The following is a 144,179-nucleotide window of genomic DNA, read 5'->3' as shown; positions in this document are numbered from 1 at the left end:
GTGTCACCCATTGACGCCAGTGCGGAACTGGTGTGGGGGCGGCGGTGGGGGCGGTGACGGAGGCGGAGAATGAGCGGCGGCGGCGGCTGTTTCCCGCTCGGCGACTAGCGGCGGCTTGCTGCCAAAGCGTGCCTCACAAGATCCCGCCTCGCTGTTACAGGCTTCGCCGCCACCGGTTCCCGAGCGACGGCGTATTGTGGGAATTGTCCCGCAGACACGGCCGTTGTAGAAGAGAGGAAGAATAACAACCACAACTAAGTACAACATTCTAGACATCGCCTGTTGCTGCTTCTGCAAGGAAGGAAAGGACATTGATTATTTGTACCCAGGGTGAGTATGTGTTACCTATTTGGCTCTGGCTCCTTGGTATATACCTCATCTCCTCATGATGGCGAAGGTCTCTCTCCATCTCCACCACCAACTGCGGCGTTTCGTCCTCACCTAAACCACCGTGAATTCTTCAATCCAGCTCCACAATATCGCCTACAGTATAATGACCTAATAATAAAAACATATACATACAAAACTACGAGAAAAAAATATTATTTTTAGAATATACACATACGTGAGTGCGATGGCTCCTGCATATCCCCAGCACAAAAGTTCATACAAACATAGGTCCTAAAATGTTTATTTACCGAGCTACGACAAATAAAAGATTTTGCCTGAAATTTTGTAACTTAGCTAATATGAAGCCATTGCAAAACTGTACGAGGTTAAAGTAAAGCACGATTTCCATTTATTTTGTTGTTATTGGTCTGGTGAATTTAATGGTTCAAATGGCTCTGAGCACTATGGGACTTAACTTCTGAGGTCATCAGTCCCCTAGAACTTAGAACTACTTAAACCTAACTAACCTAAGGACATCACACACATCCATGCCCGAGGCAGGATTCGAACCTGCGACCGTAGCTGTCGCGCGGTTCCAGACTGTAGCGCCTAGAACCGCTCGACTACTCCGGCCGGCGGTAAATTTAATAAAACATGTCTGGTCACGTATGGTCTGAAGCAAACCCACATGCAATAGTGCAACGAAATTTCCAGCAATATTGGACCATTCATTTTCCCAGAACGTCTAAGTGGCGAGAGGTACTTACAATTCCTTCAAGAAGAAATGCCTCGCTTAGTCGAAGATGTGCCAATTGCTACGCTACTGCAAATGTATTTTCAACATGACGGCGCGCCTCTACATTTCACCAACGCCGTTACTACACATTTAAATGAACATTTTCCCCAGAAATGGATTGGTCGTGGTGCTATACGTCTGTGGCCACCCAGATCGCCCGATTTAACACCAATGGATTTTTGTGTATGGGGATGGATGGAAGATATAGTTTATAAGGACTCGACACGCAAGTCGCCGAAGTGGCGTCAAATCGAAAGACTTGCACCAGGCGAGCGGTCTACCCGACAGGAGGCCCTCGTCACACGACATACATTTGTATAAGGACAAAGTCAATATACGTGAGGCATTGCTTGCTTGCATTATGAATACAATAAACGAAATTAAGAACAACTCTGTGAAACTGAAACGAGCAGCAAAACCTGTTCATACATGTGCAGCTAAATGCATTGAACTCGGTCGATACATTTTTGAACATTTAATGTGAATGTATTGTTAAATTGTGTGTACACTGTACAACTTCCTTGACACTGAGCTTTGGTTTTTCCGGTTTAACGTGAATTCACGTGTGCTATGGCATTAATAAAAACATATTATCTGACACATTCATATAGTTTCAGTTAACGTTATTACCATCATTTTTCCAAAATTAAATTCTCTACAACTTATTTTGAAAACTTTGTGCAATTGTCTGGAATTTAAAAAATAAATTGGGCCAAGTAGATAATAAATTAAAAATGTTACGAAATTACTTCTTTGCTTCTCTGGACGTTCTGGAAAACTACCGCAGATACACGTCTGGGAGATGTTTTCTTAGATTAACCAGACCAATAACAACAAAATAAATGGAAATTGTACTTTACTTTAACCTTGTACAGTTCTGCGATGGCTTCATATTAGCGAAGTTGCTAAATTTCAGGCAAAATCTTTTATTAGGCTTAGCTCTGTAACTAAACATTTGCTTACCTATGTTTATATGAACTTTTTTCTTTAGTTTTACTTGTAGAATAACTTATTAATATATTTGCATATCTTCGCGAATCACCCTAACAATACTAAATTCTTAGTGAAAAGAAAAGAAATAAGGTTTGATCTATTTCGATACTCGGAATCATCTATAAACAACACAACATATTACGCAAACGACGACATTTCTAAAAAGAAACTACGCCTACCCGACACATACTGCAACAAAACGAAACTCTTGGTGAAAAAGTAACGTTTATCCATTTTGGTCCCTCGAAAGCATCTACAACAACCTGAGACTCGTCGGCCACAATAGATTACGCTACTGCTGCTGCAGTTCCTACCACTGCTGTTGCTGCAACTGTTGCCTCTATGTCTCTTCTGTTACTCGCTGGATATATGCTGAAACAATAAGACGTGTACTCAATACGGGAATTCTGAATGAAACAAAAGTTGCGGTTATCGATTTTGATCTCTAGAAATTAGCTACAGACTCGCTGGTCACGCCAGTACTACAAAGATGGAATATATACTTACAATGCTGCCGATGCTGCTGCAGCTGTCTCTGCTATTGCACCACAGCATTCATTTCGTGTTGGTGGATATGCGCTGAAACAATAAGAAGAAATGTCTTCAATACTACGAAATTTTTAGTGGAAAAGTTAGTTACCGATTTGAATCTGTATTTACCACGTAATTTTCGATCCTGCTCTAACGGTCTCTAACTGGCACTACCGATGGTGCTTGATACCTCTCAGCGCTTCATGTTAGATTAACCAAACTAAAGACTGGGGCACACGAGAGAGAACAAGACAATCGTCCTCACACTATGGTGGTTGATGACGGAAGAAGGCGACTGCTGGTGGGGTGCTTTTATATACCCTCCGCCCCCTCCACCCACCACTTCATCCAGGGAGCCAATAGCAACGCAGCATCACCCCACATGCAGATGAATACTTGCCTGAGCGCACTGAACAGATCGGTGCCGGTTTGAGCATACTGGACAAATTAGTGCTGGTCCACGAGCATAGCCTGTATCCTGCTGGTTGTGCGTTTTTGCTACGCAAAAAACACCAAACGTGGGTTTAAATGTAGGTGATTCTGTCCCCATTTCTCAATAACTATACGTTCAGCTTTCTTTGTATCTAGGGTTGCCATAATTTCTGTCGGACAACCCGGGACAGTTCTCTCACATTGACTAAAAATGGACGTAATTTGGGAAGGAGAAATCGGGACAAAGCAGGTTACTACTCTTAAGTTTAAAAAAGTCAAAGATTGGAGCAAATGTGGCTTTTCGTTGCGACCAACTGCAGCTATACCAAAAATTACAGAACTCTGAAAGATCACTACGTATTTGTTTGACAACGTCGCGCGCTAACAATTATTTCACAATTGCTGATGATTTTATTGTGGCCAACGTTACACTTTTTTGTGGCTTCGGAAACATTAAAAAGTTTGGAGCTTAGTGTGAAAGTATAGCTTACTGATTTCGAAGACATGATGCTGAGTAACAGCATGACAACACATTGCTAATTTCGCTGCTGTCACCAATTGACCCTGTTTCAATGAATTTGAAAAAAAGTAACTGCCCATTTCTTTCAGTGCTCCCAGAGTGCACGTTTGATTTCTGCTTTACATTAGCCAAATGATCCTTAATATCTGCTCTTCCCCATGAAACGTCCCCTTAGAAAAATTTATGAATGACCTCTTCCATTATTTGATTTTCAAACAGCTGAACAGAACTGAACTTACTTAGACATTTCGCTCTTTACCTATTCTGATCAACACTAAACTGACACACAATATTTTTAGCGCAACGCAATCTGACTTTCAAAAATCCCTACAAAAGAATGGTCCTGACTAACAATAACCTATACCTTTCATGAAACACTTACCACACAAAAATCTTCGTTACTCGAACTACTGCAATACAGCGAGCGCCACTACTGCCAGCCAAATAAAAGATTCAAACTACTGAAGGCACTATCTACTGATAGGCATAGTCAGCAAATGAAAGATTTTGATAGAGAACAAACAATGTATTTATCTTAATAATGTTCCAAAGTCATAATATATCATGATATCCAATATTACAAATTTACTCTTTCTGGCGGACACACGTCCAGATCATCCGCTCTTAAAATTCTGTCCAACACTACAATGGCGAATATTCCAACAATGCCAACCAGCCAAAGACTGCACACAGCACAGCCAGTGATTTTCATACAGAGCGCTAGGTGACGTTACCAACATAAAAACCTAAACAGCCTAAATACACCCAACACGCAATAATATTACACAAATTACACATTCTGCTTCATAATCAAGCCTCCTGCGTTTTATGAAGATCAATTCACCTGAAAATTTTTCTTGGAATGAACACTTTCTCTTCGGCATTTTGAGTTCACCTGAAACAATCGAACGTCTTAATAACAAATTAACAGCGATATGAGTACGAAAAACAGAGAATCACATTGCCGCAAAGTGAGATAAGGGACATTGATAGTGCTCCATCAATATGGCATTGTATATTCCAGTCATAGTGCTTAAAACAAGGCTCATATTCGAAATGAGTTCATCCCTTTTAAACGTCAGGTAGTTAATAACATATGTGTGATATGCAGCACATAGTAATGGGACAAGTTGTGTAAGGAACACGCAGTAATCAAAAGGATTCACGTGGCGGCAACTCTTAATCAGTTTCATATAAATATCCGAGAGCACATTACACAGCTTTCTTGATTTCACCCGCTCACACACGTTGTAAGCAGTAATATTCTCTTTCCCCAGCGAATCCGTAGTCCTCAAGGCTAATTGTCGTAACATATTGAAGTAAGAATTGTTTTAAGACGCGTGGCTACAACTTTGCTCTTTAACAGCGATAACTAAAGCATGGGCATACTTTGCACAATATACTCACTACCGCTCCTCAAATTCACAATTAAATTTACGGCATTACCTTACTCACAGGCATCCTGCACACAGGTGAAGTTGAATAACTGAATGCCGATGGATTCATAGCGATTATTCACTTACATACAGCTGATACGCTGAAAGGGACAAACAGAAGTCTAGTGTACGCTTGGAATAAAGCATTCTTTGCATTCAAGCCAATAGTGGGTTTCTACATAACATGTTACTCTTTTTTGAAACCTCAGCTCCCGCACACACGTTATAGGATCTAAACAGGCCTGTAACATTAAATCGCCATTTCTTGCACATGTAACAAACAAAATCTTTGTATGACGCTCCGTTAGGCTCTTTTGTTTTGGCGTAACCGAATCAATTTTGCCAGCTGCGACAACATATCCGTCTCGCGGTGATCCTCCTCCTGCTCCAAAGCATTAGAAACTTACGGTGCTTAGCAACAGGAACTTAAAATATGCTTGGACTCGATAGAGAACAGATTTCCGGTTTCTCCACCCCTTTTTAACTCCGAATGGATGTACTCTAGTATATATTGCAGTAATTTCTTACTCAGGGAAAATTTGTATGATCCAGGTGGTTGGGATGTCTATAGTAACTATGCATGGAATGCACTGATACAAACCCCGACTTGGCGGTATGAATTCATATAAGATGCCACTGTGTATTGGCTGGATTTACAAGTATCAAAAATACGAGGATGTTTCGTGAAAGTGGTGAAATCGATAAAATAAAGAAAGACACTATGACTTCTTTAAATTGTAATTACATCCTTTATTCAATCAACAAAATGTCATGGCGGGGGGCCTTTTTTGCTACTGGGCAGTGCAAATATGACATGTGGGCGGTGTGTGTCTAGCCGTATCATAATTTTTTTATATACCAATAAATCATGGTCAGAAATGTTATGCTGATTAAACGCAAAGGTACTGACGCTTATGTTTCGTCATATCACCAGACGTTTGTGGGAAGTAATCAAACTACTATTCACGTAAAAAAATTACATATGCCTAGTCGTAAAGGAAGATAGAGTTGGCGCGGTGAATTGTGATTTCAATGTATTAAGGAGTATGTCCGAAAGTACGGGGTGATAGATTCATTTTGTAAACGACTTAACAATATAGCAATGCAGGGGTTCAACTGGATCTGCTGTAATGTACAAGTTGGACGGGCAATACTGTGGTAACAAAATGGATACACAGGAAGTACCCTCAACGGCTCCCCTGAGCGGATCCTCAGGTTTTCCTTGTTGCGTATCGGTGGTGTCTTTCCAACCCTTCCGTCCGCAGGAGCGTTGTTGATTACCACATAGTCCTGGACGCATGTGCTTCACAACATTTGTTTGAAAGAGTTTTGACGGGAAGCAGCACCTTTCAGTAACGCTGACTGGAAGACTTAAACATCAAACAATTTCCTAGAAATGAGGAGAATCGAGACACGTAGCCGGTGTGAGAGTGGGCATACCATATTTTTTTTCGGGTGCTGTACACATGTAAACGATAACTGCATTGCTTGTGTGAAATGTGCGTATGTTACAGTGTTAAGTTGGTGTGGCTTATGTTCCAGCATGTGCGAAGGAAACAACTGTGTCTCCTGTCGTTCAACACATCGATAGCCGTAAGAGTGTGAGAGAGATTTTACGTGGAAAATTATGTACACAACATATATTGAAATTTCAATGTGAGATTCATTCCAGAACCACAGCTGTCAAGAGAAGATACTTCCAGCACATTGCTCGGTATCAGAATGCAGCAGCAATAGTAATATTTAACTGTAGTTGAACTGGTAAATATGTGCCTCGTTCCGAGTATTCTTGTGAGTCTGGAGATGACCATAGAAAGCATAGCAGCAAGCAAGCAGGTCAGGGCCAGAAACAGTATCTCAGCGGACGCCTTTGTTTTGGGTTGGGGCTGGCCCATCCTTTGTATACCCGTTCGGAGTGTCCGAGAAAGCTTCCGGTCTGCTGCAGCTTATGACGATTTGGCTCGCGGCTCTGCCTGGTGGGTGAATAGTGAACTAATAAGAGTGAGCCTTCGGGACCGTGCGTGTTGCGTGTATTTGGAAATTTGAGAAGATTGAATATTCCAAGTGTTTGCTCTGGGAGTATTGATAGCGTTCAAACTCCTACCACTCCAATCATTCCCGGATGCCCTCCATGGCTAGTGGTCCACTGTCTCTGACTGACAAGCACTTTTTGCGGCTGCGGTCATGTGCCGCATTTAAGGCGATAGTTTTCTCCGGTTTCTGAGTGTTGGCGCTGAATTGTGTCACGGTGCACTGCTTGTGGACGTCCGGAAGGTGAGTACGTGGGATCTGAGTGTCTCATTGATCTCATGCACCTAGCCTTGACTCGACCGTGTTTCTCAGTACATCGCCGGCCGGAGTGGCCGAGCGGTTCTAGGCGTACAGTCTGGAACTGCGCGACTACTACGGTCGCAGGTTCGAATCCTGCCTCGGGCATGGATGTGTCCTTAGGTTAGTTAGGTTTACGTAGTTCTAAGTTCTAGAGGACTGATGACCTTAGAAGTTAAGTCCCATGGTGCTCAGAGCCATTTTCTCAGTACATCGCAGGAATATTTGTTACTATCCTCTCACGCGGCAGATCCTTTCCACCCTCCCCCTTCATCGTGATGTAGCTGAGAGAACCAGTAAACCTAGGTATTCTATAGAACCAGTAAACTCAGGAATTCTATAGTATATTTAAGAAAGACTGTACACTTAGCAGACTTTTAGTAGTCAGGAACTCTATAGCCGTGGTGGTATAAATTAACATCATTTGAAATTCCTACTATAATTCCATACATCACCGCTTCCAATCTTGACGATAAGTAATAATAGGTTTGGATCATTTAACACAATTTCTCACCAAAAACAGAACACTGATGATTACGCACACAAACTACCGTGCAGTGTCGATGCTTTTTTATTTTGAGTGGTTTAAACTGTGTGAAGCAAATTGTTTAAAGGCCTATATTAACGATTTAATCAATACTTCCTGTGACATGTCTTCTGAAGCCACAATTGTGACATCAGCCCTCCATCGGTAATGCTGGAATTCAATATGGTGTTGGCCCACCCTTGGCCTTGATGACAGCTTCCACTCTCGCAGGTATATGTTCAAACACGTGCTGGAAGTTTTCTTGGGGAATGGCTGCCCATTCTTCACAGGGTGCTGCACTGAGGAGAGATAGCGATGTCGGTCGGTAAGGCCCGGCACGAAGTCGACGTTCCGAAACATGCCAAAGGTGTTCTATAGGATTCAGGTCAGGACTCTGTGTATGCCATTCCGTTACAGGCTGTTATTGTCGTGTAACCACTCCGCCACAGGCAACGCCTTACGAACAGGTGCTCGATCGTGTTAAAAGATGCAAACAACGAAGGGTGCAAGCGCCCTCCATGAAAAACACGACCACACCATAACACCACCGCCTCCGAATTTTACTGTTGGCACTACACACACTGGCAGATGGCATTGACCGGGCATTCGCCATACCCACACCTACCCACACCCTGCCATCGGATCGCCACATTGGGTACCGTGATTAGTCGCTCCACACAACGTTTTTCCACTGTTTTCCACTGTTCCAACGTTTACGCCGCTTACACCAAGCGAGGAGTCGTTTGGCATTTACCAATGTTACGTGTGGCTTATGAGCAGCCGCTTGACCATGAAATCCAAGTTTTCTCACCTCCTGCCGAACTGTCATAGTACTGCGATGGATCCTGATGCAGATTGGAATTCCTGTGTGATGGTCTGGATAGATGTCTCCCTATTACACATTACGACCCTCTTCAACCGTCGGCAGTCTCTGTCAGTCAACAGACGAGGTCGGGCTGTACGCTTTTGTGCTGTACGTGTCCCTTCACGTTTTCACTTCACTACCACATCGAAAACAGTGGACATAAAGATGTTTAGGAGTGTGGAAATCTCGCGTACAGATGTATGACTCATGTGAAATCCAATCACCTGACCGCGTTTGAAGTCCTTAATTTCGACGGAACTCCCCATTCTGCTTCTCTCACGATGTCCAATGACTACTGAGGCCGCTGATATGGAGTACCTGGCTGTAGGTAGCAGCACAATGCACATAATAAGAAAAACGTATGTTTTTGGGGTTGTCCGGATACTTTTGCTCACAGAGTAGCTACCAGGTCTGCCCTTATATCCCCTAATCACAAGCATGTGACCGGAAATTTATTAATTTCCCAGTCAGGTATATGCTTTGGATAGCAGGCATCTGTCGCGCGCGCTGGTATCCGACAGGTTGGTTCTCACACACAGACCACTTGAGATGGCGGGGGACACCGACAGGAAATTCTCACGTATTTTGTTCCCAGGCATTAGCTCGCTTCTACTTGCAGCGGCTGACACGGACACTGGCGGTTCCAAGTTTCCCGCCGCATAAGCTCCAGGAAGCTGCTGCCCAGGCCTGCTCGGTGAAGCAACGACAGCCATCGCAGCCCTGAGGCCGCTGGTGCTGCGTGCCCGACACATGCCTTCTTCCGGCGAGCCCAACTCTGTTGCACGGGGCGCGCACGAGAAAGTTTTTCAGGCATGTTTAAGTGGTCTCTGACAGTGCAACTACGTGTTTCCTTAAGCTATCGGAATGAAAACAGCGCCACAATTGCTTAAATATTCCACAATTGCTTAAATATTCCACACTAAGCGATCAATTTCCAGACAAATTATTTAAATAAATGAATAAACTGTGTTCCGGACACTGTCTTGTATCTCTTAAACTGTTGAAATAAACAATATTCCATGCACTGCAGTCGGTTTCCCGCTAAATCACCAATCAACTTAATCCTGTTTCCACTAATTTCCCCCTGGGGGGGGGGGGGGGGGGGGGAATGCTGGAGTGTTTCTTGGAGAGTAAAGGGTTACTCAATTGATCTATTTAATTAATTAATCAATCAAACTGATATGAAAAGTGTGTTTGTATCGGCAGGCGCTACAGGAAGGTGGCAGAGGGAGGGGTTTGGGTTCTTGGAAGGACGGATTATCCCCAGGGGGTCATAATCCTCTTAGCAGAACAACAGGTTAAGGACCTGTCAATCAAAAGAGAACAATAGCTTTGCCTGCGAGTGTATACTTGCCCATGATGTAGGCAACCCATAGTAACAAATTGTCCTGATTGTCTCTTTGCTTCCCTATTCCATGCTACATTGCGTTTCTACATTAGTTAAACAAGTAAAACAATGATCACAGAAGCCTTTTCATTGATGTTCTACTATCAACATGTTTCTCCATGAAAGTTTCTGATTTCACAGATGACTGTTTATCAACTGTGAATCTCTTAATCACGCACGCCTTTCTGCGAAATAACTGAAATACTTTTCTTCCACAAATCGACAGAACCCTTTCAACCATTAGTTCCACTTTCTTCCTACTGCTAACTCACGACACGTCTGCGCACGACCTCGCCTTGTGGGAGTCCAGCACCGACTCTTCTTACGCGCCTAGACTGTGCATGAACACTACCGGATGAGCATTACTGTCATATGCAGAAAGACAATGCTCCCTCACAGCAAAGGCGTGCTCGGCTCCAAAATCCCAGGTGCCAGCGATAAGTAAGGAGCGTGATATCGATATGGAAAACGTCAAAGTCAGCACTGCTCCTTATAGTGTCCTGAACGAACTATCCTGTAAATTTTCTTTTATACTTTATAGACAACTAGGACAAAGTTACTTTCTAATTCTTTTGCAAATGTGCGGTTTCTTTCCATGCTTTTTATTGTGGATGATAGTTTGTTTTACTAGTAGATTAAAGTTTTTTGAATATTTATTCACATTTTCGTGTTTCACACTTAATTTGCAAATTATTGACAGTGACAACTCACTCCTGAGAGAGCACTCGTATATGATAATTATAACCTTAAATATTACACAACATACTTAAATTAATAAGGAAGTCCCAGAATCTTTCAGATGCGAAGGACGATAACCCGCTACTTTACACTTTACACTTCATAATTCCACAGTCCACACTCACATCCACTATACCAGGGTAACCATACATAATATCGGTGTTAATGATGCAATTTACAGCTCATGGATGCTGTAACTGCTGGTATGTCATTATGTGACGTTTAATTTCATTTCATTTCATTTCATTTCATTTTATTATCTTCCTGTATATCATTTACATGATGTAGGAATTGTCACAACAAAGTTATCATACTAGTACAAGTACTACAGACATAATAATGGAATATCACTTTCAAGGCATTTTTTAAAAGTACAAATTTAGACATATAAATTAAAATTTTTGGCAATAAATTTACACACAATCAAAGTACTCATCTACGTCATAGAAAGTTTTGCTTAAAAGGTAATTTTTAAGCTCAGTCTTAAATTTTACTTCATCTATTATTGCCTTCATGTACACTGGCAGAGCATTGTAGACTTTTATTCCAAAATAACTTACATGCTTTTGGGTTTGTGTTGTCCTTACCCTTTCTATACAAATCGTACCAAGAATGACATGCTTTTACAAATCTTCTATGTGCTCGTACCTTGGAACGGCGTACTTTCGTAACGCGGCGGTTATGATAGGGAAATTTTCAACTACGAAATCATGTACGAGTCCGGCGACTCCAAGCACCCCAGATCGAACGCAAACGAAAGTCGATAACTGTTTCTGCTGTCTTCGATACTTCGTATGACGTCAAAATGACATCAAGTGTGCTTGAAGTCTTATGAAATTAGTGATCCCTGTTAAACGAAGCACCTAAGGGTGCATGTTTGGAACTGCAAATTGGTTCACGTCGATACACACGACATTTTCACGGCGCGGATCCGGCTAGACGGCAATAACGCGTGACTCTGAAAGGAGAATGTCTCATTTCTTGTAAAGTCCTTCACTCCAATTAAGGGGTATCTGAGGGAAGTTTTTATTCTTATTCTGCCAGTGCTATTTCACTCTTTGAAAAGGTACATTTTTCAAAAGAACTAAGTGTTAAAACAGTGAAATTTTTACTAAATGTATATAACATATGTGCCTGCATTTAAGAGTAAAATGAACAAAATACCTCTTATGGCTCTGAAGAAAATTTGTCTTACTCTTTCACTAATAAAATATAATTTGCCTTAATACATTAGTTATAATAAAAGTTTCTGTTGGGTTAGTGGTTCTCATTTTACTTGTAGTAACTTATTACTATCGTGAGTACAAAGTGACCAAATTAAATATTTCTAACGCAGTTGGTTAAGATAATAATGGTACCTGAAAGCCAGAGAATGTAGTTTTGAGAAAATCTATTAAAAGAGTAGTATTGCACTTTCAGTATAGTTATTGATGAGAATTATTTACCACTAATCTTGAAAAGGCTGACATCATGGTACTATACAAATCCATTTTTATAAAATCGGCCAAGGATACTCGCCAACCGCTGGAAAAAGCAGGGATTTATAAAATTCCGCGTAGTTGTGGGTAAGTGTATGTGGGTGCTACAAAAGGAACAATCAAAAGAGGCTAGAAGAGCACAAGGGCAATTGGACAAGGGGGAGACTGACAGATTAGTTGTTGCGGAACGTGATTTGCAGCCAGGACACCTCCATATTCATTTTGATAGGACTCAGATACTGGCAGGCACAAGCGGATACCGTGAAAGGTTATACAGAGAGGCCTCGCAGACTGTAAAATACATCAGGAATTTCAGTAGGAAGGAGGAGGGCGTGAAACTGAATGACTTCTTGATTACGGTGCTGAAGAAGAGGTGTACCAGCCTTTAGCAACAGCAGGCGATGGCAGTCGAGAACGGCCAGTTGCGCTCGCACATTCAAAACATGTGAAGTCAGGCCACTGCGCGGAAGCGGAATTTTGTTGTAGTCAGTAGCGAGCCAGAGTGTGAATCGGACATTCAAAGTAGCTATGATCCCCCTTGAAAATGTTCTCCGCAGATGGAGACGAATCATTAGGTGCTAAGGTGAAATCCATTCGACCACGGCATAACAGTCTGGAACATTTTATTCATTGTGACATTTCCGGCCGTGGAAGTTTACATTTTACAATTAGCCACTTCTACTGGGAGGAGATGTCAAGAAATGAGAGACGCATGGAAGGTCTCAAGAAGAAGAGAGCGCAGCTTTTGTGTTCCCTCACATTTCTGTCTCTTTGCAGAGCAGTCAGTGTTATTCCGAAGTTTTTGAGGATTAAGCAACTATGTAGCTCGGCCAAGGTGCAGCGGACTTTCAGGAGTACTGAAGAGGCTTTGCTACGGGAGCGGATTCAACAGACCGGCCCAGACGTAGCAAATAGAGACTGTGCTATGTCTCTCCATATGTTGACAACGTCTAATAGATAGAAGAAGAAGTTGGATAATTTGCAACCTCATCACACGAGCCAACATTTAGACGCTTCCCGCACGTTATTAATATATCCGGACGTTCATTATCTGACGATGAGAGGTATATGCTTGCCAAGGGTGGAAATTTTGCCATTAGCCCACGAGTTGTGGCCAGGGAAGAAATAACAGAGTAGAATCATGCATTCGTAGTGTGGACACGATTACAGATGAAGAAATCCGTATAGAAGCTGTAAGAGTATTGTCTCGCGCAAAGCCTCCAAAAAGTAATTTAATTGTAGGTGAAAGGAATGACAAAGCGCCTGAATGAGCACGATAGTGTCATTCTCTCCGCTGACAACAGAAATGCAACGGTTGTTTTGAAGGTGACCAACTATGATAATAGGATTAGCTACTTATTAGACCTGCATACATATAGGAAACAGAGTAGAATCTACTGCAAAAGTTCTTGTAACTGTTATGCAGTTGATGATGAAGTCCCCTATGGAACGGAGCGTTCAGTAAAGTCCGTTCAATTCAGTTGCGCTACCAGCAAGACTTACGTGGGACATGTTCCTCTAAGGCCTATAACGAGTGCTATTGGTTCGCCCACATACTCAATTGTCAAGTTCTTGACGTCATTATTACGACCATATGTAGGCCAATCTGATTCGTATATCAAGAATTCAGCACATTCTATCAGTGAATTAAATAGTACAGTTGTACAGCCGGAGAACATATTAATTGGTTTTGACGTGGTTTTGCTATTAGCTATGTTTCTGCTCAATGAAATGTTGCAACAGCTGAATCGGATTTTTCTTCCCGGTGTTGCAGAACTGTTTAAATATTGCCTCACAATCACGTATTGCAAATGGAACGATGAGTTCTATGAGCAGACGGATGGTGTCGCTATGGGGAGCCCCTTCATGACAGTTACAGCTAACTTCTTTGTGGAACACTTCGAGAAGCAGGCACTGAAAACTGCGAACAAGAAATGAAGTATCTGGTTCTGGTACGTAAATGATACCTTTGTTTTGAAGCAGCATGGCAGGGAGGATGGTTCAAATGGCTCTGAGCACTATGGGACTTAACTGCTGAGGTCATCAGTGGCCTAGAACTTAGAACTACTTAAACCTAACTAACCTAAGGACATCACACACATCCATGCCCGAAGTAGGATTCGAACCTGCGACCGTAGCAGTCGCGCAGTTCCAGACTGTAGTGTCTAGAACCGCTCGGCCACTCCAGCTGGCAGAAGGGAGAAACTGGATCATTTTCACAAATACCTCAACAGGATCAATCTGAAGATTCAGTTTACCATGGAGGAGGAGGCAGGCAGAAGATTAAATTTTCTTGATGTACTAGTTTTCAAGAAAGATGATGGTAGCTTGGGCCATACGGTTTACCGAAAACCCACCCACACAGACCGTTACCTACACCGGGATTTGAACCACTGCATAGGAATCATAGTGATACTCAAGCGCAGGTGCAATCTAAAGTTTTCCTGCCGTTCATTAAGGATGGTATTGACCGCACAGGAAAAATCTTGACAAAGCGTATCATACTGGTAATATACAAAAGCACACGGAAGATACAAGATCACCTACAATCGGCCAAGGATACTCGACAACTACTGGAAAAGAGGAGGAATTTATAGGCTTCCGTGTAGTTGTGGGGAATTGTACGTGGGTGTTACAAAAATAACTATCAAAAAACGACCAGAAAAACACAAAGGCAATGGCAGAAGAGGGGAGATTGATAGATTAGTTGCTGCAGAACATGCTTTGCAGCCAGGACACCAACAAATTTATTTTGATAGGACTCAAGTACTGGCGGCCACATGCTGATACCATGAAAGGTTATACAGAGACCACAGAGATTGTAAAACACACCAGGAATTTCAATAGGAAGGAAGAGCGTGTGAAATTGAATGACATCTGATTCTGGTGCTGAAGAAGGTGTGTACCAGTCTTCCTCCTTGGGATGATAGCAACAGCGGACGATGGCAGTTTGCAAAGGAAAGTTGCACTTGTGCATTCAAAACTCATGACATCACGCCACTGTGCGGAAGCGGTATCTTATTTAGCCATAGTCAGTAGTGAGCCTGGATGTGACTAACATTCAAAATACAATGCTATTTGAAAATGGCCTCCGTACAATAAATCCATTTGACCCTGGCAAAATAGCCTGGAACATTTTGTTAACTGTGGAGTGTGAAGACTGCACATCGTTATGATGTTGGATTTTGCGAAGCCACCAGCTTGGATGGAGAAGTGCATACGCTAAGGTCTGTGGTGATCACAGGCTTAAAAAGACAAAGAATGTCCTTCTGCTCTAGAGTAGTCATAGGAGGGAAAAGTCTGAGCTAGTAAAGAACTCCCTTGACAGTGAACACGAGATAACTAGTTTTTTTAATCAAGTGCAGAGCTCAGTGATGTTCCCTGTTATTTAGCCTCTGGAGAAAAATCTTACTTAGTAAAGATCACAACTGTAGTTAGTGAGGGCCCTGGGGACAGTTTGGATCACAACTACTATGTAATGAAGGGTGAGATCCACCACATTGCTACGAATGCTCCTCACACAGATGTTGAGATTTTGACACTTTGAGTGATATGACAAATCCTGAATGACGTGTTCTGTTCAACATATAAATGCAGACCTCCAGACCCCACCCAACAGATAGGGCAGTCACATATGGGTGTGACTGATACCTTTCCACTCGCACTGTCGGCATGTAGCTCTTGGCATGGTCTGGCATGTCATTGGATTGATTTTATTCATGTGCAAGTCCTTGAATTTAAGGGCCTTAACTCTTATAAATCAATGTACAGACTGTTGCCAACATATTTCACATGCAAATGTTGGATAACTTTACTAGCACTGTTTGCTAATGTGAAGTTTGTTTCTTCTCCTTCTGAAGAAGACTGGTTTAAATCCACTGAAATCATGGTTAAGGTTAGTTTAAAACCACTATTTATTGTAACTGGTTGGTTGTCTTATCCACATATCCCTTTTGAATAATATATACAGTGATATAGGTTAAGATCCCAGATATCATACCTTGCAGCCCTTCACTCTGGTAGACCTACATTTGCCAGGAGGGAAGAAAAAAAAAACATAAATGAATAATTATATATATAAATGAAATGAAATGATCATATGGCATTGTTGGCCGGGAGGCCCCATTCGGGGAAGTTTGGCCGCTGTATTGCGAGTCCTTTTTAGTTGACGCCACTTCGGCGACTTGCGAGTCAATGATGATGAAAGACACACAATACCCAGTCATCACGAGGCAGAGAAAATCCCTGAACCCGCCAGGAATCGAGCCCAGGACCCCATGTGCAGAAAGCGAAAACGCTATCGCAAGAGCACGAGCTGCGGACAATAAAAAATAAAATAAATAAACAAATGCAGAATTGTGCATGAAGCTCAATAGCATCAGAAAAGTAGGATTTTTTAGGTCAGTTCTGTGATGTAATGGATAGCGTAAGGCCTCCACTTGTGGATGGTTGCAAGTTCGAATCCCATCATGTGCTTTAAATTTTATTCTTGAATCTTTATCAAAATGACTTTGACCATTACTTTTATTCAGTTAAGTGGTTTAAATGCAATATTTATTTCTATTCTTTTGTCCCAGAATTTTAATCACTGTAGGAACTTTTTCATTTGTTCTCATTTTTACTTCGATCGTTCTTTCAGAACATGAATTTCATTATATTTATTTGTTACAATATTTGAAAATGGCTATTTTTTATGGTAATTGTCATACAAATATTTAAAGCATAGCCTACATTCCTACTGCACTATGGACAAGAAATAAAGACTGAAGTGAAAGAAGGACTTATAAGAAAAATGAAATTCAAGCAAAATTAGGAATAGAAATGATGAATGCAATAACATATATGTAAAAAATAAGATGACATAAAAAAAATTCAAAATTTATATATAAAATTGATGTAAATCACATTATCAAGTAGAAAAAGAATAAGAGGCATAAAAATGAGACCAAATGAACAAGTCGATATCATGATTAAACTGCTGCGACGAAGGAATAGAAATAAAAAATTAAATTTAAAGCAAAATACTGAATAAAAATAATTATCATAAAGATTTAAAACTAAAACAAATTTAAAGTATCTGATGATTTTTGAACCCACAGCATTATGCATGCGAAGGCCTTACCCTTTGCATTACACCGCATACCCAGCCCATATAATATTACTTTTTTTTTAATCACTATTAAGCATTGTGCAAATTTAAATTTTTTTTCTATCAATTACTCGCAATCGAGGGCCCACCAGGGTGAATGGGTGCAGGGTGTGATACCTTGGTCTTAACCTACATCACCATACAGATGGTTTCAGACTGTAGCGCCTAGAACCGCTCGGCCACTCCGGCCGGCTCAGAAAGTCAGTCCCAGTGCTAGTGACCTCTCCTTGTGAGCTATACCTCTCTGCCTTCTGTAACCTTTTTTTTTTTTGGGAAGTAGTTTAGAAAAGAACATTGAGCCTTCTTTTCGAGAATAAGCTTTTAACGACTTCCGTAAACATTTCTCTGCTGAGAAAGCAACATATTTCTTGAATTCAGTTTGGGAAGAACTAAACAAAAATAATTAGCCTGTAGGCATGTCCTGTGACTTCTTAAGTCTTTTATTGAGTGATCATAAAATTCTACTAGGGGCATTGAAATGTTTTGGTATTAATAGCATTCCTCATACCTAGATGGAGTCTAGTTGTTATTTTTAAAAAATTGGAGTGTCACATTAACACATGATATGTCGTGGACAATTCACAGGAGGGAAGCATTAAATATGCTGTTTTTCTTCTTGACCAACATAAATGACTCAACTAGGATCTTGGAGGACTCTTAAAAAACTATAATGTTTGCTGATTAAACAAGTAGCTGATAAAAGGTCCAAACACATTCATACCAGATACAGCCAGGAGAATAATGCAACAGGCTTACAACTAGTTCACAGGCAACAGTTTAAGTCTAAATCTTAGAAAAATTAATATTGTGCACATCCAAATAAATAATGACGACTTACAGGTACCAAAAGTAAAGATCAATGGGCATACGTGGAATTCTTGGCATACAGGTAGAAATGACACTAGCAGGTAGATAAGTTAGCCAAAAAGTTAAGTTACAACTAATTTGCACATAAATGTCTATCAATGCACTCACCTGCACACGAGATTGCTAGCATAGCTTCTTTTAATACTGTCCTACGGCACAGACAGACATGAACTTTGTCAGTGTTTAGAAAGCCAATAGTTGTCTACCTTAAGCGAATGCTTTGTATGAAATATTAGATGAAAACAATAGCTGCACAGTATAAAACATATAATGGACATGTGTAGTACAGCACAGCTCAGCAGAAACCAAAATGAAGTATAAGAATGGGATAGCTGTGAAAATTTAAGGACAGAAGTTTGCTACATTATTTCTGGATTAGTTCAGATTGAGTATTGAGTGAAAATCGATAGTAGGTGCTGATACATGAAAACAATTGTGCATAATCCTCCCAGAAATAAAAATGATGTTGGCAAGAAAACAGTACAGCTGCATATGAATTTCACTGCCTAACAAAATGGTTCACGAAGCCTCGGTTTTCAAGAAGAATTAATTGTATTACAACAAATGGGAAAAGGAACATATTTTTCAGAGCTGACAGTCAACATCACTGCATCCTTGGCCACACTGAAAATGGGGGAGGGGGGGGGGGGGGGGGGAATGGACCATGTGAGAAAACTGGTCTCTCACTGCACCAAGAATCCACAATGACCTTTGCTGCCTCAGAGGAGTCAGAGGAGGTGATAACCTCAGTCTCCCTCCCTCGCAGGATGCAAATGGTCATTGAGGTAGATGGGATATTAAGTGGTAAAGAAATCTAATGTGTCCTTTTGACAGGCAAAATTTCTTTATCACAAACTGTTCATTCTATCAATTTGAAGTGTTCTATAAATTAAATAGACTAAAGCAATAAAACAAAAATATTTGCCAAAAGTAGGATTTGATCAGAATACAGCCAGCAAGCAATAGCTTATTAGTCTGTGAACTATGCCACCTAGCTATGAAGTCACTTAACTCCACCTCACCTCACCTCACAACTTCAAGCTTCTTTTCCAAGTATGACCTCCTATGACAAGCAGCAAATTTTCTTCTGTGTTTTTAAAGAGTGTGCTTCGCACTGAATGCCAATAAAGCTTAACTTCCACTGTAACACTCAATTACAAGTGTCCTTTTCTTTTATGAGCAGCACTATTATTCTGCAATACAACTTACTCATGCATAACATGTGGGCAATTCAAATTTCAGCCACTCCCCTTATTTTATTGTAGGTGTGCATACTACCACTTAAGTGTGAATTTGAAAATCTGGAAAATAGTCACCTATGGCTGGATGGTGTCTTCGGTAATATTTTAAAGCCACAAATTCAATATTTATGTAGATAACCAGAAAATGTAAAAGACAGAGAGAACACCATCAGGCTATATATTGGGAGAATAAACACATTAAGAGGATGTCATTTGTGGATGATCAGTTTGTACAACACAGCAAAGACAAATTACAAACAGCATTACATGAACTAAATAAATGCAAGCTACAATCTGATTATACCTCTAACCAAAACTAGAACCATGGCCTTTTTAGGTATTCACCCAGTACAATCAAAATATTCCTCAATAATATCCGATAGAACAAGTAGCCCATTTCAAGTATTTAGGATGTGACATATGAAACAATGAGAAGTTCAGCCTCTTTACTTCCACCTCGACTGACATCTCTGCCCAAACTCTTTGCCTTTACAATTGTGTGTGTGTGTGTGTGTGTGTGTGTGTGTGTGTGTGTGTGTGTGCGAGCGCAACAAACCTCTCTCCCAATCCGAAACCTCTGTCCTATCCAAAGGCCTCACCTTCAGCCCCACTACCAGATTCAACCAAACAGCCCTCGTCAAAGATTTACAGTCCTACACTCGTACTCTCTGCTGGAAATATCACTTTGCCACAAAGAAAAATGATCCTAATCCTACCCCTAATGATCCAACTCCCCAAGACACTATCCAAATTGAACCCTGCCTGGAACAGTTCCGTCCTCCGTCACAGCGGGACCCACCTCCTCTTCCTCAAAATCACCCCCTCCAAACCTTCCAGGAATTTCTGACTTCCAGCCTTGCCTCTCAATCCTTCATAAAAAACCTTAATCCTACTCCCAACATCACCACTGCTGAAGCCCAAGCTATCCGTGATCTGAAGGCTGACCGTTCCATCGTCATTCTTCCGGCGGGCAAGGGTTCCACGACAGTGGTACTTGATCATCGGGAGTATGTGGCTGAGGGACTGCGTCAGCTTTCAGACAACACCACATACAAAGTTTGCCAAGGTAATCCCATTCCTGATGTCCAGGCGGAGCTTCAAGGAATCCTCAGAACCTTAGGCCCCCTACAAAACCTTTCACCTGACTCCATCAACCTCCTGACCCCACCGACACCCCGCACCCCTACCTTCTACCTTCTTCCTAAAATTCACAAACCCAATCATCCCGGCCACCCCATTGTAGCTGGTTACCAAGCCCCCACAGAACGTATCTCTGCCTACGTAGATCAACACCTTCAACCCATTACGTGCAGTCTCCCATCCTTCATCAAAGACACCAACCACTTTCTCAAACGCCTGGAATCCTTACCCAGTCTGTTACCCCCAGAAACCATCCCTGTAACCATTGATGCCACTTCCTTATACACAAATATTCCGCACGTCCAGGGCCTCACTGCGATGGAGCACTTCCTTTCACGCCGATCACCTGCCACCCTACCTAAAACCTCTTTCCTCATTACCTTAGCCAGCTTCATCCTGACCCACAACTTCTTCACTTTTGAAGGCCAGACATACCAACAATTAAAGGGAACAGCCATGGGTGCCAGGATGGCCCCCTCATACGCCAACCTATTCATGGGTCACTTAGAGGAAGCCTTCTTGGTTACCCAGGCCTGCAAACCCAAAGTTTGGTACAGATTTATTGATGACATCTTCATGATCTAGCTCACAGTGAAGAAGAACTCCAGAATTTCCTCTCCAACCTCAACTCCTTTGGTTCCATCAGATTCACCTGGTCCTACTCTAAATCCCATGCCACTTTCCTTGACGTTGACCTCCATCCGTCCAATGGCCAGCTTCACACGTCCGTCCACATCAAACCCACCAACAAGCAACAGTACCTCCATTATGACAGCTGCCACCCATTCCACATCAAATGGCCCTTCCCTACAGCCTAGATCTTCATGGCAAACAAATCTGCTCCAGTCCGGAATCCCTGAATCATTACACCAACAACCTGAAAACAGCTTTCGCATCCCGCAACTACCCCCCCGACCTGGTACAGAAGCAAATAACCAGAGTCACTTCCTCATCCCTTCAAACCCAGAACCTCCCACAGAAGAACCCCAAAATTGCCCCACTTGTGACAGGATACTTTCCGGGACTGGATCAGACTCTGAACGTGGCTCTCCAGCAGGGATACGACTTCCTCAAATCCTGCCCTGAAATGAGATCCATCCTTCATGAAATCCTCCCCACTCCACCAAGAGTGTCTTTCCGCCGTCCACCTAACCTTCGTAACCTCTTAGTTCATCCCTATGAAATCCCCAAACCACCTTCCCTATCCTCTGGCTCCTACCCTTGTAACCGCCCCCGGTGTAAAGCCTGTCCCATGCACCCTCCCACCACCACCTACTCCAGTCCTGTAACCCGGAAGGTGTACACGATCAAAGGCAGAGCCAAGTGTGAAAGCACCCACGTGATTTACCAACTGACCTGCCTACACTGTCAAGCTTTCTATGTGGGAATGACCAGCAACAAACTGTCCATTCGCATGAATGGACACAGGCAGACAGTGTTTGTTGGTAATGAGGATCACCCTGTGGCTAAACATGCCTTGGTGCACGGCCAGCACATCTTGGCACAGTGTTACACCGTCCGGGTTATCTGGATACTTCCCACTAACACCAACCTGTCAGAACTCCGGAGATGGGAACTTGCCCCTTCAGTATATCCTCTCTCCTCGTTATCCGCCAGCCCTCAACCTCCGCTAATTTCAAGCTGCCGCCACTCGTACCTCACCTGTCTTTCAACAACATCTTTGCCTCTTTACATCTGCGTCGACTGACATCTCTGCACAAACTCTTTGCCTTTACAAATGTCTGCTTGTGTCTGTGTATGTGCGGATGGATATGTGTGTGTGCGCGTGCGCGAGTGTATACCTGTCCTTTTTTCCCCCTAATGTAAGTCTTTCCGCTCCCGGGATTGGAATGACTCCTTACCCTCTCCCTTAAAACCCACATCCTTTCATCTTTCCCTCTTTCCTTATGAGGCAACAGTTTGTGCACACACACACACACACACACACACACACACACACACAGAGAGATATCCATCCGCACATACACAGACACAAGCAGACATTTGTAAAGGCCCTTAGGGGGAAAAAAGGACAGGTATACACTCACACATATCCATCCGCACATACACAGACACAAGCAGACATTTGTAAAGGAATGTTTCCCTCTCACACACACACAAACACACATTCACACACATGACCACTGTCTTTGGCTTGCGATCAATGAGTATGGCCCAGCAGCCAAGGACAGTGGTTGAGCACACATGCGTGTGTGTGTGTGTGTGTGATTTGTATTTCTTAAGAAAGCCTTCTGGCCAAAAGCTTGTGTGTTTAGTAGTCTGTTTGTTGTGCCTGTTTGCAACTCAACATCTCCCCTAAAGGATGCAACATTATCATATTATCAATATACAAATTTACAGAAAACAAACTAACACTTACCATTGTTTACACTGATCAGCCAGAACATTATGACCCCTGACCTACTATCGATATAAGACTGTTCAGGCGATAGCAGCGTCACATTGCAAAGAATAACTGCTAGTCAAACACACGCACATTGCATGCGGTATAAGTGAGTGTGCTGTCCACGTGAAGAATGGGGAAAGCACATGATTTATCCGAGTTTGATGGAGGGCAGGTTGTGATGGCCCGGACGCTCGGCACAAGCAGTTTGGAAACTGCAGGAGTGCTGTGGTGAGTGCCTTCGCCATGTGGCAAAACCAAGGTGAAACCATGTCCAGACACAATGGGTATGGGTGGCCACCCTCTCACAGATGTCGTAGGGCTGGGCAGACAGGTAAAACAGGAGAGGCAGTGACTGTGGGAGAATTAACGTCAGATTTTCATGTTGGACAGAGTTAAAGTGTGTGAACACACAGGGTACCGAACACTCCTAACAATGGCCTCCAAAGCCGACAACCCATGCACGTGTGCATGTCAACACCACAGCATCGGTAACTAGGACTGAAATGGGCACTTGACCATTGACACTGGACATTGGTACAGTGGCAGAATGTTACATGGTCTGATGAATTCTGAAACCTTAATCATGTCAATGGGAGGGTGTGAATCCATCGTTTTCACGGGGAATAGCTCCTCGACACCTGTACTGCGGGATGGAGACATGCTGCCGGTAGCTCCATTACGCTCAAGAGAACATTCACTTGAGTATCCATGGATCCAGTGGAGCTCATGCAAGGCAGCATGATGGCGATGTAATATCTTACACTGGTTGCAGACCGTGTATACACCTTCATGATGATCATGTTTCCCAACAGCAGTAGCAGCATTTTTCAACAAGATAACGCACCGTGTCACAAGACGAGGAGTGTGATGGAGTGGTTCGAGACACAGTGGTGACTTCCAAATTATGTGCTGCCCCCCCCCTCCCCCCCCCCAAGTCACCAGATCTGAACCCAGTCTAACACATCTGGGATGTGAATGAATGTGGCATCAGAGCTCATCATCCCCCTCCCCAGAATTTAAGATAATTAGGTATGCTGGGTATTAGGTTGGTGGTCATAATGTTCTCGCTGATCGGTGTATGTGGTACAATAAAGAGAACAGTTATATGTAAAATAAGGAAAGAGACAACTCAAAATTTCAGTCATGTCCCGGTTTATTGTATGGGGCATAAAGTTGGATGCTGGGAAATAAAGAATTATGGGAAACAGAAGCATAAAAACTGAAATCTGAAGATCTGTGAAAGGCTGTACTAGGGAAGACAAAATTAGAAATGAAGTAATAACGCAAGAATTAGGCTTGCAACCAATAACCCAAAATGCAATCCAATAAAAAGAAAAATGGGGAGAACATGTACTTTGTACGTGTACTACAGTAACAATGGGTTGTAAACCATAGTACAAGAGATGTGAAATGGTTTTGCTGATCACTGATTACCCAGTTGTTTCTATGCTAACATGGTGTTGTGGATCTACATCTCATTCACAGTAATAAATCTGGTTGTATTCTTTTTCATACAATTGATTCACCGCTGAAAAATTTTCACATCTGCTTTGTTCAGTACTCATACATACATACATACATACATAGCATACAGCATCCATATGCAGAAAACTTTCTCATTTTCCACAAAAAAACATTTCACTGTTTCTCTTTTCCTTCCTCCCTTTTTTGGCCCTCTTATCACAGCACAAAACTACTCACTACAAAAGTGTTCTTACATGCCATTATGTGCAGTAGAGAAATTTAATACAGAGCCACTTGAACATGAACATGAAATAGCTCTAAATCAAGTACATAATCAATTTCTATACATCATACCACCAGCAACTGACCACATGCTAAAAAATTTATGCTTACCAAAAGATAATTTTTCCAATGGCTGGACATTATGGCACTAAAATGTGACAAATCTGCCTCTTTCACGGAGAGAAGGTGGCGACGGGTGGGCAAACAGATGGGGCGGGGGGTGGGGTGGGGTGGGGGGGAGGGACAGTATGTTTCCTCACAGTATTCACACATTCTTTGGAACATTTTCAACATCATGGTGACTGAAACTGATCGATTAGTCAGTACAAAAAAGTACTGGGTTACAAAATAAAATCTAAGCGAAATGAACTATCAAGTATTTAAATAAAAGTTTCTAGGCTCTCTAACAGTTCAACAAAGAGCCAATTTCTAAATTACATATTGTCTTTGTTGTTTTATTTTAATTAACTGGTGTCAAATGGAACAGAGCAATTGCTTATATAATTGCTGTTAACCTTCATCCGAGACAGCAATTAAGATAACAACTTGTACTAACAGTATCAGTCATTATTACTTATATGCTCTTTACGAACTTTTGAAAGTTATTTGAATTACTGTAACAACAGATTTTAACTTTTAGGCAACACAGCATTTTGTTACACTTGACAACCTCTTACAAATGCAATCTGAAAAGTAGAAGGACCATTAAATTATTTCTTTTAGATAGCAATAACCTTAATTGAAGGTACTGAATTATTTTCATTATTTTACAGGGAACAGAATAAATCAAATTTGCGACTTCTGCTTCAATTTGTGACTATCTTCCTTGCCTTTGTCAACACATTTCAATGTTGAGATATCACTGTATTTAGGAAGGAAAAGAAGCGCCATATGTGCAAGCAATAGCAATAGCACTAAAAAATACTCTTGCCTGCTTTTGTCCCCTCTCTAGAATCTGTCACAAAGAAGTCAAACATCAGAAGCCTGCTATTTTCATTGCAATGATTGTATCCAGAAGGCTTTTATCTCACAGGTGAGCTCAATGGCAACTCATATTCTTTAAACAGTTATTTCATTACAATTTCATTCTTGAAAACTAAAAACTAAAATCAGTTATTTTCAGTGCAAAAATATCCTTTTAACAATATGTCAGATCATGAAAAGAATCTACACAAATTTTGAAACTGCATATAGCTTTTTATTTAAAGAGAATTTATTTTGTGTCAACGGAAGAAGGTATTTTTCTGTGCATATTTCTTATTTGCACTGACACTAAATAGTAAATTTTGTAAGAACATGAATAACCTCCATTATCTGATTTAATTGTCAAGCTCAACCAACATCAATTTCCTATCAGTGATTTTTAAAAAAAAAAAATATTTTCTGCATCTGAAAAGTCTTGCTCTCAAGGTCACACTATTTAATGCAAGGACATTATCTCCTGATAAAACTGTAACATTAGCAACTATCATTTAACTGCCCAGTTTCATACATGTACTCGGTCCCTTGTTATGCTTGGCAATGTTATAGTAGTGTTGATGTCTGCAACCAAAATTAGATACTGTATTATATTTCTTACATTGTAAGAAAAATGTTCTACACACTTTATTCTGTTTTACAGAAGTACAAGTAATAAATCAATAATATCCGAAAAATGCATAATTACTTCCGGCATCAGTACAAAATCAGTTGTGCATTAGCTTAAGACAAGAAATCCATGATTAAAATTTAAAATTAATTTTCCATTCAATATGTATTATTTTTCTTTCTGTTATATGCTTATGATGATGCAGGGTAATCTAAGTACAATTTTTATTCCCCACTAGCATTCTTCACGTCCATACAAGAAGACTGCAAGCAGTGTAATTTCATTCAATCGATTTTCGGTATTGTCTTCCAAGAGATCCCAAAATAGCAGCAATTGCCATTTAACACTAAAGAGGTACATGACTTTCATACAATATTTACAAGTGGCTGTACAACACTCTACATAAAAAAGTCAGTCTCACATGACCAGGATTTTCCTAAGACACTGATTTTATGTCCACAGAACAACATTTTCTGTCACCATTTGGTAGATAACTGAACTGGCCATTGAAGTCTTGCTTAACAGTTAAGTCCCATTTTCAAACCATGTTTTTCTATGTACTTCTGACGAGCATTTTCTATAAGACGTGCTTTACGTTCATGAAATGACTGCATACGCTCCTGAGCAGATTTTGGGAAGCAAGGCGGGCAGCTTTCTGAGCTGGTGCTCTGCAAAAAGAAAAACAGAAAGTACATTAAGTGAAGAATTCTCATCTGGTATCAAGTAAGTTACTCTTCAAAATTTAAACTGCTAATGCTGACAAGGATATAAACAAAATGAACTGAAGATCAAGTGTTGCAGAAACCATCTTTCTATTTCGTAATGCATATTTTGGGGCAGATGTCCATAAAATTATGGGAACAAAAGCCCTGTCTAAAAGTCCACCAAGTGAAACATTACAGTTGTAGTTTCCTGATTTTCCACTACATTCCCTTTCACTAGCTTATGGTTCCCATGTTGGCCACTAAATAGAGTGAACATGTTGCAAAAGCCTGTGTATTTCTCATCCTCCTCCTCCTACACTTTTAGGCCTTTGCCATAACAAGTTTCTGTCGTGAATCAGCAAGTCTAAACATAGCTAGACCAATACAGAAATTGTACGATATGTATAACACAGCCAACAGCTTGCAACAGGATTTTACTTTAAACTGGCTTCAACTATGGGTGTCTTTATCAGAAAATCCAAACAATTACATGTAGTAACAGGTGAACAGATTTAAGAGCAACATATGCTTGTCATATAAAATACTTCATAGGAAGACAATATTTAAATCATATAAAATTACAGACTTCAGAACTGACAAAGTTGGTAATTGTCAGTAAAGTTATGGCTACATAGTGTACAGTGTGTTATGCCATGTATCTATAATTTTACTGACAATTAGCAACCTTATGTCAGTTCCAATGTCTGTAATGAAATATTAAGGTATTTCTAAGCACGAAGTAAATTTTTACTCTACTCTTCCCTTCTCACTGACTCTCACATTCACACACAAGTTTTAACAACTAACCCAGGGAAACTAATTGAGTGGACCAAATGACATGGAATTCAGTCCAAAGGAAACAAAATAACATGGGAATGCAATTTAGAACTAAAGACAAACCCAGGTAGCTGATACATCGATCAATTCAATGATTCTGTGCTTGATTTAATTTGTAAACAAGTTCATAATGCACCTTAACATAGATGGCTTATCAGTAGGAATGATGTAGAAGCTATATCAATTGAGACTATTTCTGGAGGACAAATTCTGTAAAAGTTATATGCTTAAATGAATTTGTAGGGGAGTTGGAACAGGTTTGGAAGATCAAGCATTCGAATAAATGAAAAGCACCAGTTTGCTTTTGTTCTACAATATTACTTTTATTGTTAACCAGTTTTCGACTTACAAGGCCATCTTCAGACATAGTTCAACCTCCTGATGCAACCTGGTCTAGTACTAATTTTATTTTATTTTATTAGTTTTGTTTATTAATAGAAACTGTTATGTAAGCATGCTATTCCTATTTTGTGCTAAAGGTTTTCCTGTCTACTCCATTGTTATTTATGTACTGTTCGGTTTTTACATTTTCATTGCAAAGATGTTTGAACATAGCTATTAAAAAAAAACAAAAACTTATAAGCTGCGGTTAACAATAAAAGTCATATTGGAGAACAAAAGCAAACTGGTGCTTTTCATTTATTATAATGTTGTTCGAGCAAGAACCAACAGAAGATTCTGTTAATATCAAGCATTCTAGTAAAGCATATGCTAAGTTTTGCAGTCAGACAAAATTTAAATTGCTTGAACAAGGAAATACTAACTGAAAGCTGCTTTAGTTTAGTTTAGTTTATTTTAGTTATGTCATGTTCCATAGATAATTTTTATGATTATTTTATCGATGTGATATGGAACAAGTAAGATTACAAGATATATACATACACACACACACACACACACACACACACACACACACACACACACACACACACATGAATAGTGCTAATATTAATATTACTGCAATTTTTAGTTCTACACCTGCAACTACATGAAACTCTTCCATGGAATAGAAGGAGTTGTCCAAAAGAAATGATTTTAAGCTAGATTTAAAACTTGATCTGCTACCTGACAGACACTTTATGTTGTTGGGCAAATGATCAAAGATTTTTGTTGCTGAATGATGTACTACTTTTTGAGCAACTGACAGCTTTAACAACGGATAGGAAAGGTCATTTTTCCCTCTAGTGTTGCACATATGAACATCACTGTTCTTCGCAAATTGAGATGGATTATTTATAACGAATTTCATTAGCGAATATATGTACTCTGATGGTGCAGTTAAAATACCTAACTCCTTGAACAAGTGCCTACATGATGTCCTTGGGAGAACACCACTAATTATTCTCACTGCTCTCTTTTGTGCAATCAATACTTTACGTCTAAGTGGTGAGTTACACCAGAAAACTATTCCATAAGACATTATTGAGTGGAATGCAAAGCACATTAGGAGGCTGATCTGTTTATTACCAAGACTAGCAATTACACAAAGAGCGAAAGAAGCTGAACTTAATTGTTTGAGAAGCTCAGTAATATGCTTCTTCCAGTTCAAGTTGTCATCAATGTGAACACCCAAAAATTTGGAGAAATCTACCCTGTTAACTGAGCCCAGTTCATGTGCTACATCAATTGCCAGTATGGCTCTATTTGGTGTACAGAACTGGATATAGTGAGTTTATTTCAAAATTAAGGGAGAGTCCATTTTCTGAGAACCACTTAATAAATCTTTCAAAGACATCCTTAACAATATCTTCAGCTTCTTTTTCTGGGATGGGATTTATTACAACAGTCGTGTCATCTGCAAAAAGTACTAGTTCAAATAGTTAGCCAGGCTGTTTCCTGCTCCTCCCACTATAAGAAATGGTCCTCACCATCACAATCTTTGCACAAGGCCCCAAGGTTTTCTGTAACATGGCTAAGCTTAGCACTAGGTTTCACAATGCTTGTGACCTGGTACTTGCCTCTTAGCCTATCCTGTAGCAACTGGCCTACACTTCTCCCATGACTGCTACCTAACAGCAGGACTCTCTTCTTTCTGCTTGACTTTACTCCCGACCTAGCATTACAATTGTTACTATGAGTCTGCTGCATTCTACTTTGCTCAAAAACAAAATGTTAGAATACTGAGTATTCATTATCAGCATATATCATATACCTTCCTATTCAGCCACATGAGCATTTCTATACAAATTTGAAATGTTGCTGAGTAGGTTGGCCATAATTCTTACTGATTTCAACAGATATAAAAGATGACAGACTTGCCATTTCTCTGAAGGACTTGTTGCCAACACATGGCCTAACATTAAGTTTTAGTGAGTACACTTGAGTAACAATCTTCTGCAACATGTATAGATAATATAGTGAGCAGTACAAATTATTTTGCTACAGATAAGTTCATATTAGACCTTAACAATATAATAAAAAGGAAAGTTGCTACTCACCATACAGCACAGATGCTGAGTTGCAGATAGGCACAACAAAAATACTCACACTACGAGCAGCAGCACCAGTGCATGATGGGAGTAGCAACCGAGTGGGAGTGAGGAGGAGGCTGGGAAGGGGAGGTGAAGAGGTGGAAGGGTAGGGGTGGCGGACAGTGAAGTGCTGCTGGCGAGCATGCAGGGACGAGGTGGAGATAAGGTAGGGCAGCTATGTGCAGTCAGGAGGTTAGAAGGATGACAGGGGAAAGGTGAGGAGGGGTAGCGGAAAAGGAGAGTTCTGGGTGGTACTGAGTTATGAGGGTAAATCTCCTCTGTGGCTGGACAGTGGGACTTTGGTAGGTGGTGGGAGACTGGAAAGATAACGCACGAGAGATTTGTTTTTGGACCAGGTTGGGAGGGTAATCACGGTCTGTGAAGGCTTCAGTGAGACCCTCTTATATTGCCAGAGGGACCACTCATCACTGCAGTTGCGGACATGGTTGGCTAGGCTGTATGGAAGGGAATTCTTGGTACGGAATGGGTGGCAGCTGTCTAAGTGGAGGTACTGCTGCTGGTTAAATGGTTTGCTTCACTGAGTCTCCACAGTTCCTGTCCCTTCACTACATGGTGCCCTGCTTGTCACTATTGATGCCGCTTCCCTTTACACTAAAATTCCTAATGCCCATGGCCTTACCGCCATTGAACACTACCTTTCCCAATGCCCGATGGATTCCAGACCAACAATCTCCTCCATAGTTGCCATGACCAACTATATCCTCACTCACAATTACTTCTCCTTTGAAGGTATTACCTACAAAAAAATCCAGGGTACAGCTATAGTCATCCGCATGACACCATCCTATGCCAACCTATTCATACACCACTAGAGGAGTCCTTCCTAAACACCCAGAATCCTAAACCCCACACTTGGTTCAGATTCGCTGATGACATCTTTGCAATCTAGATCGAGGGTGAGGACATCCTGTCTACATTCCTCCAGAACCTCAACAACTTTTCCCCCATTTGCTTCACCTGGTCCTACTCAACCCAACAAGCCACCTTCCTAGATGTTGGCCTCCATCTCAAAGATGGCTACATCAACAGCTCTATCCATATCAATCCTACTAATTACCAGCAATAACTCAACTTCGACAGCTGCCACCCATTCCCTACCAAGAAGTCCTTTCCATACAGCCTAGCCACCCGTGGTCATCGCATCTGCAGTGATGAGTGGATCCTCTCAAAAACAGCCTGTAATTAGCCATCCAACCTTGTACAAAAACAGATCTCGCATGCCTTATCTTTCCAGAGCCCCATCACCTCACAATGTCCCACTGTCCAGCCACAGAGGTGGTATCCCCTCTTAACTCAGTACCATCCAGGACCGGAGCAACTAAATTACATTCTCCGCCAGGGTTTCGACTACCTCTCATCTTGCCACGAAATGAGAAATGTCCTGCCCTCTATCCTTCCCACCCCTCACACAGTGGTGTTCCGTCATGCACCAAACCTACACAATATACTCGTCCATCCCTATATGACTCCTACACCCAACCCATTACCTCATGTCTCCCTCTAATAGACCTAGATGCAAGGCCTGTCCCATACATCCTCCCACCCCCACCCCCACCACCACCCCCACCACCACCACCACCACCACCACCACCTACTCCAGTCCAGTCACAAACATCACCTATCCCATCAAAGGCAGGACTTCATCTGAAACCAGTCATGTGATCTACAAGCTAAGCTGCAACCAAGGTGCTGCCTTCTATGTGGACATGACAACCAACGAGCTGTTTTCAGCACGAATGGCCATCGACAAACTGTGCCCAAGAAACAAGTGGATTACCCTGTTGCTGAGCACGCTGCCAAACATGACTACTCCATTTCAATGAGTGCTTCACAGCCTATGCCATATGGACCCTTCCCACCAACACCAGCTTTTCTGAATTGAAGAGGTGGGAACTTTCCCTGCAATATATCCTATGTTCCCATAACCCTCCTGGCCTCAACCTTCGTTAGTCATTGTCCTCACCCATCCAGCTCCTTCCTTGTTCCCTGTTCCCATTCCAGCACTACTCAGCCCTCATTCCACCATCACACCCAGTCTTTTTACTTCTCTCCTTTTCCACTATCCCCCTCCCCTCACCACCTCTCCCCCTGCCATCCCACTAACCTCCCGACTGCACATAGCTGCGCTACCTTATCTCCATCTCATCCCTGCACGCTCACCAGCAGCACTTAACTGTCTGCCACCCCTACCCTACTACCCTCCCCTTTCCCATCCCAGTCTACTCCTTACCCCCACCCAATTGCCACTCCCGTCATGCACTGGTACTGCTGTTCACAGTGCAGCTTCAGTTATCTGAGACTGCAGTCGCACATAAATCCCAATATAGTGCAACACAGATCAGGAGTAGTCAAATTTACTCATTTATCCTGCCATAAAGTGGCTAGCATTATAAAATCCCTAAAGAATTTAAGATCTGTGAGATGGGATGAAATTCCAACAAAAATAATAAAGGCAAGATGTGCTAATATTGTATCCCTACTTTGCCACAAAGTTCACCGCACAATTATGATATAATTACTGCTAGGTTGCAGCAGTAATGAAAAAACAAGACAGTCAACGTGAAGTGTTTCAAACCTAGAAAATACATGATGAAGGGGCCCAGCCACCACCTTTTCTTGTGTCACTTATAAGTCAGTTTCATCTTTTTGCATGTATTTCTGCTGTACTGCATTTAGCAACAATATCAATTATCAACCTTTTACATTCAAACACTGAGTTTCGAAGAATATGCTCTGTCGTAACTTAGGAAAAGTTGTCTATTTCCAGCTAGTGAAATCTTATTGGCTGACGACTTGTTAAGTCACCCAATAGCCAGTGCAGACACCACACCACACTAACACATGGAAAGTGAGCCCACATACTGGATGTGTGGAGAGGAGGGAGTGGCCCTTCAACGACGGGAGTGCAAGAAGGGGAAAAGCATTTTGTGAAGTGCTGAAAATATACTTTTCATGCAGATGATGTGCTATGACAGAGATGTCACACAGAAATAGAACAGGGATTTTTGCGATAGAACATTTTAAAGACTTTCGTGATCAAATCTAATATGATACTGTTGCCGCAACCACGTACACAACTCGCATGTATACTTCACACCACACACTGTAGATCATGAAGATTGGCAGCAGTGATAAAGAGCATGAAATGAACTGTAGCATCTGAGTTTTCTTGCAAATTTTACACAGTTCACAGAAATTTACAGAGCAGACTTCTAATAAGCTTGTAACATCAATTGGGGAAGTAAACTCATTTTTGCATGTGTGTGTTTCTCTCATGAAGTCTAAAATAACATTTTTAACACTAGTGAGCATACAACGTGCAGGTTGTAAGAAAAGCATTAAACAATAACAGCGATGGTGACAAAGTTTGTCATTAGTCAGGCTTCAGCTACCTAAGGCTGTGGTCGTGTGTGTGTGTGTGTGTGTGTGTGTGTGTGTGTGTGTGTGTGTGTGTGTGTGTGTGTGTGGGCTGTAATCTTACTTTGTGACAGCCTTTTTATTGTGCCTATCTGCGACTCAGCATATCCATTATATGGTGAGAGGCGACTATCCTGTTCATAATATTGTTAAAGTTTGTCATTAAGCAGATGTCCACATTTATGCTTATGGTTTAATTGCTTAGCTGTTGGTACTTGGTTTAATTCAACATGTTCGTCAATTTTTGCTTTTTTTTTTTTTTTTTCTGGGTGAGAACAAAGGATGATCTCTCAAAAATGCCTGTTTCAAACATATAATTTATGGTCAGGGCATGTTGGAAAATAGCTCAATTACCTTGTACCCAGATATCAATTTAAATTTTTTGACGAATTTTTACTTGCTGTTACACATCCATGATTTCTTAAGAACTGATGAAATTCATTACCACAGATTAGTGTATAAACATTGAATTGTACATTTAATTTCCTTCACTTAGACAGATTTTATACAAAGTATTGGAGAGGATTGTGATTTTTAATCATATATTCCAATTAAATGTGTTTTTATTTTGGGAGGTTTTAACATTTTCCTCAATTTTGTATCTTTCAATTCTGGACCACATGAAAATGTAAAATAGGGGTTTCACTGTACCAGTTTTTGCTAAAATATTTGAGCAAACAGTGTGTAATCGATTAGAGAAGTATGAGAAAAACCACAACATTATTCTTGATTATTAGTGTGGATTTAGGACAGTTCAAAGCACTGTGCATGCTATGAATGAACTGATCACTAAAATAAGCAGATGCCTTGATAACAAAGAGTGTATATATATGTTATCTTTAGCGACCTCACTGAAGTGTTTGATACAGGAAACCAGAAGCTGCTGCTCCACAAAATAGCAGCTTATGGCTTCCATGGAAAAACTTTAAGCTTGTTCTCATCCTATCTCAAAAATAGAAAACAGAGGGTAGTTATAAAACAAACAGGTGAGAAAGCCTGTTCTAGTTGGAAGGAAATAGAAGCAAGCATATCCCAGGGGCCCATAATAGTTCCGTTAATGTTCCTGTATTACTTACACAATGTCTCATGTAAAGCAAAATCAGAAACCATTGTGTATGCAGATGACTCAACAGCAGTAGTTTGCTTTAAAAACAATGAAGAACTGGCACAGAATACAAAACAAACTCTTCAAGAAACAGAAAACTGGATAAATAATAATGCTGTGAAACTGTACATTACAAAAACATAAATTGTACCTATTAGGACCAAACTGCTGAATATATATCACAGTTAAATTATGAGGGCATAGAACTGACCACTGCGGACTCCATAAAATTTCTTGAAGTGACTATAAATAAGAACTCGTCATGAACTGATCTTGTGGATTGCTTAGTGTAGCGATTAAACAATTTTGTTGATGCAGTGAGGATTCTAAATAAAGTAACTGATTTAGTTGTGAAGGAAATTGTTTATCATCCCTATTTTATATCAGCTCTAAGATATGGCACAGTTTTTTTGGGCATCAAAAAAGGTAACCCCCTCAGTGAATTCAGGATACACAAAAAAAAAATCGTCAGGGCTTTGATGGGAACAAACATCAGACAATCATGCAAACCTTCATTTGTAAGCCTTCACTTAATGGCAATATACAGGGTGTTACAAAAAGGTAATACAGGGTGTTACAAAAAGGTACAGCCAAACTTTCAGGAAACATTCCTCACACACAAAGAAAGAAAATATGTTGTGTGGACATGTGTCTGGAAACGTTTACTTTCCATGTTAGAGCTCATTTTATTACTTCTCTTCAAATCACATTGATCATGGAATGGAAACACACAGCAACAGAACGTACCAGCGTGACTTCAAACACTTTGTTACAGGAAATGTTCAAAATGTCCTCCGTTAGCGAGGATACATGCATCCACCCTCCGTCGCATGGAATCCCTGATGCGCTGATGTAGCCCTGGAGAATGGCGTATTGTATCGCAGCAGTCCACAATACGAACACAAAGAGTCTCTACATTTGGTACCAGGGTTGCGTAGACAAGAGCTTTCAAATGCCCCCATAAATGAAAGTCAAGAGGGTTGAGGTCAGGTGAGCGTGGAGGCCATGGAATTGGTCCGCCTCTACCAATCCATCAGTCACCAAATCTGTTGTTGAGAAGCGTACGAACACTTCGACTGAAATGTGCAGGAGCTCCATCGTGCATGACCCGCATGTTGTGTCGTACTTGTAAAGGCACATGTTCTAGCAGCACAGGTAGAGTATCCCATATGAAATCATGATAACGTGCTCCATTGAGCGTAGGTGGAAGAACATGGGGCCCAATCAAGACATCACCAACAATGCCTGCCCAAAAGTTTACAGAAAATCTGTGTTGATGACGTGATTGCACAACTGCGTGGGGATTCTCGTCAGCCCACACATGTTGATTGTGAAAATTTACAATTTGATCACGTTGGTTGGTTGGTTGGTTGGTTGTTTGGGGAAGGAGACCAGACAGCGTGGTCATCGGTCTCATCGGATTAGGGAAGGATGGGGAAGGAAGTCGGCCGTGTCCTTTCAGAGGAACCATCCCGGCATTTGCCTGGAGTGATTTAGGGAAATCACGGAAAACCTAAATCAGGATGGCCTGACCCAGGATTGAACCGTCGTCCTCCCGAATGCGAGTCCAGTGTCTAACCACTGCGCCACCTCGCTCGGTTGATCACGTTGGAATGAAGCCTCATCCGTAAAGAGGATTGAGACATTGTTGGATGAACCATTCGCAGAAGTGTACCCGTGGAGGTCAATCAGCTGCTGATAGTGCCTGCACACGCTGTACATGATACGGAAACAACTGGCTCTCCCATAGCACCTTCCATACAGTGACGTGGTCAACGTTACCTTGTACAGCAGCAACTTCTCTGATGCTGACATTAGGGTTATCGTCAACTGCATGAAGAATTGCCTCGTCCATTGCAGGTGACCTCGTCGTTCTAGGTCTTCCCCACTCGCGAGTCATAAGCTGGAATGTTCCGTGCTCCCTAAGACGCCGATCAATTGCTTCAAACGTCTTCCTGTCAGAACACCTTCGTTCTGGAAATCTGTCTCGATACAAACGTACCGTGCCACGGCTATTGCCCCGTGCTAATCCATACATTAAATGGGCATCTGCCAACTCTGAATTTGTAAACATTGTACTGACTGCAAAACCACGTTTGTGATGAACACTAACCTGTTGATGCTACGTACTGATGTGCTTGATGCTAGTATTGTAGAGCAATGAGTCACATGTCAACACAACCACGAAAGTCAACATTACCTTCCTTCAATTGGGCCAACTGGCGGTGAATCGAGGAAGTACAGTACGTACTGACGAAACTAAAATGAGCCCTAACATGGAAATTAAGCGTTTCTGGACACATGTACACATAACATCTTTTCTTTATTTGTGTGTGAGGAATGTTTCCTGAAAGTTTGGCCGTACCTTTTTGTAACCTCTTTAAGCTTAAAAGACAGACACACACACACACACACACACACACACACACACACACACACACACCTTTTTGACGGAAAATCTTTTACACAGGCTAATGACAGAAGGCTTCCTCCATGTTACCTTGCCATAGACTCAGCTTATTTGAAAATACACTGTATTACATGACTTTGGAGATTTGCCATAAAATACAGTCCAAGTTCAAGCAAGGCAAGTTATAAACCACATCAGTAAACACTGGAAAATATTTAAAAAGCAAGTGTTATTACTGTGTGTAAGATTTTATAAATGAGGAAGGCAAGTAGAGGATATTAATTTTTTTCTACTTTATATTATGAGCTCCTTACATGTTTTTGTTCTCTTTTAATAGAGATATGGATTCTTCTTATACATGCCCATATCTATAAACTATAAAAACAAAAATAAAAAAAATATGATCATCACAGAACATATTATACTTCTTGTTGTTGTGGTCTTCCGTCCAGAGACTGGTTTGATGCAGCTCTCCATGCTACTCTATCCTGTGCAAGCTGCTTCATCTCCCAGTACCTACTGCAACCTACATCTTTCTGAATCTGCTTAGTGTATTCATCTCTTGGGTCTCCCTCTACGATTTTTACCCTCCACACTACCTCCAATACTAAACTGGTGATCCCTTGAAGCCTCAGAACATGTCCTACCAACTGATCTCTTCTTCTAGTCAAGTTGTGCCACAAATTTCTCTTCTCCCCAATTCTATTCAATACCTCCTCATTAGTTATGTGATCTACCCATCTAATCTTCAGCATTCTATCCTCTTCTTGTCCAAACTATTTATCACCCATGTTTCACTTCCCTACATGGCTACACTCCATACAAATACTTTCAGAAACGAATTCCTGACACTTAAATCTACACTCGATGTTAACAAATTTCTCTTCTTCAGAAACGCTTCCTTGCCACTGCCAGTCTACGTTTTATATCCTCTCTACTTCGACCATCATCAGTTATTTTGCTCCCCAAATAGCAAAACTCCTTTACTACTTTAAGTGTCTCATTTCCTAAACTAATTCCCTCAGCATCACCCGACTTAATTCGACTACATTCCATTATCCTCATTTTACTTTTGTTAATGTTCATGTTATATCCTTTCAAGACACTGTCCATTCCATTCAGCTGCTCTTCCAGGTCCTTTGCTGTCTGTGACAGAGTTACAATGTCATCGGCAAACCTCAAAGTTTTTATTTCTTCTCCATGAATTTTAATTCCTACTCCAAATTTTTCTTTTGTTTCCTTCCCAACCACTGCTTCCCTTTCATGTCCCTCTACTCTTATAATTGCCATCTGGTTTCTGTACAAATTGTAAATAACCTTTCGCTCCCTGTATTTTATCCCTGCCACCTTCAGAATTTGAAAGAGTATTCCAGTCAACATTGTCAAAAGCTTTCTCTAAGTCTACAAACGCTAGAAACAGAGGTGTGCCTTTCCTTAATCTATCTTCTAAGATACGTCATAGGGTTAGTATTGCCTGATGTGTTCCAACATTTCTCCAGAATCCAAACTGATCTTCCCTGAGATCGGCTTCTACCTGTTTTTCCATTTGTCATATTTAACTTAACAAAACTATTAAAATATATCTTCAAGAGGATGTGAAAACAAACAATTAAATATGATAAGAGAAACAACTGGAAACAACAACAGTATGAAGAAGACAAAACGTACTTGTTCTGGGAAAATACCCCATTTTGTCAGCTAAATGTCTGTAATTTGTAGATTTTGAGAAAGCTTCAACAGTTTCAAGTAAATCTGTACTAATAGCCCCCGAGGAAAACAGTATTCATTCAATTTACAATATCATACTAAAAAACAAGTTGAGTCTACAGCTTTCATTAGATCTCTCCAGATTAGTGAGAAAGTCAAAATTAAAGTGGAGACAGACAATAAGACTTCACATAACCAAAACCATTTTCATCAGTTCCTGAGGAAGATTTCAGGTGTCAAAATTGGGAAAAAGAAGAAGAATACAAGTTAATGCATCATTCTGAATCACTTTCTGTGGATTACAGTGCGCTATTTGACTCCAGTGAAGATAAACTTAACGGATTTGTGAGCTTGAAAGTAGTCTTGAAATCCAGTTAAAATAAAGTATACTCAACATATCAAAAAGAACATAGTGCGAATCAAAAATGAAGTCACAGAACCAGTTTACAAGTTTTAGTATTTGTGACAGTTGAGGGTAAAAAACTACTGCATCAACAGGACAAGAAAGGAGGGAAAAAATGAGTGAAAATGGAATGCTGTGATTTTGGTAAACTAAACAGAATTTTCAGAACTAATCTTCCAATGTGTCTGAAAAGGAAAGTTAAACTTATGGCAATAAAATAGATTTTTAATAAGAGAATCATTACAAAAAGTTGAATACTTAGCAAGTAATACAGGGGTCACACTAGCAATTACTTGGTGGAACAGCAAATCACTGATCAGGTTCCAGGTGGGCGAAGAACACACAATCGTAGCTGTAATGAAACAGAAATGGAGGTAGGCAGGACATTTAGCCAAGTGAATGGATTGTAAATGGACCAAGAAAGTTCTCTCTTGCATACCAAGATATAAGAAAACACTGAGTCAAAAATCGAACTGAAGATGGGTAAATGACAGAAGAAATGCTGGAGCAACAGCGGTGCCTACAGGTGAATGCCATAATACATCAAAAAAAGTTTTGCATTACCTCAGTTCCGAGATTTCTGGAACCTGTACACAAAATTAGAATAGAGATCAACATAAACATCATTTCTGCCCTTTTTATTGCTCATGAAAACCACACACTGCATGTTGTACCACCATACAGCGAGACCTTCAGAGGCGGTGGTCCAGATTGCTGTACACACCGGTACCTCTAATACCCAGTAGCACATCCTCTTGCATTGATACATGCCTGTATTCGTCACGGCATACTATCCACAAGTTCATCAAGGCACTGTTGGTCCAGATTGTCCCACTCCTCAACGGTGATTTGGCGTAGATCCCTCAGAGTGGTTGGTGGGTCACGTCGTCCTTAAACAGCCCTTTTCAACTTATCCCAGGCACGTTTGATAGGGTTCACGTCTGAGGACATGCTGGCCACTCTAGTCGAGCGATGTCATTATCCTGAAGGAAGTCATTCACAAGATGTGGATGATGGGGGTGGCATTCAGGTATCATACAGCTGTTACAGTACCTTTCATGACTACCAGCGGCAAACATTGGCCCAAAATAATGCCACCCCAAAACAGCAGGGAACCTCCACCTTGCTGTACTCGCTGGACAGTGTGTCTAAGGCGTTCAGCCTGACCGGGTTGCCTCCAAACATGTCTCCGACGATTGTCTGGTTGAAGGCACATGTTACATTCATCAGTGAAGAGAACATGATGCTAATCCTGGGCAGTCCATTCGGCATGTTGTTGGGCCCACCTGTACAGTGCTGCATGGTGTCGTGGTTGCAAAGATGGACCTCACCATGGACATAGGGAGTGAAGTTGCACATCATTCAGCCTATTGTGCACAGTTTGAGTCGTTACACGATGGCCTGTGGCTGCACGAAAAGCATTATTCAACATGGTGGCATCGCTGTCAGGGTTCCTCCGAGCCATAATCCGTAGGTAGTGGTCATTCACTGCAGTAGTAGCCCTTGGTCAGGCTGAACGAGGCACGTCATCAACAGTTCCAGTCTCTTTCTATATCCTCCATGTCCGAACAACATCGCTTTGGTTCACTCCGAGATACCTGGACACTTCCCTTGTCGAGAGCCCTTCCTGGCACAAAGTAACAATGCAGACGCGATCGAACTGCGGTATTGACAGTCTAGGCACAGTTGAATTACAGACAACATGAGCCATTTACCTCCTTACTGGTGGAATGACGAACTGATCGGCTGTTAGACCCCCTCTGTCTAATGGGCACTGCTCACGCATGGTTGTTTACATCTTTGAACAGTCTATGGGACTGTGTCTGTGATACAATATCCACAGTAAATGTCTATCTTCAGGAGTTCTGGGAACTGGGCTGATGCAAAACTTTTTTTGATGTGTGTACATTGTAAGATACCACTTTTCCTTCCAATATTAAAGGGTGTTGACAGTGTGTTTCCATTACTCAGAAAGCTTAGCCACTGAACAAATTTTTTGAGGAATTACAAAGAGAGTTAATTTACATTTTACAATGTATTTCACTGTGCTTTTAATTCTTCTGTTCCATGTATCATACAATGCCTGAATGGGATGTGGTGATACCAGAGTGATCTGAACCACAGCTGCTGTCAGGAGACAAAGATAACACACCTATGAACTACACTCAAAAAATGGTGACAGCTGTGATTCTTACAATGCTTGTGAAGAGTTAAAATATACTTCTTGGTCTGTAGAAAAATGTCTGTACCTACTTATTCTGTAGAAAAATGTCTGTATGCATTTTTAAGTCAACATACTTCAATGAAAGCAGCAACAGTATTTAAATAGTACCACATCAAGCAATTAAAAGTGAAAGATGTGGATAAGTTAAAATACCAGATGAAGATTTTTTAAATATATTTTTGGAAAACATAATTATTTCTCTTGTACCATTATCTATCTTAAAAGCAGGGATATTGCTAGGGCTGCTCACAGCCTATTAAAGAATTTTTAGTACTTGATGCTGCTTATTAGCTCTACTAAAAAAGTATAACCTTTTCCCTCATCTAAAAGAATATATAGCTGGAGGCTGGTCTGAAGGTTCTTTTTTTGAATAACAAACATATAATACAACAATGTCTAAAGAAGACCTTTACCCTGCAGCTTATCTCACATAACTGATGACGAGTGTCAGTTTTTTTCCTCAACAAATATCCTTCACATAAAGAAGACTGTTGAAATTACTTTTTGTAATTTCCTTCAAACATACTTTCGATAAAAGGCTTATCTATATTCTAACAGAACACAGCAACATCACAACTGAAATTCAAGTACTTTCATATACAGTATTATAGTATATTTATAACTTGTATGATTACCTGTGACGCTCCACTGGGAATACTTGTAATAAGTGTAGATGACAAGGGTGACACACTCTCAGGCAAAGGATCATACCTCACTTGGCCCTCAAGAATATTAGAAATTGTAATGTCAACACTGCGAGTCCTCACTATTAACAAAGAGACAACATTCTAATAAATTTTCTCAAATAAATGAATACACACACACACACACACACACACACACACACACACACACACACACACAAAGATACCAACACAAAGAAAATGGTTTCACATAAAAATACAGTTCTCCTTACACATTACACAGCAACATTATACAACAATTCACAATGTACAAGAAATTCTATGAGGTTTTCCAACACCATTGTATTATAGCATCTGCTCACACAGCAGTTACAACCCACATGTCAGTTAGGAAATAAGAAGTTCCTGTGTTATATTTGTAGCATAGGGCTATTTATTGCACAAATGCCTTGGCTACAAATCTGAGAGTATGGTAAAAGCTATGACAGTCCACAAAATTCTAGTTTTCTGTTATTAACATTAAGAGAGACAAATTTTTCATATTTGTTAAAGACAGTCAACAGAAACACTCTTGAAGCTTATGAGTTCTGTTGGAACATATTTTGAAATGCTGCCATTCAAGAATAGTTTTATGGCACCAAAAACTGGCATACAGAAACAGGTTTGCAATTATTGTTTATGAGCACTTAATGTCCCAATAACAATGGAACAACTGACGGAAACTTCCTCAAATTATGAAAGCTAATACTAATTACAGAAGTGCAATGTGCTGAGCACATGCTGTGCCATTCCTAATGTCCAATGCTGACTAAGGCAGATGATGAAGCAAACAGTAACATATTTTTTTTTTTTTTTTATTTAAGTTTTAAATTTTTTGTTTGCTTTCGATTTTCTTTTGATACAACATTTGCGTAATATTCATTGTTATCAGTAGCTATCCTATGGATCTCTCATTTATTTTATCAGAGTGTGTTGTGTTTACAGAAAGTCTGAAAATTCTTGTTTATGTTTTTTGGTATGAAGCATGGCACATCAATTAATACATATTACCTAACGACACCAACCTCTCCTTAGAAATAATTAGTTTTAAAGCAATATTTACATTAAAACAGAGGAAATATATGTCAAATTTGTGTATAACTACTTTCTGTCCAGCAACAGCCACAATACGGTGCACGGTGCAGAGTACGTTGTACCACTGCTAGTGCTGTTCGACAAGCTATACAGCTTGGGGAAACGGCTGTCTATACACCTCTGTACAAGCTCTAATTGCTCTTGCCTCCTCTCTGTGGACTCTACATGAGGCTTACATTGGGGACAGTAGAATCATTTTGCAATTAGTCGCAAATACCAGTTCTCTGAACTGTTAAAATATAAATGTCGTGTGACTAGGACCTCCTGTCAGATAGACCGATCGCCAGATGATAGTCTTTCGATTTGACGCGCGTCGATGGGGATGTGTGTGTAGCACATCCACAATAACTTATGTATTTATCAAATGTATTATTAACAAATCTAGCACCATACCTTGGAATTGCTCTGCTGTCTTATTTTAACAAAACCTGCTGGGGACACTACAAATCCTTTATTAGTATTCAAGAGCCACACTTCTCTAAAATTCTCCCAATGAAGTCTACCTTTCATCTTCCCTTCTGACGACTTTATATGCTCATTCCTTTTACAACATTATGCCCTGATATGTAATCATTGTGTGTCAAGCACTATGCCACTAATAATGTATTCGAACTTCCAGAATTGTTTTTCCTACTCATCTGTATTATCTAACATTTTTGTACATATAGAATAAGCTCCCATTCATCACACCAAATGGAAATTCTGTTTAAGTCTTCCGGTATCCTTCTAAAGTAACTTGATGATGACATTTTCCTGTAGTCTACAGCATCAGCAGCAGTCACCTTATCTGTCAGACTGTTTATGTGTATAGAGAACAAGGGCGGTAGAAGACCATAGAATAGAACCGATTCAATGTACTTTTTGCTCCATAGATCTGTAGTGAGGAGATCCTCAATCATAAAGGATATAGAACACACAACACATTTTTAAAAAAAGAAAAAAGAAAAAAAGATTTATTGTAACGTACCTTCCAAAGAGTGCATTTGAAAGATTGCTCATGGATGTGGAAAAAAAATTAAAAAAAAATAATAAACATTTTTCCTTTAAAGGGTAATAAACTTTTCACAAAACATGTTGATGTAATATACTGAGGTGCATCTGATAATTCTTAGAGAATCTTAGCCCTGCATCATTAATGAGAAAACATAGTTTGAAACACTTACTTACAGTGATAACAATACTGCACTGAAGGAGGATGGAAGTCAGATTTTACACAATACTCACATTATTTGATATTAATAATTATAAATGTATATACACATGAACTGGTTCTACTACGGAATTCTTCAATGGAGTAGAAGGAGTTTTCTTATGACTGCTGGCAGCTTACTGAAAATGCATATTCCTGAATAATGGACACCTTTATGGACCAGATAAAAGCATTAAGCAAGGAAGAAACCATCAAAGAACAATTTTGATCAACAGACGCAGAATTTTGTGACAGGACGGACAATGCAAAAGGACTGAAATATTGTCATACCAACTAATTTATGGACAGTCATTCTGAGTTACTTCCAGAAAGCCGTAATCACATGCGATTCATGAATATTATTCACAAAATCAGCAACAAGTGCATTGAGCCAATCTCCACCAATGACTGACACATCTAGCAAGTAATATTCAAGAATTCCAAGCACAGAAACATCTGCCTCAAATTACCCCCTCCCCCTCAAATTACTTCCACTGACTATATCTGCAGTTGCTTTATTCCACAAGATCAGCATTTAACTATTGGAGGTTACAACGTTAACAAATGGGATCTCATGGATAATAGTATGCACAGCCCACACCACCACTGGCTACATTGTCACCAAAACTGTGCTGGCAGCCAAAGCTCTTTAAATTGTCAGTTTGCCTGTGGGGATAAAATATCACATATAATCAACTTAAGTCAGGTTTTTCCATCAAATTGAGTATTTTAGGTAATTTACCACTGTAGTATTACACATGGTAAGGAAAGTGCTTAGCATCCACAGATATATACCTTATCTCCAGTTAGCTTATACAAAGAATCTAAAACATTTCCAGTGTCAAACATTCCTTTTGCCATCTACATATATCTACATTTAACTTTCCGTATAATTAGTACTCCATCAATGTTTCAGAGTTTTCTAGAACATCAACCAACAGCATTACACGATGCTGTAATCATCTAGACAGTATCTCTGTCGTGAATAAAAATGTGCAACAGCTAACTGAGAATCCAAAAAGTTTCTTCCAAGCTCAACAGACAATCAAGTTGAAGTGTAGCCTAGTGCCAGTATTTAGGGTTCATTGTAAACAAAAATGGAACACATCCCATATTTTAGTATCTGAAAGAACTCAGAATGATAAATAACTACAAGCATTCTTGGAAAAGATTAATCACTAAAACCGAAATTTCCTGCAAATTAAAACTGTGCAGCGAACCGGGATTTGAACTTGGGACCTTCTGCCTTTCATAGACAAGAGCTTTACTGACTTAGCTATCCAAGCACAACCCACCATCACAGCTTTACTTCCACCCATACTTCAGAAAGTTGCAGGGTCGAGTCCCAGTTTGGCAAGCAGTTTTAATCAGCCAGGAAGTTTGAAATCAGTGTGCACTCCACTGCAGGGAGAAAATTCGTTCTGGAATTACTCTAGTTGTCTTATCCCAAATGTGGTCCAGATATCAAAACTATCAAATACAATGTGAAGAACAGTGAAGCATGCATAAGGTCCACAATAAGTTTCAAAGCTTTCAGAAGCTTAGAACAGGAACCTTATAAATATCTGGCCCTCACAACAAATTTCTAGTTATGACATTGGTGTGGTTTCTGTCACACAGAAACAAAAATGGAATAGAGCACTGTAGTGTGTGTATTTCAAAGACATTAAGTTCGGTCCAAGTTAACTACTCAATTCCAGAAAAAGGGATTAGTGATTATATAACCAATACATTAGTTCTGTATACAGGGTGTTTCAAAAATGACCGGTATATTTGAAACGGCAATAAAAACTAAACGAGTAGCGATAGAAACACACCGTTTGTTGCAGTATGCTTGGGACAACAGTACATTTTCAGGCGGACAAACTTTCGAAATTACAGTAGTTACAATTTTCAACAACAGATGGCGCTGCAAGTGATGTGAAAGATATAGAAGACAACGCAGTCTGTGGGTGCGCCATTCTGTACGTCGTATTTCTGCTGTACGCGTGTGCTGTTCACAACGTGCAAGTGTGCTGTAGACAACATGGTTTATTCCTTAGAACAGAGGATTTTTCTGGTGTTGGAATTCCACCGCCTAGAACACAATGTTGTTGCAACAAGACGAAGTTTTCAATGGAGGTTTAATGTAACCAAAGGACCAAAAAGCGATACAATAAAGGATCTGTTTGAAAAATTTCAACGGACTGGGAACGTGACGGATGAACGTGCTGGAAAGGTAGGGCGACCGCGTACGGCAACCACAGAGGGCAACGCGCAGCTAGTGCAGCAGGTGATCCAACAGCGGCCTCGGGTTTCCGTTCGCCGTGTTGCAGCTGCGGTCCAAATGACGCCAACGTCCACGTATCGTCTCATGCGCCAGAGTTTACACCTCTATCCATACAAAATTCAAACGCGGCAACCCCTCAGCGCCGCTACCATTGCTGCACGAGAGACATTCGCTAACGATATAGTGCACAGGATTGATGACGGCGATATGCATGTGGGCAGCATTTGGTTTACTGATGAAGCTTATTTTTACCTGGACGGCTTCGTCAATAAACAGAACTGGCGCATATGGGGAACCGAAAAGCCCCATGTTGCAGTCCCATCATCCCTGCATCCTCAAAAAGTACTGGTCTGGGCCGCCATTTCTTCCAAAGGAATCATTGGCCCATTTTTCAGATCCGAAACGATTACTGCATCGCGCTATCTGGACATTCTTCGTGAATTTGTGGCGGTACAAACTGCCTTAGACGACACTGCGAACACCTCATGGTTTATGCAAGATGGTGCCCGGCCACATCGCACGGCCGACGTCTTTAATTTCCTGAATGAATATTTCGATGATCGTGTGATTGCTTTGGGCGATCCGAAACATACAGGAGGCGGCGTGGATTGGCCTCCCTATTCGCCAGACATGAACCCCTGTGACTTCTTTCTGTGGGGACACTTGAAAAACCAGGTGTACCGCCAGAATCCAGAAACAATTGAACAGCTGAAGCAGTACATCTCATCTGCATGTGAAGCCATTCCGCCAGACACGTTGTCAAAGGTTTCGGGTAATTTCATTCAGAGACTACGCCATATTATTGCTACGCATAGTGGATATGTGGAAAATATCGTACTGTAGAGTTTCCCAGACCGCAGAGCCATCTGTTGTTGAAAATTGTAACTACTGTAATTTCGAAAGTTTGTCTGCCTGAAAATGTACTGTTGTCCCAAGCATATTGCAACGAACAGTGTATTTCTATAGCTGCTCGTTTAGTTTTTATTGCCGTTTCAAATATACCGGTCATTTTTGAAACACCCTGTACAACTGTACAGGTGAAAATCTTTCTGGTAACAAATCACCAATCCACAATCCCCAAGGTTGTCTTTACCAGGTAGAATGGCTCACGACTACAGAGACAGGCATTGTTTCTCAGCTGTTACATGTACAGAATCCTGCTTACGCCAACAAGCCATCATCTCTCTGTCTCCATGAGGCCTAGATCATGAGTCTGACAAGCAGGAGATTGTGTGTTTCCAACTGAATGAAACAACACAAGCACTTCAAGAATTGCCAATAACTGAACAGTTAGTAGCTTCATGGAGCACAAGAGATCTGACATTACAAAATATTCTTCAACAGCTGGTCATGACACTTGTGTTATTGTACAAATTCAGTGTGCAAAGCTTATTTTTCAGCAGTTCAGTCACACACGAGTTGTTCTCCTAATAATGAATGACACAAACATGTGGTGATTCATTCTGTCATCTTTAAGAAAGTACTTGCGCTACTGCATAGTGGACATTGGGGAATCTCCATAACTAAAGTAGTGGCATGACACCATCTTGGTTGGGCTGTAATAGACAGACACAGAATGCCTTGTGAACTTGTGCCAGCAGTGTTCAGCTCAGCATGCAGCTCTGCATAAAGTACTCTCCCCCTGGCTGCATATGACTGAACCTTGGGGCCCTTAGCATATACACTGTAGCCCCACCAAAAAAGGATGGATTCCTTTTCAAAATTTCCCTACACAAGCAAATTACACTCAACTGCACAGTTGACAATCATCTTTTGTACCATAAGGCCTCCCCAAAGCAATAGTTACAGACGAAAGCTCACAATTTTCCTTAACCATGTTGGCAGATTTTTCTCTTTGCAAGGTAGTCAACACCACCTATGAGCTCCTTTCTAGCCACAAGCAAATGGAGAAGCATAGGATCTGTAAGGGTTTTCAAACCTCAGATGAAGCAAACCTTGCAGTTCACTCTTTCTCATGAAGCACTGACTTCAGTTTTGAACCATTACTTTTCTATTCTCATGAATAGAAAAAGTCTGGCAGAAATTTTACATGGACATCAATTAAAGAATCTCCTCAATCTTTGGAAACACCCCAGGGCATCACATGTTGCAACAGCTATTTAATATAAATCACTGGCACTGTAGAGATTCAATGAACACCTATATTTGCTGGTATGTGTTTCTCAGCTATATTAACTAGCAGGTCTCTGACTGCTACAATTGCTAAGGCTTGGACTTTATTTCATGTCACGACCTGACTGGCGCAATAACCTGTGCTTTTCTGTGTTCTTCACAGACTAAGAAAGTCTGTTCTATGTGAACTACTTGTACTGGGAACAGCACCACCTAACTGAAGAAATATCTCTATTAAAAGTAACTAGCTGCCATTTACTTCTCTACAAGAATAAACCTGTATTCTGTAAACAGTCTCAATCTCAAAATGGTAGTTTTCAACAAAACAGTGCTACTACTTATGCCTGTCACTGTCATAACTGTCATACTTTAATTGTCACTTACAACCTTTTCTTCTGACAAAAAGCAGTTAATATCACATTATATTAAGCCCCACAAATATCCTAAAGTGGAGATCAATGGTAGGGATTTTCCAAGTAAAGAAGTTGAAGACAGACAGACAGACAGACAAACCACAATGGGAAGTGACTACCTCTCAGCATCACAGTTGTGATGAGTGTATGACAATATGATTATGGTGTGAGCACACTCTAGTGCAAGCACACCAGGGGTCTTTGACAAGATCCAGATGCAGGTGGATCTCTCTCTCTGTCTCTCTCTCTCTCACCACACACACACACACACACACACACACACACACACAAGGTGGTTTTTTCCACCATTTACAAGCTCTAGGGATTGATGGAGGAGACGATACAGAACAAAAAAGTCTAATGAACTTAAGTCCGAAAATACATGGTTTCCATGCTAGAGACCGTTTATTCATCCATACTTTGTTACAGAGACTGCAATCTAAAACACACTGTACCATGCAGCCACAGTTACAGTATGCTTGGTTTCCTCCTAGAGAGTGGTACTGTTCCTTATATATCATGCCCCAGCACCCTCTCCTGCCACAGTAATTGGTAATGTTGTGTCCAATTCACTTTTCTCTCTGACTCAACTTGTAGTGGACGTGATACAGTGTTGTACACAATGGTTCCATATTCGAATCTTGAGGTTGCCAATGTGGTGTTTACTTATGAAAAGGCAAATGGCATGGGTGGTGGGCAGCAAGGTTTTATCAGGAGACCTATCCCTGACAACAACAATAACAGCATTCAATGTTTGCAACAGTGTTTTGCCATTTGTACAAGACAGGGTCGTTTCAGGAAACAAGAAATCATGAAGGATGTACCCGAAATGTTTGGACACCAGACTTGGAGGAAAATGTGATAAACACTGTGGAAGGTGACCACCGTGTCAGTACCAGGCAGTTGGCCTGCCAGTATAGGGTAAGCCAGATGACCATGTGGAACATTCTCCGTGACAGCTGTTACTACGCTTATCACTTAAAGCATGTGCAGGGTTTCCTAGTGACAGACTTTCTATATTGAGAGCAGTTTTGTCATTGGGTTCTTCATCGGGCAACCACGATTCCGGAATTTGTGACATCCATCCTATTCACAGACAAGGCCACCTTTAGACGTAGTGGTATCTTCAACTTTCCTAACAGTCATCTGTGAGATAGTATGCAGAACAACCATGCTATGGTGACTGCGAATCATCAGCATTGGTGCAGCCAGAATGTGTGGGCCAGGATAACTGGCAACCGTATTTCATGACCAGTCTTCCTTCCACGTTGCCTAACAGGCCGGAAATATTGGTTTTTCTTGCAGGTGACTTTGCCTCCCCTACGGGAAGAAGTGCCCTTGATGATTCAAAGAGCTATGTGGCTGCTATGTGATCGCACTCTGGCCCACTTTGCCATTTACATCCGGACGCATCTCAATCGTGTCTTCCCTGGTCAATGGATCGGACGAGGGGGTCTAGTTGCACAGCCTGCTTGTTCACTGGATCTCAAACCATGAAATTTCTAGTTATGGCCTGCTTTTTCACCGGATCTCAACCCATGAAATTTCTAGTTATGGGGTTAAAAGTATCATGCATGCAGAGCCCATTCTAGATGTGGAGACACTGGAGCAGCGTATTCATGCTGCCTTTAACACTGTTTGAATGCAACCTGGCCAATGTGAACATGTGAGACAGAACATGCTGTGGCATGTACACGCTTGTGTGGAGGCACATGGAAACCATTTTCAACACATACAGTAACTGTGGCTGCATGGTACAGTGTGTATTAGACCACAGTATCATTAACAATATATGAGTGAATAAATGGTCTCTAGCATGGAAACCATGCATTTCCAGACATAAGTTCGTATATGGTTTTACTTATGCAAGCTTTCAACAGAAGGGCTGAAGGGGAAGGAGGGTTGAAAGGAAAGGAACTAGAGAGGTTTAGGAAAAGAGGTAGAGATCAGAAAAGTCACCCAGAACCCCTGGTCAGGGGAGACTTACTGGACGGCATGCAAAGAAAAGAATGATTGCACTAGACGAGATTTGAAAACCTGAGAGCTTAAAGGTGGAATACAAGTAACATGTAAGCCAGAGATTACTGCTAAAACATTGTGATTGAGTCAAAACGAGTGAAAAGCTAAGTGAATTGTATGTAACAGAGGTGGGATGGGGGTGGCAAAAAAACAGACAGGCCAGAAAATGAAAGATAGAGAAAAATAGAGTGAAGAAAGTAGTAGTTACCATGAAGAAATGCTAAAAAAGAAGAAATTAATGTAAATTATGGCCATGTGGTTGGTGAGAACCAAGGGCATATTGCAGTGCTAGTTTCCACCTGTGGACTTCTGAGGAACTGGTGTCCGTGCTAAGAGTCCAGATGGCACATGTGAAATAGGCACTGAGGTCGCGACTGTCATATTGCAGAGCATCCTCTGCAACAGGGTACTGTATTGTGTGTTGCTGGTATACACCCTTTGCCTATGCCCTTTCATCCTTACTGACAAATTGGTGGTAGTCATGTTGATGTAAAAGGCTGAACAGTGTTTACATAACAGCTTGTATATGACATGTTTGCTTTCAGAGGTGGCCCTCCCTTTGATACATGTTTTGCCAGTCACAGAGCTGGTATAGTTAGCTGGTGGTAGGAGGGTGCAAAGGGCAAGTCTTGCAGCAGGGATAGTTGCAGGGAAAGGGGCCATTGGGTAGGGAGATGGGTGCAGAAGGAACGTAGCATCTGACAAGGATGTAACAGAGATTGGCAGGGTTACAAAAAGCTATTCTAGGTGTGGCAAGCAAAATCTCAGATTGAATGAATCTTATTCTAGGGCATGATTTTAGAAAGTTGTGGCCTTGTCGAAGTAGTTGATTAATGTTTTAGCAGCAATCTCTGTCTTGTTTTTGTATGTCCATCCATTTGGCAGGAGTTCTTTGGAACGACAACTGTTTACTATTGTGACAGAATAAAACACTTACAGCCATCCTTATGATTGTATTTTATTTTGTTGCAACCAGTTTCAACACTCCAATGCACCATCTTCAGGCTGTTGTTCATGCGGTATGTGTTGATACGGTCCCTATATCACATCAGTTGCCAGCATAACTGGATTCGCAGATAATGTGTCAGCACTCCAGCCATCAACTGCCACACAACAAGCCTGATTTCAGTATTAAATGTTGCTTTTCAGTCTGCTCTCATATACAGCACACAGTTCCACTGGCAATATAACTGCATCCATGCCAGCTTGAATATCCCTGCATTCCTGAATTTAAAAGTGATGTAAGGGTTTTTCAAATAACTTACGGGAATGGAGATGGTTGATGGCATTTGAACAGTAAGTGATTTATTCTAAAGTGTTCAAGGCACTTGAAATAACCAAAATAGCAGCTGCTAGTTATTTTGTTTTATATATGTTGTAAGTGAACACATTACTCACTATTACCCATTTGTCTCAAAACAGTGTTGATTATTGATTGGAACAGTACAATTTTTAAATTTAACACACATTGCAAATATTTACATCACCTTCCTCTTTCAATCTGAACCTTTAAATGTATTTTCAGGAGGTTGTTCTCCACGTCTCTAACATATCTGTAAAATGTAATTACTGGTTTGAGCTGCTGATAAAATCATTATTTAGATAACCAGGTTTGGTCGACTGAGCATCATCACATTCTTAACAGCATTATATTTAGGTGAATTTGAATCAATGGCATCATACAATAAAATTACGAACTGGTCACCACTGTCACATCATAATATAAATTACACTGTCAATATATAAAGAGTGGTCAAAAAGTTTGTTTCAAGGCACTGCTGCAGTGTATATGCAATATAGTGTGACTCCAATACCGGTATACAACCACCAATATGTAGGCATGGGATTAGTGTGGCATTTGTGTCCTTCTGAGGTGCCTGCAGTAGGTGATGTGGAAACACGAATTGTGGTGACATTATTACAAAATGCATCCAAACAGTACCACATGCTGTTATTCTTTTCTTGGCTGCCAAAGGACAAACACTGGTAGACATCCATCGGAGACTGAAAATTGTGTATGCGGCAGCATTTCTGTCAGAAATCAACACTGCGGAATGGTGTGCCAAGTTCTGGGCTGGACGTAGTTTGACACAAGATGCCAGTTGATCCAGGAATTCAACCCTATCCATTACGGACAACTGGGAGATACTCTAGCACCCATCCTACAGTCTTGACCTCTCCCCACGCAACAGTCATGGCCCCAATTTCTATATACATGACATAATTTATATTACAATGTGACAACAGTGACAAAGTCATTGTTTTATTTATCTGGCATCAATGATTTTATATATGCCTAATGTGATGCTGTAAATGCTTTTAAGAATGTGATGATGGTCAGTCAACCAAAACTTGTTTAAATAAATATTTTATCAGCATCTCAAGGCAGTAATCATGATTTTTTCAACCAAACCCTTTCACATTCAACGTATGAAAAATATCACGTTAGTAATTTAACTAGCTGTCTCATAACCACCAAAGGAAAAACCTAACATGTCATTTGTTTACACAGTTTATAACAATATTTGTTTATGGTTCATTTAAAGTTTTATAATTTTTTTTGCTTTAAAATTTTCGCAGCTTGGTACTATATTTTCTGTATATGTAAAGTAAAGTGTACTATACTGGAGGTTGAAGTTCTTTGTATTGTATGTGAATAATATAAGTAAAATACTATGTAAACTGTTTATTATGTTAAATCAATTTATGCTAAATCAATGTATTTTAAATCAAATTAAATTTAAAAATATTTGTGTGTATTAATTGTCCATGTTCATGTAAAGTTGACAATTTAAGAAATGGTCATACTTTGCAACAATATAAGAAATAGGTGTTAAGTAAAAGCCATTGTGCTTTTGTCTAAAACAAATGTGGTTCTGGGGAGTTGGCAAGGGTGAACTGATGCGCTACCTAGAGCAAGCACGGGAAGTATCACAAACAGTCTGTAGGCAGCAGTGATTGAGGCAGCACCTTTATGGAGCAGAAGCAGCTTTGCCTGCAAATTCGCACAAAATGTCTTGGATGGAGACTGCAAATGGCTTAAGGCATAGCTGTGAGTTGATGGGCTACTGTAACTAGAATTGAATGACGCCAAGAAGAGAAATTTAGCCCACACAGCAAGATTCTTGAAGGCTGTAGTGTGGGTAGTGTAAGCTGCCATAATTGTTCACCACATCCGAGCCTACAGCCACCAGATACAATTTTTTTACAGTAAATTTACTTTTGTACCGTGTGAACCATTAAATTTGAACTGTGTTTTAGTAACCATTCCTGAACTTTAAAGAATGTGGGTCACCCTTTTATTTCATCCTAACCATACACCTATATAGGGTTCCATTCTAGTGTTTGATGAATCCGAGGATCCTATTTTACAGACTTATGAAGTGCCAAGTTAATATAAAGAGGCACCACTTAAATTGTTTTCTTAACAATTGCAAAGTGTTATAGCAAAAGTTAGCTTACGTAAAATTCAATCAGAGTGTAGCCAAGTCACTAGAATCTGGTAAATGACTATACAGAGTTAGTTCAAAGAATAATAGCTTTTGAAAGTAAATTCCAGTAAGAAAGAGGTTTTCTTGAAGTGAAATGATCAGTATAAAGAGTGTGTGTATCTAAGTATTTAAGTTTTTGTACTATAGAAAATTTATTCTTTTTTCTATTTTTTCTCCATTTTGTCTACTGCTGAACTGGATAAGTCATTAGCCACTGCAATTTGCTTAATGATGTATAATTCTTTCTCCCTATCCTCTTTGTTCCATGAAATTTTGTTTACTCTGTATACCATTGTTTTGTATTCACCTTTCTTGTGTGCTTTTGGGTGACATGTTGTGGCAAGAATTGTGTTGTTGGAAGCTGTCTTTTTACTGTGTATCTTGAAGCTGTGATTTTCTACACACAAAACTAGAAATTAGTGCTATTAAGTTTTAGGCATTCAGCTGTGACATTTATGACAGTGTCTAATGACTTCCCAGTTCAATGACAGACAAAAAAAAAATTCCTGGCTCTTTACATGGAACCAATAATACAATCAAATTTACGATAAAATGGAAGTAGTTTTCTCCACAAACAACACACTACAACAGAAAATAGTGCACATCCTAAACAATAAAAAAGACAAATTCTCAGCAGCCTAAGGCATTTTCAAAATGACACACAAAACTTGCACCTCGGCTATTGCATACGACAAACTAGCAGGAACTTTTAAATTAGATGCACAGAACACATCAACTGCTACACACACAACCAGAAAATTCAGCAATAGCTACACACGCACACAACCTGGCCACCCATTCGAAAACGTATAAGATGATGTTGAGAAACTCCACCACTTCTAAAAATCACATACAATGGGTTTAATGGAGGAGCTGGAAATCCTTGTACACCACAAAAAGTAAGGTGGAAAAGATCACAATGAAAAACTATATAGCAACACAGTTTTTTTTCCCTTCATAAGTTTCTCCTTTACACAATAACTGTAGTAATTTCCATAAACATGTTGATTTCCTCATACACTACTCAACATCTACAACAAAATTGAATATATTTATAATCAGTACTTTCACAATGAATAATGGTAAAACAAATTTTGTAACTGAAAACTTCATGTAAATAATGCAGTCCAGAAAAAATTAACAGCTCTGGCTGTATACAAACTCTCTGTGGAATCATACTGTCATAATCTCTCTGTAACATGTTTTCTGTAACATGTTTTGATCTCACACACACACACACACACACACACACACACACACACACACACACACACACACAAACAAAAGCCAGTGCAAGTGATGATTTGCATGTTTGTGGTGATGTGTGTGATGGAGGAGGAACAATACATGTAAGAAGACAGACAAAAATAATGTTTCTAACACTAGCATATAAAAACATCCCAAGACTTATTTTATACAATTTTGCAGTTGCTGAGTAACTTCAAAGAGAGAACTACAGTGCAAAAGGGGCAGAAAATTACACATGCAAACATCACAAAAAATATTTATGTAAACAAATGTGTTTCAAAATAAGAATAAATTCTCAAAATGTTTTGTGCTACACATGAAACGATAAGTAACTGACAGATTTTCATTATCTAAATCATAAATGACACAGTTGCAGGCTTTCCAAAAACATCAATTATGTTGAACGAAATTAAGTTAAAACAAACAGTACGAAATGAAGATGCCAGACAGATTTAAAGGAAGAATTTTAAAGAAGTGTAACTCATCCATGAAAGAAGTGGCTTGCACACTTGTCTGACCAATTCTTGAGTACTGCTCATCATTCTGGGAGACTTACCAGGTAACCCGGTAGGATAGGATTGGTCCATCATTGAGAGGTTTACTGTTGAAATGCCAAGACAGTATGTTCTGGGTAGAGCTGGACAACATGTTACTTCATCCCACATACATCTCACCAAACAACAACTGTGTCATTTATGATTTAGATAATGAAAATCTGTCATTTACTTATTTTTTCATGTGTAGCACAAAACATTTTGAGAATTTATTCTTATTTTGAAACATATTTGTTTACATAAATATTTTCTGTGATGTTTGCATGTGTAATTTTCAGGTCCACTGGGTCTGACCACGTAGTAGTAGTAGTAGTAGTAGTAGTAGTAGTAGTAGTAGAGAGGTTAACTGACAATGATTCTTCCTAAGTGTCATTCACAAATGAAACTGGGAAGAGGGAAGCAGCTAGTGGTACCAGAAGTACCCTCCACCACACACCATTAGGTGGCTTGCAGCATATTATTTACATGTAGATGTGCAATGAAGGATAGGTTTCAGTACTGGACAAAGATGTGAAACTTTTACTCACTGAGATCTCGCAGGATGGCCTCATGTGGCACACGGGGCAGAACCTCCGCAACCTGCCTTACCATCCTTTGAAGATCACTGCTTGTTCCCTGAGCCAAAGCTCTTCTGGCCGCAGCCGCCTGTCGACGCAGTTCTGCAGCACGTCTCTTCGCCCACTCTGCCTGAAAGACACACGAAAATGTTTATATGAATATTTACTTTACATATCCGGGTCAGCAACTATACTGCATATTTCCAATAATCAGCCACGTGGATAGCTTTGCCATTTGCTATAACGTTTACTATAACACAAATTTTTACCTATTTTTGGGCATATCACTAGATGTTGATGACCTTGTATTTCAACACACTGACTGGAGTCATTCTCTTTATATTCACATTTTCTCAGGTTGGTATTGCACTGGGTGACACCAGTTCTTACTAGCAGTTAAGCGCCCTCCATCTCGGAAACAGTTGAGGATTCCAGCAGTCAGTTGTTCTTTAGGCTTTATTAGTGTCTCATTAATAAAGTTTTGCCATTAATTTTCTTGCCATAATTCCAGTGGCTCATCTTCAAGGGTTGGTCATTTGCAATGGACTTCATCGAGACTTCAGTCAGCTGTGCTGTATTTGGTAGTCATAAAATGGGTGCCTGTGATCATCAGACAGTTTCCTCCTTTCAACTGTGACTTGCCTTCTGATTGTGGGTGGAGCTATGCCGACAATGAGGTAAATTTGTTGAATTGGCATTGGTTTTAGGCAGCCAAACACCATGGATTCTGTCTCATTAATTGCTATGTCGACATATTTGGCATGTGCTGAGTTGTCCAGACAGGTATTGCATAATCTGCTGCAGAGAAACATTCTGAGAGAGCCAATGTTCTCAGAATTTTTGAATCTGAGGTCCCCTTTTCCTGCTGCTGAGTCTGGATGATGATCCCTTGCACATACATCTCCTTTAATGTTCTGACAGTGCTTCTCAAATGTCAGTCCTGTCAACTTGGATACTCAGACATTTCAGCTAATCATTATGGTTCAACTCCAGACCCTGCCACAGCACTTTCAATTGCCTAAGTGCATGTTTGTTTCTAAGAAGGAAGGCACACATTGAGTTTTACACAGACTTCTCTCCATAGAAGTCAGGTATATCTTCAAGTGTCTGCATCAGTTTCCCTTGCACTTCTGCAATAAATTTTCCTTGTGCAGCCACAATAGTATCAACTGTGTATACAAAATGTCTTGTCTCACTGTTTATAGGCTGATCAACTGTATTGAAATCACATAAAATTGGTGACAGGGCACTGCCTTTGGGCAGGCCATTCTTTTGCCTTCTCCATTCACTATATCTCCCTGGTAGCATCACACAAAAACATCAATTCTTAATGAGACATTCCACTAATTTCATGAATAGGAAATACTCAGTCTTGTAATAAAACTTGAACAGCTGTTGGTTGACAGTATCACAGGCAGCCCAGAGGCCTTAGAAAGTGACTTTAGTTATCTGCTTCTGTATGAAGTCATCCTCTACATTTGGGTGAGATTGAATATTTGGCCACAACACAATTTATCAGGCATAAATCCTACTTGTTCTGGTATGATTTTGGTACCTACTGTGCCACAAATTCTGTCAAGAACCATTCTTTCAAATGCCTTGTAGACATGACACGGAAGTGACACAATCCTGAAGTTTTGTGGATCTATAGGTTCTTTCCCCGGTTTTAGCAGGGTTACTAATTTGGCTTTCCTCCAGAGTTTTGGAATGTGCATGACAGTGACAAAACTATTGATGAAATGTGCAATCCATTTTAGGGCTGCAGGTCCAAAATGCTTTATTTTTTCAGTGCAGGTATCATCCAAGGAAGCAGCCTAAATGACAAAAATATTTACAGCAAAGGAAGCAACTGCAAATTTTGAACTTGTTACTGACAAGAACATTTGACACACTTGTTGTTGTCGTCCTCGTCGTCCTTAGTCCCAAGGCTGGTCTAATGTGGCTCTTGATGACTGTCCATCCTGTGCAAGACTCTTCATCCCTGTATAATCACCGTAAGCTATGCTTGTTTGAAACTGTTTATAAGATTAATGGCAACTCTGCATACATTCCAGTAACACAAAAGCTACAATTTTTACCAGTCTTTTATGTGATATTCTAAGCTTGCTAGCATAAACTTTACTGGAACTAAGGAGACATTTAATATTTATACTTTTATAACATTGCATCATTACAGTTCCAACTATAAATGAAATTTTATATGTTATATAAATGCTTTATGACCAGCCTGTAATTGCCAATTCACATTTCAATAAATATATATATATGTCAAATTTGATACTCCCTCTTATCATGTAAGTGATAGCTTTCAATATCATTGTACAAAAAATGAAGGAGAAACAATTTCATTGGCGCTCTAACGACTGCATGTGCTCCTATTATACTGATAAATTCTTATTACTTTCTTACATTTTGTTTTTATTTTTTTGTGTAGTGGGAAAAATAATACATAACATTTGTTATAACAATTTAGAGACCTGAAGCTTGTGCATCAGATGTACGAAGTCAGAATGCAGCTAACATCAATGCACAGTATCTGCAAACTTTGTCAAATCTTTTAAAGATGCAGCTTTGCATTTCAGTCTCAACAAGCTGTTAATGTTTATAATGAAATAACGACTGCCTCAAGAACAAAAACATTTAGAGACACTAAGATGGATCAAAATGACTAAATTAATGGAATACGCTAAAACATTGGTAACAAATACTTCAATATAGGGTTCAGAAGCTATCAATTTCTTCAAGCTATCAAGCTTCTTCTTTGATACAAAGGTTGTCTTTCATTAAACAGAAGAAAAAGAAAGTAACTCAACAAACAGGCCCTGAAGATCAAGTAACACAAACCAGCCACCATGCCATCCTCTGTCATATGGCTGCAGTATGGTTGGGAATGGGATCAGCAAATCACTCTCTTGGCCACTGTCAGCTTTCAAGCCGTAGAGTCGCAATTTATCATTCAAGGAGGTGGTCCTCAACAGGCCTAGCAAGGGTGAGTACATCCCAATGCAAGCCAACCACCAAGGAAAAGTCTCTCACATTACCAGGCATTTAACCTGCTTCCACCTCATGACAGGCAGACACACTGACCATTTAGCTAATCAGTAAGGGTAACGAGAGGGGTTACCAACATGGAATTAGATTCCTTATTGATAACCCCTTTCATTAGCCTTACTGATGGATACCTGAAGTCACAACATTAAACATCAACATTCAGAATTGATATTAGGACAGTTCTGAAAGCTGGCATTTGAAACAGAACTGGGTTTGTTTATAATTAACTTTTTTGCTAGGAGTCAAGATACATATTTTACACAACACATTTTGGGAAACGACTCCCATTTTCAATCTGCTTTGTTTTGTTGACTTTACTGCAATAAATAAAAAATGTGTAATTTTTAGTTACTCACAGGCTTTCACAAAAACATTTATAATGGACCAGATCAAATGAAACAAAAATAAAAACAATGTATCAACAACAACATACAAAAATACAAAATAGCACCAATTTTGTCATGCAGCTGGAGGGATAAATGACAAAATTTAGTGTTGAGAGCAGTTTCAGCCTTGGCACCACCAATGATGATTCTTACATGTAGCATCAACCAGAAGCATACTAAACAACATTCAGAATAATCTCTTGGCCCATGATGTGTAGCCTGAAATTACTACCACCTACAATGAGAGAACAATGAAGAATGCCCGATACAACTCAACTGACATCTGTCCCCAAAGAGTTACCTTTTCTACAATGTTAGAATAACATGTTCTCCAACTGGTAAAATGCTTACAGACAAACTTTTGTGTGTGTGCTACATAAAATCATAATCACCAGACATGTCCCCCACTGAATTAGTCTGCACTAGGGGTAACTGCCCTTAAGACATAACACATGCATACACTTGATTGCAGGAATGTATTGTAGATTCAGGAGAGTATAGACAGATCTAAAATTCTTTCCACAAGATTCAGGAAAGTATAGACAGATCTAAAATTCTTTCCACAGACAAACTTGTTCACTGATGAATGACACTGCAATTACGAATGTACTACCATTTTAACATACACCTAAAACTACATGTTTGTGGAATCATTCCATCTATATCCACACAATTACTCTGCTATTCACAATTAAGTGCCTGGCAGTGTGTTCATAAAACCACCTTCAAGCTCTTTCTCTAACGTTCCACTCTCCAATGGCAGGCAGGAAAATCGAGCTCTTCTATCTCTTATTTTATCATGAAATCAAACCATGGAAAATCCAGGATGGAATGTAACAATTTTATGAGAAGGAAAGTTGCTACTCACCATATAGCGGAGATGCTGAGTCACATATAGTCTTTTTGTTGTGCCTATCTGCTACTCAGCATCTCTGCTATATGGTGAGTAGCAACATTCCATCTCATAATATTGTTATTTTATCTTGATAACTTCTCCCTTGGTAGGTGAGCACCAAAAGAATATTTTTGCAATTTGTGGAGAAAATTAGTAATTAAAATTTCATGAGAGGATCCTGCCGCAATGAAAAACCACTTTGTTTTAATGTTTGCCACCCCAGCCACAGATCGTGTCTGTGGCACACTCTCCCATTTTCTCGAAAATAAAAAACGAGCTGCCTTTCCTTGAATTTTTCCAAAGTGCTCCACCAGTCCCACCTGATGTAGATCCTACACCACACAGCAATACTACAGAAGAGGCCTGACAAGTGTGATGTAAGCAGTCTCTCTAGTAGACCTGTTGCACTTTCTAAGTGTTCTGGCAATACATCACAGTCTTTGGTTTGCTTTATCCATGATGATATCTATATGGTCTTTCCAATTTATGTTATTTTTAATTGTATTCAATAAGTATTTAGTTGAATTTACAGCCTTTAGGTTTGTGTGATTTATTGCATAACTGAAATTTCAACAGATTTGTTTTAATATTCATGTGGATGACTTCACACTTTTAGTTATTTGGAGTCAATTGCCACTTTTTGCACCATACAGATATCTTCTGTAAATCATTTTGCAATTGGTTTTGATCATCTGTTGACTTTACAAGATGGTAAATGACAGAATCATCTGCAAACACTCTGAGGGGGCTGCTCAGATTGTCTCCTATGCTGTTTATGTAGATTAGGAACAGCAGTGGGCCTATTACACTTCCTTGGGGAACATCAGATATTACTCCTGTTTTACTCAATGACTTTCCATCAATTACTACAACTGTGAAGTTTTTGACAGGAACTTATGAATCCAGTCGCACAACTGTGGCAATACTCCATAAGCACACAATTTGACTGGAGGACACTTGTGAGGGACGGTGTCGAAAGCCTTCTGGAAATGGAACCGATTTGACAACCCCCATAAATACTCATTACTTCATAAGTGCAGCTAGCTTACTGCGCCTCACAATAATGATATTTTCTAAATCCATTCTGATTATTTGTCACTAAATTGTTTTCTTCACAATAATTCATGATGCCTGAGTACAACATATGTTTCAAAACTGTACGGCGAATCACCATTAGTGATACGGATCTATAATTCAGTGGATTACTCCTATTTCTTTTCTTGGGTATTGGTGCGACCTGTGTAACTTTCCACTCTTTAGGTATGGAACTTTCGATAAGCTAGTGCCTGTATATGATTGTTAAGTATGGAACTATTGCATCAGCATACTCTGAAAGGAACCTAACAAGTATACAATCTAGTCCAAGTCACTCATGTTGGTAGCTGTTCTTGACTCAGATTCTGGAATATTTGCTTCTTCTTTTTCTTTTTCTTCTTTGGTGAAGGAGTTTTGTAAAACTGTGTTTAGTAATTCTGCTTTAGTAGTGCTGTCAGTGGTGACATCAGTATTTTTATCACACAGTGAAGGTATTCATTGCGTCTTGCTGCTGGTGTAGTTTCATGTAACCAGAATCTCTCTGGGTTTTCTGCCAGATTTCGAGACAAAGTTCTGATGTGAAAACTATTCAAAGCATCTTGCACTGATATTCACACTAAATTTCAAGCTTCCGTAAAACATTGCCAATCTTGGTGATTTTGCTTTGTTCTAAAGCTGATAAGCTTTCTTTGCTGCTTCTGCAGCAGTGTGCTGATCCATTTCATGCACCATGGGGTTTCAGTACCATGGCTTACTAATTTACGTGGTATTACCTCTCAATTGCTGTTGACACTATTTCTTTGAATCCAAATCACATCTGGTCTATGTTTACACAGATGGGAAGAAGTGAAAACTGTCTCTTAGAATGGTGTTAAGTGAATTTTTATCTGCTTTTTTAAATAGATGTACTTTGTGTTTACTTTTGATGGGTTTGGATGTTATGGTATTCAGTCTTGCTGCAACAGCCTGGTGGCCACTAATCCCTGTATCCATCACCGTGCACACTATTTGCTCTTATTCGTCGCTGAGAGGTCAAGTATGTTTTCACAACCATTTACACTTAAAGTGGGCTTTTGAACTAACTGTTCAAAATAATTTTCTGAGAAAGCTTTCGGTACAATTTCGGATGACATTTTATGCCTAGTCCAGCTTTAAACATGTATTTTTCCCGACATATCAAGGGTAGATTAATGTGGCCACCAACTATAATTGTGTGAGTGGGTACCCATTCGAAAAAAGACAAGTTTTCTTTGAACTGTTCAGCAAGTTCACCTGGGTGAGGGGGGGTCAGTGAAATAAACCAACTACTAATTTCTTCTGGTTGTCATGTATAACCTCAACCCTTTCAAATTCACAGGGTGTACTTCAATTTCACCACAAGGTTAACTACTTCTGATGACAATAAATGCTTCACCACGAATTGTATTTAATCTATCCTTTCTGAACACAATTAGGTCTTCTGTAAAAATTTCGACTGAACTTATTTCTAGCTTTAGCCAGTTTTCTGTACCTGCAATGATTTGAGCTTCAGTGCTTTCTGTTAACACTAGGAGCTCTGCTTCTTTCCCAGTTCAGCTACAGCAATTTACAACTACAATATAGATTGCTGCTTGGCATATCTTCCTGCATTTGTGCTGCACCCTTTTAGACAAATAACCCTGAGTTAATAACGAGCATCAAAACAGATACAGGGATTAATGAACACAGGGTTGTCATAGTGATATTGAATATTGTAACCCCCAAATGCTCCAAAAATAAACAAAAATATACCTATTCAAAAAAGCAGATAAAAATTCAGTTGACACCTTCCTGAGAGACAATCTCCACTTCTTCCTAATTAATAATATAAGCGAAGACCAGATGTGGCTTGAATTCAAAGAAGTAGTATTAGCAGCAAATGAGAGATTGATATCAAATAAATTAACAAACGATGGAGCTGTTCGTCCTTGGTACACAAACAGGTCAGAACACTGTTGCACAAACAACAAAACAAACATGCCAAATTTAAACAGACGCAAAATCACCAAGATTGGCGGTCTTTTACAGAAGCTCGAAATGTAGCACGGGCTTCAATGCGAGATGCTTATAACAATTTCCACAATGAAACTTTGCCTCAAAATCTGGCAGAAAATCCAAAGAGATTCTGGTTGTATGTGATGTACGTTACTGGCAAGAAACAAACAATGCCTTCTCTGCACAGTAGCAATGGAGATACTATCGAATACAGTGCTGCCAAAGCAGAGTTACTAAACACAGCCTTCCGAAATGCCTTCACAAAAGAAGGCAAAGTAAATATTCCCGAATTCAAATCAAGAACAGCTGCCAACATGAGTAACTTACAAGTAAATATCCTCGGAGTAGTGAAGCAACTTAAATCGCTTAATAAAAGCAAGGCTTTTGGTCCAGACTGTACACCAATTAGGTTCCTTTCAGAGTATGGTGATGCATTAGTTCCGCGCTTAATCATATACAACCATTCACTTGACCAAAGATCCATACCCAAAGACTGGAAAGCTGCACAGGTCACACCAATATTCAAGAAAAAGTAGTAGGAGTAATCCACTTAATTACAGGCCCATATCATTAACGTCAATATGCAGCAGGATTTTGGAACATATATTGTGTTCAAACATTATGAATTGCCTACAACTAGCTATTTATTCGCATTAAGTGTTGAGTGCTACTGACAAGGGATTTCAGATCTATTCCATATTTATGGATTTCAGGAAGGCTTTTGACACTGTACCACAAAAGCAGCTTGTAGTGAAATTGCTTGTTAATGGAATATTGTCTCAATTATGTGACTGGATTTGTGATTTCCTGTCAGAGAAGTCACAGTTCGTAGTAACTGATGGAGCATCATTGAGTTAAACAAAGGTGATTTCTGATGTCCCCCAAGGTAGTGTTATAGGCCATTTGCTGTTCCTTATCTATATAAATGATTTGGGAGACAATCTGAGCAGCCATCTTAGGTTGTTTGCAGATGACACTGTTGTTTATCAACTAATAAAGTCAACAGAAGATCAAAACAAATTGCAAAACAATTCAGAAAAGAAACCTGAATGGTGCGAGAATTGGCAGTTGACCCTAAATAACGAAGTGTGAGGTCATCCACATGAGTGCTAAAAGGAATTCATTTAACTTCTGTTACACGTTAAATCAGTCAAATCTAAAGACCGTAAATTCAACTAAATACCTATAAATTACAATTATGAACAACTTAAGCTGGAAGGAACACACAGAAAATGTTGTGGGGAAGGCTAACCAAAGACTGCGTTTTATTGGCAGCACTATTAGAAAATGTAACAAGTCTACTAAGGAGACTGCCTACAACAAACTTGTCCATCCTCTTTTAGATTACTGCTGCGCGGTGTGGGATCCTTACCAGAGAGAACTGATGGAGTACACCGAAAAAGTTCAAAGGAGGGCACCACATTTTGTATTATTGTGAAATACGGGAGAGAGTGTCACTGTAATTAGACAGGATTTGGGCTGGACATCATTAAAAGAAAGGCATTTTTCGTTGTGTCGGAATCTTCTCATGAAATTCCAATCACCAACTTTCTCCTCCAAATGCAAAAATATTTTGTTGACACTGACTTACATAGGGAGAAATGATCACCACGATAAAATAAGAGAAATCAGAGCTTGTACGGAAAGATATAGGTGTTCGTTCTTTCCACAAACTATACAAGATTGGAAGTAATAGAGAACTGTGAAGGTGGTTTGATGAGCCCTCTGCCTGACACTTAAATGTGATTTGCAGAGTATCCATGTAGATGTAGATAGATGTAGACTGATAACACATCTGTGATTTCCCCAAGATGCTTTAAAAAGCCGCCCAGTCCCCTCCACACAGCCTCTGCTACCCACGTAGCTGCTTCCTGTGTGTACATCTTTAATTATATGAAGTCTACACTGATAGGATATTCATGCTTCAGAAGCGGGCAGTTAGAATACTTGCTAATAACAGCAAATGCCAATTCTGAAGGATTACTTCATCAAGTATAATTTACTGACTGTGCTCATTGTATGTTCTTAAGACAATTATGACTGTAAAAGAGGATGAAGAAATAAGTGTAATGAAGTGAGACATTCATAACTAAAATATGTGAACCTGGTGCAATTACCATAGGATGCTGAGTAATAAGGGAGCTATAGATCACAGTGTACTTGTAGCTGGAAGACAATTCTGTACATTTAGTTTTTACAGATCCATCATAAAGATGTGGACGCAGGTATGTGGCTGATCAGTAACTTGTAGAAAAAGGCCACCAACAGCTGTAGTTCTTCCTAAAATGAAGTGTCAAAACTAGTTGCTTAAATAATAAAAGGAAGAGTTACAGCTGTCGGTATCCTTTTTCTAAAAGAATTCTGTAACAGGTTGCCAAATAATATAAGGCAACTCTATGCAAATCTTTTTAATGGCAATCTGAAACAGTTGCTAACTAAACGACATTTATAACCAAAGATTTCTGATCACCTGTCAGTATTATTACATTTGTAGATATTTCGTTACATTAGTGGTGATAACTGTTTATATAATAGTATATAATGTGCTACTTACATGTATTCATTATATTTATGGCATGGTAACATAAATGTACAAAAATAATGTTCAAGACTGAAATTATTACAGTGGAATCCCTATTTCACATTTTTGTCAGGTCCTGACTTAAAAACTGTGAAACTGAGAAAAACGCAGAATCAAAGGAGATGTTAAAACCCCCAAAATACGAGCAAAAACAAATGCATAAAATCTGTCTCAATGATGAGAATTAAATGTACAATAAAATGCTTATATAATAATTTGTGGTAAAATCACAGATTTGTAACAGCAAACAAAAACTCTTTTTACTGAAATTGGTAGCTGGGTACAAAGTAACCGAGCTATTTTACGATGTGCTATGACAACCAATTACACCTCAAACCATGCTTCTTTGAGACATCTTTCCTTCATGTTCAACCAGGAAAAAGCAAAAATTGATGAACGTGGTGAATTAAACTGAAAATTGTGACGTACAGTGAGAGGCATCAGAATCTAACATAGGGTGGTGTGTGTTTTCCTTCTGTAGCCAATGGCAGTTTAATTGGGCTGAGTAGACTTCAAGCTGCATATATATAAGCTTGAAACATGTTTTTGAAACATGGGAACATCTATCCCTAGCCAGTATAGATTAAAGGAATCAATGTTTCAGGACAACTACTGCATATCACCTCTGCACAGTGCAAGTGTACATTTACATCTCGCATTGTGTCATCTGTTGTATAGAGTTGTTTTCTCTTGCTGTATTAAGTTTTCCTGGGGGAAGAAAAATTGCAGTGAACGAGGCAGCAGACTGTCAAGTTTTTACCATTGAACCAAGCTGACGGGCTGTTTGTGAAATATATGAAGCAAGCAGTACAAGAACAGCAATAAAACAAGACACTCTGCAGAACACTGCTGCTACATTTGGTAGAATACTGAGAAACCAAAATAAGGTCATTTGTCATAACTTGCTTCAAAACATGGAAATAAGTACTCAAGGCTCTGGAATGAATCTCCTACTGACAAAACATTAAGACTAACACTGTATCTGGTTGAAATTGCTTTCCTTAAATTTCTATTTTTTTTTTTTTTAAGAAAATGTGAAACCAAATTCAACATCATTAGATGATATCCACGTGAAATTACAGAAACTAAAGCTGTCTTCCATATACAGTTCCTATATGTAGCAAGTTTTTCCCCACCAGTTGTTTTATAGTATGTTTTCCATCACCAAAGTCAACGATTATATGCAAACCAACAAATCTATTTCTTACAACAACTAATACAATTTTATCAACCAGTGCCAACTACTGTACAAACTCTCCAACAAAATAATATAGTAATTTCAAAACCAATTACAAAATTCTTTGATAAATGCAACCTTATTCTGTAAAACTACAAAACAATGAGATATGCTAATGAGCTTCAGATCACAAGTCACGTAAATAAATACATAATGAACAAATGAGGACAACGTCTTTCATTGTGTTTGCATGAACCTTCGAATATTAATAATGCAGCAAGCAGCACATATTACAGTTTCCTCATCTCTAGACATGGTGTGGCAGACAACACGAAAACAATGCAATAAATAGCATTGCAGATAATGCAAATACACTGAGATATGTTTACTGCAAGTGAAGACAGAAACAGAGACAAGAAACAATGTTGGAAACAGATGGGAAACAATGAAGGAAATAATGTTTCCAATACAAACACATTTCCAGTGGCATTGTGAATGCAACTTCAAACCACTTTTTGCAGTTGTGACGTCACTAGTGGGCTTTTGACTGTCAACTTTGGCGAGCGCTCGTGAACAACCCCTGCATGAACTTTGTGTATTTCAATCATTCATTTCTTTCATAGTGTGTGATATGTGCACAGTGTGCCATTTCAAAGCAATTGTATATTAAAAGTATATCACAAATACCTCACACTTATTATTAAAAGTCAATTAATAAAAAATTAATGATGTAATGCTTAAAGAGATTTTATGATAATTAATGCACAATACTAAATTCTGACAAAAAATCTGTACTGTAATGAATAACACCATGATTACATGACTTAAGAGGTTACAGATTTTTAACTCAGTGCATGACAATATCTTTTTTCAACTTAGCATTGTTATCACATTTACTGCTTTCGTAATACAGTACTTTCTGCAATATTCAATGTTGTTAAACATTACTGTTTGGTTAGAGAAAGAAGGATGAAATAAATATTTATCTGTTTATTTATGAATATGTGGTGATTTCTGAGTATGTGGTGAGGAAGGAACATAAAGAGAACAGCTTAAATTGCTGGAAGTGAAATGAGCCATATTATTCCTTGTCACAAATATTTTGCACAAACATATTCCCCTGAAGAGTGGTGGCTACAACAGATTCTCCTGTCACTACCACATCGATAAAAAACAACTTGTAATGATTGAAAGATCATTCCTTGTCACCTTCACAGTGCCACCATGTTATGATTACACCAGCTCCTGCAAAAAATAGTGTGAAATGTACTCAACCCCTCATCATTGCACGGTGAAGCTAAATGTTGCAAGTTGTGTTGGCAATGACAGTAGTGGATTACGTCAGCATTTCCTCTCTCATGTCTCCCCTCTCTACAACAGCCTAAAATATTCCCTTAACTCTGCCAGCACCCATGGTGCAAATCATCTGTCTGTTGTGCCACTTATAACTCATTTTGTCACATCAAATGTCAGTAGGAAGAAAACAGGACGAAGTCAAGTAATACATCAAGTAAGAACTGAGAATCAAGTAATTGTTACTAGCAAGGAACATAAAAATGGAATTTTTAGCATTTACCTCACGAGTTTTTCACAGCGGCTTTGAATTTATGATGTAGAATTGCAAAAAAACGTAAAATCAGAGAATGTATATTCGAAGTTCTACTGCATGTACAAATAAAAATTTTTTTATCATCATCATCATCATCTCTATCTCTTTATTATATTTCCCTTCGTCATAAATATTTACTTCTCTATATTTCTAGTATGTTAGAAGTTCATGAAATACTAATATTTCACAAGACAATTTTGTGAAATATCAAGAGAATGTTAACAACTATGTAGGTTCACTTCAGAACAAAACTTTTATGTAATCTCTAGAGTACATAAATTAGTTTGAATTTTCTAATGGACGATTTTAGTATTCATTTACAATCACAACCAACAGAGGCAAACATTTACCTTATCTGCTGCAGTGCAAGTTGTGGCTGAAAGACCTAGCGCAGCTGCAATTTCTGTCTGCAAGCGCTTGGCAAAGGCAGAGTCGTCCTCATCCTCTTCACGCCTCATCACAGGAAGAAATCTGAATAAGACATACAATTCATCACCTAATATGACAATTACATAATTACCACGTGATTTTCTGAATGGGAGAAATTTGCACAGAAGTGTGAATAGTTACTATCAAAGGCCATCACTCACGTGGCAAGAGTTATTTAGGTTTTAAAAATTTCCAGCTCTATACGTCAGTTATTCATGCAACTAATGTTTCCATATGCAATCTGTTTAATGCCAAACAACATAAGGTGCTACTATAAAACTACTAACACTGAAGTGGGACATTGTTGCTTTTCTTTTTATATCTTTGATTAAAACAATCCTTACACTAGCAGTCAGTACACATAGAGGGGCATTGGTCTTCCTCATGCAGAACCACTATTTTCTCAGCTGTCCCATTATTTCTATCTGGACATTCCTTCACTACCATCTGTATAAATCAGTATTTCAGAATGATCATAGTGCAATATCAAGTGTGTGTGCAAGTGCGAATATGCGTGCGCACATTTGTCTATATATTTTGCTCCAGAATTTGTCATTATCACAATAAAATGAAATCAACACATTGATGATCTAATTCTAAAACTACTGTTTGGCCTGCGCTCCACTTAAAACCTTTGTCACTGTGTTGTCCAGCAATCAGAAATTCAAAGCTGGCATATATTACAGACAAATATTGTCAAGCATTCAAAGAAAAATGTATGAAACGTTTGTTCTGCAAATGTTTTGTAAATGTAAAGTCATGCAGGGCTCTCTTTAAGAACATTAGCATTATAACAATACTGTGTCATTATGATCATAAAGGCATTTATGGGTAACAGTTCCCAATGAAATATGAAGCAGACAACTATAACACCATTCACACACAGACTTTGTATCCTGTTTTCAGCTGCATGGAGGAGGTATACACTCAAGTGCAAATGCATTTAAGGAGGTGGCAGCAGATGTAACAAGAGTCACTAACACACCAGGAATAAAAAATTAAAGAAAAAACCTTAGCAGTGACTCCTTGTGGACATCTTAATATTCAGAACCTGTGATCATATACACTACTTTTGTAACAGAAATAGAATGTTCCTAATAAAAATAAAGCAATAACCTGACAGTAAATATATCATTATTTTCCTCTGATAATCCCATATATTCATATAAATATATTAAATAACTAAGACATATTTTAACTATAAATAAAGATACGCTAATATCATATAAGCAGACTACTATTAATGAGAGAGTGAAGTTAGCATAACATACAAGCAGTCTAGTAGCAGCTTCAGTCTGCAATGTGAATTGTGGAACAATGACCCAACTCATCACACGCCACACAGCCATACGCTCATAGATATAATAGCAACAAAGCGACCAGATAAAATAATTCGCGTCAATCAGACATCTGCTCCGGGACTCTCTGCTCATGACGTGATATTCTTAAATTGCTCAATGTATACTATCAAAGAAAAATCTCACCTGGTAACCTACAGAAACCTAAAAAATGTTAACCATGACGCTCTTCAAAAGGATTGCTCAGACATCCCTTGGTGTGATATAAGCAATGAACCAACTTTAGACGGAAAAATTCGGGAATTATGTCACAAAATTATTGCACTGTATGATAAACATGCTCCTCAATGCACTGTCAAGGTAAAGAGAGCTCCCACTCCGTGGCTCACCACTGCATTACACCAGTTAATGAATAAATGTGATGCTGCACATAGGGCCTTCAAGCGTAACCCAACTCCCGAGGTGTACGAAGCTTATAGGAAACTCCGAAACAGAACCAAGCAAAGCGTGAGGAATGCCAAAATCAGACATGCCCACTCTGTCGTATGCAGCATATCAAAACTTGCTGCACTGTGGAAAAAGCTGCGCAGTTTTGGTATAGGGTAGCGAAGATCTGACGCTGTTTATCAAGCGTCTGCAGAAGAATTAAACAATTTCTTCTCAACAGCTGTAAACTGCCACTCAGCAACAAATTACCAGCCCCAAGATATCAATCTCTCGAGATACAAGTTTTTCCTAAAACATGTCACTACTGGCACAGCACACAAGGCAATTATGAGAATCTCTTCCGAGGCAGTAGGAAATGATGGAGTGAGCATTGGCATGATTAAGAACATCGTAGACACTATTATTCCAGTTATCACAGACATCTTCAACCTGTCTCTTGTTAGTAGTACATATCCTACTGAGTGGAAGCAAAGTTTAATTCAACCCTAAGTCGCCAGGTGACTACAGGCCGATCAGCATACTACCTGCAATATCTAAAGCCCTATAATACATCGTCCATGAACAGCTGACGGATTACCTCAAAACTCATAACATCCATGACAAATATCAGTCAGGCTTTAGAAAGCACCGTAGTACAGCAACTGCATTAATCAAAGTAACTGATGACATTAAACATGCTATGGACAGACGTGAAGCTACCATCCTAACACTGCTTGACTTTAGCAAGGCTTTTGATACAGTTGACTTCGATATATTACTAATTAAAATGAAACAGCTGAATTTCTCAAACAGTGCAATACACTGGTTCGACAGCTACCTCAAAAACAGAAGTGAACAAGTCATTTGTGGGTCGGAAAAGTCATCATGGAAAAACGTGTGCTCTGGAGTTCCCCAAGGCTCCGTCCTTGGTCCATTACTCTTCTCACTGTACATTAATGATATTTCTTCAGTGATTCACTCCTGCAACTACCATCTATATGCCGACGACATCCAACTGTACAAAAGTGCAAGCCCCCAGAACATTGCTGACGCAGTAGCGAGTATACACGCAGATCTTTGCTCTGTTTCTCGATGGGCACAGAACCTAGGTCTGAAACTAAACCCCAAGAAATCCCAGGTCATACTTATATCTCATCCAAAGTTAATCAGCCGGTACTTTTGCGAAACAGTCCCTCAAATACTCCTCAATGGTACCCAACTACCATACCAAAAAACAGTAAGAGACCTTGGAATAATCTTGGATGAACACCTAAACTGGGAAGAACAAACAGTCACAGCTTGCCGGAAATCGCTCTCCTCCCTACATGCAATTCAAAAATTTAGAAAAATATTTCCAATCCATGTTAAACAAAAATTAGTCCAAACACTAGTCTCGCCTAATCTTTACTACAGTGATGTAGTTCAACACGGCACAAATAGTGAAAATTCGAGATGCCTCGAGCTAGTGATGAATGCTTGTGTTATGTACGTGTGCAATATACGGTTGTATGATCATATCAGTCCTTCATACTCCCAGCTAGGTTGGATACGCCCACATAAGGCACGCGATCTCCACACGATGTGATTACTTCATCGATTTCTTAGCCACTGGTGCCCCCAATACTTATCTTCTCACATTAAACACCTATCATCGTTCCACAACCGCAATACCAGATCGGATATGTCTAGCATCTTGGCTGTACCTTTACATAGCACAAAATCTTCTCCGTGTCATTCTCCATCTCAGCCATACGACTATGGAACGCGCTCTCCTGTGATCTGCATCTTGTCCACAACCACTCAACATTCAAGAGGGAACTCAAAACTTACATATTAGGGACGGTATAGCCACCATTGTTGTGCCCCTCTCATCTCTTTCTTTCTCCTCTCCACCATAGCTTTGAATTTTACCATTCTATTTCTCTTCCTCTAACCTATCTACCTCTTCTATATCCCTTTCACCCCACTCTATCGTCTTATGTCCCTGCTCGATGAGAATAACTCACAAGCTGCAAGAACATAATGAGAAAATTCCCAACTAGCAACAGGACTGACATTCATAAAAGAAAAATATGTTTACTTTCATATACATAGTCATTACTATTATTATTATTATTATTATTCTTGATTGTTATAATTATTTTTTTGATTGCTACAATTATCATTGTACTACTGATATAATCTCTATTTTTTTTCTTTAACATTAATACTGTATAACACATTATATGTCCTTAATGTTCTGTAGAAACTGTAATTCGTTCAATCTGAGTATGCCTGGTTAGGTGTAAGAGAGAGCCTGAAGGCCATAATCTTGCCAGGTAAAATAAATGCATAAATAAATAAATAAAGTCTACAGAAATAAGTGAATCAAAATCAATTCATTACATCAGTCACCATTCAGATGGACTGATTGCCAACATAACGAAGAGACTGTATGAGAATGACTTGATGGGAACTGAATGTAGTTACTACAATTAATTAGAATTTTCTTGGAGTGTGGTGTCATAGCCAGTTGATACCTCACAGGGGGTAATCGTTCTGTGTGCAGAGGTTGGCATTAGAGGTTTCGCAGTTGTCCGACAGTGCCAGTGCCAGTGACAGTGATCAGAACTACCCAACCACTGGCCACATGACTGCCACGCCCCCTAAGCTGAGGCATCACCAATCACCTGGACATGAGATCGCCTGACTACAGCTCTAGCCAGTTCCTGCCAAGTAGCTCCAGTTAGCAGCAGACGAGGACTGTCACGGTGCAGTCGCAACTTTCTCTACAAAAGTAGTACATAAAAACTGGCCTCAGGACTTATGTTAATTTGTGTATTATGAACAGTTAAAGTTTTTAACTTATACTGGATTTCCCAAGGACTTGTATACACAGTTTGATAAGGATGCTCTATATCAAAGTTACGTATAGTACAAAACTGCTCTCCGTGGTGGTGTTTTCTCATTCTTTTGATTTCTGCCTTAGAAGCCATGCACTGTCCTGACAGAGCAAGAGTACTCTTTGCAATGAGATATTACCTGGCCACTTCATGGAGTTTCAATCCTATAATTCTCCTTCTCTTCTTTTCTTTACAAAAACAAAGAAATGCATTTCACTGATCCTTCAAGCAAAATACATTGCTTGAAGCATGAATTATTTTATGAAATCATAACTAAAAAGATAGTTCCCTCTTGCTTATCAAACAAATAATTGTGACAATATAAATTACATTGATGATATCAGTTTTCTCACTAAATGAGATAAACAAAAGCTTAAAATAAGTCTAGTGGAAGCTACTTCCAACTGACTGACTTCTTTCTTACATTTTCACTTATATCTGAAGTTCGAAACCAAGTTCAACAACTCTGGAAACAACAACAAAAAAAGGAAAACTGACAGAATCAGTCGAATTATTAGAGCTTTCGTAGCTTCTGACTGCAATGTTTTCTTGTCAAATATTTCCACAAATAGCAGTCATCACTTAATCGTTCTCCAGTATCATATACTACAAATAAAGATTACAGGATAACTTGTTAACAAGGAAGATTTACTTGTCCTTTTCCCTAACTGATCAAATGCATTCCTTTTTTGCAAGTACAAAGTGTGAGTTTAAATAAAACAGTAAAACGTGTACCTAAGGTAATACAACATACAGGGTGACAATTATTGAACTATATGAAATAAAATTGTCATAGCCGTTGAATGGTTTGCATTAGGACATTCAAACTGCATGGTTGGCCATGGGGCATGATGGAAATTACTACGCCCACTTTCATTTGGATGAGTTTGTCTGTAAGCCAAATTAGTGCATTTGGGGGACTGAGAATCCTCATTTCGTGACCGAGAAGTCTCTTCACCCTCAACGGGTAACTGTGGTGTGAAATGTCCAGTAACAGAATAATCAGTGCAATATTCCTTGATGGCACAGTGACTAGCAAAAGGTACGTGAAGGTTCTGGAAGATGATTTCATCCCCATTATCCAAAGTGACCTAATTTTGAAAAGATGTGGTTCACACAAGATGGAGCTTGGCCCCATCAAAGCAGGAGAGTGTTTGATGTCCTGGAGGAGAACTTTGGGGAACACATTCTGGCTCTGCGGTACCCGGGGCCACTAGCATGGGCCTCGACTGGCTGCCACATTCTCTGAATCTGAACACATGTGATTACTTTTGTGGGGCTATATGAAAAACAAGATGTACTGCAAGAACCACAAAGCCATTGTTCAGCTGAAAACAGCCCTTCAGAAGGCCACTGACAGCATCGAAGTTCCGACACTTCAGCGGGTATTGCAGAATTTCGATATTCGTCTGTGCCACATCATTGCTAATGATGGCAGGCATATCAAACATGGCATAAACTAGCCTTAAATATCTGTAGTGATGTTTACATGTGGAATAAAGTGTATGCACCCTGTAGTTTGTAACTAATTTACATTTTTTTCATATAGTTCAATAATTGTCACCCTGTATATGTCATCACTTGAAGCTGCATACTAACATGAGTGTATACATTGTGTAAGGCGTAAAGAGAAACCAGAAGAGATCTGCCCAAGTGGAAGATGACAGCAATGTGGGTGCCACATCTGCAAATGCTGGCCGCTTGATTTTCACAGCAACTGGCTGCACAGCACTGAATTCACATGGAGCAAATCTGGAAAAAAAAAATTCAGTCTAGCAATCTAAAAATGAATACATACAACACTATTCCAGCAGTAAGTTACAGAAACTGCAGACAGTGTTTCACTAAATAAATGCTCCTTCAGAAAGTGGCTAGTCTATCACATTGTACAGAAACACACACACACACACACACACACATACACACAGACAGACAGAGAGAGAGAGAGAGAGGATCCACACCAACTGCACAGCAGGAATGACAAAGTTCAAGAGTGACAGTGTTTGCAGCAACTTCAATGTAAATATCATTGTATTCAGTTTCATTGTATTCAGCTATCAGCAAACAAGAGCCTTGTTTCAGTAAACCTGAACTAAGTTGTCTATTTTGTCTGCTCCTCACTCATTATCCTCACAGAAACATCTATGATACTAAACTATGGTAAACAAGCAGGAGCTACATTTAAGTCATTATCTGCTATGAAGCCAGGTTGCATCACCCAAGTATGTTAAGCAAATACACTGAAGAGCCAAAGAAACCGGTACGCCTGCCTAATATCATGTAGGGCCCCCACACGAGCAAGCCAGAGTATCTCAACAGGATGTGGCATGGACTTTACTAATGTCTGAAGTAGTGCTGGAGGGAATTGACAACATGAATCCTGCAGTGCTGTCCATAAATCCATAAGGGCATGAGCTGGTGGAGATCTCTTCTGAACAGCTTGTAGCAAGGCATGACAGTATGTTCAATAACGATCAAGGGTACACTAGTGGGCCATTGACCAAAAGTCCATATCGATTATGTTTCATTGAATGGTTCATGTGCTGACACTTGTTGATGGCCCAGCATTGAAATCTGCAGTAATTTGTGGAAGGGTTGCACATCTGTTACGTTGAACAATTCTCTTCAGTCGTTGTTGGTCCTGTTCTTGCAGAATCTTTTTCCGGCCGTGCGAAGTCAGAGATTTGATATTTTACCGGATTCCTGATATTCACGATACATTCATGAAATGGTAGTATGGGAAAATCTCCACTTAATAGCTACCTCGGAGGTGCCGTGTCCCATCGCTTGGGCACGAACTATAACACCAAGTTCCAACTCACTCAAATCTCGATAATTTGCCATTGCAGCAGCAGTAACTGATCTAACAATTGTGCCAGACACTTGTTGTCTTACATAGGCATTGCCAACTGCAGTGCCATATTCTGCCTGTTTACATATCTCTGTATTTAAATACACATGCCTATCCAATTTTCTATGGCACTTCAGTGTACTTTCTATATTTTTCAACCATCTTACATCCAGAATTTCACATATCTTTCCAGCATGTCTGCCCACTGCAAGTATCCAAGTTTCCCCTCTTCCTTTTTAATGTGATCCCTGGTGCTTGATTGCTTCATAAATTCAAGATCTCAGCCATATCCTTAGTTTTAGGAAGACATACCCTCTACAGTCTCATGGTTAGCATTGCAAGACTTCACACATTTGAATACTAATGACCACTTAAACCAAGAATAATAGGAACTTCTGGAAATAATAGAAATTTGTGACACCACATTCTTTTCAGTAATGTTTTAAGGGGAGTACATATGACGGAATTGGTCAAAAAGTGACATTTTCGGATTATTATCTCTTATTAATATTTGATCTCTCCTGAATAATTTGATGCATTATTTGTCGAAAAATTCCAATTGGAAGTGTAGTTTTTATCATTTCAAAGTTAATCGCGTGAGTGAAAAATTATCTGGTCGTTCTGCACTGACTTGCCTAAGTATCTCTCTCTCTTGAACTATTCAATCTATAAGGCCGTGATTTTCAGCTATTTATTCCTTGAAATCATGTTAATGTTCGTGTTAAGAGGTTGGATGCACTGTGTAAACAGAAATGGCGGTATAGCACATGCATTTTGTTTATTTACTTTGTGGTGGTTGTGTTTCATAAGTTTTGAACTGGAAACATAGTGGTTTGGTGTTTATTATGTGCTCTTATACCTCTTTTCAACATGACGAAAAGAAAGGATTGTTTTAAAAAGTGACATTTCCATGGAAATCAGCACATCACAAAATCTGAATCCAGTGTTGATCCTGAAATAGATATTTCACAGACCTGTGATAAGGACACACCTACTAGTGCTTCGAAGAGGAAACTTTGAGACCATGAGGATTTATTTATTGACAAAGATCAAAATAGTTTAGGTTATGTTCTTTTAGATTTGAGTGTGTTAGGACAAGTTTTGCAAGATGCTGTGTCATGTAAGGTTTGTGGTGGGCAAATTAGCATCTCTGAGGACTCATCTGCAAGGACTGAACTGGCTAACAAACTGAATATTCAGTGCGAAGTTTGCAGGCTCTCGACATCATTTTGGACTTCTGGAAAGTGCAAGTATGACTTGTTTGAGAGCAATGTTAGATTCCTGTGTGGAATGAGGTGCATTGGGAAAGGATTTACTGCAGCTGAAGTATTATGTGCAACGCTGAACTTGCCAAACCCACCAACCAGATCAAGTAAGTACACAGAAGTAATTGGTGAATGTGTCAAATCTGTTGCTGTTGCTTCTATGAAAGCTGCTGCTAAAGAAGCAGTAGAACTAAATAACACAACAGACTTATCTGTGGCAGTTGATGGCACATGGCAGAAGAGAGGTCACACATAAAAAAAAAATGCAGTTGCAACTGTCACTAGTGTTGACACAGGTAAAGTTTTAGACATTGAAGTGCTAACTAAATACTGTCATCAGTGTAAATCAGTTGATGAAACACGTGAAAGCCATAAAACAAATTGTGCTAAGAATTATGAGGGAACTAGTAGGGGTATGGAGGCTATTGCAGTTGTTTCTATGTTCAGATGTTCACAACAGGAGAGAGGTGTGTGTTACACTGAATACTTGGGGGACGGTGATTCAAAAGCTTACAAATCAGTAGTGGAAAGCCAACCTTATGGTAATAAGCAGATTGTTAAGATTGAATGTGTGGGCCACGTTCAAAAACGGATGGGAACACGTCTCCAAAAATTGAAGCAGACAAAAGGAAAAAAGAAGTTATCAGATGGAAAGACTCTAAATGGTAAAGGAAGACTTACAGACAAAAACATTGATGAACTCCAGCATTATTATGGAATGGCAATAAGAAACAATACATATGACCTATAAGGGATGAAATGAGCATTGTGGGCTACATTCTTCCACAAATCTTCCACTGATGATACACCTATACGTGGTCTTTGTCCACCTGGTTTTGATTCATGGTGCAACTACCGCAAAGCTCAGGCAGCAGGTACTGAGGAACAATTTAGGCACAAAAATAGCATACCATCTGCAGTGATGGAAGCTATTAAACCAATATACAGGGTGTTACAAAAAGGTACGGCCAAACTTTCAGGACACATTCCTCACACACAAAGATAGAAAATATATTATGCGGACATGTGTCCAGAAACGCTTACTTTCCATGTTAGAGCTCATTTTATTACTTCTCTTCAAATCAAATTAATCATTGAATGGAAACACACAGCAACACAACGTACCAGCGTGACTTCAAACACTTTTTTACAGGAAATGTTCAAAATGTCCTCCGTTAGCCAGGATACATGCACCCACCCTCCGTCGCATGGAATCCCTGATGCGCTGATGCAACCCTGGAGAATGGCGTATTGTATCACAGCCGTCCACAATACGAGCACGAAGAGTCTCTACATTTGGTACTGGGGTTGCGTAGACAAGAGTTTTCAAATGCCTCCATAAATGAAAGTCAAGAGGGTTGAGGTCAGGTGAGTGTGGAGGCCATGGAATTGGTCCGCCTCTACCAATCCATCGGTCACCGAATCTGTTGCTGAGAAGCGTACGAACACTTCGACTGAAATGTGCTGGAGCTCCATCGTGCATGAACCACATGTTGTGTCATACTTGTAAAGGCACACATTCTAGCAGCACAGGTAGAGTATCCCGTATGAAATCATGATAACGCGATCCATTGAGTGGAGGTGAAAGAACATGGGGCCCAATCAAGACATCACCAACAACGCCTGCCCAAACGTTCATAGAAAATCTGTGTTGATGACGTGATTGCACAATTGCGTGCGGATTTACAATTTGATTGCGTTGGAATAAAGCCTCATCCGTAAAGAGAACATTTGCACTGAAATGAGGATTGACACAATGTTGGATGAACCATTCGCAGAAGTGTACCCGTGGAGGTCAATCAGCTGCTGATAGTGCCTGCACACGCTGTACATGGTACGGAAACAACTGGTTCTCCTGTAGTACTCTCCATACAGTGACATGGTCGATGTTACCTTGTACAGCAGCAACTTCTCTGACGCTGACATCAGGGTTATCGTCAACTGTACGAAGAATTGCCTCGTCCATTGCAGGTGTCCTCGTTGTTCTACGTCTTCCCCAGTCGGGAGACATAGACTGGAATGTTCCGTGCTCCCTAGGATGCCGATCAATTGCTTCGAACGTCTTCCTGTTGGGACACCTTCGTTCTGGAAATCTGTCTCAATACAAACGTACCGCGCCACGGCTGTTGCCCCGTGCTAATCCATACACCAAATGGGCATCTGCCAACTGTGCATTTGTAAACATTGCACTGACTGCAAAACCACGTTCGTGATGAACACTAACCTGTTGATGCTAGGTACTGATGTGCTTGATGCTAGTACTGTAGAGCAATGAGTTGCATGTCAACACAAGCACCGAAGTCAACATTACCTTCCTTCAATTGGGCCAACTGGCGGTGAATCGAGGAAGTACAGTACATACTGACGAAACTAAAATGAGCTATAACATGGAAATTAAGCATTTCCGGACGCATGTCCACATAACATCTTTTCTTTATTTGTGTGTAAGGAATGTTACCTGAAAGTTTGGCCGTACCTTTCTGTAACACCCTGTATAGAGAAATATCTCATCCTCACCTCCTTTCCAAATTTCTCCATGGTCGAACACAAAACCTGAATGAGTCTTTCAATAATGTAATTTGGACCCGCATACCAAAAAATGTCTTTGTAGGAAGGAAAACTCTAAGCTTGGGTGTTTGTGATGCTATGATAACATTTAATGATGGTATAAAGGGAAGAATTGGGGTACTAGAGGAACTTGGTATCACTCCAGGTGCCAACACACTGCAAGCCTTTCAGCGAATGGATCGACTTACGATCATGAAAGCCCAGTGTGCAGCAGAGGAAATGATTAAAGAAGCAAGGGGCAGGAAAAGAAGGGAGCTTCTAGGTTTGCAGGATAGTCAATAACAGGATCCAGATAATGCTGATTATGGGCCTGGCTGTTTCTAGAAGCTGGCATGCCTCCATGTGTAAGTTAATATCAAATAAAATGTTTGAACTTGATTTGCCGAAAATACATTTTTAAAATGATTTGACCCATTATCTCAGGAACTATTGCAGATACACATCTCTAATTTTACACTATGTTACCACTTAGTATACTGCAGCTACTGAACCTCCCAAAACATCTCTACCTCTAATGGTTTTTTACTTACTGAAGAAAAAATGGACTTTTAAAAGAAAATATTGAACAACATTTTTAAAAAATCGTAACTAGCTAATTATTTCTCTGTACATTTTGATTCTGGTTCAGTGATCAGAAAAGGAGTGATAGTATACATCCCAAAAATTTCAGATCTCTATCTGTCAAAGGATCTGAGATGATGGGTCATCAATATTGCAAATTCAACACTGTGGGTATAGGACGTACGTACTCCCCTTAAATAAATTTCAGCAATAAATTATACAATTCATGTTTTCCAAATCTTTATGTTATGTACTGGTGCACTTTCTAAAATTTTATATCTATAAAAACTGGTACACAACATAATAATAATAATAATAATAATAATAATAATAATAATAATAATAATAATAATAATAATTTTGCATATTTCTGTGAATTAATCTTGTGCTAAGAAAATTAGTTATCACATAGATGTTGTTGTCATGAAAAAAAGTTCTCTTTGTGGAGTGCTGGAATGGTATTAAGAATCAATAATGTGAAATAAACCAGTAAATATTGAGATTGAAGAAAAGTTTCTGTACTATGAATTAGAAAAATCATATTTGTTTTTCACCCACAGACAATAAAGAAATGAGCTTCGTATCATGAACAATTACACAGATGAGTACATCATTTTCACATAACTTTATTATGAACTTAATGAAATTTCTACATTTCTGATAATGTTATAGAAGTATTATAGAAGCAGTGTTCATTGTTAGAAGAGTACATATTTTTAACTACATAACTGCAAAAGTGTTCACATCATAAGGGAGCAAAGGAAAGGGAGACATTATACCATCTCTGATTTTTACATAATGGAAAGGTATGACACCAATCTGTCTCACAAGGACTACTGAGAACTTGCTTGAATAAAATATGCACCAATAATGATATATAAGTCAGCAAAGTTGTCTGCTCAAGCTACAGCTTTCTCAATCTTGTTTATGTACCTCAACTGTTTGCTGAATTGTTGACTTCACTACGTGAATCATTTAATATACACACAGTTCTTTCACATGGGATTACACATCGGACAGTGTGAGAAGAAATGAACACCTTTGTTTATGTTTGCCTGTATTTACCACATTTCACAACTGCTATCTTATTTTTATATCAATCGTATTTATATTTGAGCCCATTTTTTTTCCCTAACAGTTAATGGTTTGTAACTTATGTTTTGTCCAATGCATTGCATGTATGAGTGCCAATTAAACATCTACCTAGTCTGGAGGTGTTTACGAAATTTTCAATGGAATAAATAATACAACAAATTTGTTTAAAATCTTCGATTTTCTTGCCAAGTAAATCTGCAGTGAACCCACAACATTTTAGAAGGCATATTTTGGCTCACTACATTTCAGAAGGCATATTTTGGCTGAGTAATAGATTCTTGCAGTCCATCTTATACAATCATCAGCGATTTTGGATATTCACATCCTTGCAAAGGCCATACTGTAACCATCTAATTTCTACACTGGCCCTGTGTTAACATGACCAGCCTGCACTCTCTGTCCACTGCCGCATCACAAGTCCAGAATGCTGATGTCAGTTCCATCTTATAGCTTCCAAAGAAGGACGTCAAATGGTCATGAGTGCCCAGTCCCTACTCCAATTAATAAGATTCAATTTTACTCTTATTTCAATTGCCACCTTAATAATACTGTCTCAGAAACCACTCATCGGACAGTTAATAGACATCTTTTCAAAACCTGAACTGTGCGCCCTCCATTAAGCTGTGCTCAGTGTGTACTGATTTGGCAAAGCCTTACATTGCATATATGTTCAGTATAATGCAGCGATGGGTCTGTCCAACATATGATTTGCTGCACTTTTAAGGAATTCGCTATACTTGAGATGTTAGAAAAGCCTAGGTTATCCTTCATACTACCCAAAACATTTATCAAATTCTACAAGCGACCAACTGATAGGCTTCATTCATTTCTTGTTTGGAGCTCTGCCATTTCAGTGTATGGTAGAAAGTCAAGTTGATCTTCTTCTTTGCTCTTGTTTCTGAGTGTTGGTGTGCTTAGTGCCTTCTTCCTCTTCCTCTTCCTCTTTCAGCCACTGGAAGCAAAGATATTTTGCAGATGATGCAGCTCAATATGGTATGTTGTCCTAACAAACAGTCCTCATTCTGTATATAAGTGACATCAAACAACAAAATTACTGTAGTGGGTGATGGCACAGCTCTTTACTAGTAGATATAGGCTGGTATGAAACTTTTCTGTGTACTCCACATTACAGAGTCAGGTCTTTTTGACAAATGGATATCCAGATGTGGAAAACAACTGTTCTTCTCAACCTCCAAGTTGAATTTGATATTTCTGTGAGTGGTACTTATGTGGTTCCTACCAAACGTGTCTACACACCTGTAGACGTGCTTTGCTTTATGTGGCACTGTTTTTGGTGTGATTTCTTCAAATTCCTCAAGTAGACGACTGCCACAATAGGTGATAGAGGCAAGCACAATTGAAACACCAACAACTTGCTCATAACAGTCCTCATCATGTAAGAATATCATTAAGTGGTGACAAACCAAGCTTAAGATATGGTATTCAAAATGTTGCTCCAGTAAAGACTGTTTTATTTTTCTTATGATGTCCACAAACTGTAGTGACCTTCTAATATGGTGACTGCAGTGGCCCACATGATCACCTGGCATGGTGGCCTTCTGTGGTTTCAGTTCACATGTCTGTGATCTAAGGATACACCCACCTGGTGTACCTGTGGTTGGGTTGGGTTGTTTGGGGAAGGAGACCAGACAGCGAGGTCATCAGTCTCATTGGATTAGGCAAGGAAGGGGAAGGAAGTCGGGCGTGCCCTTTCAAAGGAACCATCCCGGCATTTGCCTGGAGTGATTTAGGGAAATCACGGAAAACCTAAAACAGGATGGCTGGACGCGGGATTGAACCGTCGTCCTCCCGAATGCGAGTCCAGTGTCTAACCACTGCGCCACCTCGCTCGGTGTGTACCTGTGGATGACCCTACAGGCGAGCTGTTGTTTTAATTGCTTCATGGTATCTTACAGCAATCCACAGTAGTCCAGGAGTGTAGAAGTCTTCCTTGCAACAGTAGATATTGGATCCCTTTCAATTTTGCAATTTGCCTTCTGAAAAGCCCCAAACACACTGTGGATTGACACAGCAAGAAACCCGAGCAGATTTTATTGCCTTCACGTACCAAGAAAACCTTTATTTGCATAACATTTGCTTACTTTAGCAATCCTTTAGTTCCACTAGTAGTGGTTCCCTCTGGGAGGAGGAGGACAGAGCCAGAGTCTGAATCCTGGTGCCTTTCATCCACCAAGTCATCCTTAATGCCAAGGAGGTCATTTACCCATAAAGGAAGACCCCAGTCTTTTGGTTTCTGAAATCAAAACATAATATGCACCACAGGTTCTGCAGACTGCAACAAAAGATGTCTTACAAAAATATTAATATTTACAAAACAATACATATTATAGTAATACACTAACAGAAAAACTGGATCTGCACAATATTTGTAATAATTGATAAACCACTGATGTACCCAATTTCAAATCTCCCCAGGTGAAGTCAGCCACTCATGAAGGAAAGGTAGGTTAGAGTTACCATATTTATTCGAATCTAAGCCGCACTCGAAACTAAGTCGCACCTGAAAAATGAGATTCGAAATAAAGGAAAAAAAAAAAAAAAAAATTTCCCTACTCTAAGCCGCATCTGAAATTTGAGAGTCGAAAAACAAGGGGAGAGAAAATTTTTAGGCCGCACCTCCAAATCAAAACAAAGTTGGTCCATTGTAATATGAGACACAATTTAGGTCGAATGAATGACAATACAGCTACAGTAGCTTGGTTCGAGTCGTAAGCTTAGCAGTTAAGTTTTACCAGGTAGCCATTGCTATGCGTCAGGTGCTCCATCCATATTTATATGGGTACCCTTTCTTTTTCACGTGCTTCGTCTGGTTTGAATCGATTGCTTATTTTGCTTTGATCTGATAAGTGCCGTTTTCTTTGTTATAGGTGTTTACGTCACTCTAAGCTGAAAATGCATTACTGTACTGTGTCATGCATTGTTTGTCGCATTCTGATAGTGCGTGTTTACAGCCTGTCGCCGCTCGCGGCATGCCTTGCTTTTGTGCACGCTACCAATTAAAAAAAGAAAGAGGAATCCTCTTATTAGCGAAACAATGGCAAGAGACTGCTATTTGTTGTTACTTACACTGCTGCTTTATTTGATAATGATCAACAAGAACCAAATAATAGACTGCGTATGATAGAACATGTTCTGAATGAGAGTTAGGCGAAAATTTTTCTCCGTTTGAAAATCTTTCCAGATGCCTCTTTAGTACATTACATTCTGCACAGAAATGAGAGTTGGCAAAAATGGCTCTGAGCACTATGGGACTTAACTGCTGTGGTCATCATTCCCTAGAACTTAGAACTACTTAAACCTAACTAACCTAAGGACAGCACACACATCCATGTCCGAGGCAGGATTCGAACCTGCGACAGTAGGGGTCGCGCGGTTCCAGACTGCAGCGCCTAGAACCGCTCGGCCACTCCAGCCGACTGAAATCAGAGTCATCTTAGATTTAAAAATCTAGTCAGTTGCCGTGCTTCATTTCTGACTGTATCACTATTCTGCATAAGAATAATATGAATATAAACATGGCATGATATGTATATTCTTCCGCGTTTGCTGTTGTCTCATTCTAGTTTCGTTGTTTATTAGGCAGACAGGATTTAAATGAGATAGCAGCAAACACGAAAGAATACATGGCAAAATGTTTATATTCATTATTATTATGGTGAAGAGAATACTGCATGTGATTCACAATTTATAAAAGTTCCTATTAGCAACCATCTCTTCTCACACGTAGGAAAAAATTCAGAACGCAGAGTTGGCCATTTTGACAAACATCCCAAACAGTCTTGCCAGTCGGATTTTCGTAGTGCATTGAAATGCTGCTACATTCGAAGATGAACAATACGGAATTTGTATTTACTTCGTTGGATAATGTATGAAAATGCAGTGGTCGAAACTCAGGGCGGAGAAAAAAAAGCTCGTCTTCCACCTTTCTTTAAATTGATTTACTGACGCAAAGGTTTCGGCGCCAGTATTAATCTTTGTGCCTACAAAGCATGCCCGTGTAGCGCTACATATATTCGATGGCGGAAGTTAGTTATGGCGGAAGTTAGTTATGGCGGCATCTACCAACATTTTTCAGAACTTCCGCTTGCTTTGCACTCGATTCTAAGCCGCAGGCAGTTTTTTGGATTACAAAAACCGGAAAAAAAGTGCGGCTTAGATTCGAGTAAATACGGTACCGTAAACATACAGTTTGCATCAGTGTCAGATATAGAGCACAAGACTGAATTGGGTAGGGTGGTGGGGAAGTCAGCCATGACACTGTTTAAAGGACCATTCTGACATTCATTTTACGAAAGTGGAAACCATACAGACACCATACAAGGCAGGTTGGACAGGATGTGAATCCCACTACTCCCAGACTCAAAAGCAATCTCTCCTGAAAGTAAACATGCAAACAGTAATATGAGGCAAGAGCAAGCAGCTACATTTAAGTAATTCTTTCATTGTCACCTATAGGAAATGTATGCACTTGACCATATTTTAACATTTTACATGACTGGTCACAAGTCAGATATGAGAGAAAATGACAAAATTACGTTAGCAAATGTTTGAAGAAAGACAGTAAAAACTGATCAGCTTATAGGACCATTACAGTAAATATCCCATTGAACAACATTAATCTGGTGCAATCTGATGGCAAAAAGACTCAGTGAATGTTGCAGACAGAATTATTACACACTTTCATTGCCAGCTACTTTCAAGGCAAGATACTCTATATAGTCAACAAGCGCAACAAAAATGGAATTTTGTTAAAAATAAATATGAAACAAATGACTTCTAGCAGTACAACTGAGATGACTTCAATGACAGCAGGTCTTCACAATACATGTACCACAGTCTCACAAATTGTTTTTCCTTGTTATTCTTAATGTCAGGTGTTAAGTACAATTTAAGTTGTTCACCTGGCATGTGCAGCACCTCCCACCCAAAGGAGATAAGGTTGAGATCCTTTCATAGTAGTACTTTAATGGTCTTTTATTTCATTATCTAAACCCCTTGAAAATGCTGAATAAACGTGACTGTGTAGGTAATCTGAATGACCAAAAGACTAACTTTTCACCACCATTCAGATCACAAACATATTCTGTTAAAAGTTTATGAGAGGGCATTCATGCACTTACCTCGAATGAGAATTCCATGAATGATAGTGGGTATTGGCATGGTGATGTAAAAACCAATTTTGAACAACCAATGACATATTGATAACATAAGTTTCTAAGGCAATAAAAGTAACTATTGGTTTCTAATGTAATGGAGACTTTGAAGTACAACTGCTCAAATTGCAGGCATGCTATACTTATGGGGGAAACAGTCCATTTGTTGGGTCAAAATATAAGTAGCTATACAGGTAACAAACACAGTGTATGGATGATCAATACTAATCTCTAGCTATCACAATTCTGGAAATACGAATTTCAAGTTTACTCATGCCACTTGAAGTAAATGGAACCAACTTACCACAGAATAAAGACATTGGACTATGTTACACATTAGCCCATTACCACAACCATAATAATTATGTATTTCAAATGAAATCATTAATAACTATTTCATCGACAAGCAATAAAAAAGTACTATGTAGGTCTACACCAGTAACTGGAGTGTTGATATGAGGAAGAATGGCACAAAGTATGTCTATGCTATGTGACCAGTTTGTATTTTTTGGTATGTAGATGTAATCATGTTAGCAGTTTCCCCCTACCATCCTCTAACTAGCTGTTGCAAATCTGATCTAGTGATACACTGCCAACATCAACATCATCTCTATTCCATAAACGAAGGGTGAGCCTGAAAGTAGTGAAACCTTTAGATCATTCTATTTGCCCCATGCACTTGACTTGCATCGTGTTTGAATAGTCCCAGACATATTTCGCAACACTACCAAATAAATTCTTTCAACAACTTTCCAAATTTAAATCCAGAAGAAATATAGTACAATTATTAAAAAGATTAGGTTTGTTGCAGTTTAGAGTAAATCTGCTTTATTGGAATATTTAATAGCATAGTGTGCAAAGGCATAAAACAGTTTGAGAATACACAGTGAGAATCAATACAAGGTGCCACGGCGTCAGGGATGGCGTTCAATGTCCATTGCGGCTTGTTTGAGGTGGAGTGCCAGATGATTCTGTCTTGTCTGTAGTTGGTGTGTCAGGCAATTTTCTCGTACCAGTGTATGCAGTGCTGAACACAGGTTCAAGGCGGTCAAACTTGAACATTCTGCCACTTTCACTGAAGGCTAGATATGGTCAATCATATGTTGAAAGCATAGGCTTGCAGACAGCATTGTGATGAACAAAAACTTGGTCATGAAGATTGGCAAAGACAAAAGGGTGGTGAGTCTGTTGATCTCTCAAATCTGACGGAGCTGCTGTATCTGTGTTCACAGTCTGTTGATAAAGTAGCCTTGATAAGAGGGTCTGGCATGTTGCTGAGAAACTCACTCGGCAGTCTGATCAGTTGGCAGCAGACAAGATCTGCTGGTGTAGATTTCAGATCATCCTTGCTGGATGTGTGGAGGCTCAGGATGATCAGCAGTGTTTCTGTCCCATGTTGTGATTTGTGGCACCAAAAGAATACCCTTAACTGTCTGTGCATATGTTACACTAAACCATATTCTGCCAGGTGATAAGCCATTGTTCGAATGTGCTTAATGCCTTAACAGGCCTGCCTTGGTCAAAGGCAATGCGAAGGAGCGCTCCAAAAAAAGCAATCCATCCATGAAAGAATGTGGTTGTGACCGTTTTGGCAATGATGTTGACCACGGGAAAGACTTCAGGCCACCAAGTCGGTTGGTGGCAGTTATATCCTTCATAAGGTGATAAAAGTCTGATGATGTTGACAAGTACATGGTCGAAACGCTGGTTACGTGGGACAAATTTGCCACTGGTTGCACTGACACGGCAAGAGATCTTATTCTGCTGACAGGCCAAATGCTGGGGCACAAATGCCTTGCAATCTTTGTTGATATTTGGGTATACAAAAGACCATTTAACCAAATTTATTGTAACGTGGACCCCTGGATGAAAAGTTGTGCAGAGATGCAATTGCCTGTTGTCGAAATTCAGCAGTCACAAATGGTTGTGGCTTTGATGTGGAGACATGCCAATACAACAGCACTCTTAATGGTGGTACTAGGACACATAGGAGTTGCATACTTACATGTATTTGCCAGTACATCTTTGAGCTCACTGTCAGACTGTTGAACCAAAGTGAGTGCTTCATAATCAGCTGCACCTGTAATCACTTCTAGACGAGAGTTGACACCTGCTGGTTTGTTCAGTTCTCCCACAACATGGACTGCATGAATCATAAATTGTCCTACATAGTCTAACAGCAGAGCCTCAGTGATAGTGGTCTTCATATTGTTGAAGACTGTTTCAGCTTTGCTTGTCCATGTGCATCACCATTTCAGTGAGCCTCGCAAAAGTTCATCCAATGTGGTGGCCAAAAGTGCACAGCGTCGCACAAAAAAATGGTAGAAATTAGTGACGCTGAGAAATTGTTGCAACTCACAGACAGTCACAGCTGCAGGGAGTTGATTATTGCTTTTACCTTCTCCTTTGAAAGCAGTATTCCTTGAACACTGACGGTACAACCCAGGAAGCGAGTTTCTGATGTCCCAAAGATGCACTTTGACAGATTTATGAGTAGTGTATGTGAACGAGGGTGAGTAAATATCTGGCACAAATTTTCCCGGTGTCAGAATCTTATATCACCAAAACATCTCTACGAAAAGATGATATATTTTATGATGTATAAGACACTACGGATCGTAAGACATACTTTCATTTTTAAGCATATTTTTAAATGACATTTTTACCATTTTATTATTAGACTGCAAAACCAGACAGAAAAAAATCTTAGTTTATAAAACCGAACTGACCTTTAAAATCCCTGAAAATCATCATCTGAACCTTCTGAACCTTCTTCTTCTTCTTCTTCTTCTTGTCATCATCATTTTCCTCTTCATACATAAGATGGTCTTCACTGTCATTGAGAGTGTTACTTATACTGCACTTCTTGAAAGATTTAACAATAATGTCTTCTCTCATTCTAGACATCATCATCATCATCATCATCATCATCATCATCATCATCATCAACATCAACATCAACATGTTCTGCCAAAAGGCAGATTTTCACATAGTAGTTCTCCAGGCTGTCCGGTCTTCTGCCAGCCTCTTCAGGTCTGCATAATTTCCTCTTCCCTTTATGTTGTCTATCATCTTGTATCTCCATCTTCCTCTCAGTCTTCTCCCACAAACCAGTCTTTCCAAAGCATCTGCTAGCAAGCACTCCCTTCTCAATGAATGTCCCAACCAGTTCATTTCCTTTCTCTTATAACCTTCAGTAGACATCTCCTCTCACCAGACCTTTCCAATACTCTTTCATTACTCACTCTTTCCATCCAGTTTATTCTCTCCATTCTCCTCCACAACCACATCTCAAATGCTTCTAACCTTTTTTCATCCTCTCATCTCAGTGTCCATGTTTCTGCCCCATACAGTGCCACACTCCAGACAAAACATTTGCCAAGCCTTTTCCTTAGACCTTTATCTAATTTGCCACATAAGAGCCTCCTCTTTCTGTTGAACGCCTCCTTCGCTATGGCAATTCGAGTTTTCACCTCCTGGTGGCATCTCAAGTCTTCGGTTATTGTGCTTCCAAGATACTTAAACGTGCTTACTTGGCTAATGGTAGCTTGTCCTATTTTAGTACTTGACAATCTGCGTCTTGTACTGACGACCATACTCTTTTTTTTTTTTGCTGCATTTATTTCCATCCCGTATTCTACACAAACTTCATTCAGATCTTTCAGCATGTTATTCACTGTCCGCTCACTTTCTGCCACTAATATCAGATCTTTCAGCATGTTATTCACTGTCTGCGCACTTTCTGCCACTAATACCATGTCATCAACAAATCTTATACATTCTATTCTCTTTCCACCAATACATATTCCTCTTTTCCCACCTAAGCCTTTCACAATAATCTCTTCAAGGTAAGCATTAAACAACAGTGGGGAAATGCAACAACCTTGTCTACCACCTCATTCAATGATGCTTCCTTCTGACATTTCATTTCCAATCCTTATCCTTACTTTCTGGTGTAAATATAGTTTCTGTATCAGTCGTCTCTCTTTCCAATCCACTCCTTTCCTCTACAAAATAACTATCAGCTTGTTCCGCTGAACTCTGTCAAAAGCCTTTTCTAAACCTACAAAAACAGTAAAGATTTATCTACTTTCCTCCATATATCTTTCCCGTATAGTTCTTAACACGCCGATAGCATCTCTTGTTCCTTTTCCTCTTCTAAATCCGAACTGCTCCTCTGCAATCCCTCTATCCAGATTGCCATACAGCCTTCTATTCAACACTCTCATCAACACTTCAGCTGCATGAGAAATTAGACTGATGGCCCTAAGCTCTTCATATTTTTTAGTGTTTCTCTTTTTCTCTATTGGTATCATAACTGTTGCAAGGAAGTCTTCAGGCCATTCCTCTGTCATATATCTCATTACAGATGTAGACTATTTCTTTTCTTGCCTTGTTTCCCAGAGTTTTAAACAGTTCTGCTGGCAAATTATCAATTCCACATGCCTTCCTATTCTTCATCTCCTTCAGCGCCTTTTCTACTTGTGCTTCCAAGATGGTGAATCCTTTTCCATCTTCTGGCACATATTGCTCCTCTTCTACCTTAATTTCGCTTTGTATTTCATCCCCCTTAAACAGACATTCAGTATATTCTTGCCATCTGTACAAAACCTCATGTGGTTCTTCTGCTACAGTACCATCCACTTTTTCTATTTCCATGTTATTCCTTTTTCTTCTACATTCAAAAATATCTCACTAGCCAGTCTTACATCATTTCATACTTTCCCTCTTTCTCTATTTTGTCGCACTTCTGTTTCATCCATTTTTCCCTTGCTTCTTCAGTTTCTCTTCTTAATTCATTATTCAGTTTCCAGTACCTCTTTTTGCCTTCTTCAGTTTCTACAATTTTCAACTTTCTCTGCTCTTCCATCTTTTTCAACATATTTTCTGTTATCCATTCTTTCCTGGTACTCCAGGATACTCTAATTGCTATTACTTCTTTGGCAGAGTCCATGAGTCCGTCCTTCATTTTGATCCATTTGTCATTAACACTTTCATCAACACTACCTCCTTCCCATTTTTTCATACATCTGTTTTCCAAATCTGATGCCTTTCCTACCTCTTTGAGTCTTTCTATGTTTAGTCTTTCTTTTGCTTTGCCTCTCAGGACTTTTTTCAACTTCACTTGTATTTCTCCCACTACTAGGTTGTTGTCTGAATTTATATCCAGTCCTGGATGAGCTTTGGCATTCTTCAAACAGTTCCTAAACCTTTTTTGTATCAGAATAAAGTCTAGCTGATATCTACATCTACATTTATACTCCGCAAGCCACCCAACGGTGTGTGGCGGAGGGCACTTTACGTGCCACAGTCATTACCTCCCTTTTCTGTTCCAGTCGCGTATGGTTCACGGGAAGAACGACTGTCTGAAAGCCTCCGTACGCGCTCGAATCTCTCTAATTTTACATTCATGATCTCCTCGTGAGGTATAAGTAGGGGGAAGCAATATATTCGATACCTCATCCAGAAACGCACCCTCTCGAAACCTGGCGAGCAAGCTACACCGCGATGCAGAGCGCCTCTCTTGCAGAGTCTGCCACTTGAGTTTGCTAAACATCTCCGTAACGCTGTCACAGTTACCAAATAACCCTGTGACGAAACGCGCCGCTCGTCTTTGGATCTTCTCTATCTCCTCCGTCAACCCGATCTGGTATGGATCCCACATTGACGAGCAATACTCAAGTATAGGTCGAACGAGTGTTTTGTAAGCCACCTCCTTTGTTGATGGACTACATTTTCTAAGGACTCTCCCAATGAATCTCAACCTGGCACCCGCCTTACCAACAATTAATTTGATATGATCATTCCACTACAAATCGTGCCGCATGCATACTCCCAGATATTTTACAGAAGTAACTGCTACCAGTGTTTGTTCCGCTATCATATAATCATACAATAAAGGATCCTTCTTTCTATGTATTCGCAATACATTACATTTGTCTATGTTAAGGGTCAGTTGCCACTCCCTGCACCAAGTGCCTATCCGCTGTAGATCTTCCTGCATTTTGCTATAATTTTCTAATGCTGCAACTTCTCTGTATACTACAGCATCATCCGAGAAAAGCCGCATGGAACTTCCGACACTATCTACTAGGTCATTTATATATATTGTGAAATGCAATGGTCCCATAACACTCCCCTGTGGCACACCAGAGGTTACTTAAACGTCTGTAGACGTCACCCCATTGATAACAACATGCTGTGTTCTGTTTGCTAAAAATTCTTCCATCCAGCCACACAGCTGGTCTGATATTCCGTAGGCTCTTACTTTGTTTATCAGGCGACAGTGCGGAACTGTATCGAATGCCTTCCGGAAGTCAAGGAAAATAGCATCTACCTGGGAGCCTGTACCTAATATTTTCTGGGTCTCATGAACAAATAAAGCGAGTTGGGTCTCAAACGATCGCTGTTTCCGGAATCCATGTTGATTCCTACAGAGTAGATTCTGGGTTTCCAAAAACGATTTGATACGCGAGCAAAAAACATGTTCTAAAATTCTACAACAGATTGATGTCAGAGATATAGGTCTATAGTTTTGCGCATCTGCTCGACGACCCTTCTTGAAGACTGGGACTACCTGTGCTCTTTTCCAATCATTTGGAACCTTCCGTTCCTCTAGAGACTTGCGGTAAACGGCTGTTAGAAGGGGGGCAAGTTCTTTCGCGTACTCTGTGTAGAATCGAATTGGTATCCCGTCAGGTCCAGTGGACTTTCCTCTATTGAGTGATTCCAGTTGCTTTTCTATTCCTTGGACACTTATTTCGATGTCAGCCATTTTTTCGTTTGTGCGGGGATTTAGAGAAGGAACTGCAGTGCAGTCTTCCTCTGTGAAACAGCTTTGGAAAAAGGTGTTTAGTATTTCAGCTTTACGCGTGTCATCCTCTGTTTCAATGCCATCATCATCCCGGAGTGTCTGGATATGCTGTTTCGAGCCACTTACTGATTTAACGTAAGACCAGAACTTCCTAGGATTTTCTGTCAAGTCGGTACATAGAATTTTACTTTCGAATTCACTGAACGCTTCACGCATAGTCCTCCTTGCGCTAACTTTGACATCGTTTAGCTTCTGTTTGTCTGAGAGGTTTTGGCTGCGTTTACACTTGGAGTGAAGCTCTCTTTGCTTTCGCAGTAGTTTCCTAACTTTGTTGTTGAACCACGGTGGGTTTTTCCTGTCCCTCACAGTTTTACTCGGCACGTACCTGTCTAAAACGCATTTTACGATTGCCTTGAAGTTTTCCCATAAACACTCAACATTGTCAGTGTCAGAACAGAAATTTTCGTTTTGATCTCTTAGGTAGTCTGAAATCTGCCTTCTATTACTCTTGCTAAACAGATAAACCTTCCTCCCTTTTTTTATATTCCTATTAACTTCCATATTCAGGGATGCTGCAACGGCCTTGTGATCACTGATTCCCTGTTCTGCACTTACAGAGTCGAAAAGTTCGGGTCTGTTTGTTATCAGTAGGTCCAAGATGTTATCTCCACGAGTTAGTTCTCTGTTTAATTGCTCGAGGTAATTTTCGGATAGTGCACTCAGTATAATGTCACTCGATGCTCTGTCCCTACCACCTGTCCTAAACATTTGAGTGTCCCAGTCTATATCTGGTAAATTGAAATCTCCACCTAAGAAAATTTATGTGAAATGTATTCCAAATTTTCTCTCAGTTGTTCTGCCACTAATGCTGCTGAGTCATGAGGTCAGTAAAAGGAGCCAACTATTAACCTAGCTCGGTTGTTGAGTGTAACCTCCACCCATAATAATTCACAGGAACTATCCACTTCTACTTCACTACAGGATAAACTACTACTAACAGCGACAAACACGCCACCATTGGTTGCATGCGATCTATCCTTTCTAAACACCGTCTGAGCCTTTGTAAAAATTTCGGCAGAATTTATCTCTGCCTTCAGCCAGCTTTCTGTACCGATAACGATTTCTGCTTCGGTGCTTTCTATCAGCGCTTGAAGTTACAGTACTTTACCAATGCAGCTTCGACAGTTAACAATTACAATACCGATTGCTGCTTGGCCCCCACATGTCCAGACTTTGCCCCGCACCCTTTGAGGCTGCTGCCCTTTCTGTACTTGCCCAAGGCCATCTAACCTAAAAAACCGCCCAGTCCACGCCACACAACCCCTGCTACCCATGTAGCCGCTTGCTGCGTGTAGTGGACTCCTGACCTATCCAGCGGAACCCGAAACCCCCACCACCCTATGGCGCAAGTCAAGGAATCTGCAGCCCACACGGTTGCAGAACCGTCTCAGCCTCTGATTCAGACCCTCCACTCAGTTCTGTACCAAAGGTCCGCAGTCAGTCCTGTCGACGATGCTGCAGATGGTGAGCTCTGCTTTCATCCCGCTAGCGAGACTGGCAGTCTTCACCAAATCAGATAGCCGCCGGAAGCCAGAGAGGATTTCCTCCGATCCATAGCGACACACATCATTGGTGCCGACATGAGCGACCACCTGCAGATGGGTGCGCCCTGTACCCTTCATGGCATCCGGAAGGACCCTCTCCACATCTGGAATGACTCCCCCCGGTATGCACACGGAGAGCACATTGGTTTTCTTCCCCTCTCCTGCTGCCACATCCCTAAGGGGCCCCATTACGCGCCTGACGTTGGAGCTCCCAACTACCAGTAAGCCCACCCTCTGCGACCGCCCAGATCTTGCAGACTGAGGGACAACCTCTGGAACAGGACAAGCAGCCATGTCCGGCCGAAGATCAGTATCAGCCTGAGACAGAGCCTGAAACCGGTTCGTCAGACAAACTGGAGAGGCCTTCCGTTCAGCCCTCTGGAATGTCTTTCGCCCCCTGCCACACCTCGAGACGACCTCCCACTCTACCACAGGTGAGGGATCAGCCTCAATGTGGGCAGTATCCCGGGCAGCCACAGTCGTAGTCCGATCGGGGGATGCGTGGGACGAGCTGGCCGTCTACGACAAACCCCCATCCGGACCCCCACAGTGATGCCCATTGGCAACAGCCTCAAGCTGTGTGACCGAAGCCAACACTGCCTGAAGCTGGGAGCGAAGGGATGCCAACTCAGCCTGCATCTGAACACAGCAGTTGCAGTCCCTATCCATGCTAAAAACTTATGCAAAGAACGTCTGAACTAATCTACAGAGAGCACAAACAATTCGACACAAAATTTAATCGGTACAATTCGACACAAAATTTAAACGGTTATTAAAATACAAGATTGCCTAGTAACTGCAGTAATGCTGCTACTTGCGCACTGCTGACACACTGCTCGGCGGCGGAAGGAGACTACGCGATTTTACACTATTCAGGTACTAAAAAGCGATGCTACAACTCCCAAATACTACAATACGCCCGAAATTTATGAATTAAACAACGCAAATACCAAAAACACGCAAAGAAATTAAGAATTAAACTATGTAACAAATAAGTGAGCTAAGAGTATACGACTTTCTGCTGCAGCTGCTTATCCAACGGCAGCAGGGAGCACACTCTTTCCATATTCAAATTTGATATTCATGTGTGATGTCTCCTTTTGTGGTGTTCAAATAACGTGTTACCCACAGCTAATGAATTTTCTTTACAGAAGCTAATTAGTCATTAAACTCTCATTTCTTATTCCTAATCCAAATTTTCCTACTGCACCTTCATCTTTTCCTTCACCCACCAACTGCATTCCAGTCCCCCTTGATGATAACGCAGGCATTCTTTCTCGATGAGTTCTTGTATTTTCTCATAATACTCTTCCACTTCCTCATCTCTATGCTGGCTGGTTGGCATGTATACCTGTATTAACACCAGATGTTTTGAACTACCCTTCAGTCGTATCATCAGCAGTTTTCCATCAATATATTGTACCTCAATTACCTTATTTTCCAGCTTTTGCTCTATCAATATTCCTACTCCGTTTCCACCACTCTTGATTTCCCCTGAGTATAAGAGCTTATTATCTCCACTTTCTATCTCCCCGTCTCGTTTCATGCAAACCAAGGGCATCTAATCCGTTCCTTTTCATCTCCTGTTTTGCTTTCTCTAGCTTTCCTGCTTGCAGCAGTGTCCTCATATTCCAGGTTCCAATCCTTATATTTCCTTCCTTCACTGTCCCTTTCTTCCTTTCAAATATGTCTACTCTCAATGTGTCTTCCCCCCCCCCCCCCCTCTCTCCCGGAGATCCGAATGAGGGGGAATTTTAACTATGGAATCTTTCACATGGAGAGACATAACATTTACTGCTTGGGAATGTCATGTGGTAGTTTCCAGTTACTTTCCACATAGGCAGTAGGATGCCCAGCCTAAAATCAGCTGCTCACTATGAGTCAGATGCTGTCTGTAGCTGCCCCTCTGGGGTACAGTCACTATTTGTATTCTTTTTGTACCCAAAGAGGAAAAAGTGCCTCTTCCGCCAGCTTCACTGTTCTGAAAGACTCTTTCTCCGCTGTCGCTGCTGTTGAGGTCTTATACATATAACAGGAAGTGACAGGAAAAGGACATGGTGAGGACAGGTTTGGGATAGGAAAGGGGGAGCGATAGGCCATTGTGGGTCACACTTTGTCTGGCTCCTCCCCTTTGGCCTGTCTGGCTTGGGTGACCCTTCTGGTAGCTAAGCTACTGCCGGCATAGCCCTCCGGATCATTCTATACGGTGACTGTTTTATCCACTAACACACTTGTTTCATTGTAGGTCATGTTAAAGCTCCTTCGGTGTGAATTCATGTTGGGTTTCATGTGAATTCATGCTGGGTTTCATCAATCATCCATTTGTTTCATTTTTCTTTCATGTATACTTTAAACAGTTTATTTATCAAGACATCAGGAAGTTGAAATTTTGAAGTAAGTCCTCCAGGAATAACAGCAAGCTCTATATTTCCTTGTCTCAATTGCTCTTTCAAAGAATTTTTCAAATGACTTCTAAACTGATATAGCATAAGAAGAAAACTCTTCTTCAATGAAGTACCTCTCCTCCTCTCCCACACTGTGTTAATCCATAATTTTATACCAGCCTCATCCATTCAGCCCTTTTCATGTACATGAACAACACCTGGTGGTATTTCAGAATGTTTGGCATTATTCCGCACTTGAATATGATCACTGGATTAAGTTTAGTACTGTCAGCACAACATGAAATACAACAGTGTAGTGCACTTTTTTCATGTCCACTTGTTTTTATATTACAGTTTTAACACCTTTTATGGCAACAGAACTGTTACTCAGCACATCAAATTTCAGAGGAGTTTCATTCATATTCACTATTTGCCTTAGTTCCCCACTGGTTTTCTTTTGATGCTGAATATTAAAGCGATGGGAAAATAATATTCTCTTCATACTCTTGTGGTATTTTCCAAGATATTTTGGTTTTGGTTCGCATGCTTAGTTCATGGTGCTTCATACAACTGTTGCACTAACCAATTCCACTTTTGAAGCCTGTTAAGTTCCACTGTATCTACATCTAGATCCATACTCAGAAAACCACCGTGTGACGTATGGCACATGGTATGTTGCATTGCACCAGTTATTAGGGTTTCTTCCTGTTCCAACCATGTATGGAGCTTGAGAAGAATGACTGACTAAACGCCTCTGTGCATGCAGTAATTACTCTAGTCTCATCCTCATGATCCCTACGTGAGTGATACTTAGGGGGGCTCTGGTACGTTCCTAGAGTATCATTTACAGTCAGTTCTTGAAACTTTGTTAATAGACTTTCTCAGGACAGTTTACGTCTTATCTTCAAGAGTCTTCCAGTTCAGTTGCTTCACTATCTCTGTGACACTCTCCCAGGGATTAAACAAATGTGTGACCATTTGTGTTGCCCTTCTTTGTATATGTTCGATATCCCCTGTTAATCCTATCTGGTACAGGTCCCACACACTTGAGCAATATTCTAGAACAGGTCACATGAGCGATTTGCAAGCAATCTCCTTTGAAGACTGATTGCACTTCCCCAGTATTCTACCAATAAACTTAAGTCTACCATCTGCTTTATCCTGTAGCACTAGCTTGCGAGTGAGTATTTGAATCATTTTGTATTAATTTCAATCCCATTTTTATGGTGTCCTTTATCTATTTCAGCGCATAATGTTCAAGTTTTGGCCATTTTGCATTCAGTCCTCTATTTGCACATTTAGTCTTCCTTATTTATTTATTTATTTTTCAGTTCTTCTGTGTTACCCAACAATCGTAAAGGCTTTTTTTCTGTTGGTGGAGAGCTGAAATGCTGACCAGTTGCTCTGTTTCCAGGTTGTTCTGCATATTCTATTACTTTCAATTAATAGCCCGCATCATATGAATACCTTTTATTTTTTCCATTACAAAACGAGCTACTTACAAAAATATTGTACTGTTACCAATAACACAAATCAATTTCAGTTCAAGTTCACTGGCACTGTCGACTGCAATGACACATCATAGGTCAGACAGTGTTCTGGGTTTGTGATGGTGGGGTAGGAGGGAGATAGTAGTAAGAGCAAGCTTTGAGTCCCCACAACTCATGTTTGTCGCATTAGTGCAATGCTGCTGCCAGTTGAATCCAGTTTTGCCAGATAGAGAGAGGTATTCTGCATCATCCAATATATGGCCATTTTTAAGATTTTAAATCAAACACTGAACTTTTGATATTAATTTGAAGTATAAGATACACCTGAATTTTGGAGGCAATTTTTCGAAGAAAAAAGTGCATCTTTTAGTCTGTAAAATATGGTAACAATAATCATGATCTCATGTAACTTCATCCATAAAACACTGGATGCTCTGCACAACACTGCATGGTCCAAAAGGCTTTTTCGTAAATGCAAACAGACCAAATCAGGCACAGATGACAATTTTACTTACATCTTCTGGAGCAACAAGTACCTGGTAAAATGCACATACCAAATGTAACATGGAAAAGACGCGATTGCTGAGGTCTTCAATCTGCAGGACCAGATAGTGATCAGGAATTTTTCTAGGATTGGGTTGCCAGTAATCATCACACTGACATCATCCATTAGTCTTTCTGGGAACTATGTGCAGCGATGAGCCCAACTACTACTTGACAGGCAGCAGATTCCTTGTGCAGGCATAAAGGAAAACTCTTGTTTCACTGCTTCCAACTTTTCTACCGTTAAGCAACAAGACCAAGAATGAAATGGTGGTCCCGGTGTTGTCAGTATGTAATGTAGTGTCGAATGTCTTACCAACACTAGTGTAGGCAGCTGCCAAAGTACTTCTGGGAAGTGCTCGAGAAGTTCTATATAAGGGGAATCACCTGCAATCATTCACAGAGCTGTATTGTACACATAGCATACTCATCCATGACTGTCCGATTAGTGGTGGTGTCGAGGAGACGGCGACGATAGTCCGGGAGCAGGCCATAAAATGATAGAAAGTCTGCTCTAAGAAAAGGATACATTACATCTGCCACAATAATTTGCCAATCAAACTTGCGGCACAGGCCTAGGTTTAGCTACAGTGTCATGCGACCATATGTTTGGATGAACCACTGGCAGAAAAAAGACCACAGAGGCACACATAATATAGAACTCAGTGACAAACAGTCATAGTTGCTGTTTGGAAAGCTAGTCAATATCAATAATGATCTCCTGGCATGATTATCATCTCACGTGGAGGACAAGTTCAGCAATTTGTGCCTGTCATGATGCGATAGCATTATGCAACTGTGAGCCAATAGCTGCTACACCTGTGGACACATACTTTACTGAGATGCAGTCTGCAGTTTGTGCAAGTGCATCAAGATCCAAAGTGCATATCTGCGTGTCTGGTGGTAAGGGCAACAACCAGATATCTCGCAGGACATCCTCACTGACAGCGTTACTTGCTAGACTCCGTATCTGGCACAATAACTGTGAGGAAGTGTGGTCACATAATTCCTCAATATGCAGTAACTTCTAGAGAAGTTTTGCTTTGGACTGTAACACGCATGATCCAGGCGCTCTTAATTGGCGAGTACCGGTTGGTGCTTGGTGGTAAAGCCAAAAATATCCTTCCATAGCCATGTCTTCATTTAATGCAGCAACAACATAACTGTATTTGGTTTCATCAGTGAGCTAGCACAAAACTGACTCTGAAGCTGTGCAAACTGCAAGATTGGGTTTTGCTGCAATTGTGGTGGTGGTGGTTTGACCATGACTGTTAACCAGTGCATTCGGAGGCATGCCAACAGTCGGTGATGAATCCAACATTACAAAACTATGATACACTATGCAGAAGGCAGGTGGCATGACTGATTTCTGCTTGATGTCTGGGATGGAACTGCAGTTCAGTGCACAGAAAGTGCAAGATTTGATTGGTCTGTACTTGATGTTCGTAGTGAAATGGTATGTAACATCAATTAACTCCATGGTTCATGTCGACTTCCGCCAGATAGGTTGGTCAGTGCCCGGGATCAAGTCTGCATCACCAAAAATGTTGTGGCTTGGAGTAAATCTGCTTCATTGCAACATTTAATAACACAGTATGTAAAGGTGTAAAATGGTCTGATAATACAGAGAGAGAATCCATACAAGGAATAATTAAAAAACCAAATAATCTATGAATGTCAGTGATAATATCACTCAGCACTAACACTTTGCATCTTGAACATATCTGATATAACGATGCACAATCACTACAGGTTAAATGTAAAAGAAAGCCACATATTTTGATGAATCTTCATCTTAAAAGCTCCCTAATCAGTCATTTCATTATTAATGGATCAAAGCACTCATTACTTAAACATGTTCATGTATTCATTACTGAAACACGCTTATTTTAAGTTATAATGCAGCTCAGGACCACGCTGAACTTTCAATCTGCACAACTTGAAGATGTTGCAGGGGAATACCTGTTACATGTATCACTGAAATAGTTACCAAACAATTACATACAAAGTGACTCACTACCCACATACAGCACCAACCTCATCTATAAAACACATACGAAAAATTCAGCAAATGTGCATACCCAGTAAATATGAATTTTTTTAATAATAATAAAAAAAGACAAAGTTCTTACCGTTAGGCAACCTAAAGTGAGATGGAAGATGAGAGCATCCCAGCGAGTGACGTGATTGGCCACAAATACCCGGCTGGTGGTATCTTTGGCTTCCTTGTTCTCATGTGATACTAAGAGACCAAGCAAAGGGCAGACAATATGGAAGGCCTTGCTGTAAAATTATGATAAATTTTGAAAATATTTTTTTACATCAAAGAACATAACAGGAATCAAATATGTAACACAGAGAGCAGACTAAGGCAAATTCATAACAAAGTACAGTATTTCGTTTCCATTTCATCCAAAGTTAAAGTGAAACAGCTAAGATTTTCATATGTACCAAAACACACAGTCTTCTCCTCATCCCTGCAATAGAAACCAAATAACGCTAGCCTCACTAGCCAATTGTAGTGAATTGTGCAAGTTCCTTCAATTAACAGAATTTCATTACAAATTAGAACATGAGTTACCAGTTTAATATAGTTTGTACAAACTATTTTGAAAGTATGAAAAAGCTGGTTATTTGCTTTATTCAGAAAATAGCTTGTCCCATATTTTACCAAAATCTAAATAATCAGTTATAATAATCAAAAATTCATTTCATCATCATACAACTTTTAGGTACATTCCATGAAAATAATTTAAGTCTACGCACAAACATGTTCACGTTCTCACAAGGAGACAGAAGATCTCCATAAGGAGTCACAAAATGTGAGACAACAGAAAACACACTAAAAGACTATTTTTTTTAGTTTTCTTTGAATTTAGGGCAACTACACAGCACAGCTCGGGATATAATGTCTGAAATTGGCAGAAGTCTTACATTAGTCAAATCTGTTAAGGAGAACAATGTTTTTGTTCAGGGCACATTCTCCTATAGTAAAACAAACAGAAAATAGACATAGCAAGGAGGACATAGCACAAGAACAAGTTTGACGTTGTTGTATGAAATGATGGGGATTCTCAGTGGATGGTTGTTCAACACATACACAAGTTATATTGTACATTGTTCTCTTGTACATTGTTCTCCAACACTGTTCCTATTTTATACAGATCATGCTAGTGTTTACTAGAGGCTCCAAATGAGGGCTGGTGGACTCACTTTCACATTACATTGTTGCAACTTGTTACACAGAGGTTACTTGATAATGACTAAAAACACCTAAATTGGCCAACAGAAAATAAGTCTGAAAACTGTTCAGCCCACTACGGACAATGTTTTCGTTTGATAAATAACAAAATTATACAGGGTGTGACAGTCTTGAATGACATTAGACTTCCAAGTGCTATAATCAGTGACTCCAAATACATTCAGAGGTGCAAATCTAGAGAGAAATAGACCCATCAGGCAGGAAATCAGAACTTGGGAGGAGAACTTAAGAATAGCTAGATAGGTATCACAGATTAAAACAACAAATTAAGACTCTTTGATAATGATGATTATATGGACATACATGAAAATTGCAGTTATTTAATGAAGGTACTTACCCAAACAGCAAAAGATGTTGCTGATACAAAGAAAGCAAGAAAAATATTTCAAGCCCCATGAAAGAGGAAATTTGAATTTCAAAAAAACCACAATAGGATCATAATGGAATATGCTGAATTAAATAACAATCTTTAGGGATGTCTTCAAGAACAGCTAATGAAAATTTAACTAGATAAACATTTTAAAATAATAAGAGTATGGGCAACATAAATTTCTTTTAGGTAGATACCATGATTCATCAGTTACGATGATAGATTAGCCTACCGAGAGCAAAAAAAACTGCATAAACACTGAAAGATTTCTTTATGTTAGTACAGTTCAAGAGACAAATAACACACACATTGTTTTCACTGGATACAATAAAATTCTGGAACTATGTGAGATGAGGGGTAGAAAGCCTTTTGAGGCACAAACCAAGGAAAGGTCCCTACAGATGGTTAATGGCAGAAGAAACTTAACAGAAAAGGAATGTGCAAAGTTATATACAGATATCTGCAGAAAAAAGCATTCCTCAAAACTGGAACAATGCTAACTGTTCTGCTTCTCAAAAGAGTGGATAGACATCACATTAATTTTTGAAAAGTGCAAGATGTTCATTAAAATTATCACAAACCACACAAATAAATGCTGGACTTAATCGAGCAAGTAAAAAATTAGATGTAGAAGTGGGTAGAGCACAATGACCATTTGCAAGTCACAGTGACATTACAAAATGGAACAATAATTATGAATTATGATATTGCCTGATACAGGTTTTGAATCATTTCACCCAAATCTGTACGAACAGCCTTTAAAGCCAAAACATTTATTCAACTTAAATCAGTGTACAGAAGAACAACCTCAATGCTATTGCTCCCATTACAATGCATAGGAGAGTTTGAAATTCACAATTTAAAGACCAGCAGGGGTAGGAGGGGGGGGGGGGGGGGTGTAGGCAAGTATATTCCACATAACCAAAACTATTGTCAACAGCCCTAGAGAAAATTTCAGTTCTTTATACAGGGTAAAAAAGAAGCAATACCCTTTAATGACACAGTCAAGGCAGCCTGTAAAAGGAAAAAGAAGGCTTATCAAAAATGGCATACTAGAGCTCAGGCAGACAGAGAAAGGTATGTTGAAGAAAGAAACAAAGCCAAACAGATAATTGGAGCATCCAAGAATAAATCTTGGGAAGACTTTGGAAACAGGTTGGAGACTTTGGGTCAAGCTGCTGGAAAACCATTCTGGAGCGTAATTAGCAGTCTTCGAAAGGGAGGTAAGAAGGAAATGACAAGTATTTTGGACAGGTCACAGGAAAACTGCTGGTGAATCCTGTTGATGCCTTGGGCAGCTGGAGGCAATATTTTGAAGAATTGCTCAATGTAGGTGAAAATACGATCAGTAATGTTTCAGATTTCGATGTACAATTGGACAGGAATGATGATGGAAATAGGATCACATCAAAGGAAGTGGAGAAAATGGTCAACAGATTGCAGTGCAATAAAGCGGCTAGGGTGGATGAAATTAAGTCAGAACTCATCAAATACAGTGGAATGTCAGGTCTTAAATGGCTACACAGGATTATTGAAATGGCGTGGGAGTTGGGACAGGTTCCACCAGACTGGACGAATGCAGTAATCACACCAATCTTTAAACATGGAAACAGAAAAGATTGTAACAACTACAGAGGTATCTCTTTAATCAGCGTTGTGGGTACAATCTTCTCAGGTATTGTTGAAAGGAAAGTGCAAGTATTAGTTGAGGACCAATTGGATGAAAATCAGTGTGGGTTTAGGCCTCTTAGAGGTTGTCAGGACCAGATCTCTAGCTTACGGCAAATAATGGAGAAGTGTTACGAGTGTAACACGGAATTGTATCTATGCTTTATAGATCTAGAAAAGGCATATGACCGGGTTCCTAGGAGGAAGTTATTGTCTGTTCTACGAAATTATGGAATAGGAAGAAAACTTTGGTAAGCAATTAAAGGTCTTTACATAAATAGTCAGGCAGCAGTTAAGAGTTGACGGTAAACTGAGTTCATGGTTCAGAGTAGTTTCAGGGGTAAGACAAGGCTGCAACCTGTCTCCACTGTTGTTCATATTATTTATGGAGCATATGTTGAAAACAATAGACTGGCTGGCTGAGATTAAGATATGTGAACACAAAATAAGCAGTCTCTCAAAAGCGAATGACTTAGGTGTGATGGCAGAGTCGATTGAAAGTTTGCAAAGTAATATTTCAGAGCTAGATCAGAAATGTAAGGACTATGGTACGAAGATTAGCATCTCCAAAACAAAAGTAATGTCAGTGGGAAAGAGATATAAATGGATTGAGTGCCAAATAGGAGGAACAAAGTAAGAACAGGTGGACAGTTTCAAGTACTTAGGATGCATATTCTCACAGGATGGCAACATAGTGAAAGAACTGGAAGTGAGGTGTAGCAAAGCTAATTCAGTGAGTGCTCAGCTACGATCTACTCTCTTCTGCAAGAAGGAAGTCAGTACCATAACTAAGTTATCTGTGCACCGTTCAATCTTTGGACCAACTTTGTTGTATGGGAGTGAAAGCTTGGTGAAATCAGGTTACCTTATCAATAAGGTTGAGGTTACGGATATGAAAGTAGCTAGGATGACTGCAGGTACTAGTAGACGGGAACAATGGCAGGAGGGTGTCCACAATGAGGAAATCAAAGAAAAACTGGGAATGAACTCTACAGATGTAGCAGTCAGGGCGAACAGGCTTAGATGGTGGGATCATGTTACATGCATGGGAGAAGCAAGGTTACCCAAGAGACTCATGGGTTCAGCAGTAGAGGGGTAGGAGGAGTCGGGGCAGACCAAGGAGAAGGTATCTGGATTCGGTTAAGAATGATTTTGAAGTAATAGACTTAACATCAGAAGAGGCACCAATGTTAGCACTGAATAGGGGATTATGGAGGAATTTTATAAGGGGGACTATGCTCCAGACTGAACACTGAAAGGCATAATCAGTCTTAAATTATGATGATGATGACGACCCTTTAATGAAACAGCCGAGTCACCATTTTTTGAGGAATTTGTGCTGTTTGCATCTATTGTGGGTAAACTTCAACAAAGAAGGGAACAGCTTAATAAGGGAAATTTGAAACTATGACAGAAATCAATAATAATATAACTGAAGTTCCCAAAATAATGAAAAGACAAAGTCCATGAAATGTTTCAAAAAATCAGTACATATAAACAAGCAAGAATAACATAACAAATGATTCTGTCACAAAAAGGATAGCTCACCATATAGCGGAGATGGTGAGTAGCAGGTAGACACAACACAAATACTTTCAAAGCTCTCAGCCGAACAGACCTTCATCAGAATTAGACAACATACACACAAACACCCATGCAAACACAACCCATACACACACTACCACAGTCTCTGGCCAGCCCTGGCAGCCAGATCATTATTCCATTCTGGATTTTCCATTATTTGATTTTGCCTGACAGATTTTGATTGATAACAAACGATACAGTACGTGAAAGAAAAACAATTAACAAAAATTTTTATACACACAATAAATATTCTAAGTGGCCCCCTTCGTCACACACTACACATCTAAAAGTAGTGCAATGCTGCTCATACCTGACTTAGCATAAGAGTAGTCTTTATGTACTCCCACAAAAAAATTATCACAAAGTGTTAAGTTAGCAACTGTGATGGCCACTTAAGTAGGGAATGGTCAGTGGCTGCAACAGCACCCATCCTGTGATACGTAATCTTGTACACAGCTGTCGAAATGGGGAGAGGTGCCATCTTGCTGAAAGATGAAATCTTCGCCATCAGTTTCAGGTTGTGACACATGCCACAGTTTTAGCGTGTCGAGATGGGTGACAACATTTTCAACAACTGCAGTCAGTAACGTAGTCTGTGGTTTGCAAAACTAACTTGCCGGCACCATATCCAAAAATCTCACAGTTTGTCTTCCACGTGCTCTATCATTTGTTCCTAATATTTAGCCATTCACCCATACCATTTTTTAGAAATGTTTCACGTACTTCATAATTACCCATAGTAAAACTGAAGTCACATAATTCGTTGATGAGTTTTTGAATTTTGGGCAGATGCAGATTGGGACTTAAAATATGAAACTATTCTAAAAACAGTTTCCCCCATGAGCAAATGAGAAAAGTGCATTGAGAATTAATAAAAGGGACAGATGTTTCGTTTGGTTTGGTTTGTGGGGCGCTCAACTGCACAGTCATCAGCGCCCAATAAAAGGGACAGAAAAAATACTTATGTCAGCGAACAAAATGGAGTGGAAAACATAATTGTGACTGCAATGGGAATGAAATGGAGAGGGATAGGACACGTACCAGGTAAATCAATGGTAGACACAGAGGGGAAGTTCTTTGCTGGACTGAGAGAGAAGAAAAAAAGAAACGATAACCTAATGGAAAGGGAGTAAGTTACATTAGAAAACATATAGGAGCGATTTGAATGCATGTAACTAAGATTGTAATACACTGGGAAGTCTAGAGGAGGTCTTTATTCAGCAGTGGGTAGCAAATTGCTGATATAAATGTACTAATCAATTGCTGATATATGTAATACCAACAAATCTAGGACTTTCAAATATTTAATATGGCAGGAAGTTAGAAATGTAAGTTCCATAAAAACGAAAATCATCGATTTTTGATAATATAAAGTAAATGGATAGAGAAAAAGTCTACTCACCAAGTGGCAGCTGGAGAATGCACATAAAAAATGGTTTTAGGTAAGCAAGTTCTTGGAGCCAGTGGCTCCTCCTCGTGGTAGAAAGGCTGAAGGACAAGGAAAGAGGGGGGGGGGGGGGGGGGGTGGAGAGGTTTATGAAAAGGGTTAGACTTGGCAAAAGTCACCCAGACATTACTGCTAAAACATCGTGATCAAGTTAACATGAGTGAAAAGCTAAGTGTACTGTATGTAACACCGGTGGGAAGCGGACAGCGAAAAATAAACAGGTCAACATATGAAAGATGTAGAAAACTAAAACGGAGTGAGGAAAGGAGCAGTTACTGTGAAGGGCTGCTGAGAGGGAAGAAATTAACGTAAATAAGCCCAGGTGGGTGGCGAGAACCAAGAACACGTTGTAGCATTAGTTCCCACCTGAGGAGTGCTTAGAAACTGGTGTCTGGGGGAAGAACTCAGATGGTGTGTGTGTGTGTGTGTGTGTGTGTGTGTGTGTGTGTGTGTGTGTGTGTGTGTGTGTGGTGGAAGAGCTACCCAGGTGTCGATTGTCATATTGTAGAGCATGCTCTGCAACAGGATATTGTGTGTTGCCTGCATGCCACAATATATGCCTATGCCCATTCATCCTGACTAATCAGAGACTGGGAGGCTGAGGAAAAGGTGTTCTAGGTATAGTGGGCGAAATCTCAGACATTATGGATCTCATTTCAGATGTTTATAGGATGTCATAGCCTTGTCAAAGTAGCCAATTAATACATTCAGTATACATTCAGTGACAAGCGGTGTGCTCTGAAGTTGGTTTTTGGAGGCATTAACAGTACCAGGATTGGATATGATGGCCAAGGAAATCTGCTTTTGAACTAGGCTCGTGGGGTAATTATGTCCAGTGAAGGCTGAGGTGAGAATGGTGGTGTATTGCTATAAAGAGTCTGCATGCCAACAAAATGTTTCTGTGTCAAATTCCAAGGCTGTACAGGAGAGAAAATTTGACATGGAAGGGATAGTAACTGTCAAAATGTAAGTTCTGTTGTTTGTCGGTAGGTTTAATGTGGAGAGAAGTGTGTAGCTGGCCTTCGATGAGGATGAGATCAATATCAAGGAAAGTGGCATGGGATTCGGAATAGGGCCATGTGAAATTTAATTGGGAGAAGGTATTTAGAGGTTTCAGGAATCTTAACAGGTCAGCCTCACCACGAGTCCATATGGCAAAGATGTCATCAATGTATCTAAACCAATCCAGGGGCTGAAGGCTTATGTATCCCAGGAAAGCACCCTCCAAGCAACCCATGAAAAGGGTGGCATAAGAAGGAGGCATCCTGCTTCCCATGGCTGTACACCTGATTTGCACCTACATCGTACTCCACAAGCCACCTAATGGTGTATGGGAGAGGGTACTTTTGGTACCACTATCTGATCCCTCCAACCCTATTCCACTCGCGAATAGTGCATGGGAAGTACGATTGTCAGTAAGCCTCCGTATCAGCCCTAATTTCTTGAATTTTCTCATGGTCAATACACAAGATGTATGTGGGGGGGAAGTAATAGGTTTTCCGACTCCTCCTGAAAAGTGCTGTCCCGAAATTTCAATAATAAATCCCTCCATGAAGCACAGTGCCTCTCTTGTAATGTCTGCTAGTGGAGTTTCTTTAGCATCCCCGTAATGTTCTCTCGCCAGCCAAATGATCCCACGATGAAATCCGCTGCCCTTGTTGGATCTTCTTTATCTCCTCCATCAGTCCTACCTGACAGGGATCCCAGACAGATGAACAATACTCAAGAATTGGGTGAACAAGTACCTTACAAGCCACTTCTTTTGTGGATGAGTTACATTTCCTTAAGATTGTTCCGATGAATCGGAGTCTAGTGTCTGCTTTTCCCACTATATGTTTTATGTGGTCATTCCACTTAACGTCACTCTGGGTAGTTATACCTACATACTTTACGGCAGATGCTGTCCCAGCTGTTTGTCATCTAACGTGTAGCTGTAAAGTAGTGGATTTCTCTTCCTATGAATGTGCAATGTGTTACATTTATTTATGTTCAGGGTCAACTGCCAGAGCCTGCACCATTCATCAATTCTCTGCAGGGCATTTTTTAAATTCTTACTATCTTCTGGTGTTGCTACTTTTCTACAGGCAACTGCATCATCTGCAAACAGGCTTAAAGAGCATTTCGACACTTTCTACTAGATCATTTATATATATATTGTAAACAGCAAATGTCCTATCACACTTCCCTGTCATACTCCAGATATTACCCTTACATCTGTTTATTTAGTTCTGTTAAGAGTAACGTGTTGAGTTCTATCTGCAAGAAAGTCTTAAATCCAATTGCAAGTCTGCTCCGATACTCCGTAAACTTGTATTTTTTTCATTAAACGGCAATGCGGGACAGTGTCAAATGTCTTACTGAAATCAAGGAACACGGTATCAACCTGAGCACCACTGTCCATTGTGCTGTGGATCTCACGGAGGAACAGAGTGAGCTTAGTTTCGCAGGATCTCTCTTTGCAGAACCCATGTTGATTTTTATAGAGGAGATGTTCATTTTCCAAAAACGTCATAATTCTTGAGCATAAAACATTTTCCATAATTCTACAACAAATTGATATCAAAGATGAAGATCTATAATTGTGTGGATCTGTCTTAAGGCCTGTCTTGAAAATGGGAATGATCTGCACTTTTTTCCAGTTGTTAGGTACCTTTCATTACTCAAGCAATCTACAATAAATTACTGCTAAAAGGGGAGGAAGTTCTTTCACATAATCTTTACAGAATCTTATAGGTATCTCATCTGGTCCTGATGCCTTACCACTACTAAGCAATTGTAGCTGCTTTCCAATTCCATGATCTGTTTGTATGTATGCCCCTCACTGGTAAAGTAGTTGTTGGTAAGTATGATGTTGATTAAAGTGAGCAGGAGGGATGTCAGAGGTTTGGAAGCAGGTGGGCGTTAACTGAGGGCATATTCAGTGGCAGATACACTATGTATCTGGGGGATATTGGTGTAGAGAGAGGTGGCATGAATGATTACAAGCAAGGTGTGTGGTGGGAGTGGGAAGGCATGGATTTCAAACAACCTAGGAAATGGTTGGTGTCTAATATAGGATGAAGTCTTTGTACTATGGGTTGCATTTGTTAACGAACCAAGGCAGATATACATGTGGTGAGTGCTTTGAAGCCAGCAACTATAGGACAACCACAATGACTGGATGTGTGGATCTTAGGAAGAAGGTAAAAGGTGAGGATGTGTGGTTTGAGTGGCGTAAGAAGTACTACAGACTGGGGTGTTAAGTCCTCCAGAGGAGCCTGAGGTTTTAAGGACAGACTGCAGGGATGGCATTTTGATGGCACGTGAACCTGCAGTCCCTCCTTTAAACCACAAGCCCCTCACAAGGACAAACAACTCAAACCACAGAACTTCTTACCCCCCACCTTTTACCTTCTTCCTAAGATCCACAAACCCCGCCATTTTGGCCATCCTATAGTTTCTGGCTTCAAAGCACTCAACAAAGGTATATCTGCCTTAACTGATCAACATATGCAACCCTTAGTACAAAGACTTCCCTCCTATATCAAAGACACCAACCATTTCCTACATGGTCTGAAATTTGTGCATGTTCTACTCCCACCACACACCTTGCTTGTCATCATTGATGCCATCTCCCTCTACACCAACATCCCTCACATACACGATATACCTTCTGCTGAACATGTCCTCAGTCAGCTCCCACCAGATACCAAACCTCTGACATCCTTCCTGCTCACCTTAATCGACTTTCCAAAAACTACCCACCTTTGAGGGGCAGACATACAAACAGATCAGGTGTACAGCCATGGGAACCAGGACAGCTCCTTCCTATGCCAACATTTTCGTGGATTGCTTGGAGGGCACTTTCCTGGGACCCATAAGCCTTCAGCACCTGCATTGGTTTAGATACATTGATGACATCTTTGCCATAAGGATTGACGGTGAGGCTGAACTGTTAAAAATTCCTGGAATCTATAAATACCGACTCCCAATTAAATTTCACATGGTCCTGTTCTGAATTCCATGCCACTTTCCTTGATATTGATCTCATCCTCATCGAAGGCCAGCTACACACTTCTGTCCACATTAAACCTACCAACAAACAACAGTACTTACATTTTGATAGTTGCCATCCTTTCCATGTCAAACGTTCTCTCCCATATAGCCTTGGCATTTGAGGCAAATGTATTTTTTCAGTTGTAGGCTCTTTGCAGCAATACACCACTATGCTTATCTTGGCCTCCACTGGGGGTAATTACCCCACGAGCCTAGTTCAATAGCAGATTTCCCGGGCCATCACATCCAATCCTGGTACTTCTGATCCCTCCAAAAAGCAACTTCGGAGCACACCACTTGTCACCCAATATTATCCTGGTCTTGAATGTATTAATCAGCTGTCTTAACAAGGACATGATATCCCAAAATCATGTCCTGAAATGAGATCCATTATGTCCGAGATTTTGCCCATCATACCTAGAAGAGCGTTTTGTCGTCCTCTCGATCTCCGCAACGGTTCCTACCTCTGTGACCCTCCCCACAGCAAGACTTGCCCTATGCAACCTCCTACCACAACTACACCAGTCCTGTACGTGGCAAAACATATACTACCAAAGGGAGATCCACCTGTGAAATGACACATCACATACCAGCTGTTGTGTAAACACTGTTTGGCATTTTACATTGGCATGACAGCTACCAAGTTATCAGTTAGTGTGAATGGGCTTAAGCAGGAAGTGTACACTGGCAATACACAATATTCTGATGCAGAGCTGCACCACAGTCATGGTCCCGGTGCCTGTTTCGCCACATGCACCATCTAGATTCTTCCATGATACTCTATTTTCTCAGAACTCCTTGGTTCTCGCCACCCACCTGGCCTTAATTTATGTTAATTTCTTTTGTCTCAGGATTTCTTCACAGTAACTACTTCTTTCTTCACTCCATTTGTTTTCTACATCTTTAACTTTCAGACCTGTTGTTTTTTGCCGTCCCCCCCCCCCCCCCAAAAAATCTGTATTACATACAATGCACTTAGCTTTTCACTCATATTAACTTGTTCACAATGTTTTAGCAGCAATCTCTCCATCTGCCTCTGTAGCACGGCAGTAGCGTTACCGCCTACCATGCAAGGGAGCCCGGTTTGATTCCCGGCAGGGGACTGGGTTTTGTGTGTCCATCATCATCATTTTCATACCCACTGACACGCAAGTCGCCGAAGTGGCGCCAACTAAAAAGACTTGCTACGCAGCAGCCGAACCCCAGAGGGGATATTCCAGCCAATAAACGACATACGATCATTTCAATTTTTCAGGAGCAATCTCTATCTTTCATATTAACCTGTCTTACACCTTTAATCTCTCAGGTTCTCAAATCTTTCACTCCCCAACAATCAGTCTTTCCTTGTCGTCCTGTCTGTTAAGTCTCCCCTGACCCGGATTCCAAACTCTACCCCTTTTTCCAAACCTCTCCCATTGTTTTTCTTCAACCCTCTTGCTTCTGCTTCAATCCTTCTGCCAGAAAAAGGAGCCACTGTCTCCAAAAGCCTGCATGCCCAAAAACCTTTTTTTTAGTGTATGTATTCTCCTGCTGCCACTTGGTGAGTAGGTTTATTATGTATCCAATTACATTATAAGATCCATGAAAAGAATTTCAAACTCACATGGAGATATACAATGTTCATTCTTCCTGTTCACCATCCAAAAAATGTAATAGAGGGAATGATACTTGCAGAGTATGCTACCTATTACAACATACCAGTCATGGTGAAAGGTGCCAAGTCTACTCTAGACATCCTACAGTGAGTACATCCTTTTATAACTGACAAAACCAGGGCATGGATAAATTATTAGGGCAAACGAAATCCTGTGCGATGGCCAGCCCAAAATTTATGGGGCAAACAGTTATCTTGGCTTCTATTACTGGAATAATATTGTGAAATTTGATAACACAGAATTCATAGAATCACCAGAGGACATTGTTTTTAACTGAGGTTCTGAATTTAACTACTTATGTCTCGCATCCAACATGTACAATATTCACACTGTCGATTATATAACGAACTTCCCCCTTCATTGTTTTGAAGACACACACTAACTTTTCTCTTTCTATTGATCTACCCTTGATTCAACTTTGCTACTTTTCTTTACATCTATCAAGCTTTCATAACACCTGACATTTATCTTACATAAATCAATATATATATCTGATACTGAGAAGTCTTTGGCAGAATACAAATAATAAATGCAGTTAAGGTAACCACTAACAACATAACTGAAGTGTTGAGGGATTGACAGCAAATAAAAAAAATGGTTCAAATGGCTCTGAGCACTATGGGACTGAACATATGAGGTCATCAGCCTCCTAGAACTACTTAAACCTAACTAACCTAAGGCATCACACACATCCATGCCCAAGGCAGGATTCGAACCTGCGACCGTAGGGGTCGCATGGATCCAGACTGAAGTGCCTAGAACCACTCTGCCACAACAGCCGGCAGCAGATTTTTTTTTTTTTTTTTAAAAAAAAAAGACTGTAAACATTGCTGAGCTTTCAGACAATGTCTTCAATTAAATTACCTAACACAAAACCACGCACTACATACGTTGTCCCTACCACAGAACGCAACCTTCTCCAACAGCTTGACTCCAAAACCACCACCTCACTCCTTGTACAACTGATCAACTACATAAGTATCCATAATTACATCTCCTTTGAGGGGAAGATACACCAACAAATCTGTGTCATAATTATGAGCACACATATTGCACCCTCATATGCCAATCAATTTAGGGGCCATCTAGATGAAACCTTTCAAGTCGTCCAAGATGCTAACCTCTTGTCTAGTTCAGGTCTATTGATGATATTGCCATGACTTAGACCCAGATTCAAGATACTCTGTACTTATTTCTCCACAGCCTCAATACCATCTCTCCTATCCACTTAATCTTGTCCTCTTCAGCCCAGTAGATATCAGTATCTACCTCTCCTGTGGTCCCACAAAAGCTTCAGTCCATATTAACTGTGCTAACAATGAACAGCATCCCAATTTTGATAGATGCCACCCTTCCACAATGAAAGTCTTATATGAAGTCTGGCCATAAGTGGATGGAACATCTACAGTGACAAGCAATCCGTCCCCAGTATACTGATCTTACTAATGTCTTCAAACAGGCAATACCCTACAAAACAAGTTTGCAAACAGTTTTCTTGGGCCATATCCACATGTCACCATTCCTCCAACCACTTTCATGAGACAGCTGCTAAAAGAGAACTTCTTCCAGTCGCTCTCATCACATATTATCAGAATGCACTGTATCAACTTCTTCATATTCTTCACCAGGGCTTCGACAAACCTGCCACTATGTCTGTAACTGAGGAAAATCCTTCCTGTGTCTCACACAGTAATATTCCACAACCTACCCATCTATGAAATATACTGATGCATCTCATGCCACTCCCGCTCTCAACACCTAGTTATGGGTCACACCTCAATAGCTAATTTAAGACCAAGTGTAATTAGCCCTTTCTTAATTTAAGATGTTTACTTTTGAGATGTTAAATCATATGGAAATGTGATGATTTACTTAGAGCTCATGACCACTAAACTTGAGAAAAACCTTGTTTCACTTGTGTCAAAATATGTAGGGATTAAGTCATATGAACACTTTTAGTGCAGCCATACTTCTCCATGCATTGTAATTGTAAAGGTTTCTCTTCACAATCCATTATCTATGATAACAATGGATAAGTAACTGACATACACTACGTTATTTTTATACACAAGAAAACCAGAGGCAAAGACCTGCAAACATAATAAGATACAGTTTGTGAATCTTTTGCAATTACTGTTATATGTTGTTATCAATGGGGCCGACATGCCACCGCAAGTTACAATTGAATAAGGAAAACAAAATATTAAATATTTTTTATTTTATTAATACAATAACAACTAATCTGTACTTTTAGCACATTATATTCTACATGACTACCTCTAATTTAATGAAATAAAATAATAGATAATCAAACAAGAAACTTAATGACTTAAAATAAACTAATGGACAAAGCCTTTTGAGGCTTGCATATTTGAGTACAAATGATGGAAATACAGAAGTGTCCGATTCCACCCGTCTGCTTTGGCCCATGACGTCACAAATATGGTGGAAATGACCATACACCACGACTCCAATAAGGCGCCTATGACGCCATTACGTAAACATAACAACAAACATGAAAATACACCGAAAACCAACACACACACAGACACACACACACACACACACACACAGACACACACACACGCGTTCCTCAAAAACCTAATGACACTAACGGGACAAGCGTGGGAAATTGGAGGTTTTTGGGTGGGGACAAAGTAAATATAAACAAATTTACACACACACCATCATTTAAAAAAAAAAAAAAAAAAAAAAAAAAAAAAAAAACACACAACCAAGAACACAAAACTCCCCTAACTCCACTAAACAGAATGTCCTCTGGAATCAGACAGTTCCCTTGACCTATATAGCTCAACAGCAGCTCCCGATCCCACAAATTGGAATTGAACTCTTCCCTTAACCTATATAGCTCAACAGCAAGTCCCGAAACCGGACCACCCACAGCAACCACCAATTGGAATCAATCCAATCACACCCACCCTCCAACCCAACCTTCCCCCAAAATAAAATACTCAAACAAAAACCAAATGCAAAATTTAAAAAAATCTCAGTCACACACCACAACTCAACAAAACTGCAACAAAATAGATCCTCCACAACTAAATCACAAACCAACACACTCCCCCCCCCCCCCCCCACAAACAGTACCAACGACTTTATGAGGATTGGACAAGTAGCCTGTGCGCATAGGACAGGTGGTCGGCCATGGCCTCGATTAAGGAACCATCCTGGCATTTGCCTAGGAATCTAGAAAAACAAGGGAAAGCCCAAATCAGGATGGACGGGAAGAGCAGAGTAAAAGCACACATTTAGCTGCAACATCATGTCACAAAGCTGCCACAGTACTGTACTAAAATGTCACTTTTATTTTAATAGCAAATGTGTAACTAACACAACACCAAAAGAGCTAGATTATGTTTGCTGAAGTGAGGTACTTTTAAGGATCAAGTTTTGTACAGAAAATTTATATAAACCACAACATAAGAAATGAAAACAGACAGCAATGACACTAATATTTTAGCTTGAGGAACTATTTCTAATTATCGTTTAACATTTTTGGAAACATAGGAACAAAATGTGCTACAACAACAATGTTCACCCCAACACAACAGGCAGCATGAAACCAGAAATAAGCTCTAAAGTTTCAGATTAAAATGTACATACAAATAAGGGAAACTTTTTGTAAAGCACATCACATCACATGACCTACGTCTGTTAATGATACAGTGTTCTGAACAGTGTTTCTGAAGAAGAGAAATTTGTTCACATTGAATACAGACTTAAGGGTCAGGAAGCCTTTTCTGAAAAGTATGGGGGTGAAACATGGGCGATAACAAGTTTAAACAAGAAGAGAACAGAAGCTTTCAAAATAAGTCACTACAGAAGATTGCTTAAAATTACATGGGTAAATCACCCAAAAAATGAGGATGTAGTGAAAAAATTGGGAAGAAATGAAATTTGTGGCACAATTTGGCTAGCAGAAGAGCTAGGTTAATAAGACATATTCTGAGACAGCAAGAGATCATTAATTTAGTGTTGGTGGGTAGTGTGGGGGATAAAAATTGTACAGGGAGACCAAGAGATGAATACAATAAGCAGATTCAGAAGGATGCAAGCAGCAGTAGTTATCTGGAGATGAAGAAGCATGCCCAGGATAGAGTAGCATGGACAGCTGCATCAAACCAACCTTCAAACTGAAGACGACGATGACAATGACAACAACAATTACCACCACAACACAACAACAACAACATGTTGGTTGGTTGGTTGGTTTGGGGAAGGAGACCAGACAGCGTGGTCATCGGTCTCATCGGATTAGGGAAGGATTGGGAAGGAAGTCGGCCGTGCCCTTTCAGAGGAACCATCCCGGCATTTGCCTGGAGTGATTTAGGGAAATCACGGAAAACCTAAATCAGGATGGCCGGACGCGGGATTGAACCGTCGTCCTCCCGCAACAACATGTTAAATGACATGAATGCAATATCAGTCACCATCAGCCACATGTTTCAGTCACCTGCTTATTTCAGACACAAAAAGTTCCTAGTGTGGCGAGTGGCAAGTTTGACTGACACCTCAGAGCATTGCCACTTGTAATTTCCTATTACAAGATCACCTGATAAATGAGGAAGGCCCAACTTCAATCGACAATGTATGAAATGTAGGAGACATTATGTTTCAGTACAGAAAAATTCTATAGCAACAAATGCTATGAGAAATATGTTTTTATCAAAAACAAACCTTTGGTAAACTGTTGACACAAAAATGCAACCTCAAATCATCAGGGTACAACCAATGCCTAATTACTAAAACCATCCATCATTATATAGGTGAAAATCTCAAAGAAATACTGAAGCAACAGACAAGTTATCAAAGGATTTCTTAGATTTAAATACTATACAATTTCTTTTTTTAAATATTAGTTTGTGACACCTGAAATTCAACTTTTAACATCTGAATATGTCACCATGGAAGTACATCTCAAAAAGTAGGTATTTTTAGCAAATTAAATATCTTCAGCAACACGAAAAATGCTCTCACGTCACTATGCATCAGAGGTAAATTTCTGTAAACTAAAATTCGGAATAACAAACATCTGCTGAATAAAAACTACAAAGGTTTCTAAATGTGCCACCCCCCCAACCTCTTCATCAGTTGAATTATATAATATATTTATTAATCACCTTTTAGCGATAGACAGCTGTGGCAGCAGTCTACTCGTAAGGATTAGCTGTAGTCCAAACAAAAATCTGAGCACTGCCAGCAGCAATCCAAACGGCGAATAGACGGACAGAAGTAACGCTGACAAACCTGAGGGATATCTAGAAGAAATGAAACAGGTGTTAAGCCAGCGCCAATGCCAGTTAACATTTCTCCAATATTATCCTGGCCACACATATATCCACCTGCTCTCACGAAACAGTTCTTTCACTTCCATTGCATATGTCAAAGTGATAAATTATCCAAAGCAGAAGTTCTCAAAAATGCACCATGAAGTTTAACTATCCGTTTTCGTTATTTGATAAGTAAACAAATTCTGCAATTTTCCAAAAAACAATTCCACTGTACACCGCGTTTTTAAGAGGAAGTTTTAATGACTTAAATTTTGAAACAATACCCCTGTCAGACTGTCACACACACACTCGCACATTGTGAAAGTCACATACTCCACGAAACTAACATACGACTCTCGATACAGTGGTACTGCGTCAGCCTGATCAGCGCTGCACTTTGATACCTTTGTATGCTAACAAACTGCTATTAAATTTGTGCAATCATCTTGAACTGTATCTCTATACTAGGCTCATATTTACGAACTACATAAATTTTAACGTTATATAATGGTTATTATGGTGCGCATAACTTAAGACATTGTAATTAAGAATGCACGTAATCGGGTATCCCATTTGCGCTTATCAAATGAAATAAATAATAGAAGTTATAGTTGGATTTTTTAAGCATTCGTAGAAAAAAATGTGAATCAGGTTCTGACTCCGTAAAGATTTCTGGGAGCTTCTTTCGTATCTTCTGCTGCTGCGCTCGGACAGCTGCTATTGAGGAAAAATAATGTTCGATTGCTTTGCGAGATTCAACACAGTACCTGAAACGAAAAAAAAAAAAAAAAAAAAATTGAAAATGAAAAACAGACAGATACATATGACTATAGATATCGAAATATAGTAAACGTATCTCCAGTAATAGTTATTTACTCGAATATTTTACTTTCCTACGAAAATTGCATTTTGACAGGATACTTGGATTCTACACAACTTACAATATTTACATCACTATTTATTAGCTTTGTGTTGCATTTCAAGAATGTAACAGTATCTGCATAGCCTTACCATAAGTCTGAGATTAGCCTGAACAGTCCAGGGGTTTTGGAACTGTCCGCAAATGCAAAAACGTCGTTGGAGAATATTATTGAATTTTAGACCTATATGTTCGACACCGTGTTTTTAAACACTCTCTCAGCCGACCTTGGCGCAAGCGCTGGCGTCCATCGGCAGGCTATAAGTTTTCATTTGGCAACACTACATGAGCAGTGCGTTTATGCTGGTTTCATGTCTGAATTAATTAGCCTACGTAAACGTTTTGCACAGTTTTTTTTCTCTGTTCGTTTTTTCTCTCATCATTTAGCTATGTGGAAATAAAGTGTGTGTTTAATGTTAACCTGCAACCGGAAGACTTTTTTTTTTTTTTAATTGTAAGGACAGTAACAATGAATGTGCGTATTGCTCGCAGTACACTCGAGAATTTTCTGATGTGCATGAAGAAAAAACACCAGAAACTACTGAAGAAAGTTTTTTTTTTCAATTATGGAGAGCATTTGGTCTATAGAAAGAGGTAGAATTTCACTATCTACTGTTAAACATCTGCTAAATGTTATAGTTAATTCAGAACTTTCTTGTGAATTTAATGGTGTAATTAAAACAAACAAAATTTCTAAAAGAAAGTTATGTCTGGTGGAAAATACAACCGAATAAATAAAGTCCAGTGTTTCAGATAACTGTTAAGACTTTTAAGTAATTTCGAAAATATGTTCTGGGTTGGACCCCAAAAGACATCTTTTTTACCAATTCTATGACATTCACGAGCCATAAACGGATAGATAGCATCAAGTTTGCAATAACATTACAACAATAAAATGGTTACAGTATTGCAATTTAAACTATAATACTAAATTGGATACTATAAAACATGAAGTGAAAAACTAGATTACAACATACTTTACAATTATAAGACAATCGATATTAGAACACAGTGTAGTAAAACCACAGAGATGCTGCTGTTTTCATTGGCTCTGAGCTGCAGCTCAGGTAGACACTGATATGTCACTAGAGAAGTATCCTTCAATACTGTGCAAAGGTTGCTCTTTTAGTATACACAAAATTTTAATTCTGAATCGTTCGATTGGCAATAACTGAATATCCTTTGGTAGACCATTAAATAATTTAAGGGCCACCATTGGAAACCTGTTCTGTATCTTAGTTAATTCATGATTGGGAATCTGTTCTGTATCTTAGTCAACCAACATCTTGGCCTGTCCATACTGTATTTTTAATGAGTGCTGTGTTAATGAACTTAATTTCTCTTTTTCTAGGGCTCAGGATTTGTCTTTGTGTGAACAAGGAAACTGAAAATACGTTGGATGAAAACATTCAGGCAGTCGGATCTCTCTTGGGTTTTAGTGGAAAATTTTCATCGAATTTGGCTTTAAGAGTCTGAAACCATGGAACTGAATGTATCATTTGGTGTCAATTCTTCAGACATATGATGTCAATCTGTAGAAGACGAGGCAGTTTTAAAATTATTTAAATTTTTCTTTATAATAACCATACTTCTCAAGACATAATTTGAATGTCAGCTGGGACTTTGTTGTGTACTTACTGAGTTTGTCCATACTTTCATGATTACTGCATCGTAATCTGCAAGTATAAGCTCAAACACACTTACTTTGTAGTCCCAACTATTTAGTTTTTTGACATCTATCTAGACAGACAACTCGTTTTTTTGGTAGATAACGTGCTACAATAGTCCATAGCTGCTTACTAAGTTGATAAAATCTTTCACTTTGTCATTACCTTCCTGATATGGATGTTGAAGTCTCCACATGTGGAAATTTTTGCTCCTAGTCACACTAGATGACACGGGCAGCTTTCCAGTTTGCTGACAAAGTTTTCAGAATTACCATTTGGGGAATAATACACAGAAACAACAATTAAATTAGGATCTGGCAGCCCCAGGGCAGCCAATTCTAGATCCAACTCCTCACAGAAATTATCTGCGTCACTCTTGTTGGCACCGAGCTTACTATTTACAAACACAGACACACCACCATGGATAGAAATAACTCTGCACCATTGATTCACCAATTACAGATGTTCAATGCGCCCATGGTATTCTATTTCTGGCTGAGTTAACCAGTGTTCACATATTATAATAATATTTTTCCTCTGTATCTGGTTTACAATAAAAGATTCCTACATATGTTTTACGAGAGACAAACATTTATCATGAAGACAGGATTTTAAAAGAGAGAAAATAAAATGATTAGCATAGCTGGTTTCCATGTTCAATCATCAACAGGGTGATACTAGACCGTTTATCAGGAATAAAGGTTTGAAACACCAATGCTGGTATGCATAAAAATGCATTCAATAAACCGTAATCGGACTTTGTAAATCATTAAACGAAGATGAAGGCAGGTTCTCTGATTGATTATGCAAATTTGCTTATATGCAGCTGTAATGGTGGCCCATCAATCGTGACACTATATCAAGAATTCCAAGTTGCCGTCTTACAAATTCTGAAACAAATAAAAATGCATTAGGACAAGGGAAACAAAAATCTTAGTAAACATTAGTATTCTGTTTTCACATATACAGTCATAAATGTACAAGTAGTTGAAATTATTGCACTTCATTATTACACTGTGTATCTATGAAGAGACAGAGATGAGAGAGAGACTGAGTAAGTGAGAAAAAGACAAAATCCCCCTCTAAAGAAATTAATGTCATTTGTTTCAAAAATTACAAGAGGGCCTTATTTCATCTATGGAATTATCGATAGTGTGGTTAATTTTTGTAAAAGAGGTATTACACAGCCCCCTTGAATGGTGTTGCCATAGTTTATTACCTAACTTTGCAACACCAGTCGACATATAGTGAGATGGTCGCAGTTAACTGTCTGTAATAAAGCTACTCATTTCCAACCAACACATATTCATACTAACAATTCACTAATCTACTTCACAAACATTGTATAGAATTTCGTTTTACATGTTTGTAAACTTAAAGCTGAAAAATGGTAGTCTGACTTTCACTTATAAGAACCAGATGATTCTAGGAATATACTACAATCCCTATGTATCACTAACTTAGGGATCCTGATAATAAGATTAGAATAATTACCTTATACACAGAGGCATTCAGATAATGATTCTTCCAATGCACCATACGTGAATGAATTGGGAAGAAACCCTAATAACTGAAGCAGTGAGATGTATCCTCTGCCATGCAACTCAAGGTGGTTTGCAGAGTATAGATATAGATGTAGGGATTGTCTTTTGCTCACTTTAGAGCTGCATTGTATTTTTCGTTTTCTGTAAATCATTCCCAATAAATAGTCACTTCTAAAAAAAACTAAGCTCCTCCTGAACAGGCCATGAAGGCTCAAAGGTACAGACCAGCCGCCGTGTCATCCTAAGCCCACAGGCGTCACTGGATGCGGATATGGAGGGGAATGTGGTCAGCACCCCGCTCTCTCGGCCGTATATCAGCTACCGAGACCGGAGCCGCTTCTTTTAAATCAAGTAGCTCCTCAGTTTACCTCACAAGGGCTGAGTGCATTCTGCTTGCCAACAGCGCTCGGCAGACCAGATGGTCACCCATCCAAGTGCTAGCCCAGCCCGACAGCGCTTAACTTCGGAGATCTGATGGGAACCGGTGTTACCATTGCGGCAAGGCCATTGGAAAATAGTCGTTTCACTAGTAACAAAATAAGGGTTTATACAGGGTGAAGCAAAATTTGTGAACTCGGGCTTTGCTGCGAGACTCCTCCCAAGTTGGTGACAAAAAAAATGTGCGACGAGTACATTCGGCAGAAAAAGGACGTTAAAGAGTAGCAATCTGGCATCACTATAACCACATCCATGGTAACTAACTCTGTCAGCACATATCAGTTGTGCTATACAGTTGGTGCAATGGATAGAGGTTTTGGGTTAGCATACGGGAGGTCGATGGTTCGATCCTGGGATGAGGCATATGCTTTTCATTTGCTAAATATAGTCTAGGTGGTATGGTATCTGGCATCTTAATTGTCAACAGTGATTGCAACGGGTCCTCTAGAAAACATCTGTACTTACATACTACAATTGTAGAAATGGAAGACTGGTCAGCTTTGAAAGAAGCCATTTCAATGTCATGGACTTGAATTTATTTGCACCATTTCATCTACAAGATGTGAAACCTGTTTTCTTTGTATCCTCCTCCAGTGATCCCATAGATTAGTACCAACTATTATTCCTGTTTCGTTCAGGCCCATTACATTTCGTTAGGACTTTACATTACTAGTAGGACTAGCAACATTCTTTTCAAATAATGTCCAAACTCGGTTACTGTTTGTATGTGTTGTCTCCATGGTCCCACTAATTATGCCTTCCAACACTGAGCCTGGTAACTGCATGCTGTTTAGTACGTATCTCAATGCATTATAATAATAATTATTATTACTGTATCGATCAGACTGTGAAAACGTCGCATCTAGTACCTTTAGGGAAACAGTGTAATTCGAAACCGAACATTTCCAATTAGCGGTGTCGGGATGAATCATGCAGAACAGTATCTGTCAGAGGGGTAATGCATGTTAGGTGGAACAGTGCGCAGGACTGATGGCGTGTTTGTACTGTATGCGCTGTCCACCAGATAGGGACCAGTTGCGAGCAGAGTAACACACTCGTGACAGACTCCAATGAACATGTGTACACATATCTATTTTTCTCATTGTAAACCTCTCAACCAGTGTGGCAGACATATGGCATGTACAAACGATGAATATGTGGATATGCTCCTTGTCCTTGGTGCATCTGATAACTGGTCAGGTATTGCCATTTATGAATATGCTGCTAGATATCCTCGTCGACGCAATCCAGATAAAAATGTGTTTTGTCATCTGGAGTTGCACCTCTGGTACCAGCAAAGGTCGTCCACGGACTCGCCATACTTCAGCTACTGAGGAAGCTATTCTGGAGGTCATACATTAAGAACCTCAGCGAAGTACACTTAGCGCAGCAGGGCAACTGTGTGTCTCGCGACGCACTGTCGTTAACGTGCTGCATGAGCATGGACTGCACCCCTATCATTATGCTTTCACACAACACCTGCATCCTGCAGATCGCCATCAGTGGATGCAATTCTGTGAATGGTTCCAGCAACAACAGGAAGCCAATGATGACTTCGTGAACACCGTCGGTCGGATGAAGCAGTATTCACTCGTGAGAATGTCTTCAATGTGCACAATGCTCACCACTGGTGTGAGGTTAACCCGCACATCACCCGCGACCATGGATATCAAGTTCACTTTGGTATCAACGTCAGGACTGGAACATTGGGTGACTGGTGTTTGGGCCGCTGCATGTTGCCTGACCAGTTGACTACGCGAAGGTATCATGCATTCCTCTCAAACTATCTTCTTGATGTGCTGGAAGATGTTCCACTACATTTTCGGCGGAGGATATGGTTTCAACGTGATGGTGCACCTCCACACTCTGGAATTAATGTGCGACAGTATTTGGATAGAACATTTCCACGGAAATGGCTCAGACGTGGAGGTCCAGTTGTGTGGCCTCTGCTTTCACCTGACCTATATCCCCTGGATTTCTTGCTGTAGGGACACCTGAAGGAGCACGTGTACTCTACTCCACTGAAGAAAGTGGAAGAATTGGTAGTGCATGTTCATGCTGCTCTTGTTGCTGTAGATGCAGCTTTGCTGCAAGGGGTCCAGAGCTGTATGATCGAGTGGGTTGTGCAATGTTTGGACATGCAGGGAGCTCGTTATGAGCATCTGTTGTTCTGAGGACAACGTATTCTGTTTTGAAGGTCATGTGGTCATTAATATGGACATTATTTTTGTCACTGATTGCTAATGTGCGACTTCTGAGCGCTCATATTACATGTAATATAAATGACAAGTAGATGTTGTGTCATTGTACTATGCTATCATCTTTAGCATCTGAAAAACTGATATTCTTTTTTGTAGTTATTTTGTCCTAAAACAGGTCATTTGTTTCAACTGTCTCTTTCCTATTTGCTAACCATGTATTTGTTATGCTCAGCGTTACAAAATGTTGGAAATTTAGGATACATGTGATTTAAAAAACGGTGTATATTACAGTATGAAATGTCAGAATTAAATTAGCAAATAAAAAAAAGTGCGCCCCAATCCAAGATCGAACCATCGACCTCCTGCATGCTAACCCAAAACTGTATCCACTGCACCAACTGTACAGCACAACTGATTTGTGCAGACAGAGGTAGTTACCATACATGTAGTTACAGTGTCACCAGATTGCCACTCTTTAACGTCCTTTTTCTGCTGCATGTATTCACTGGACGAAATTTTGTGAGACACTTCTTTATCGCTGACATATGAGAAGTCGCGCTGCAAAGCCTGAGTGCGCAAATTTCGCTTCACCCTGTATAAAGAATAAGGGTTGCAGTTTTAGATTTTTTCGCTCACTCCATACCACAGTATATATGTGCTTCACGTACAACCATTGTCAGCATAGAGAACACGTGTGACGAGCGATGAGGCAGGATGGTGAGTAATACCAGCCCAGAAAATAGGTCCCAAGCAAGAAGTTGTCTATCCAGACTGACACATGACGTTGTAGTAGGATTACCACGATGTCATTCAGGCAGGCCTCAGGTGCTCAACAGGTTCAGGAATCACAGAACAGTTACACAATAGACTCAGTGATATCTCAGCAGAATCCATGATGGTTGTGCTGAAAAAAAATTAGACATAAAAATACAGAATTGTCGCTCTCGACATCAAGTTTAGAGACACAACGTTAAAATGGTTTTTGTAATTATTTTCTAGATCCTAGCGACATAGCCTTTATTTTCGTTACAGTATAACCCAAGTTCTGCAGTTGCTGTAAAAGATAACGTAGTCTTTATCATCTTAATTCACGATAAATGTTCATAGCAACGTACTATGTATAGGATGACAGTTACTGAACTATATGAAATAAAATTGTCATAACTTTTGAACGGTTTGCGTTGGGACATTCAAACTGCACGGTTGGCTGTAGGGCATGATGGGAATTAGTATTATATGCTTCAGCAACGAAGCCTACTTTCATTTGGATAGGTCTCTCAATAAGCAAAATTGTCGCATATGGTGACTAAGAATCCACATTTCGCGATCGAGAAGTCTCTTCACCCTCAATGGGTGACTATGTGGTGTACAATGTCCAGTCACAGAATAATTTGTGCGATATTTCTTGAAGGCATGGTGACTATCAAAAGCTACATGAAGATTTTGGAAGATGGTTTCATCACCATTATCCAAAGTGACTCTGACTTCGAAAAGACGTGGTTCATACAAGACAGAGCTCGACCCCATCGAAGCAGGAGAGTGTCTGATGTCCTGGAGCAGCACTTTGGGGACCGCATTATGGCTTTGGGGTACCCAAAGGCCACTGGCATGGGTCTTGATTGGCTGCCACATTCGCCAGACCTAAACACCTGCGATTTCTTTTGTGGGGCTATATTAAAGACAAGGTGTACAGCTATAACCAAAGCCATTGTTGAGCTGAAAACAACCATTCAGAAGGTCACTGACAGCATTGATGTTCCGACACTTCAGCGGGTCATGCAAAATTTCGCTATTTGTCTGCGCCACACCATCGCTAATGACGGCAGGCATATCGAAGGTGTCTTAACGTAAGTTCGAATATCTGTAGTGACGTTTACAGTTGAATAGTGTGTTCAAGGCGTAGTTTGCAACTAATTTACGGTTTTTTCACATAGTTCAATAAATGTCACGCTGTGTTAGCTCCAATGTTATTTATTCTCTTTACTTCCATTGATGCCTCACGCTATTTGCAATTCTGCAACGACGCTGCATGCGCTGCGATCAACAATGAAGTCAGCAAAACGTTTGTTCTTTCCTTGAGTTTCTGCTTAATATATATGGCTACATGCACCAAACACTCAATCCTGTCTAGGTTCAAATCTTTACTTTCATGTTCATGTCAAGGTAGGCACACATACATGCACAATGGTTTCCCAAAGTTTTCATTCTACTTCCCTTATAGTACTTTCACTTTCCAGCTTGCCATAGTTTTTACTTGTCACAATAGCAGTTCAGGCGTTTGTCCCTCCTGATCTTCACTGGAAGCGAATTTACTCGATCTGTATGGTCTAGGTAGAAACATTAAGAGATTTCATTTGCATTTATGAGTCGATCCTTGTTATTTACAGAAGTATTTAAATTGTATCTCATTACACCAGGTAAAGGCGCATAAATAATATTTAGACCTATCTGGTTTTCTGAGAACAGATTTTGATACCGGCGCTACACTATTCCAAATTCAGACATAAAGCATCACATAGCAAACATCTGTAACAGTAGAGCAAGAAAAGCCAAAAACATGTTTAATTCACCTGTGGGCTAAGTCAAAGCAAAGAAAAGCTCAAACATGGTGTATCACTGGACAGTGTACATGCAACTGACTTCACCAAAATTTTCGTCCACTAGATACTACTAGTTTATTATACTACACAAAGGTGTCAGAATAATACCTTAAATGGGCTTTGGAGCTTCATGCAAGAAACAATGCAAAAACAAAACATATACATTTAAAATACTGCTTTAATGTAAAAAAGATTACATTATAAAATCTCTTCAGTGCTCGCTGTAAAAGCTCATGTCATATGTGTTCATAAGCATACAGCAGTTTAGTCATAAATTAGTATGTACAGTTAAATTCGTATTCATCTTCAACATTAAATTATAGTATTTGCTAAAGACAGTATACTTCTTGCCTCGTTTACTTGCTCATAGAGCACAGTAATCAACTATTATTTAAAGAAATTGCTTGTTTGGAGTGTCCATATTAAGTATACATTTGTATCATGGAAACAATAAATCATTTTCACATACAAATCTGGCTTCTAGACACTGCTAGAATCTTTATAACGCAAACAAACAGTTAAAATGGGATCGTTATCTCAGAATTTCTTTTCACGTTAAACAAAATTATGGAAATACAGAACGGATGTTTAGACAGCAGATTATTATTTAGCCTTCATGTGGTTGTTGTTGTTGTTGTTGTGTTCTTCAGTCCTGAGACTGGTTTGACGCAGCTCTCCATGCTACTCTACCCTGTGCAAGCTGCTTCATCTCCCAGTACACTGGTAATAATATTTAAATCGAGTAGATTCAGTATGCCAACATAATACAGAAGCCTGAATCCATCATAATATCTCATAATCTACCGCCATTAAACAAATATATTTTTATGATGATTCTCAGATTGAAAACTTGCTGGCGAACCATATAAAGATCTCTTCAAATTCTGGTGGAGATATATGCCTGTAATTTTATCTGATCTTCGAAAAACCAAAAGATAACTGGCAAGACTAGGTATGCTAATGATTTTGTACAAATCAGTGTAAAGTAACTGCCATTTACTGTTGCGATTATGCAGTATAGAAGATTTTGGATGTGATTATAGCAAAACTGTTTCTCCAAGGGTATATGTTTGAACTCGTCCTAACTTTTTATCTTGTATTTTCTTTCGAATTATGTGGTGTTCTGTCAGAGTGATTATTGCGTCTTTTATCTTCTTCTGTAGAGTAATTTCTTCTTTCTACAGATGTGGTAAGGGATTTACCCCTTCATTTGCTCCTTCTTTGTTGCTCAGTAATTCAGCAGGTGTGTAGGGTGTGGTGTGGTGTAAATTGGCAAGTTATTTACTATTTTCTCGAAAGGCTATATGAGCTAGACCAAGTGTGTGTTGTGTATTTGCACATGTTCTTACAAATCGATAAAATTACCCAAAATGCTTCCAGTGGGATTACTTTTCAGGTGAAAGCGGGATGTCAAAACATTCTAAACATTCTTAATGTCATTGTCTTTCGGAAAATTTTTCCACTGGCTAGAAATAAAGTTTGATGTATTATCTGTAAGGAATGCAACAGGTTTGCAAGCCCTGGGTATGTACTGTTTCTGAATCCATCGTATTATAAAAGATGCTGCTGTTGCTGTCAAGGCATATAGTTTAACATATTTAGAGAAGTGCTCATTACAAAGCTAATAAAAATTTGACACCGTCTCGTGCAGTCAGTGCTGGCCCAGCTGTATCAACAGATACTAGATGCATTGGTTGTGTTTTTAGTATTGGGTGTAGTTCAGTGTTACAGCATTTGTTTGTTGGCATAGCCTTCTGATACACAATACAGGTTTTAAAATCTGTTCAATGTATCTTCACATATTTGGAATACAGCAGTATGAATTCAGTTTCCTCATGCACTTAGTGCCACTGTAATGAACGCAAAATAGTGAGTATGCCAAACTAGAGATTCTCTATACATACTAGAGATACGGATACCCAATACTACATCAGTAAAACAATACATCATTGCGAACCTTGTAATGTTGCAGAATTATCTCAGATGGATTGTTTGATGGAAGTGTTCTTATCTTATGCCACCCAGGATCTGAATCCTGCAATGTTACCATGATATTACATACATCTAAACAGTACTGTCTGTAGCAAGTGTCGCTCATCAAAAGTATTATGTAGTCGTTGATTTGTTCAGTGATATCAGAAAGTTCAGTTACTCCTTGTGGCAAGCACAATGAAGCATCAGCTACAACATTATCCTTACCTCGTATATGCATTAACTCAAAGTTTTTTTCTCGAAGAAATGCTTTCCGTCTAGCAATTCTAGGGTTGATAACTTACATGTTAAAAGAAAGCTAAGTTTATCTAGATCATAGTACACTTTAATATGTTTACCATAAATGTAAACATTAAATTTCTTAAAAGCCCAAATTACAGCTACAGCTTCAAGGTTGGTAACTGAGTACCCATGTCCAATTTAGACAAAGTCCTACTCTCAAAAACCGATCATCTCAATCTCAACTTCACCATTTCTCTCTGGCACCTCAAACAGAAAAGCTCCAATTACTCTTAAGGATGCATCAGGGGCAACACAAAAATCTGGCCTCATGCAAGGGTAACAAAGGATATCGAAATACACAAGTGTATCTTTAATAGCATCAAAATCTGTTTGACAACTATCTGACCAAAACCAGAATGTGTCCTTCTTCAGTAATCCTAAGAGTGACAGACTGTTCAGTAATTGACAATGCACAAAACAACGAAAGAAAGAACATAAACCAATGAACGCTTTTTAACTGTCGTTTAGTGCATGGTATACGAAAGTTCTTGATTGCACTTATTTTGTCAGCATCATGTACTATACCTGATGAGGAAATAATACAACCTCAAGACTTAATTTTCTCTCTATCAAACTTCGGTTTTTGTAGCAATAAATCCAGGTGTTCTTTCTATGTCCCAGTAGGAGTTAAGATGTCATCAACATATAACATTATCTTGTCTAGCAAATCGGGTCTGAACACAGTGTCTAGCACTGTAATAAATACACGAGAGCTCACAATTACACTGAAAAGCAAAATACAAAACTGATAACATCTACCAGCCTAAACAAATGCTGTGTATTTCACGAACTCTGCTGCTAACGGGTCTGCCAGTTGGAAGATCTAAGATCGACGCTAGATAAATAATGCATATTGTGAAACTTTTGTAATTGCTCCTCCAAATTTTCTTGGTGTGTATGTACTGATATTATAATTTCATTAGTTGCGCATGCATCTAGGACCAGACTTATGTCTCCATTAGGTTTAATTACAAGTAATAAAGGACTACAGTACTGAGAGTGTATAGCTTTTTAATCTCGCAACTTACGGCCTAAAGTTTCGGCCAGGGGATGGGTATAACATTCTATAGAAAGTTTTATGTGGCGCTACGACGATGCGATATCTGTAAGCGTTTATTAATCCAAGTTTTTCATCAAATACATGTAAATGTGTCATTAGTAATTCTTTCAATTGTTGTTGTTGCTTCTTATCATGATGTGGTGATTTAAGTACATCATCAAGCACATTAGTTTTATCTGTGTAATTCTTACTATAGCAAGACGACATATCGTCAATAGGCGGATTCCTAGGCTTCAAAAATTATTCCTTGGCGGTATTTATCAGGTTGATAAATAATTTTGCTAAATAATTTTTGTGATGTGACAGTCACAAAGGCACCATTATCCAAGGTAATCGAGATAGGGATTGTTCCCAGTAGCATTTATAGATGCTCGCACCATTACTTGCACTTTATTCAAATCCGTTTGCTGATCATTGTACAGTTCTCTAATATCATTACCTTCATTACAGAGAAACATGTTCGCATGACTGCCAACATTGTCCCCACCTGCGATGTCACCAACATTGGAGGGCTTGATGAGGTCGAATCTAGTTTGTTGAACCTTTAACACGAACACCGGGTAGCATTTCATTTGTGACTCCTCTCTTATTCAGAGAATGACGTAGATTGAGATAGCCATTGTTAAGTGGACCAGTTGATACCTGACTGTGCTGTGGGTAACTACATTTTTCATTTCTATGGCTTTGGTTTACATTTTGTGCATGTGAGTAACCATTATTATTGTTTCTATAATTTCTTCCATTGTCATTTACCTGATAATTGGGATGATACCAGCTGTTATTATTGTATCTCCTATCATTCTTTCTGTTCATATATTGCAGGTGATGATCAGATCGCCTTGTGTCATACCCAGATGACGTTGACTGAGACGTCACAGGCGGATCCCAGAAGTCATGTGACCGGCCATTTTTTTGCTGCGCCATACGCAGTTGGCTAGGCAGTGGAGCGCTGTTATAGCCATTAATATTGTTCTTACTGGCCTTCACATATTCCTGTACAAGGGAACCGACATAAAGTGATATAAGTCGTCTTTCTGTACATGTATTAACTTTCCTAAATATCTAATGGTAATTTTACCTTGAAAATTCTCAGTACATTTTTTGTGAGATTAGCACATTCCAGTAATGTGTTTAATGTAAATACTTTTGAAGTAGCAGTAGAGTGCTCCATCTCCTTGTATATATCCTGTCATGGTGCATATGTTTTGATGCTCTAACCAGGATGATTGTAACATGTTTTTGAAGGACTTAATGAATGCAATTGAGCATGGAGTACTCTTTTCTGTGATGAAAGGCTGGTATTATCTCTGTTTCAGTGTGCTCTCTTCAAGGAAGACATTGCGCAACATAGAGGTGCTGATATTTTGTAACAAATCAGTAGAAGTAATAGCAGCACCATACAGCATATGAAAAACAGTGGGATTAGCACTTTGATTACATATTTGTGTACAGTCGTGCTGCACCTTGAACTAAACTTTTGACTGCACGCTAGAAATGTGCGTATTCATCTAGCCACGCCATTCTAGTAAATGTTTATTTATTTAATGACCTTGCAAACAATATTAATAATAAAATCAGGCATTTTGCTGATGATACAGTTATCTGTAATGAAGTACTATCTGAGAGAAGCTGCACAAATATTCAGTCACATCTCAGTAAGATTTCAGTGTGGTGTAGAGACTGGCAACTTGCTGTGAATGTTCAGATATGTAAGACTTTGGACTTCAAGAGAAGAAAAACCGTGTTATCTCATGACTGTAACATCAAGGAGTCACTGTTCGATTTGGCGAACTCATACAAATATCTGTATGCAACACTTTGTAGGGAAATGAAATGGAATGATCACATAGGTTCAGTCTTGGGTGAAGCAAATGGTAGATTTCGGTGTATTGGTAGGACACTGGGGATGTGCAATCAAGCTACAGAAGATATTGCTTAAAAACCACTCATGTGACCACTTCTATAATACCGCTGAAGTGTGTGGTACCCATACCAGATAGGGTTAACAAGGGATATTGAATGTACACAGAAGGCCAGCATGAATGGTCACATGTTTGTTTAATCTGTGAGAGAGTCTCACAGAGATACTGAAGGAACTAAACTGTCAGACTCTTGAAGACAGACAAACTATCCTTTGACAGTCTACTAACAAATTTTCAATAACCAGCTTTAAATGATTACTCTGGGGATGTACTACATCCCTCTACATATCAATCACATAGAGATCATGAGGATAAAATCAGAATAAATGCTGCACACATGGAGGCATTCAAACAACCATAGTTCCTGTGCTACATATGTGAATGGAAAAGGAAGAAACCCTAATAACTAGTACAATGGGACATACCTTCTGCTATGCATCTCACGGTGGTTTGCAGAGTATAGATGTAGATATATATGTATTTAAAGTTCGCTTAATCTGTTCAAGTTGTGTTTTAACAGATTCACCGATATTGTCACAATTCGACTCAGTGGCATTGACCATTTCACTTGCAATTCGTCCCAGTTCGGGATTCAGTTTATCGTTTATCTCAATATCTTTTTCCATCAGCCATTAGGAAAAATCGTCAAAACTGACTTTGCACTGATCGTTAAATTGTTTTTCCACTTGCACCACCTGCTCATAGATGAAAGTATTTACTTTGTTTTCTAATCGTTTTACAGTACCATGTACTTATTTTTATTCTCTCTTCAAACCTAATGTGACTCTCGGAATATCACGATAAGCTGTTTTCAACTGTGATACATCACTTGCTAAACTATGGTGTTGTAGAGACAAGTTATTAAAATTAGCAGTTAATGTCGTTAATTCATTTGATTGTTTTTTTTCCTCTTATGTTTAAAAAGTCTTAAAAGTTTTATGTAATTATTATTGTTTAGTCTTAAAATCTTCATGTAACTTTCATTGTTCAGTGAAAAAGTCTTGTAGTTCAGTTAATTCATTAAGGTTTTGCAACAAGAGCATAATCGAACCAATAGGCGGATTATTAGTTTGCAAATCAGAGTCAATGGAAGCATTGTCCATCAGAGTATTTGCTTCACATGAAACGTAATCAGTTTCACAGCCTGAGTTTTGTGTTTGATTGTCTATGTGAATATGGTCTTCACACAAAAAACTTTCAGATAAAATATGTACCTCCATTTCATTGCTCGATTTTGGTTTGGGCTCGGAAACATAAAAATTTTCTGCATCCATATTATCGAGTTCGCTTTGTTCAGTGTTGATTTCAATATCATTGTTATTGTGTGAAGCCATTTTGGTCACTTTTCCTGTTTTTACCATAGCAAATATATTTAACAACATAATTTTGAAAATTTTATAAAAGACCGAGATTCAAAGAGGTATATACAGAATTAAGCTGAGAATAAATAGTGGTTAGCAATTTTCTTCAGGGCACCTGCAATGATACTGGGCATTCTCCATTAGATAAATGTTCATCAAAGAGTGGTCATATTGTGACACATAGCTCATGAATATACATACAATTAAATTCAATAAGTGCAAATTTCCTTTCATCAAACTCTGGTGGACAAATGCCCTGATGATATTAATTATACAAACTGGATTAGAAAGTTTGCTGTATTTAAGGTCTCTACCTGAAATAGAGATGTTTTCATGTCGTCTTCAACAATGGGTTCATAATTTAAGGTTGCTTTATACATCCGTGTTCAGTTTTGTTAGTAAATTATCTTTTTTTTCAATTTCAAAATAACAATGCTTCCATCCCTCACAGGTGAGACAGAATTCATGAAACACAAAAGAAAAAAATTAGAATTTGCACATCCTGTCTCAGTCTCACCATTTATTATATATTTTTCCTCTGTATCTGGTTTATAATAAACAATTTCTCTAGGTGTTTTGAGAGAAAAAAAATTAAGATAACGACAAGACATTGAAAGCAGGTTTCCATGTTGTTGTTGTTGTGGTCTTCAGTCCTGAGGCTGGTTTGATGCAGCTCTCCATGCTACTCTATCCTGTGCAAGCTTCTTCATCTCCCAGTACCTACTGCGACCTACATCCTTCTGAATCTGTAAATTGGTGATCCCTCGATGTCTCAGAACATGTTCTACCACTTCTTCTAGTCAAGCTGTGCCACAAGCTCCTCTTCTCCCCAATTCTATTCAATACCTCCTCATTAGTTATGTGATCTACCCATCAAATCTTGAGCAATCTTCTGTAGCACCACATTTCGAAAGCTTCTATTCTCTTCTTGTCTAAACTATTTATCGTCCATGTTTCACTTCCATACATGGCTACACTCCATACGAATACTTTCAGAAACGACTTCCTGACATTTAAATCTATACTCGATGTTAACAAATTTTTCTTCTTCAGAAACGCTTTCCTTGCCATTGCCAGTCTACATTTTATATCCTCTCTACTTCGACCATCATCAGTTATTTTGCTCCCCAAATAGCAAAACTCCTTTACTACTTTACGTGTCTCATTTCCTAATCTAATTCCCTCAGCATCACCCTACTTAATTCGACTACATTCCATTATCCTCGTTTTGCTTTTGTTGATGTTCATCTTATACCCTCCTTTCAAGACACTGTCGATTCTGTTCAACTGCTCTTCCAAGTCCCTTGCTGTCTCTGACAGAATTACAATGTCATCGGCGAACCTCAAAGTTTTTATTTATTCTCCATGGATTTTAATACCTACTCCGAACTTTTATTTTGTTTCCTTTATTGCTTGCTCAATATACAGATTGAATAGCATCGGGGAGAGGCTTCAACCCTGTCTCACTCCCTTCCCAACCACTGCTTCCCTTTCATACCCCTCGACTCTTATAACTGCCATCTGGTTTCTGTACAAATTGTAAATAGTCTTTCGCTCCCTATATTTTATCCCTGCCACCTTTAGAATTTGAAAGAGAGTATTCCAATCAACATTGTCAAAAGCTTTCTCTAAGTCTACAAATGCTAGAAACAGAGGTTTGCCTTTCCTTAATCTTTCTTCTAAGATAAGTCATAAAGTCAGTATTGCCTCACGTGTTCCAACATTTTTACGTAATCCAAACTGATCTTCCCTGAGGTCGGCTTCTATCAGTTTTTCCATTCGTTTGTAAAGAATTCGCGTTAGTATTTTGCAGCTGTGACTTATTAAACTGATAGTTCGGTAATTTTCACATCTGTCGACACCTGCTTTCTTTGTAATTGGAATTATTATATTCTTCTTGAAGTCTGAGGGTATTTCCCCTGTCTCATACATCTTGCTCACCAGAGGTTTCCGTAGTCAGTCATTAATAGGTTGATACTAGACTGTAGCTCAGTAATAAAGGTTTGAATCACTAATGTTGGTGTACATAATAATTAATTCAATAAATTGTAATCTGACTTTGTAAATCATGAAAAGATAGTGAAGATAGATTCTTTGATTGATTATGCAAATTTGCATACAGGCAGCTATAATGGCGGCTGATCAAGTGCACCACCATATCAAGAATTCCATGATGTCCCAGCTTACAAAGAAACAAACAAAAATGGATTATGGCAAGGAAAAAAAAATGTTAGGAAATATTAGCATCCCATTTTAATGCATATATTGTCATAAAATGTACAAACATGAGAATATATCGCACCTCCTTATTGCATTGTTTGTTTATGAAGAGACAGAAGTCGAGAGAGAGAGAGAGAGAGAGTGAATGACTGCAAAGGAGGCAAAAGCCCTCGCTAATGAAATTGTCATTTATTTCTAAGGTTACAATACAGCGTCATTCAGTTTATGGAATGATCGTTAGTGCAGTCACTTTTGAAAGAAGGACTACAATATTATATACAACACGTCAGGTATCACTTCTTAAACAAACAGTCATAATGTATCAGGTTTTGTCCTTAGGCACTGCAAATTTTCTCTGGCTATAAATAAACTTGCAGTTTTTTTGACATTGTTGACATTTCCCTTTCTGCTGGGGTATTTTTGTTCTTGTGAATTTATCTCACTGGAACACTGGGCATCCTTTGGAATAAAAAACGTCTTATAACAAGGTTACTGAACCACATATTGTTGTCCATTATTTCGTCTTTTAAATCGGAAAGAACATAAATTTTGAAGCTATTGTTTAATCCCTTTGTTTAAAGTTGTGAAACTGTTGTGAATTGGGAAAAATTTCTGTAAGAAATTGGTTGCATTATCAGTTGTCATGCCACCTCTTAGTTTACTAAGGTGGAGCCATGCTGTTTTTTCGCTATACAGCATTCCATTTTCGTAAGTTGTACGTATTACGACTTTACATTTGTTTTTAGTACTGACATTTTCAAATGTTTACATTGTATGCTTCAAAGTAGGCCTACACTACTCACCATCTTTCCATTTCATAGCACAGTCTTGCATGATAGTTTATTTCCTTTTGCTGTGTCTGCAGTGGTTGCCACTGCAGCAATATAGTGCGACTACATCTGTAGTAACCAAAAGAACACATTTTTCTGTAATTCACTACTGCTTTGGTTCAAGTTGCTACCCCATATTTGTAAGAAATAGTTCACAGTGCATACACACACACTTCACTATAAAATTCCCAATGATTCATTAATAACAACAAATGTGAAAACACCAATAGTTCTCAAATAAGTTCACTCACTCTTAAGTTCAGAACTACAAAACAAATCAAGAACAACATTAACAAAGACTAAACTGTTGTTATGCCGCATTTGGGTGTAGCATTCTCAATAAATCTGCCTTTGTAAAATTTCACAGTTAGATATACTGCTACCTGCAAACATGTCTTCATTTTTAGCTTTTATTTAGTATCTAGCAGACATAATTACAAGAATACTTCGAGCTATAATCGATTTCGACCATACAGTGGAGATAGTCTTATTAACTTACTAGTATCAATATGAACATTCAGTTTCTATTTACTGATCAAATAGATACCAAGAAATCTTGCTCCTTAGATTCAATGTAAAACTGACCATTAATATCTACCTATTTCTGTATCAGTTAGGACATTGTTACTAATCTGGAACCCACCTCTACTGCCAATGATCACCTGAGCACTTGACTTGGAAGTGAGCAGTTCGAATCCTATTGTGCCAGAAATTTTCGTTCCAAGTATTTCGGTGTCAGGGGGAAGAACGGAGATAAAATAAAGTTGCTGATCACTAGACGTTGCACCAATGTCCTGGCTTAAGTTACTAACGTTTCCACAGTGTCTTACTGAGTGAGTACTGTATGTGCAAGCTGGATAAGAAGAAATGAGAAGTACACCAGGTGTATTAAAAAGGCATACAAATACTTAAAAAAACATTGATAGCTAAAGATTTTGCATTGATTAGCATTCTCGAGCTTGTGCTGCAAAAGCAGATTTTCATGGAAGGTTGTTAATAATAATGACAATATGTTCTCATTTAAAAGACAATAACAAACGTTTGACAAAAAAGTAAATGTGCATTACACTGATGTGTATTTGGCAATTCTTACTATATTTTACCCACACATCATCAACAAAATCAATTTACAACACTTATTTTCATTAATCACATCCCTGTACCAAAAATGTACTGAGGTCAGTTTTTACATAATACTCGTATTACTTAACAACATGTATATATCATAATAAATAATGTGGACCTATCATACAATGTTATTCAAACAATATTCAGGATGTTCACCTAATTGTCAATCATATAATCATTGCCACTTTGTGTTATGCGACAACATTATTACATTTTCAACTGCTAAAAACAAGGAATCCACATAAAACGATCCTTCTTATATGGACAGACTTTTGAGTATTACAAATGTCATGAGTTATAACCTACATTAAAATTTTTTATGCCATTAGGTCTTTTCACAACTTAAAAACAAGCTGCACACATACATTGTCAATTCAAACCATAAAACATAAAACATCACAAACAGTGCATCCACCATTACTAAGGAACAGTTAGATAGTTTTATCTGGTTTCCTTGTTTTTAGCACTTGAAAATGGGATAAAGCTGTCCCAAAACATGTTGTGGCAATAATAACACAATTGATAATTGGTGAATATCCTCAACATACACATTAGTCAGTTTTACTATGACATTCATCAATGAAGAAGAAGGAACTGGCCACCAATAAATCCTTTAGGCTCCTCTTAAACTGAATTGTATTAGTATTTATACTTTTTGGGGATGCTGGCAGATTATTAAAAATGCATGTTCCTGAATAATGAACTCATTTTTGAAAGAAAGTAAATGACTTTAAATTTTTGTGAATAGAATCCTTACTTTTAGTATTGCTTTAATGAACTGTTCTCTTGGTTTGGAAAAGAGATATATTTTGATGACCTATTTCCTTAAGGAAAAATAAGTTCTTGAGTTTATGTCACAAATAATTCGTATTACATGTTTCTGCATTTGTAAAAGTTTAGCTTTGCCTTATGACTTACCGCAAATAATTATTCCATGTGACATTACATATGGGAAGCAAGTGAAGTACTGTATATTAGATTTCTATTTTTGTGTCACATATGTCTGACTACATCTGCATTGCAAATAAAGATTTGTTTAGGCTCTTCAGTAGTTTTGAGGTATACTACCCCCATTTAACTTATTTTCATGCTTCCATTCCAAGAGTTTATCCTTTTTAAGTAAACTACTTCTATACATATGTCGTCATACTTTAAGCATATTCTCTTACAAGTTATGGACTATGTACAGTTGAATACCAATGAAAATTTCGTTAACTGATTGTACTAAAACTATACTTGTATTTGGTGTTGATTGCATCTGCAGACAAAACAAATTTCATATCCAGTAATACTACTGACGAAAGGTCATCGATATAGGCCTGCACAGGAAAAATTAAGGACTCTAAGACATAGCCATTTGAGACATTACATGTATGTAATTATTTTTCAGGTGTATAATGCCTGATAAGTTAATGAAGGATACTTACTTACTGACACCTCTTTTCCCTGCTAGAGAGAAACAATTTGAATATTTTGCAGAATTTTCTTTTACACCAATATTTTCTAATAAACTTAAAAGGGTATTGTCATTTACACACGCAAATGTCTTTGACAGATCGAAAAATACATCAGTGGCTCATAATTCATTGTCTTATGAATAAAGTACATTCTTGTTGTATACATACACAGCCACCTAAGACCGGAATCCTAGACTAGTCTGAACTGCAAGTTTGATAATACATTATTTGTTGCCAGAGTTTTAATAAGCCAAATGCATACTACCTTCCCTAGAACTTTCAAGACTGCTGGAAAAAGTGAAAATGGACAGACATTTAATAGAGATGATGACAGAGTTAAATCAAATTACGTAATGCACTGTAAGCATGTAAAGAAACTCGTAAAATAATCAAACTGAGTGTACTTTAAAGCGAAAATGAGTTCCTACAGCATAAAGATTAGAATCATTTGGATAAAGTAAAAAGTGGGAGAGGGAAAATGAATTAAGAAACTGAAGAACTTTCTTAAAAGGTAGATGAAGAACTCGCCAAAGATAGCACCAAAGTTGCAATAACTTTTAATAACTTTTTCTGTCAATAACATATGATTTGCGTTTGATCACATTCGTAGGAGTTGGCCCACTATTTCTGTAGAAAGCCTTCTAAAACAAGTTTGAAAAATTCAACTTAACCTACATTCAAACAGAAGTTTTCACTTGTATCTACTCTCTTAAAAATAATCTTCAAGTAGTTGTGATGAAATCAGTAGTGGAACAATAAAATGTTGTGCATCTGAACCTAGCAGTAAATTGAGTTACTTTCAAATGAATCTCTCCACAGCAATACTTTCCTAGAGAGACATAAATATGCTCCTGTTGAGCCATTTCTAAAAAAATACAAAATATTAATAACAAATTATCACTCATTTTCATTATTATTAGTATTATCAAAAATTTTCGAGAAGATAATGTACAGCAGCTAGGAAGACATAATCATTAGCAAATGGTTTGGGCTTGAAAAAGGATATGTTAACTAAACCAGCTATATTTACCATGACAGAGGATAAAGGTCCTACTAGAATCAGTACATCAGAAATTAACACCATTTGGAATATTTTGTGACCTCTGAGGCTCATGACTGTGTGAACTATAACATCCTAATGCAGAAGTTAAAATAGCTCATTGTCCTTATTTATCTGAATGACAGAAATCAATCTGTATCAGCCAAGCCAATCACGTAATGAAAGGCAGCAGAATTTAAAGGAACAAGATATGGTATGCCAAAAGGTTCTATTTTGAGTCCTCTGTTGTTTCTGATCCACGTAAATATTCTTCCACTCACAGCTTCAGAAGATATGAATTTTGTACTTGTAGCAGACATGAATACAAATTAGTAGCAGTCCCATAACTGAAGAGGCAACTAACAATGTATTTGAAAACGCAAACAGACTGTTCTAGGTAAGTGGATAAAGACAATTTCATTCTAAATGTCAATCAAGATATCTGTCAAATGGTGGAATGTCCACATGAGATAGAACATCAACACGACACCAATTTGGTAGCCTTGTACAGAATGGTGAAAGTGAGGTTATGAGACACAATCTGTGATACAAAACGTCGGAGTGTAGTATTGGAATTAAGGAACTACCAATTATAAAGTTTATCATTGGCGAAAGCAAACTTCATATC

General features: G+C 39.4%; 1 protein-coding gene and 1 pseudogene across 1 annotated transcript; both read right to left on the bottom strand.

Annotated features, from left to right (window-relative positions):
- Window positions 1-26,476: 26,476 nt before the first annotated feature.
- LOC126473958 (lipid droplet-regulating VLDL assembly factor AUP1-like) lies at window positions 26,477-121,259 on the bottom strand. The gene is made up of 9 exons (XM_050101328.1): window positions 120,964-121,259; window positions 120,742-120,879; window positions 103,712-103,862; window positions 85,673-85,824; window positions 76,830-76,982; window positions 70,546-70,666; window positions 57,419-57,578; window positions 42,433-42,563; window positions 26,477-27,166 (listed from the first exon to the last, which is right to left on the bottom strand). Exons 1-9 carry the CDS (start codon window positions 120,993-120,995, stop codon window positions 27,017-27,019), a joined length of 1,188 nt encoding a protein of 395 aa, XP_049957285.1. The 5' UTR covers window positions 120,996-121,259; the 3' UTR covers window positions 26,477-27,016.
- Window positions 121,260-125,415: 4,156 nt separating this feature from the next.
- Window positions 125,416-125,533, bottom strand: LOC126476129 (5S ribosomal RNA; annotated as a pseudogene).
- Between the last annotated feature and the right edge of the window lie 18,646 nt (window positions 125,534-144,179).

This window comes from Schistocerca serialis, chromosome 4 (assembly GCF_023864345.2).
Source record: "Schistocerca serialis cubense isolate TAMUIC-IGC-003099 chromosome 4, iqSchSeri2.2, whole genome shotgun sequence".
Classification (NCBI taxonomy): domain Eukaryota; kingdom Metazoa; phylum Arthropoda; class Insecta; order Orthoptera; family Acrididae; genus Schistocerca; species Schistocerca serialis.
The sequence above is the reverse complement of the archived record's forward strand: the minus strand, read 5'-3'. Positions and strand labels throughout refer to the sequence as shown.

Excerpts from the sequence above, each read along its gene's own strand:
- LOC126473958 (XM_050101328.1), bottom strand. The coding sequence starts at position 120,995 with ATGGAAGTGAAAGAACTGTTTCGTGAGAGCAG. Across the intron at positions 70,667-76,829 it reads TACACAATGTATACACTCAT|ATTTCTTCCTGTGATGAGGC; the intron begins GTTAGTATGCAG and ends TGTCTTATTCAG. Across the intron at positions 27,167-42,432 it reads TTCCCAGTGGAGCGTCACAG|AGCACCAGCTCAGAAAGCTG; the intron begins GTAATCATACAA and ends TTCTTTTTGCAG.